Source organism: Lissotriton vulgaris, assembly GCF_964263255.1.
Source record: "Lissotriton vulgaris chromosome 9 unlocalized genomic scaffold, aLisVul1.2 SUPER_9_unloc_2, whole genome shotgun sequence".
In the NCBI taxonomy this organism is placed as follows: Eukaryota; Metazoa; Chordata; class Amphibia; order Caudata; family Salamandridae; genus Lissotriton; species Lissotriton vulgaris.
In genome coordinates this window covers 2,432,089-2,576,267 of record NW_028240617.1, presented here as the reverse complement: position 1 = coordinate 2,576,267, position 144,179 = coordinate 2,432,089, and the positions used below count along the sequence as shown (strand labels likewise).

Genomic DNA, 144,179 nt, shown 5'->3' with positions numbered 1-144,179 from the left:
CAGCTCTGATGGTGGGCGAGTCTGGGCGACTCGCTGGCGCTGACGATGGGCGCCTTCTCGACCTCCGTCGGCCCCGCCGCTCGGGGCGCCTCCATGCGGGTGTAGCCCCTTCTTCCTCCGTAGCAGTAAGACCCAGCACCCCGCAGACATCTTGTAAGGAGCGCAGCTGATGCAGTACCCCATTCCATCGAAAGATAAGACGGAAGGGGTGACCCCAGGAATAGGCTGTCTCGTGCTCTCGCAGAAAGTCCGTAGCGATGCGGAAAGACCTGCGCTTTTGCAGTGTGATGGCGGACAGGTCCTGATAGAGCGCCACAGGTCTTTCGCGGAAGGTCAATGGTTGCTTCCTACGGGCCTCCGTCATGATGCGCTCCTTTAGGGGGAAATCCGGCAAGAATGCCAGGATATCAGGCGGGGGTGCCGATGACTGGCGCTGGCGGCCCACCCTGTGTGCTCTGTCAATGCGGATGGGGAATTCCGCTCCTTCCTCCAAGATGTCGCGGAACAGGTCCTGCAGATAAGCCACTAGGTCCGCACCCTCATCGGCGGACGGAACACCCCGCACCCGGATGTTATTCCGTCTGGACCTGTTCTCGAGGTCCTCCGAGTGGGCCTGGAGCTCGACACATTGCTCCCGGAGGCGGAGGACGTCCTGTTGGAGATGGGTTATCTCCTCATCGCGACGTTGAGCCGCCGTCTCCACAGTATCGACCCGCTCGCCCAGGCCCTCGACTTCCCTGCGCACCTCCCGGACCTCTCCAGCCACTTCGGTCTTAAGAGTCTGAAATTCCTCCTTGAGGGAGGTGAATAAGTCCTCCATGAAGGACCGCGTGACCGGCGGCTCGCCCGCAGGTGCGTCCGTTGATGCCCGGGAGGCTCCCGGGGACGGCTGCGTCCTGTCGCGTAGTTGCTGGGACCTGCCGAGCATTTCCGGCAAGGTGCGATCTCCCCGTGCTGCGCCTCGTCTTCCAGTCATCGTGGGGCCCGGCAAAGCCCAGGGTCAGTTGCTGTAGGCGAGCGCCGCCGCCCGCGGGCATCAGATGTGAGGCCCTCGCCGAGGACAAGGGTAGTGCGTCACAGGCGACAAAATGGCGGTCCGGGCATGGGCAAGACGGCCCCCGGGCCAGTAGGGCTGGCAGCAATGTCCGAAGTGTAGGCCTCCCGCCTCGTGCTCCCAGGGAGGGCAGCAGATGAGTCGGTGCCAGAGCGAGTCGAGGCTCCCGTGTGAGAAGGGCGCAGGGAGGGGGTCACTGGGCTCAGCCACACAAAGACAAGATGGCGGGAGGGTGGGACCCGAGAAGGCAGCCCGGGCCAGCAAGTCCGTGGGCAACTCTCAAATGATAACGGGTCCGGAAAGTATGAAACCGGTGCCTCCCTCCATCACCAGTTGATTTGCCCGGCTCGGGCACTGCTCGAACTCCGCCATCCAGCGCCTCCAGGCGCGGAGTTCGCAAGGCGTCACCCTTCGAGACCCTGGGTAGGGGGGGGATCGCCGGTGCAGGGCTAAGGTCCGTCGCCCAGCAATGGCGCCTGCCTCCAGCCAGGAAGCCACCTCGCTCCGCGGAGTCCGTCTAGTCCGCTCCCTCGGGATCTCCGGCGTTCCGCTTTTCAGCACTCGGGCCAGCCAAGGCGCGCGGACAGCGCCGCACTACGCCCCGCCTCCAGGCTCTTCTCCTCGGGGCGACCCGGGCTCTACTCCTCGGAGCGATCTCCGAATAAACTTTTCGGGAACTTCCCCCGGGGTCCCAGAAGTCAAAGTGGCACCAAAATGTGCTCCAGGAACTCCGGCACAGTTCTCTCGCCCGCAGTGCAGCCGCGGGGGGAGAGAAGCGCAGGAATCGGGGCTCGAGCTGAGCCGGGCCGGAGGAGCTACGGGAGGAAGCGTCCGCTCACCCCGCCATCTTGGCCACGCCCCATTTTTTTCATTTCTAACCTCACGAATGCATTGGTCAGAAATTTCTACACCCCTGGCAACTTCAATAGCATTTTTCAATGAAGTACTTCCAGATGACCATAATTTCTCCTGAATTTTTTTAGATTTGGTCTTCATAAGGATCTGGTCTCGCAAAACCTGATCGTACGTGATAGTTTCAAATTCACACGTGACTGCTAAACCCCTTAAAGCTGAAACAAACTGATCAATTGACTCATCACTTTTTTGAGCTCTTGAATAAAACTTAAACCTTTCCATCACTACGTTAATTTTCCTTCCAAACCTTTCCTGCATTTGTTTGACAGCACATTGATAAGCACCCATATCACCAGCATTTTCAATTTTCGGTAAATTTTTGAACTCCCTTAAACCTACAGCACCTAACCTATGTTTAAGTAATGATACCTTCCTATCTTGAGAAGATTCCTCTTCAGCTAACACTTCAACATAAGCCTCAAACATATCAATCCATAAATCCCAAGCAATAGGAGGTTCACCAGACTCCGCCAAAAAAAATGGTGGTGGATGAATTGAAGACATTACAATTACTATGTAAGTTAATACAATTTAACACATGGAAAGATTAAATAAATAATAAAAAAAAATCTCTGTAAATGCTTGCGCAAAAAGTTCACCAAAGTCCAAGCTAATATGTAATTTCCTTGAACAAAAAGTTCACCAAAGTTTTAATAGTGTAGAATTAGTATAGGTAATTTAAAAAAAAAATGTTGAGATAAGTCATATAAATGTTACCAACAACGTAGAATCAACTGGTATGGCAAGCGTAGAATTTGCTCATAAACGTAGAAATTTATATCCATTTGAAAAATGCATTAGCATCTGAACGCGTTGCACTTTGTTATTCATTTGAAAAATGCATCAGCATCTGAACGCGTTGCACTTTGTTGACATGTAAATCGCGTATTTTTCGTTAATCTGTGCGCATACGCGGTGAAGCGTTTCTCTGTTGATGTGGTTGCCGCGTTGCTAGGGTTCCTCTGTTGATGTGGTTGCCGCGTTGCCAGGATACATGCAAAATGGCTGCACGCATGCGTAATACGTGATGACAATATCACGTAAAGATGACGATTAGCTACGCGAAGGCATCAAGTACGGGAAGTCAGGAGGTTCACAATAACAATCCGCACGCGCAGACTAATCATTCACGAGGCAAGTTTAAAAGATGCACGATGTGTTGCTGAAGATCGTTGCAAGGTAAACTTCTCTCGGCATACCAAATAATTGCACAGTCATATATATAGTTACTCACAGTTGATGGTTGATGAACATTTCTTCAATTAAGATAGAGTTGTAAATAATTGTTGAATACTCCCAACAGAAACGAAGAAAAAAAAATTTTACAAGAAAAATCAATGTCGCTGCTGCCGTATCCCACTCGTCGCCATGTATTGTAAGTAGGAAGTCTCGTAGGCAGATAGGGTTCTTCAAGTCTTCTTTATTAACAAGTAAGTAGAAGGCAATACAGCGACATGAAAGCACATCCTCCACCTTCCCTTCCAGTAACCGACTCCCTACCACAGCATTCTCCCTGACATACATTCCACGCATTCCACACGAGAACATACACACACGCGCATGCATACACATACACGCGCCATACACACGAGACACACACGCGCACAACACATAACACGATACCACACAATCCTTCTTTACCCCATGCATACATGGCAACATTTTAGGACAGGGACGTGGGAGATTTAAAATAAAAAATTGGGAGAATGAAAATTCCCCATTGACTTCTATTGTAGAAAATGCTGTTTCAGGCGAGAGACAGCTAAAATAAAGCCATTATTGGCTTGAAAAATCGGTAGTCTCCCGCCTGAATCAGGTCTATTGGCATGTATGCCCATGGTCTGGGAGCTGGTTGCTCACTTGCAAGTGCAGGAGCCATGCAATGCCTTATGGTGGCCTCAATTGTATTGACTGCTGGTGAGGTGCAGCAGACAAGGGCGTCACTATACAGGGCAGGTAATCTGCCTCATTCTCTCTGGCTTTTGAGCAGCTGAGGGAAGCCTTTTCTTCTCTGTGGCTGTCTCTCACTGGCTGTAGGCCACGCTGGGACAGCAGACATGGGCTTGGGGATCACGTGATGCAGGAACGGCCGGGCAATTCATCTACTTCCCAAATCCACTCTGGTTGAGACCTCAGCAGGCAGCCTACGTACCTCTTGTCCCATTGCCTGGCTAGTGCTGTTTTCTCTCCTCTTGGTCACTGGCACTTGGGCTCAGTCTGCTTGCCCGGCATGGGCTTTTTATGTGCAGGAGTGGTGCTCCACATCTCATGGTGCTGGTTGCTTCTTCCATGCTGGGACCGGTAGTGTTCGTAGGCGCCTCGAGCATTGAGGGCCCACATCACTACCCACGCATTTTTTTCTCCTGTAGGCCTTACTCTCTCTTTACATCAATTGTGGTCATGCTGGCAGTAGGTATCTTATGACGTGGCTACTTTTCTCCCCACCAGGAACAGCTGCCAGCACACACGCTGAGCCGACCCGCTTGTGCCATTGTGGTGTCTTCGACCCTAAGCCCACATGTCTGGTAAATAACTGCGCGGACACTTAGAGTATGGTACTGGAACTGGCCTAGGGCACGTGCCCTGCCCCTTTTGATAGCAGGGTCACCAGACCAGTGATGCCTGTGATGAGTGGGTGTAAAGTGTATTACATTACACTCTTCAACACTAGAACGTGTCCAGCAGAACACTGCACACATGATGTTTATTGTATGATTTACATGCCAACTATTTTCAGAGCTCAGCTTGTGTACAGGTTTTTAGAGCCAACCATACTCTTTGCTCGGCTCTACGTGTTAATTTGGTGGCATCGCCCACCTCTACTATTGCCTGTGAAATAATTGGAACTTTACCAAGGAGCACCAAAATACTAATCAAACGGCACAGTGTAAACCATGCGGATAGCATTTAGAGACGAACACTAACCTAGCAGCCCTGCCAAGTAACAAGCATTAGGCGTTAAACTAACACATTTCAGTGTGGTGATCTGCATCACTGCACTGAAATGCATTGTCACGCATTGGCACGCATTTATAGCGCCTCAGCTGTCTGAAGGAGTGCTGTTATTTAGCACCTACACTGACTGCCAAAGCTCTTAGCTTGGGGGCTCTGGCTGGCTCAACTCGTGGCAGTCTACAATGCACTCATAAAGCCACTAGTATACTTATGCCAGCAACCTCATTCACACCTCACTGCCACATGCATCAGTAACCTTCCTCGCACCTGCAATGAAAGTTACAAAGTATTCTCATTTGCACCTCACTCACCCAACTGGAACTTCCACCAGAAAGCTCAGGCTCACTAACACCTTTACTGTCACTTGTACCTGCACCTGTACTGGCATGGTAACTCTCATATGCACTCACACTAGGACTGTCATCATTAACCGCTCTCAAAACAGCACTGACCTCGGCTCTGGCACTAGCAATCACCCCTGCACTCCTACTTGCGCTCACAGCTATTATGACACTTGCACCAGTAACATCTGGTCACTGGTAGATGATTTGAATACAATTCATTGGTGGCTTCATGCAGCATCTGTCTTTCGCAGCCGCGCTCACTGACGAGAGATGGAGGACAATAATTCCTAATCCTCAAAGAGCAGAAATATATCTAGGGCAGGGGTCTACAACCTTTCCTGTAGTGAGAGCTACTTCTGATTAGTGACAATCCTAATGGACTACTGAAGGCCAAGCAGATAATAGTGCATTGTTCCAAGAGACTCCCAAGTCCAGGTTCATTCATTTGTTAAGTGTACAACACCCACCACAAGTTTCAAATGTTCCTGTTACAAATATCACTGTGTAATGTAGAGGGCCCATGGCTGGTAGGATGCCTCAGTTGGTTGAGGTTCTTCCCGGAGAGCTACTGGAACAGGTTTGAATTCCAGCAGGGCCTACTTTGCCTGTCATCCTTACAAGCTCAATAACATGGGTTCTGCCCTGTAACCATTAGACCTGTTATTCAAGCACCCAATGCAGTCTGTTGGCTGAGTTGACCAAATGCACTTGCTGTGGTTCACATCGGCACAGGCTACAGGTGATATAAAAAGCAGGGGTCACGCGAACATTTGTCACAGTGAAGTGAAACCATCAAAGGCTTCTGGTGCTCGCTTTTAAAAAACTTGTAAGGTGTGATATGGGAGAGATAGGGGTGTTTAGGGCGGCTCTCAACAGGCGGATATATGAAGCTTGGCAGTCAGAGGTCAGCAGCAGATTCATTGGAGGGCCAGAGAGAAAGCTTAGCAAAGCCCTGCCTTGAAGGAGCTCTATGAAATACAGGAACCCTATGTGAAGGGTCCAGAGACCTGGTAGGTATTGTGTGGTTACTGCTTACTAAGTCAGTGTGTACCAAAAATATGTAAGAAAGAAAAATTTCTTTCTAGAGTCCCCTCACTCACCGGGGTTGCCCCACGGTGACATGCTTCATCATTGGGGCCATCCCAGTTCTCTACGAAAAGGGGCGTGCTGCGACAAGGCGACTACGCTGGAGCACTGGTTTTGTGAGATGACTATGTGTGGTGCAAGTGTGGTGATGGTGGAGTGGGTGTGGAATTAAAAATACCGTGCTAGTGGGCCTCAACAATTTATTTTGCTCCTAGTGTGGTATAAAAAATTAAAAAGGGGTAACACTGTATTCTAACTTTTACTGAGCTACATCAGTGTTAAGGTCAACATGTTTCAAGCTCCCCCAAGCTTTTCTTCAGGACCATACAGGGTCCAGCCCTGTATTGCCACTCCTGTTTTTCAAATGAAAAAAGTGTTGCTAAAAAACTACTTATTTACATTAAACGCTGTTGTTAAATAAAACATGCGTGTTGTTGTACATACGGTTTGTATTCTACTTGGAATTCTGTAAAAGAGAATAACAGTTGTTAAATGATGGACAACCCCTTCCAAGAAGGGGGACAACTCATATGCATCTCACTTCATCTAGGGCGTGGGTGTGCCCTGGGCACCATACTGATGCGTGCTGGTTTTCAAACCGGTGTGGAAAGATAAATCACTGTGAATCAAGTGGTTTAGTGGTTTCACACACAAAACATATAGACTTAATGTGACTATTGACAAGACACACAACACATACACACAAAATAATAACATGGCAGATGGTTATATTTACATAAAAGAGTGTTTGATTACACCCCATGGTCTTAGGCAAGGGCAGGAACGCCTCGTGGAAACATTGCTGAAAAAGGAGTTGCAAGGTTAGAGTTAGAAGGCTCCTTTACTGTTTACCCTTTTAAAATTGCCGGTTTCCTTGCAATCTAGCGTCGCTTATAAACTTACTTCCTATCGGCAAACCCGCTCGGTACTACCTGATGCTTCCTCACCCGACCGCATACTGAAGCGGAACGGGGCTCGCGGTGTATTTAGAAAGCGCGAGCTTCCGGGTTGCCGGAAATTCTCTGTACACTAGTGCGCTCGTTTAGAGCGGCCATCTTGGTGGTATGTTATCGCGCTTGGCGCGAGTGCTGGCGAATAATAAGGATTACTCTTGAATTTTACCGAATTTAAAGATAAGAAATAATTTAGAGTGATGCTAGGTATGGGGGCTTTCTAATAAATAAATTTAGAACACAGCTTTTTTATCACGGATGGACATTGTTTTTGTAAGATAAGGCTAACTATATTTTTTTATGAAAAACGGGTGTTTTGGCATTTGGTAGATAGGAGGGCTAGTGCCTATCTTTAATGGAAAAGCAGTGGAGTGTCTTAAGTTATTATGGAAGGTATTATTCATGGTTGCTGGGGTTTCTTATCCTTGGGGGCAGTATTTCCATAGTGATGATTCAGTTTGGTTTTACCCATCACAGTTCATTTAATTGTTACAGATGGCCTACGGGCGAAAGGCCCCCCATGGGATTTCATCATTGAGTCCCTGGGTGTCCGTATGTAGACGAAACACCCATCTTTGTTCTTTCTCATGGAGGATTCGTTCCTGATTGTCTTTGTTTTTGACTGCTTCTATGACCACCCAGGTTAGATCATTAGGTGTGTGGTTCTGTTCAATGAAATGGGCGGTCATTCTTGTTGTGGCTCTTTTGCACCTGATGTTGCTTCTGTGCTCTACTATGCGGGTACTGACCTTTCTAGTGGTCATACCTACATAGTGTAGGTTGCATGTGCAGGTTATCAAATACACAACTCCACTGGTATTGCAATTAGAAAATCCCTTTAGCTCCCATTTCGTAGTGTTGTTGAAGGTTATGGTTTTGGTTGGGGAAGTCAAATGACAGACACTACAGTTGTTACATGGGAAATGGCCATCAGGTAGTGGTTGGGATCTTACTGTCTGGATGTGGATGTGGGACGTGTATGTACCAAAAAATCTTTCAAATTCTTTCCCCGCCTATGGCTGAACATTGGGGTAGGTATGTTTAGGCCGCCGCTGTTGAGTATTGGCCAATGTTTTTTGATTATTTTGGACACACTGTCAGAGACTTGATTGTACGTAGTTATACAGATTGGTTTTTTGTTCTCAGGTTGTGTTCTTTCTTTGGGTTCCAATAGTGCTTCCCTATTGTTGTTTGCTGCCCGTTTCTTAGCCTCTTTGATCAGTTTGTTTGGGTACTTTCTGTTTCTCAGCTTGTTGCTCAAGTCCTCCGCTTGGGTTAGTTAGTCAGATTTTTTGCTACAATTCCTGCGCAAACGGAGGAATTGCCCAAAAGGGAGGTTTTGTTTGAGATGGCGAGGGTGGAAACTGTCAAATGTCAAGAGGCAGTTTCTTGCTGTCTCTTTGAAATGGGTTGTTGTCGTCAGTCTGCCTGACTCAGCATGAATGTTAAGATCCAAGAAAACTAGATCGGTCTTGCTCATTGAGCAGGTGAATTTCAAAAAGGGATCCTGTGTGTTGAGCCAGGTTAGAAAAGTCTGTGCTTCTTCTTCTGTGCCTTGCCATATCAACAAAATGTCGTCGATATAGCGTTTCCAATGTAGGATTTGGTGTCTGTGTGGATTCCTCTCATTCAGTATTTTGTTTTTCTCCAGTTGATGGACGTACAATCCGGCTATGCTCGGCGCAAATGTACTGCCCATACTGGTCCCATGTTGTTGTTTATATAGGGTTGATTCAAAACGGAAGAAGTTCTCACACAGTGCTAAATGACAGCATTCTAGTACTACATGGCGAGGGGTATGGAATTCCCACTCGTTCTCGTATAGTACTTCCTCCAGAATCTGTAAGGTCTCTCTGTGTGGCAAGCTGGTATATAGACTTTCGACATCCAGACTTATCAAAAGACTGGATGTTTCGTCAAAGGTTAGATCTTGTAACATGCACAGTACGTCCTTGGTGTCCCTCAGATAGGTGTCCGTTTTCTGCACTAGGGGTCTGAGAAAGGCATCCGCGAATTGTGAAAGAGGCTCTAGAATTGAGCCTATCCCCGAGACTATAGGCCTCCCTGGTGGGTTGTCTAGTCTCTTGTGTATTTTGGGGATGGTATAGAAGTATGGTATTGTTGGCTTTTTATTTGTTAGGAACTCAATTTCTTTTTTACTAAGCCAATCGTTGGCTTGACATTCCTCTGTTAGGTATGCGATTGAGATTCTCAATCTCTCTGTCGGATCTTCATCCAGTTTGGCGTAGTTTCTTGTGTCTCCCAGTAAACGGAGGCATTCATTCCTGTAATCCGTGGTGTTTTGTAGTACAATCGCACCGCCTTTGTCGGCTGGTTTTATAGTAATGAGGTTGTTTTTTGACAGTTCCTGCAATGCTGATTGTTCAGCTTTGCTAGTATTATGAAATACTCTGATGGTTCGTGGGTCTAAATCCTGGACCTCTCTCATGACCGCTTTTTCAAAAGTTAATACTTCCACAGGTAGGCTGTGTGCTGGGGGGACAAAGTTTGATTTTTCATGTAGTCCTGTGTCACTCTTCGTTCGTTCTGTGGGATCTTTATCTTGGAAGAATACTTGCAGTTTGACTTTTCTCAGGAACTCTTTCAGTTCACAACATAGTTTGAACTTGTCTGTGGTTGGGACTCAATGATGAAATCCCATGGGGGGCCTTTCGCCCGTAGGCCATCTGTAACAATTAAATGAACTGTGATGGGTAAAACCAAACTGAATCATCACTATGGAAATACTGCCCCCAAGGATAAGAAACCCCAGCAACCATGAATAATACCTTCCATAATAACTTAAGACACTCCACTGCTTTTCCATTAAAGAGAGGCACTAGCCCTCCTATCTACCAAATGCCAAAACACCCGTTTTTCATAAAAAAATATAGTTAGCCTTATCTTACAAAAACAATGTCCATCCGTGATAAAAAGCTGTGTTCTAAATTTATTTATTAGAAAGCCCCCATACCTAGCATCACTCTAAATTATTTCTTATCTTTAAATTCGGTAAAATTCAAGAGTAATCCTTATTATTTGCCAGCACTCGCGCCAAGCGCGATAACATACCACCAAGATGGCCGCTCTAAACGAGCGCACTAGTGTACAGAGAATTTCCGGCAACCCGGAAGCTCGCGCTTTCTAAATACACCGCGAGCCCCGTTCCGCTTCAGTATGCGGTCGGGTGAGGAAGCATCAGGTAGTACCGAGCGGGTTTGCCGATAGGAAGTAAGTTTATAAGCGACGCTAGATTGCAAGGAAACCGGCAATTTTAAAAGGGTGAACAGTAAAGGAGCCTTCTAACTCTAACCTTGCAACTCCTTTTTCAGCAATGTTTCCACGAGGCGTTCCTGCCCTTGCCTAAGACCATGGGGTGTAATCAAACACTCTTTTATGTAAATATAACCATCTGCCATGTTATTATTTTGTGTGTATGTGTTGTGTGTCTTGTCAATAGTCACATTAAGTCTATATGTTTTGTGTGTGAAACCACTAAACCACTTGATTCACAGTGATTTATCTTTCCACACCGGTTTGAAAACCAGCACGCATCAGTATGGTGCCCAGGGCACACCCACGCCCTAGATGAAGTGAGATGCATGTGAGTTGTCCCCCTTCTTGGAAGGGGTTGTCCATCATTTAACAACTGTTATTCTCTTTTACAGAATTCCAAGTAGAATACAAACCGTATGTACAACAACACGCATGTTTTATTTAACAACAGCGTTTAATGTAAATAAGTAGTTTTTTAGCAACACTTTTTTCATTTGAAAAACAGGAGTGGCAATACAGGGCTGGACCCTGTATGGTCCTGAAGAAAAGCTTGGGGGAGCTTGAAACATGTTGACCTTAACACTGATCTAGCTCAGTAAAAGTTAGAATACAGTGTTACCCCTTTTTAATTTTTTATACCACACTAGGAGCAAAATAAATTGTTGAGGCCCACTAGCACGGTATTTTTAATTCCACACCCACTCCACCATCACCACACTTGCACCACACATAGTCATCTCACAAAACCAGTGCTCCAGCGTAGTCGCCTTGTCGCAGCACGCCCCTTTTCGTAGAGAACTGGGATGGCCCCAATGATGAAGCATGTCACCGTGGGGCAACCCCGGTGAGTGAGGGGACTCTAGAAAGAAATTTTTCTTTCTTACATATTTTTGGTACACACTGACTTAGTAAGCAGTAACCACACAATACCTACCAGGTCTCTGGACCCTTCACATAGGGTTCCTGTATTTCATATACTGACTGGAGGCCGACCTGGTCTGGTTTAACCTCCTTCTCCCCCCTTTTTTGTTTATTGAAGGAGCTCTAGGCAAACGGCCGACAGGTGCATGTTGTAAACGCCACCACTCGAGCAGTGCACACAATGCCATAGTGGGGTAACTCTGCCACTCCAGTTGTGCACATTGAAATAAAGTGACAGACTGTTGTGTGCTTTATGCCACAGTGTTATACCCTAGACATATGAATTGCAGAGCAGTTTAAAAAGCAGTCTGCCTCCCGGAGCAGTGCACATTGTACCAAAGTTGCCACTTCTCCACCTGGACTTCAACCCACATTGTACTGTATTCCATTTTCTTGTCTGGGTTTTTAGTAATAAATAGCTAGTGTGCCTGGTTTGCTTTTAGGAAACGTCTGGAGGTCATTAAAGAGACAAACTCCTAAATTAAATCACAAAAAAGAAATTATCTATATCTGCCATCTGGCTTCCCAGCAGTTATCCCGCACTTCGTAACCTAAGGACGGAATGACATACATTGATTACCAGTGAATTCCCATTGTATGAAAGATTCGCCCTGAGTACTTGCGTTGCCTTTCCTATTTTTATTGTAGTGCTGTAAATAAAAACAGAGCCAGGAACTTCATTTTATGTTTCTTTGGGCTGTAAAGAAATGTAAAATGAAATTGTGAGAGGTATTTTTTTTTATCTGTGAAATGCTGCTCTCATTTAATAAAATGTTTCACTTTTTTTCTTTTAAATAAAGTACCTCCTCATTTTACATGTCACCTATTTCAACAATATGATGGTGTAAAATAAAGTACCTCTTACATGTTGACCCCCAACCAGCGTCGGGCCCTTATGCTGCTGGTCCCAGTCCTAACGCTGGTTGTGCTCTTCGGCCAAAGGTGCCGTGCATTACACCACTTGTGCTGCGGTATGCAACTTCAACAAACCCAACCGGATTCAAGGCTCCAGTGGCAAGTCTGCTTCTCCGGCCACAGAGATTGCGCATTAAGGAAGTGTAGTGTGGGGCAGCAAAAGGCAGGCCAATCACTTCCCAGTGGCAAGTCTAAAACTGCTCTTTATTATTATTATTATTATTATTATTATTATTATTATTATTTATATGGCGCACAAATCATCCACCAGGGGATCTCTCGGCGCCCGGGAAGCAGGCGTCATAATGCAGCATTCTATTTATTTAAAATAGCCACGTTTTTAGATATTTCTTAAAGACAGAAAAGGTGGGTGTTAGACCTGACATCATAGGCGTGAGTCTCCCTTCCATTTTTGACGGATTGCCTCCTCTGTTGTGTTATTTTGCTGGTTGTATGTTTTGGTCCCTGTGCCACTGCTAATCAATCCCACAGTGCAAGTGCTCCCTATGTTAAATTGATATACTGATTGGATTCCATGATTGCTTATTTGAGCTACTGTCAGCCCCTAGTACAGTGCACCATGTGTGCCCAGGGCTTGTAGATCAGATGCTGCTGGTGGGCTTGCAGCACTGGTTGTGCCACCCACAGAAGCAGCTTGTAAACTGTGTCTCAGACCTGCCACTGCAGGGCCTATGGGTAGTCTGTTTCCCAGCAGAAGAGTGGGGGAGACAGGGTAAACAGAGGGAGTTCCAAAAAGGTCCCCAAAGTAATTCCCAAGGGAACCAAGGTAAGGGTTCCCAGCCTCTCCCCGAAAAGAAGCCAGGACCCCCGACAGGTAACCCTTTTCATAGGGGGTCTGTTACCTGCTTTCAGTGTAAGCAGGTGGGGCACCGTTGGTATGATCCCCAGTGTCCTCAGAAAGGGCAGTATGTGCCACCCCGTGTACCCCCATCAGATGGCCAGTGTAGCCCTGGGTGGGGAGGAGATGGGTACCCAAGGTGGGTGGGGTCCCACAGAAATGTCCCTTGTCTCATTAGGAGACTTTGAGATTGTCCCTAAAACTCAGCTGCCTGATAACACTAAGAAATACAGGCAGTGGGTGACCATCAATGGCCATAGAGTGGAAGCTCTCAGAGACACAGGAGCAAGTGTGACAGCTGTCAAGTGTCACTTGGTCTCTGAAGAGCAGGTAGTCCCTCATGCATTCTTCTCAGTTGTTGCCGCTGACAACACAGAGAGCCATTGCAAAGTGTCTCAAGTTCCCTTTGAGTGGGGGGGGGGGTCTCTGGTACTTTTCAAGTAGCTGTGAGCCATCCATGCCTGTTGATTGTCTGTTGGGCAATGATTTAGAAAGCTCCCCTTGGGCTAAGGTGGAAAGGAAGGCGCATTTAGAGATGTTGGGTCTGCATGAGTGGGCATGTGTGACCACTCGGTCTATGGCAGCTAAGGGTGTTCAAGAGACCCTGGAGCCTGAAAATATGGCCTAGGGACCTGTCTCAAAGAGAAGAGGTGAAGGGTGCAGGAAACCAGCCCCCATTGTTCCCATGGTCCAGGAGGAGGCAGACCTTGAGGGGGATGCCTTGGAACCCATTGGTGAGCAGGTTTCCGAACTGGGGAACTTACCTGAGCTGACCCATTGGCAGCAAGAAGGGGGTCCCTCCAGGGAGGAATTTTGTGAAGAGCAGCAGAAGTGCCCTTCTCTTGTGGGTTTAAGGCAACAGCCCACAAACCAGGCAGCAGGTGATCAGTCTGGATCACATTGGGTCTACTGGGAGAATAGTCTCCTGTACAGCGAGCCTAAGGTTGCTGAGCCTGGGTCAGCCTGTGTGCTGGTGGTACCCCAGCGCTTCAGAGCCTTCCTACTGGGTTTGGCTCATGATGTTCCTTTAGCTGGTCATCTGGGGCAGAACAAGACCTTTGAAAGGCTTGTCTCCCACTTTTATTGGCCCCAGATGCAAAAGAGTTCAGATACTCATTGTAGAACTTGTCAAACTTGCCAGGCAAGCGGGAAAAGTGGAAGGAGGCACAAGGCCCCTCTCCAACCTTTCCCTGTAGTCAGTACCCCCTTTGAACAGGGGGCATTGACATTGTGGGGCCACTGGACCCCAAGACAGCCATGGGCAACAGGTTTATCCTGGTCTTGGTGGACCATGCTACCCGGTACCCGGAAGCCATTCCCCTCAGGACATTGACGGCCCCGTGGTAAGATGTGCACTGATGGGGATCTTCTCCCGTGTGGGATTCCCCAGAGAGGTTGTGTCTGACCGAGGTACAAACTTAATTTCTAATTATATGAAGTCTCTGTAGAAGGAGTGTGGTGTTACCTACAAGTTCGCCACTCCTTACCACCCACAAGGTAATGGGCTGGTTGAAAGATTTAACCGGACCCTTAAGGGCATGATCATGGGTCTTGAAGAATCAATGAGGCGTAAGTGGGACGTCCTCTTGCCATGCCTTCTGTTTGCCTACCGAAATGTGCCACAAAAGTCTCTAGGGTTCAGCCCCTTTGAGCTTTTGTATGGTCACCCGGTAAGAGGGCCTTTGAGTTTGGTAAAGGAAGGCTGGGAGCAATCTCCCAGGAAACCTCCCCAGGATGTATATAGCTACACTCTGGCCTTCAGAAACCAGACCAGGCATTTCAGGGATCTCGCTCAGGCGAATCTGGAAGCCAGCCAGGAAGAGATGAAGCGGTGGTATGATCAGAATGCCACTCAGATTGAGCTTCAACCTGGAGAGAAAGTTTGAGTCATTGCCCCTGTGGAGCCTTGTGCGCTCCAGGACAGGTGGACTGGTCTGTATGAGGTGGTGGAGCGCAAGAGTGATGTCACCTATCTGGTGAACTTGCGGTCTCCAAGGAACCCTTTGAGGGTCCTTCATGTTAACCGCCTAAAGTCCCACTTAGAAAGGTCCGAAGTGGGCATGCTCCTAGCCACAGATGATGGATTGGAGGAGGAGACCGAGCCTCTTCCTGACCTCCTGTCTGCAACAGAGCAAGATGGGTCAGTGGATGGTGTCAGCCTCTCTGCCACCCTGACCCCTGATCAGCAGCAAGATTGTCGCCAACTGTTGGGGAAATTCTCTGATCTATTTTCCTTGGTTCCTGGTGTCACAGAGTGGTGCGTCCATGATGTGGACACTGGTGACAGTCCTCCTGTGAAGCACAAGGCTTACAAAGTGACTGACAAGGTTAGGGCTTACATTAAGGAGGAAATCTCCAAGATGTTTGCTTTAGGGGTCATTGAGTCCTCCAATAGTCCTTGGGCCAGCCCAGTGGTCTTGGTCCCAAAGGCTGCTTTGCCGAGTGCCACACCCGAACTCCGGTTCTGTGTGGACTACAGAGGGCTCAATTCAGTCACCAGGACTGACGCACACCCCATCCCCAGAGCTGATGAGCTCATTGATCGGTTAGGGGCTGCACGGTACCTCAGCACGTTTGATTTGACGTCTGGGTACTGGCAGATCGCCTTGACTGATGGGGCTAAGGAGAGGTCAGCATTCTCCACACCAGATGGGCACTACCAATTCCGGGTTATGCCCTTTGGGATGAAGAATGCCCCTGCCACCTTTCAGAGGTTGGTCAACCAGGTGTTAGCTGGACTGGAGGATTTCAGTGCCGCATACCTGGATGACATTGCAGTGTTCAGCGCCAGTTGGAAGGAACACTTGCAGCACCTCTGGGAAGTGTTGATGGCACTGCGCAAGGCAGGCCTCACGATCAAGGCCAGTAAGTGTCAGATCGGGCAGGGCTCTGTTGTGTACTTGGGTCACCAGGTAGGAAGCGGCCAGGTGGCGCCCCTACAACTAGGCCTGGGCATAGTGGGCGTAGTGGGGCTTTGCGGAGCTACGTGAAGTGGGCGAGAAACTACGCCCACCTCCGCACTCCGCGTAGCCCCACTACGCACCGCAGGCCTCCCTCCCTCCCGCCCACCCTAAATACTTTAATTTAAATGTTAGAAAGAATTAAAAGGCACTTACCTTGCCCGCCGCTGCTCGCCGCGTCCCCGGGGCTCGCTCTCTTCATCGCTGCCGTCTTGGGTACTAATGCGCATGCGCGGGCGGCCGCGCATGCGCATTTTTCGTGAGATTGATACCATCGTGGCATGGGAACCCCCAAAGACTTAGACACAGGTGAGAGCCTTTTTAGGACTCACGGGGTACTGCAGGAGGTTTGTCAAGGGGTATGGCAACATTGTTGCACCCTTGACTGAGCTGACTTCCAGGAAGCAGCCCAAGAAAGTGAACTGGACTGACACCTGTCAGAAGGCTTTTGATGCCCTGAAGACTGCCATGTGCACAGCACCTGTGCTTCAGGCACCTAACTTCTCAAAATAATTCATTGTACAGACAGAGGCTTCAGAGCATGGTGTGGGGGCTGTTCTATCACAGATTACTGTAGAGGGCTTTGACCAACCTGTAGCCTTCATCAGTAGGAGGTTACTTCCACGGGAACAGGGGTGGAGTGCAATTGAGCGTGAGGCATTTGCTGTGGTCTGGGCACTGAAGAAGTTGAGACCATACTTGTTTGGGACTCACTTCCGGGTTCAAACCGACCACAGGCCCCTCAAATGGCTGATGCAGATGAGGGGTGAGAACCCAAAGTTGTCCATCTCCCTACAGGGTATGGACTTTACGGTGGAACACCGCCCTGGTACAGAACACGCCAACGCTGATGGTCTGTTCAGATTTTTCCACCTTAGTGAAGAGAACTCCCAAGGGGAAGGGTAGTTCTCCCACATTTCAGCTGGAGGGGACACGTGTTAGACCTGACATCATTGGCGTGAGTCTCCCTTCCATTTTTGACGGATTGCCTCCTCTGTTGTGTTATGTTTTTGCTGGTTGAATGTTTTGGTCCCTGTGCCACTGCTAATCAGTGCCACAGTGCAAATGCTCCCTATGTTAAATTGATATACTGATTGGATTCCATGATTGGCTTATTTGAGCTACTGTCAGCCCCTAGTACAGTGCACCATGTGTGCCCAGGACTTGTAGATCAGATGCTGCTGGTGGGCTTGCAGCACTGGTTGTGCCACCCACAGAAGCAGCTTGTTAACTGTGTCTCAGGCCTGCCACTGCAGGGCCTATGGGTCGTCTGTGACTCCCATGTCGACTTGGCCAAAGGTATCCCCTTGCCAGTCCCTAAACCTTAGACACCCCTATGGAAGGCCCAAGGGCATGGTGCATTGTAAGTATAAAGTAGGACATGCTCTGATGTGTGTAGCATGTTCTAATAGTGAATTACAGCCATTTTCGTTTTTCACTATTGAAGGCTACCTGTTCTCATAGGCCAGCATGGGCAGTTAATATTGTTACATTCCTAAAATCCTAACTGACTCAGGGAGCATGGTAGAAATTCGAATTTAGTACGCCTGAACTCAGAATAATAAAATACATATTTTAGTAAAGTTTATTTTAATATTCTGTGTTTGCAAATACCACTTTTAGAAAGTAGGTATTTGCTTGCATAACCATTTGAGCCCCCCTCTGCTGACTTGTGTATTCCTTGTCTGGGTTTGTGAGTGACAGGGCTGGGGAAATTCCAGGATACACGCTGGGGCAGCCCAGTGGTGAATAGAGAGATCATCACCTAGATGGGAGGGAGGTGTGCACCTGGGACCTGAATAGGGCTAGGCCTCCCCTCCACAATTCTGGCTCCACCTCCTGTGGCTGGTCTAATGTCTGTGCCCTGCACTGTGAAAGGAGAAGGGGAATCATGTCAACAGAGTGCTCCAGAGCTGTATCTTCCCTCCCCTGTGCTGGCTCCACCTCCTGTGGGGTGTCTGATGTTTCTGCCCTGCACAGTGAAAGGAAGAGAAGAGTCCTGTAAACAAAGTGCTCGGGAACTGGTTTGAACTAGGCAGAGGCCTCTCTGCCTTCAGAGAACAAAGGATTTCGGGGTATAAATATTGGGACCCAGTCCCACAGACTTTAGATCACTTCTGGAACAAGAAACCTTTCTTTCAAGGAGAAGAAACAAAGAAGCTGCAGGAGTTGGACTGCCCCTCTGCCAGTGTGCTGTTTGCTGGGTTGGCCTGCAGTGGTTGCTTCATTGCCAAGGGAAAGGAGAAGGAACTTTTGAAGGACTTTCAATTATCTACAGAATATTCTCCAAGGGCTTTAACTGTGCCTGCCTCCTGCTGAAGTCTCAGGGCCAAAAGACTTCACCTCCAGCTCCCTCCTGAATTTCCTTGCTGGGAATTCTGCCGCTGGGAGCTGGAAATGCGACACATCGAGAGAAGCGTGTCGCAGCCGCAGCGGAGATCATCGCAACGCCAGAGAAGCGAGCCTTCGCAGCATCTCCCTGGAAGCGTGTGTTCATCAAAGCTGCCTGCTGTCGCATCACCGGAGAAGCGCGACGCCATCGAGAGTGCCGCCGTTGCATCACCGGAGAAGCGTGTTGCGGGGCCTGTCGCGGCTCCAAAGTACAGAGTCGTCGCAAGGCTGCCAGGTCGTCATCGCATCGTCATCGCATCGCCGCATCAAGGGCACCATCTTCTCACATCGCAACTGGATCATTGCATCGCATCAAGGTGCCATCTTGCGCACCGCAATGGGCCCGCAGAACGAGAATCCACGCATCACCTCCGCACCGGTAAGAAGCATGACGCATCCCCTACTCTGCGCAAGCATTGAGGCACGACGCATCATCTCCCCTGGATCACGGAACCGACGCATCTCCCCTTTTGCGAGCCTTTTGTTTAATTTGCTTCACGCATCCAGGTACTTTGTTGAGAACTTTGCCGCATTTATCATCAACTTGAACTAAGAGACTTTAACCATCTTTTAAGTAAACTTAAGTGTAGTATTGTGTATTTTTGTCATTTGTGGTCTTCTGTTTAAGTCTATATGAAGAATACTTATTTTTATAAAACCTGTGTTGTGTCCATCTGTAGTGTTTTCACTTTATTACTGTGTATATTCACAAATGCTTAACACACTGCCTCTGAGATAAGCCTGTCTGCTCGTGCCAAGCTACCAAGGGGGTGAGCAGGGGTTATTAAGGAGTTGAATCCCCTTGTCCTGACTTAGAAGTAAGGGTCCCTATTTGGACAAAGGGTATAACCATTGCCAACTAGAGATCCCCAGATCTAACAGTGGGACATGCCTGCAGGTCTTCTGGCAGCGCATTCCAATATTTGGGGGCCAGGTAGGAAAAAGCGCGGCCCCCCATCTTGACCTTTTTAATTCTCCGAGTTTGAAGGAGCTTTTGGCCACTGGATCTTGACTGCCGGGCCGGGGTATACCATTCCATTTTCTTCCAGTGGCGGCTGGTGACATTTGAAAGTAGTGAGGCGTAAATACTGCACTGTGGCGAGCGAGCGAGCGCAGCGCATGTAGTGAGGCCGAACCACCTATGGGGGGTCGGGGGTTCTCCCACAAGTACATTTTGAAAAAAGTGGGCAAATGGTGCATTCTCAAGCACATCTGAGAAAGAGGTGGCTTGGCGAATACATCTCAAGGTGTAGCCAGACAAGTCTCTTTACACTTGCACAGATACATCTCTCTCCCTGCATTCATATAGGCACAGTCACCCTGCACTCATAGACCCATTACTCACCCTTCCCTGACACATCACTAAGCCAGCATTCACCCATCCACATCACTCACCCTGGCCTCACACAGGCAAACTGCTCACACTGCACTCACACACACATCACTCACCCTGGACTCACACAGGCAAACTGCTCACCCTGCACTCGCACAGACATCACTCACCCTGGACTCACACAGGCACACTGCTCACCCTGCACTCTCACAGACATCACTCACTCTGGACTCACACAGACATCACATACCCTGGACTCACACAGGCACACTGCTCAACCTGCACTCTCACAGACATCACTCACCCTGGACTCACAAAGGCACACTGCTCAACCTGCACTCACACAGACATCACTCACCCTGGACTCACACAGGCACGCACACTTCTCAACCTGCACTCTCACAGACATCACTCACCCTGGACTCACACAGGCACACTGCTCATCCTGCACTCACACAGACATCACTCACCCTGGACTCACACAGGCACACTGCTCAACCTGCACTCTCACAGACATCACTCACCCTGGACTCACACAGGCACACTGCTCAACCTGCACTCACAGACATCACTCACCCTGGACTCACACAGGCACACTGCTTAACCTGCACTCACAGACATCACTCACCCTGGACTCACACAGGCACACTGCTCAACCTGCACTCACACAGACATCACTCACCCTGGACTCACACAGGCACACTGCTCAACCTGCACTCACACAGACATCACTCACCCAGGCTAATTCTAAAATGTGGGAACTCATTTTAGAGATGTTTATAAATAGTCACAAATTAGCATTTCCGTTTTCCCCTATGGACTTTGTACAATTTCTGTGGAAAAATATGCCATGTGGCGGAGACTCAAAGCACTGGAATGTCGAATTTGCTGCCTTGTACTGTCAAGCCACCTGCTAGTCGAGTGGTGTTTCTTTAAACTCATGTGTAAGTAAGACTACATTAGTATGCTTGAGATTAGGCTGCATTTCAATAAACTGATGCGATAATGCGGTGTCCCACAAAGCAAGTAAAAGATACGTAAATGAGTGCTATGCTGCGACATGGATGGATGGTGACACTTCACAAAATTATAAAAAACAAAAGCTTAATCTATAAAACTTTGACACAGGCACAGCAGTACTATAATTGTTCAAACATATAATAATAATGTCGTACTTCCCTCTAGGGTTAAGGGCTGCTGTTGTAAATATCCCACTAAAGAGAATTGGGGGGAGGGGACAAAACGAATGAAAGAGTAATTTCCCCCCCTTTTCATATAGGATGCTACTACCTCTCTTCTCTCTCTGTATAAATAATTATTGCGTGCTCACTCACCTTGAACACGTCCTTTCCCCACTCCAGTCACAACATTTATTGACAGTCGGGAGGTCACAGTTTTGTCTGGAGCACCGGTGATGACGTGCTGCTGCTACCACCTGTGAGTGCTGGGGCAAGCTGGGAGCGTCTCCGAGAGAGTGAAGGAGGGTGGGTGTAATAGTCAGGAGCCTAGAGGCCCAGGATGGTGAGGACTGAAGAAGGGCTACAGGCACGCAGACTGGAATACCAGAGGCCTGCCATGTGAGAGAGTGCGCGCAGGCCACCAAACACATTGCAGCATGTCTCCGTCTAATGAGGGGGCTTTCTCCCTTCTCCCTCCACCCGCTCCACTTGCATGCCCTCGACACAGCGGCAAATCACGTCTTCGGTGCTGAGCGGACTACACCACAATACTTCAAGGCACCCACCAGAGAGATGACTGAGGCACCTACAGAGCTCTAGGACAAGTAATGGGCAGAACCCAATGAACACTGCGAAGTGACCTGGGTGACACAGGAGTTTGAGCTCAGTTACACTGCACCGCCTAAAAAGACCCATAATGACGACATAGGCCAAAGTGGTCATTCCAGGTAGCGTTCCACAGTGCATTTCAGGCAACAAGACAATCTGCCAAGACAGCAGACCACGTCATCGGGGTGAAGACAATCTGCTTGTGGCCCTGCACAGGAGGATAAGTGCAAAGGTAGTCCGATTTAACTGGGGGAACACCGACAGCTCGCATGGGGCATTGGAGTGCCTGCAGGCAGGCGTTGATTAAATAACCCAGCAAATAAACCACCCCAGAAGACCCACCTGAACATTACTTTTGCCCACTGCACACCATGATGGGAGGAAAAGGTGTACATTACGAGAGATGTTCCTAAGTAAAAGTAAGGGTGAGGGAGGGATGTAATTAGTAAATTCTCACAGTATCCGGCTACCGGCTTTGATGTCCCCAGTTTCTTCAGCCCGTCCAAAGGCAGCAAGTCGGCTGAGTCATTGTAATTGTGCATGAACTGCACCAACTTCTTTATCCTCCTCTGTTACTACTTGCTCCCTGATCTCGGCCTCCTTCCTCCCCGAGTCCGACTGCATGCACGTCTGCCCGAGTAGAACATCTGGGTGGCGGACCCCAGGGGGGCATACACTTACAGCGCTCTCTTATCCATTCTCTCAGCTTTCCTTAACAGCTCCAGCGACCCGCCCTCATTATAAAGCAGGAGACTAGGTCGGATCTCCCCCAGCTGGCAGCCCAACCGGTACGTACTCACAGAGTGAGTTAGGCGGGGCCGCGGGGAGTACAGTTTGGCTTTGTTTTTTTTTAGTTGTTAACTTCAGTGCCACATCGGGGCTTGCCGTGCCCTGTCGCTCATCCTGGTGGTGGCATCCTCAGACTGTTCTGGTGGTCTTGAGCAGTGCAGCTTTCATGAGCTGCTCACTGACTGACACTCGCAGGCGCAGCAATCTTCCGGGCATCGCTGATGCTGTGGGACACCCAGCGCTGGAGATGAGGCCGCAGCGCTCCTCGTGCCCGTGGTGGGCCTAGTTTAAATTCTAGGGCTCGCACGGCGGTAACTCAGCCAATCCTGGCGCAGCATAACATCGCCACTGCGCCAGGATTGGTTAAAGAGCAGGGCTTATACTGCCCATAATGAGACCCGGCTCCCCCGGGTCTCTGCCTGTGTTCCTGCTAGAGGGGGAGGAGGAGGTAAGGGGCTACTGCGTGTGTGCGCATGCGTGGGCAAGTAAAAAAAATGACTTGTCCTAAATGCGCACACACTGCTGCCCTCCCTAACACGCTGCTATCTGCCAGCCTGCCACTCACTGCCACAGGCCCGCCCCCCACCCTTCCGCGATCGCGATGAGGTCACTACAGTTAGTGACTCACTCCGAAAATAAATCATTATGACTGTCGGCGCTGGCCGCGCTGCGCTCGTAATTCTAATTTTTGGTATGCGCTGCACAGTGTCAGTGACGTGACGGTCGTTTATGGGCCATGGCTAGTGGGGCAACGCCCCAACGCCCCCAATGGACGAACCGCCACTGGTTTCTTCGTTAGGTATCTAGGTCCCAGTCCGAACAGTGCTTTAAAAACCAGTTACAGAAGTTTGAAAACTGCTCTTTTCCTAATAGGGAGCCAATGTAGCTCTCTCAATAATGGTAAAGATGGGGTACGGGCTGGCTTATTCAGTGCTAAACGTGTCGCCGTGTTTTGGATGGCTTGTAGCCTTGAAAGCAGGTCCTCCCTTATCCCCACCAGTAGAGCGTTTCCATAATCAAGTCTGCTGACTAGAAGTGCCTTTATAAAGACCCTTCTGGTGGAGAGAGGGATCCAGGGAAAAATCTTTTTTAGCGTGCGCATCAGACCAAAACACTTGCCCGATAGGGTCTTAACATGCTCCTCCATAAATAGGTTATTATCCATTAGGATGCCCAGGTTTTTTGCCCATTTTTGGGGGGTAGGAGACTTTGGCACTGACGTCATACCTCTGCTCCAGCTAAGTTTAATTCAGCCAATTGTGAGGAATCTTTTTCGGTGAGGGTGGGCAAGCACTACAAGAGGCCTAAAAAAAACAATAAAGACAGGCCACATTCACTTTTAATGCAGGGCATCAAACTGCACTAAAATGGTTGTTCGGGCCATGAGCTACTCACAAGGTGTCGGCAGTGGTCGAAGTGGGGAAAAAAAAGTTGGGGAACTGTGGGCGGAGACTCAGGGGGCGGGAATAAGCAGAGGATTGGATTAGTTGGCGGAGTCGGAGGTGTGGCTAGAAATAGCAAAACATACCAATTTTTTGTATGTTTGGCATTTCACTGATCAGTTACAGCTTATAACGCTATTTAATTCAAACAATCGATAAACATGTTTATTTGAGGTTTAATATACAAGTTGTTTAATGGAGCAAAAGTTACTAAACAATGTGAATTGTGTTGCTGTGGAGTGGATGGCCGTGTGCAAAGGTTGACTGGTCACCTTTCTCAGTGCTGCATTTACATGTTACACTGGGATTAATGAGGCGAAAGCTTTCCAGAGACTGTTAGTATGTGTAAAAATGTCAAAATAAAGTATAAGAAAATATACTACATAACACGGCAGTCTTTTTTGCTGCATAATTTAGTCAACACTGCAACATAATGTTGTCCTCTATTGCTGCATAATTGCAGTGCCCCCAAAGCAGGCAGCACATGCTAAAATTGATTGTGTATGAAGCAGAGAGACAATGAAGTTTGTGAGCTTGGGGACATATTTACATGAATGGTGGCGCAGGGCAGCACAGCAAGTTACTTTGCTGAACTGCCCTGTGTCACAGGGAAAGGGCAAGAATGCACGATATTTATCCAATATTGTGCATTCCTGTCTTTTCCCCCTGCGCTGGCGCCATTTCGACAGCCTAGCATCAACGCAGGCACACTTGCCCCATGGTGCATGGGTGCCTCTTTTGCATGCAGGATTGTTTTTATGCAGGAAGGGGCACCTTCATGTACAAAAACAATCTTGAGAGGCTTTATCCTCTTTCTATGTGTGCTGCAGAATAAAGCACACTTTGAAAGAGGAAAAAACAAGTAGTAATAAAGATATTTCTCCTAGTTATGCCTCCCCTGGGGCAGCGCAAGATTTTGACGCATTCCCAGGATTACAAGTCCTTGTAAATCTGTGAATGCGTCAAAAAACGTGGGAGTTGTGTGGGAGACTTTTATTGTTGCAGAAAAACTACTAGGTTTACAAGGAACTCTGCTGTGATTTATGCGTTTTTAAGAGTGAGTCATTATGCTGCACAGTTCTGCTGGTTTTGTTACTGGGGGCCGATTTTGCAGCATTTACCGCAACACCTCACTTGCACACAGTAAGGCAATGCAGCAGTTTGTGCTGCGTTGCCTACTCCATATCTATGAAGCCATTCAAAGACATGCAAAATGGCTTTACGTGGCTTTTAAAATATGACTTGGAGCTTTGCATTGTGCATGTAACACATTGCAAGGTGCAAGCATGACGCAAGGCCCTTGAAAACATGCTCCTTTGCCTGGTGTGCATGCAAATCCTGCATTGCAAATCCCTGGTGAGTTGCATTAGTACTACTGGAACAAGAACAATGGAGACACCAATGGGTGAGGTGGACTGGCCTCAAGGTTCCTGTGACCTCAGTGACAAAGTCACTGCTGCTCTAGTGTGTGCTGCTTTGTAGGCCTGCCCGCAAGACTGGAGGTGAACTTCAGTATGAATTGTGGTGACCAGGGCTTCAAGGTTAACCAACACTGGCCACTGGTAGGGTTCACCTGCTGGTGCAAAGAGACCAGGGCTTCTAAGGTCTAGTGGGGCCTTCTAAGGTATATCATTGGAATGTGCTCCCTCATGAGTGGTCTGATGGACTAGGCATGAAGGCTGAACCAGGTTCCCCAGTTCCAAATTCGGTAGCTCTGGCCATAGTGCCACATCCTATCCCCATCGAACACCCTTCTGCCCCACTGAGTGAATCTCGCATTGTCTTCAGCTACAACCCAATTCTGCCCCGTTATAAACACCTGGATGGGACTCATTTCAAATTATGCACTGCCTGAAAAAAAGTAAAAACATTCAGGAAAAAGCAAAAACTCATAGGGAATGCAGGATTATGTAAAGCATGCAAAATATAAGCAGGAACAACATGTTACCTTAACGCTTTTACTCTCATTGTTCAGAAATCAATAAGTATTTTTTGTCTCAAACATTAAGGACATGAATATAGGGCTCCTCCTGTACATATGTGTTAAGCAGGACTCAGAAGAAAAAGGAACTCTTCAAGAGAATCTGATCTGACTCACGGAAACCCACAAGGGCTCCTTCATATTCATGTCATCCAGCTAGCTGCTCAAACATAGTATAGCACTTATGTATTCAAGTGTCCTGCAAAGAAGAATGAGTGTGAGTAAGTAAATGTGGGTGCGAATGATTGAGTGCCTGAATGTAACTGAGCATGAGTAAAAGAGTGTATGTGGATGAAAGTGCGAGAAATTGAGTGAGAATGAGTCACGTAGAGTAAGTGAATCTATAAGCTAGAATGAGGTAATCAGAGTAGGAAAAAGTGAGACTGAGTGAGAGATAGAACAAGCATTTACAATGCAATAGGTCTTGCATTTGCAAAAGTTAGAGGTATTGGCATTGTAAATGACAAATCTTTTATGTATGTGTTAGTTTTGAAAACAGATAAATAAATGGCATTGTCATTTACAATGCCAGTAGCTTAATCTCTCACAAATGTGAGATCTATTGCATTTGCAAAGCAATAGGTCTCGTACTTACGCGAGTTTGAGCTATTGACATTGCAAATAACAATGCGTTTTATTCATGTTTCAAAAACCAAAACATAAATAAAAGGTATTGTCATTTACAATGCCAACAGCTCAAACTTGCTGCAAGGCATGTCTGAAAGGCATGTCTGTATCCTGCAGGAAGTATCTCACACAAATGTTTTACAAATAAAATGGCCTGGAGCCGATACAGTTGTACTCTTATTGGAGCGTTTTTTTGACGTGTTGGGCATATTCTTGAAGTACAGGCGGTTATTAAGCAGGGCCACTATTATTTATGCCAAAAATCCCCCCTGATGCACAGGACGACAGTCTGCCGGAATACCCCTGCCCCCCACTGTGATGCAGACTGTATTGTGGCGCATTAGGTAAAACACACCTTAAAAACATCACATCACGCAGGGCTTTAAGTGGGCTGGGTCTTGCCGGTGCTCACCATCAGCAGTTGTTAAAAGCAGGAGCCGAGACAGGTGGTTATTATGCTGTATATTTTCTCCTTAGTCTGACAATAGAATTTTTTTTAACTGTGCAGTAGTTTGGTGAGCCGATACAGGTCCGTATCTGCCTTTCCATTTTCGTCTTTAGTCTGAGAATAGAAAAAAAAACCTTAACTGTGCAGCAGTTCTGTATTTTTGATGTAAGTTTTAATTTTTTTGCAGTTTTGTATTGCTAAACTGGAAGTGTTTTACATAAGCACCAACAAGGACATTCCCATTTAATTTTTGGTAGGCACAGAGGATTAACTAATTTGCCCAGAAAACTTCATTTATTTATTTTTTAGTAGGTATGGAGGATTATGTAATTTGTTCAGAATTGAAGGATATTAAGCAAACACTAAAACTGAAACCTGCTACTTAAGCTCCAAATTTGGCAGCTGCAGTTATTACGCCACAACCTGGGGGTAGGGGTTACTTTTATAAAAATCTAAATATATGCCACACAACAGGTTTGTAGAAAGACGCCTGGGTTTATGCCCCCTGCCATACAGGACAGAAGCTGGCTGTTTTATTTCTCCAACTGTTTTTCTGTACTAACTGCTCCGGGCTCAGGCAATTATTATTTATGGCAAAAATCAACCTGATGCACAGCTTCACAGTTTTCCGGAATACCCGTGTCCTCCCTGTGATGCACACAATGTTAATATTAATATGTACATGTTTTAAAATAACACAATTATGCAATATTAAAAAAAGGTGAGCTATTTCAAAATGAACAAAAAATATTTGGGAAACACCTTTTATGGCACTAGATTGCACAATTGAAGAAAAAAAATATGCGTAACGCTAAAAGTATGTTGTAGCATTTAAAACAACATATTAAAGTATTGGTACACTTGAATATGTGCTTGGGAAACTGCGTGACCTAGTATTTAAAACACATGGAAAAGGGATGGAAGGAGAGGGGAAGAGGGCGTAAATTAATAATTTGCCAAGAAACACAGGATGTGAAGACTACACTAAGACTCAAATGTGCTTCTTTAGCTCCAAATTTGGCAGCTCGGACCATTACGCCACAACTTTGGGGTGGTGGGTCCTTTTATTAGAAACAGAAATATAAGCCACACAATACGTTTTTAGAAAGCCCCTGTGTATATGCTGGGGTTTATACCCTCTGTTATACAGGACAGGACAGGAACTGGCTATTTTGTTTTTCCAACTGTTTATGTGTGCTAAGTCCTCCGGTAGCACGCGCACAATAACATGCGTACTACCACTGTAATCCTAAAAAATAAAAAAAATTAGACTGCAGGCACAGAAAATAATTTTCAGGAGAGGCTGGTGGGGCTGGGTCAGCTTTTCAGTTCTGGCTGGCTGATTTACAGCAAGTCACAAAGTCCTCAGTGAAGCCCTTTTCTTCTTTCCCAGGTGGTGTCTGTCAGTCTGCGTGCAACAAGGTATCCTCGAGTGACCATTGTATTGGTCACAGGGGGGGAAGGCAGGCAGAGTCCTCACAAAATGAGGTGTGAATCACACGCTCACTGCAGCAGCAGGGCCATCAGAGATAGCCGTTTTCTCGCTATCCTAAGACTGATGGCCCTTTCAGTGTCACTCTGCAGGCCCCTAGACACAGAGGGGAAGGGGAGGAAGTTGGGCGTACTGCAGAGGCCTTCCTCAATGTGCACGTTGCACCACAGAGGCAGAAAAAAAGTTGTCATTTTAAAGTAGGGCTATTCCTGCAGTCCCGGTACGCTTTTTTAAAACCAAGAAGTAGGGGAACGGAAAAACATAATTTTTAAAAGTAGGGGCACGCAGTGCCCTTCCGATCCCGTCCACTTTTAACACTGGGTGTCGGCGAGCTAGCGGTAGCTCGTGATCGAGCGTTTGGAGACCCCTGTTCTAGGAAGACTCCTGGTAACTTTAATTCCACTGACTACCACTGTCTTGCAATTTAATTTCAGAATTGCAAGGTCTGAGTAAAATCAGCCCTGCCAAGTTCCATATGTCATGTGTTACAGTGCCTGAGCTGAGCTCTGCATTGCAGTCGCTGTCTGCGGTCTGCACAAAGTTGAGTTCAGCAGTGAGGCTTGCTCAGGCACCGCACTGGGGCCTTTCACACATCCTAGCGCACTCCCATTTCTGGTGCTTTGCAGCACTTTTAAGATCTTGTCAGATTTTCTTCTTACTCAAATGGATATAATTTGTTATATTTATTTGTTTCCCTCGTCTTCATTGCTTGATTTTTCTCACGAGAAAGTGTCACTGATATTTGTTAAATGTCACTCATAAAAATGATGAAAACATAAGCAATCTGAAACCTTCGCAGCAAAGTCTTAGCAACCGCCATTAGCCCCTAACAAGCAACGGAGTTTGGATTTTCGCCAATAAAATGATAGAGAAAGTTTAGAAATCCTCCTTCCTAGGAAGACATGGATATCGTTTCACGACTGTCTACTGCGGTCCACCGTGTCGACTACTGACGAATAGGATCGCCATCTTGAACAGGCAACTTTTAATACAGACATCATCACAACAAAGGCATTTATTTCCCTACTGTTCCAAAACATAATTTGTATTGCGGCAAAAATAGATTTAAACATTTATTTAATTTAAAAGTTGAATTATCCCAAAATGCTTTTATGTACTAGGGGATAACTAAGGGAATTTAGAGAAACAGTATCAAACATTCAGGAAAAAAGAACAATTTCTCTGGCTTTATATAATCGTACCTTTCAAAGAAAGGAGTTTCATATATCCCATCTGTGCTTCATGACTTTCCACGAAGGCCGCCTCGGGAACACGCCGATCATGTTTTCTTTCTAGTCCTTCCTTTATTTTCCGAGCTGAGAGGAGCAAAAAGCTTTACGGCTCATCTGTCGCAAAAGAAGCGATGGCGGCGCAGCGAGCAGTGCTGAGACTATAGTGTTATTCGTTTTTTGGGGGATCATGGACAAGAGGAAAAAGCCGCTGGACGTCACTGCCTCCTCGGTATCTAGGTCGGGGGTGGGAGCATGCCCTGGCTGCTGCTGCGGTGGAGGTGTTTGTACGATGTTGGGAGGGGGTTGTTACAGTTACTTGCTACCTATAACTAGTACTCTCCTGTCGGTGCCACCACCAAGTTTATGTCCTGTTTATGTTTACCTATTACTTATTTTGTTCTCTATTTCGAAGAGCAACCCTTTGCTCCCAGATCGTCCTATGGTGCATCACGACTGACATCTTCAGCCGGTTCTGTCTGAAGAGAGTCCATGTGTGAATGGGGACTCCAGAAGGACGATACATCCCATTTTACGACCACATAAAAGACAATGTTGTGGTTCTGTTACAATTGCTTTTGTAGCCCTTCCACAAAATGTTCTTTATTGTGCCTCTGGAAGGCCACTATGTGAATTCCTCTCTCAAATGACTTTCTTGACCTCTTAAAATAAGCCCCATTGCTTTCAAAATAAAATGTTCGTAAAAAAATTAAAGCAGGAAAAAAACATTTAGCTTAACTACTATAACATTTAAGGTACCATTTATTTGCAGCATCATTTAGTAACATATGTTGATGCATGCTAGTATTTCCCAAAAATATTCATAATGGAAAATGTGTAACCCGTTTCAATAAGATTATGGGAAACGCAAATAAACAAGCATTGGCAAACCCAGTAGGTCTGAAATTGGTGGTCAGCTTTTTAGGTTTGTCAATGTGTTAATTTTTTTGGAATGGTTTTTGTACAACCTTGTTGGTTTGGGAGCTGCCGGGCCCTCACCGTTATAACAAACATTGGCAAAACTAAAACTACTTTTTGGTCTCAAAACCCACACACTGCCAGTAGTTACTGGCACTGAACAAAACTGCTTTGTGTGCCGATATGCTCCTTGTGAAAGAGCCGAATGCAGTCACTCACAGTAAAGCCAGCTGATACAGAGAGAAAGAGACTTTTTAATAAATGCTAAAAGGTCATGGTCAACGCCAGACCAAATTAGGGGCCCAATTATTAAAGAAAGTCTCACAAGTGCACCCATGGTATATGTCCCTGCATTAAGTGCAGCTATATGGCTTTCGTGAATTCCCAAGAATTTACAGAAGTAGGACAAGAAATAATACTGCTATAAATTATTTGTTAACTGCATTTTAACATGAGAAAATATGCATGTGTAAATTTGCTCTTGCGAAAATCTGAGTGTTTGCAAGTTCACTTTCCCTTCAACCACTTTTTCCCAACTCTGGAAGAAGGTTTATGTCTGATATTGTCTAGAGTAAATTTCCAATATTTCTCAGTGTGGGAAAAGATTAAGAAGAGTTGTTGAAAACCCTTAAAACATGCAAGTTAATGGGTTTGCACAGACTCAAAAGGGCATTCTAACCTTGGAACTATTGCTTAACACTACCTTCAGCCCCAGTATGTATATCTGCGGAAACGTGCAACATAAGGGGATTGCAAGTTTTCAAACACTACTATGGTATGAGCCCTTGCATAATCAGAGAGGCTATATCAGAACTCTTATATAATAAGATTGCGGCCATAATTTGTCGCCGCACTACATGGCACCAAAGGGACAAGTGGATTTTTTTACAAGACAAGTGGATTTATGAAGCAACCGGCCCCACGGACAAGTAGATATTTGATTAAATTCCACCCCGTGACATTTTGTAAATCTACCTATTAGTCTGCGATCTGACCCTTGAAAACTATAATATGGCCTCAGAACAGGCCCTTATGTTCAGCTCCCGAAAAGGCTGTCATAAGAATTTCTTCCTCTCACAAAGAAAAGCTAGAAATGTGCGGAGAACACGGACAAATGATTCCTTAGAATAACTATGTGCTCCCAATTGTTCTTTCATATTTCTATTTTTAGACAATTTCGCCTATGTCAAAAAGGCAAAAATTTAGTCTTAAAAATTTGAGTTAACTTTTCCTAAAAAGCAACAGCATTCCCTACCTTGGGTTGCAGGTTCAGTATTGGTGATAACTATTAGCAGATTATGCTGCTTTGCTTGCAAGATCCGATTGGCATCATCTCCCACTCCTGAGGCGGAAAGCCGGGAGTTTTACTCGTTGTTAATTTGTTCTGTATTTTTTTACTTTGTGCACTCACCCTGGTTACTTCCCGCCCCTTCGCTCTGCTCTCCGCTCTCCCGCACAGCCGATTAGGCGCTGGAGCGGTAGCGGGGAATGGGCAGAATCGCTGCCATCTTGGGGGAATCCAAGGTTGCCGGTGCAATCGCACAGCCACTCCTACCTTCAGGTAGCATTTAAGACGCGCTCCTAGGCTTCGCGCGCAGCTTGGCATCATCTCCCACTCCTGAGGCGGAAAGCCGGGAGTTTTACTCGTTGTTAATTTGTTCTGTATTTTTTAACTTGTGCACTAACCCTGGTCACTTCCCGCCCCTTCTCTCTGCTCTCCCGCACAGCCGATTAGGCGCTGGAGCGGTAGCGGGGAACGGGCAGAATCGCCGCCATCTTGGGGGAAGCCCAGGTTTCTGGTGCAGTCGCACGGCCACTCCCACCTTCAGGTAGCATATAATGATCACCACCTCCTGGCCGCGCAGCGGGTGCGCTGGCGGCGCTCCAAAGGCAAGCCTGTCTACGCCCTTCCCCGCCCGCCCGGTCGGGACCCGGGGCCCACCACCATGCCCGTTTTTTATGTTACTCTCCTACCCAACTTTTCGCCTGCCAGGGTGTCTGGTCTCTCGGCCCTTCCATCCTAGCCCATATAAGAAATCTTGGCATATCTCAGCTCACTTTCCATTTAGTGCGATCTCCCATTCCCTCAATCCAGACTACCCTGCCGTCACCTACCCTAACCGAGTCTCCCTCCCTGCCTTTTTATACACCGCCCGCTGTGGCTACAGGCCTTTCTCCTTAACACTCGCTCAGCGGCTAAGCACCAACTGGAACTCTTCAACCTTCTGGACTCAGCTAAACCTGACCTCCTATTCCTCACTGAAACCTGGTTTTCCCCTGACTCTCTACCTGACGTACTAGCAGCTCTTCCTGACTCCTACTATGCTCTCCGAGCCGATCGCCCCGCTGGGAAGGCCGGAGGTGGTGTGGCCTTGATAGTTCGCTTCAACCTCCAGTTTCAGCTTCTTTCCTACCCTTCTATCACCCCAGTGGACTTTCTAGCTGTCGGCTCTGTCAACCTCGCAGTTCCTCTCACCTGTGCTCTTTTCTATTGTCCTCATCACACCATGCCTCACTTCATTCCTGCTATACAGGAACTGCTGGCCACCTTGGTGGTCAACAACTCCTCTGTCCTGATACTGGGTGACCTTAATTTCTGGCCCCGCAATCCCCAGGAGGACCGCACATCCAAAGATTTTACAGAATCTCTTCACTGCCTAAACCTCACCTCCCACATTCACTGTCCCACTCACATACACCGCCACACTCTTGACCAGATCTGGTCAGCCAATCTGTCCATTCCCTCCCTCACTGTCCTCACTGTCCTCCCTTGCACCTGATCCGACCACTCCCTGATTTCCTTTTCCCTTGACCATGGGGCCATCAACAACCCCCCCCTCCAAAAAATGTTTGGGCTCGGAATTGGAATCGTGTGGATTCTGCTGCACTCTGCTCTTCCCTTGCGGCTTCGCCTCCTTGCCTGGTCGATGTCTCTCCTGACTCTCAGGTCGCAGCCATCAACAGCTGGCTTTCTGCCTCTTGCGACTTAGTTGCCCCTCTTCGGCTGGTAGATGGTTTACTAACGAACTCAAGACCCTTAAATTGGCACTCAGGCAAGCCGAACGCCACTGGAGATGTGGGTATTGCCCTATCCTCAAGACACAGTACCTGGCCCGCCTTCGTGACTACAAAAAAGCCATTCTCCTAGCCAAGAGGGAATATTTCTCCCCCAAAAATTCTCCTTGCAGTTAATAAACCCAAGGAGGTCTTCTCTACGGTTCACGATCTAGCAATCGCTGATAGTCACTCCCAAACCCGCCCCCTCTCAATCCCTCTGTAACTCTCTCAAAGCCTATTTCATTGAGAAGATTGCGATCATTAAACGCAACATTCCCTTGCCTGCCCCTTCCTTTTCCTCCCCCCACATCCTCTTCCCTTCATCAATTCCCCCCTATCTCTAAGGAGGCCTTCCTCCTCTTGCTTAAAAAAGTGAAATCAGGGTCCCCCTCCGACTGTTGTCCTGCTCACATTCTGAGAGACGTTTTCTCCAGCTGCCCTGACCCCCCCCGCTTACCTTTCTTAACTCTTCTAATACCCAGGGAATTGTCCCAGACTTTCTTAAATCAGCTTTAGTCATTCCCATAAAAAAAAAACCTGGTGCTGAGCCAACCTCTCTTTCCAACTTTCGCCCCATTTCTCTGCTTCCTTTCCTGGGTAAGATCCTGGAGAGCCATGTTACCACCTACCTCTCTGCCTATTTTGAGGAGCACCATCTACTTGCCTACCACCATTCTGGCTTTCGTCCAGCTCACTCGACGGAATCTGTCGCACTCTCCGTCCTGGATGAGCTTAGGAGAGGCGCTGATATTAACTCCCCCCAGGCCTTGGTTCTCCTCGACCTGTCCGCCACCTTCGACACGGTCGACCATTCCATCCTTCTAGATCGTGTCGAGGGCGCCGGCATTCGGGGGTCCGCCCTGGCCTGGCTCGCCTCCTTCTTACATAACCGCACTCAGGCCGTTCAGCTGGAGGGTTTCTCTGCCCCCTCCCGCCCGGTCTCTTGTGGGGTCCCCCAGGGTTCTTCTCTCTCCCCGCTCCTTTTCAACCTCTATATCTATCCTCTCATAACTGTTCTGTTACAAATGGGGGTCACAGTATTTAACTATGCCGACGACCTCCAGCTTATTTTCAACCTTTCTTCTTCCCCCGACTCTATTCTCAAGTTTCAATCTACTCTGACCTTCATCTATGATTGGATGAACCATAATCATTTAAAACTCAACCCGACAAGACTGAGCTGGTTTTCACTGGTGTTTCCCCTAGCCCCTGGACTCCTGCTTTCTGGCCTCCAGTTCTCGGTCCCGCTCCCACACCCTCTGTTTCTGTCAAAGCGTTGGGCATCAAAATCAGTCAAGATCTCACTATGCGTCCCCAGATTAGTACTGTTGTTTCATCCTGCTTTCTGTTACTCAGGATTATACGCAAAATCTCCCGCTTTTTCTCCACTGATGCCCTCAAACTCATTCTCATGGCCATGATTCTATCCTGCTTTGACTACGGCAATGCCCTGTATGTAGGCGCTCCGGCTTATGAAATTCGGCGCTTACAGTTGATCTAAAATCAAGCAGCACGTCTTATCTATAGGCTTCCTAAAACCCATCGAGTCACTCCCCTACTAAAAGCGCTTCACTGGCTACCCATCTTTCAGCGATCTCTCTTCAAGATGAGTTGCCTGATCTTCATGGCCTTAGCTGGCACTGCTCCAGTCTTTATCAATAGCCTGCTGTGCGCTTACGTTCCCAGCAGAAGCCTCCGCTCCTCCACGCAGATCCTGCTGAACGTTCCTCGCTTTCGGAAGAAAAAATTCGGAGGCACGAGGTTCTCCACCCTTGCCCCCCACTTCTGTAACTCGCTTCCTTTCACTATCAGGTCCGCTCCCACTTATATGGACTTCCGCGCACCTCTTAAAACCCACCTCTTCTCCCTAGCTTATCCTCTGTAGTACTCTTTCGGTTTCCCTCTCCCCTCAGTTTATGTCATGGCGTAGCGCCAAGAAACCGCATGGTGTTAGAGCGCTTTATAAATCTTTTCAACTTCATCTATAAATTAACTCTTCTAGGTCTTATTTTAAACAATGTTTTATCTTTTGAGGATCAACTTAAAATTTTCCTAAGTGTTAACAGGATTTCATCGCGCAATCATCTCTAAGCCGCTGGAGATTGTCCGAGTGGCTAGGACCCAAGGATTGCACTTAGAAGACAACATTTGAATACCCAAATAATATTTAAAGGTGCCTGTGTCTCCCATAATTAACATAAACCAGAACTTTAGTAAAGCAGCATTTTGGGTCATTGATTGTTCTTTGAGACCAAACTCTAGACAAAGTTGGGCTTATCTTGCTGAGTTTGGTAAGCTAAATATCGATTTGTACTGCTTCGACTGTGCCCGGTTATTGACCAAAATTGCTAGGAAAGGCTTCAACCCCATATGTGTGCGACGGAAAATATTTAGCATTCAAGACTCAAAAAGTGGTACTAAGGAAGGACATGTAAGATAGCTTGAAGCTTTTTGTAATGTACATCTTATAATTGATTCCTTCAGGATGAGACTCCATGTGCTGTTTAGGGTGGCTTAATGCTTGGAAAACCACCCCCAGGTACTAATAAGTTTGCACTGCTAATTGTAAGGGGGCCCATCTTCCACATTTTTATGAATTTCTTTCGATTCCTTGGAAAGGTGATAACTTTAGTTTTTTCATCATTAATTTCAAAATTGTTGTCTACAGTAGCGTTCCAAAATAACCAATGATTCTTTGAGACCTTTGGCTGAATGATCCATTAAAACTGCGTCATCGGCATTTTGTAGAACATGCAATGAATGTTTGTTTAATTTCGGTGGACATGCTCTACAATTTATTGATTCCTCCATGTCATCGACAAACAAATTATGCAAAATGGGTGCGAACACACACCCCTGTTTCATGCCATTATCAATGAAGACTTTTTTGGGCAGTGTTCCATCTTCCACTAACTTTACCTTGGATCCAGTTATTGGAGTATAAGAATGTTATAGCACTTGGGGTATGGTCTACGAGCCCCCAGTTGTTTAACTTGCACCAGAGCAAGTTTCTGTCAAATATTTTCTTGAATTCAATGAAGCATGCATGAAGGGTTCTGCTGTTAGTTATAGAATTCTGTACGGGCACCCAAGCCCACCATTGTTTTCAAAGGTGCTGTTGTTTCTCCGAAATCCAGTTTCGAATGATAGTTTCAAATGGCGCTTCTCCTCCCACTCCCTCACATCTTAAAGGATTCAGGGGCATATCAGCAAGGGGCCACAATAGAATTATCGCCGCTTTAGCGTCCGTTTTCAGGCGAAAAGCTTCGATAATTCTATTGCACTATCAGCAAAGACGCTAGCGCGTGTTCTCATGCCTCAGTGCCCTTTCCCTTAACGCCCAGCTTTGCATCTCTGATATGCAAGTGGGCGTTCCACACCAGAATAACGTGGGAAATGTCGCTAACCGACATTTCTCCTATTATTAATCTGCATGCTAACCTGCACAGCGATAAGAAAAGGCTTATCGCTACTTTCCTTACGCCTGCTTTCAATCTGGCTTAGCCATTATAGCCAATGGAAGGTGGATATTATGGCTAAGTCTGCCCTGCCCTATCATCAAGCTATCGCAGATGGCTGTGCGATTATCGCTGGATTTCCAGCGATATTCGCACATTTAGTAGCTATCGCTTGGATTTTTATCGCTTTGGAGATATGCGTCGCTCAGCAATAAAATCCGGCGATAATTATCCTCGTGCTAAGCACGCTTAGCGATAAGTATCGCCGGCTGTTGCTGATATGCCCCTCAGAGAGGTAAAATATGATCGCATATATACATCCACCTAAAAAGAGCTGCACTTCAGTGCCAGTTGGGGTAGGCCAATCATTTATAATGCCAATGTTTTTTTAAATTTGATTCTTTCTTTACATTTTTTAGTCATAGTGCGATTAAACAGTGTGTTTAGACAACCGTGATTTAGTGGTACTAGTAACTTTTCTATGCACCAATATTGAGCAAATTATCCTGTGACTTGCATTAAAACTACAGAGTTTGTGTAACTGTTCTAAGTATCCCACTTTGCCAGGAAGCACCCATTCTATTCAATTAAAATTATATGCAATGTTTAATTCATGTTTGCATTTATATTTTTTTTGTTGCAAGCATGTGGCCTTCATGTTGAAGCAATGGCATTCTGTTGCATTTTAGCACGCATGTTTAAGACATTACGGAGTCACTTCAAAAGAGCTCTGTTATATATCAAGCTACTTCTCTTCCTGTCCCAAATATGAAGAAATAATGCAAACCAATGACCCCACCTAGTCACTTATTGCTAGACAAACAATATGAGTAAATGAAGTTGCAAGGAATTTTGATGAGCACATTATAACCCTGTGTTTTTTTAAATCATAACTCGATTTTACTAGTCCTCTTACTTGTATGTTGTAGTTGGTTGATCTTAAGGCAGAACTCTTTCGCAAGCAAGAAGATTTTAAAAAGGAGAAACTTTTGAAGGATGCAGGAGTACCAGTTAAACCCAAGACTGTCAGTAAGGTAAGAATGGATGTTAATAATGACAGATTAACTCAGCTTCGCCTATTGAATAATTCAGTTTAAAGTTATATTTGCATTGCTCTCCTTAGTTAGCTTGCATCCTGGATAATTCACCTGATGGCATAAAATGTCGTCCTAGTCTGTCAGACTGAATGTGCATCACATCAATCTTCATGTTAAAGGTCTAGTGTTCCCTAATTTGTTAATATGAATCATTTTCTATTGTTTTCTATCTACTTTTTAGGTTTCGCCTAGCGGAAGCTGCGCTCTGCGCAGCTTTTCCGCGCAGGCGAAATCCTGTTGAGAACCGTAGGGTGCTTTGGTTCGGCCCTCGTCGTTGATTGGCTGGCTCCGTAAACGGAGCCTTGCCATTGGACGAGGGGCCTGTCCGTCAATGCCGGACCAGACACGGGGGCGTTCCCGACATTCTTTGGCTTTTGCCGACGTCACGCGACGCCGGGAACGCCCCCGTGTCTGGTCCGGCATTGCCGGCACCCGCCTTCCTGCTCCGGCCGTCGTCAGCGTCTCTCCTCCCCCTTTCCCGCCCCCTCCCGCTTGCTTCCTGATGCCTGCCTTCCTGCTCCGGCCTCTCCTCCCCCTTTCCCGCCCACTCCCGTTTCCCAGTGCCCGTCTTCTGCTCCGGGGCTCGGGGAGGCTCTTTCAATCCTGAAAATATCTCTCCTCCCCCTTTCCCGCCCCCTCCCGCTTGCTTCCTGATGCCCGGCCTCTCCTCCCCCTTTCCCGCCCACTCCCGTTTCCCAGTGCCCGTCTTCTGCTCCGGGGCTCGGGGAGGCTCTTTCAATCCTGAAAATATCTCTCCTCCCCCTTTCCCGCCCCCTCCCGCTTGCTTCCTGATGCCCGGCCTCTCCTCCCCCTTTCCCGCCCACTCCCGTTTCCTGGTGCCCGTCTTCTGCTCCGGGGCTCGGGGAGGCTCTTTCAATCCTGAAAATAATCCCCGCCGCTCTCCTAGGACAGAAATAGTTAATCTCGGCGAGCAGCGCCGCGGAGGGGGAGTTGCCTGGCCTAGGCAGCAGCAAAAACACGAGCGCGCATTCCTGCTTCTCCTTCAGCTGCCAACATCTGATTAGAAGCGGCGGCAGCACAGTCCGCCCGGCTCTGAGTGGCTGCTCCGGGCTGTCGGGGAGGAGACTGCGGACAGGGAGCCGGGTAGGAGGTACGAGAGCGGCGCAGACTGCCGGACGGTGGCTGCAGGCCCTTGGCAGCGGGAGGAGCCGGCGGACACCCCAGCCCCGGGGGACGTGCGGAGAGCCTGAGGCGTCAAGGACCTGCCTGCTGCCGTAAGTAACCGAGGATGCTCGGTGGCTCGTGCGCTGCCGTGGGGTGTCAGATGGCAGGGTCTCCCGAGGGGGGCCGGGGCAGGCAGCATGTCACAGCGTGGGGCGGTCACTGCAGGCGCGTAGCTAGGGGGGGTACCCAAATAAATTATGAAGGCCGCCGCAACGGGCCAGTGCCGTCCGGGCCGCCGTTTGAAGAACAAGCGCTGCGCACGCAGCAGCACCGCACGTGACTTCCTTACTGCAGCGTCAGTGGGTGTTTGCATTGCCTTGCTCTCTCCGTGCCTGAAATTAGTTGTGTGAGGCCGGGCGCAATAAGCGCGCCTCTGCTCACACGCACGCAGGAAATATTTTCAAAAATGTGTCTCAGTGGCTGCTACTGGACTCACCCGACCCAACGAGTGCCAGTTATCAGTTTCCTAAAGATTAATGTGTGTTGGAGTGGAGCGCGGTGCTATTCGCACTGCCGGCTTGTATGGTGCGTGCTGCAAGCCTCTCCAAGGTGCTGCGGCGTCTGGACCGGAGTTGGATCTGTTGCTGTTCAGTCCGGGAGAGAAATTAAGAGGAGCTTGCAGCGCGCCTAATGAGTCCGGACCATAACTGCCGGAGTCGAGTTTGGGGCCTGCTGCCTCCTAAAAGCTTGTCTGCGGTACCGTGGCGTTCACTCTTGAGGCCTGAGTCTAGACACAGGTAACATACATCCTAATTATATTTAACGTTAAAGCATGAGCCATACGTGCCGAGTGCCTGTTAACTCTGCGTGAACATTTTGACATCAGCCCTTCTAAACAAGGCCTCGGGCTCTATACAACCTTTCTGAGTAGGGCTCGCACCTTGGTACGTCCACAGGGCGTGAGCCAAACCTCACTGGTGGTGCACTGTGTGCACGCCGGCATAGGCAGGGGAGGCAGCGTAATTTCAGCAATCAGGGGGTTTCCTGCAGCCCCCACCCCCAGAAAGTAATTTCTGTCTCCTGGGCGAGCCTTCCGTAATGAGTCCTAAGAAAACAGCTGCTCAACTCTTGTCAACTCGTGCTGCCATTAAGATTTTACTAAAATCCTGGAAACTCGGGCCCCCTGTGTGGTGCCTGGGAAGTGTGCAACAACCAGGCAAGTGCAGCCTATGAGTCATGGACACCCAGCAGAAGCACTATAACACGTGAGCATTCGTGCCAGCATTTCATACAAAAAATTTTAAGACCAGCATAATGCAATAATACTATTTGACCCTCTAAATGCCAAATGAGCTGTAAGCCTCGTCAGTATACAAAAGACAGGGATAAATGAACCATGATGGACTTGTATCATTAATGCTGATAGGGACAACAACATCCATGTTGAGGCTCTACTTCCACTTGCTGGAATAACACGTGGGCAAGTTGTTTGGTTTTGAAAGTAAACGCAAAGTACCAAACCAGAGACTGCGAGCTGCAGCCACTTACAGACGACAGGAGCACTGCCAGCAAGCACTTTTGCTCTCCTGTCCAAATTCACGGACCAAAGAAGCTCTCTGCCTCAGTCTTGCACTGCAGGGAAGACTTCTCGTAGGTCAGGTAAGTCCAGCGAGAGAGCATTTACTAATCTGTGCAATGGGGACATTGTCTGTGTGAGTGTGGGAGCGGGTTTAAGCTACTGTTAGAACTTCTAATTTTTCAAAAGTCTAATTTCTAATCTTTATGTATCTCCGTGCACTTCAGTGCTTGATTTTACTCATGCAAAAGTGTCACTTAAGTATCACACATTTGGCAGTTGAATCTCATAGGTACACTGGAACCACTGAAATGTCACACATAAGCAATCTGAAAACTACACAGTTGTGGGCGTTATGGAACAAGAGGCTCATTTGCAGGCAGTCTGGCCTCACCGTCCTGTTTGATACAGTTGGTTCTCAGAGTGCCCTTCCATTCCTGGTGCATTGTAGCAGTTATAAGATTTTCTTAGAGTTTCTCGTTGCTCAAATGGGTGTAATTTCTGATATTTATGCATTTCCCTCGTCTTCATTGCTTGACTTTGCTCGCGAGAAAGTGTCACTCATAGTAGTTGAATGTCACTCATAATTGCATTACAAATAAGAAAATGTCACACATAGGCAATCTGAAAACTTGCTTCTATGTGTAATTTGGAGTGGAATTGAGATGAGCATTTGTGAGAGCTGTGTGGGCTGTGAGAGCTGTGTGGGCTGTGTGGGCTGTGTGGGCTGTGTGGGCTGTGTGGGCTGTTAGAGCTGTGAGGGCTGTGAGGGCTGTGTGGGCTGTGAGGGATGTGAGAGCTGTGTGGGATGTGAGAGCTGTGTGGGATGTGAGAGCTGTGTGGGCTGTGAGAGCTGTGTGGGCTGTGAGAGCTGTGTGGGCTGTGAGAGCTGTGTGGGCTGTGAGAGCTGTGAGAGCTGTGTGGGCTGTGAGAGCTGTGTGGGCTGTGAGAGCTGTGTGGGCTGTGAGAGCTGTGAGAGCTGTGAGAGCTGTGTGGGCTGTGAGAGCTGTGTGGGCTGTGAGAGCTGTGTGGGCTGTGAGAGCTGTGTGGGCTGTGAGGGCTGTGAGAGCTGTGTGGGCTGAGAGAGCTGTGTGGGCTGTGAGAGCTGTTGGCAATGTAAATAACAATGCCATTTATTTATGAGTTAAAAAAAAAAAAAAAGAAATGTCATGAGCAATGCCAATAACTCTAACTTTTCCAAAGGCGAAACCATTGCATTGTAAATGCTTGTTATTAGATTGAACACTGAAGGCAGCATATCCTTAATTTTAAGGTGATTCTGAGAACACCAGCTAACTATGTTCTGGGTTAGCTGTGTCTTTATGAAAATCAATCGAAATGTCTTCAATCTTATGTCGCATCTTAATTCGACATACTCACATACGCTGACATCTTAACATTACATACGTGCTAATCTTGTCCTCTTGCACAATGTGTGAACATGCATCTTTATGAAGGTTCTGTGTCACTGCAGAAACCTAACATCTGGGCAAAGCAGAACTCGGGGGTCACAGAGAGGGCAGAGAAAGATGCTGAAGAAAGGATTGAAGAGGACAAAACGCTGGACAAATCAAGGTAATGTCAACAGATCTTGAAATGATTTTAGCCTTATGGACTTTCTCTGCTACATGTTTAGCTTCACCCACCATCTGTTACTTGACAGCTCCCTTTTCAAGGGAAATACATTTTTAAAAGGGAAATTACATTAAAAATATGGCTAATCATTCATATTTGATACATGTATATAACTCGCTGAGCCATTGCTACAAAGAAGTGCATTCAACCTGCAAGCCTAGGTTTGTACTCCTGTAGGACCGAATCACCTTTCAGTCTTCAGAGGTTGATAAATAGAGTACAATTACTATTGGTCATAGCAACATCTGTTATAGCTCTAAGACACTGCAAACCTGTAGTAGCAAGTCCTGAACTTTAACAAGTTACCAAAAGCAGTGCTTGCAATTATTTTGGATGTAGTGAGGAGGAGCTATTTTGTGATTTCTTTATTTTTTAATACTTTTAGGCAGAAACTGGAAGAGAAAGCCCAGCTGTATGACCAGATGATCAAAGGAGACTTTCCAGGTAACCATTACACAGACAAAATTCAGTGGTTTCGGCAGTTTTGTATTTAAATGTTTTCTCCTCTGATAAAAGTAATGTCATTTAATTTTTTGTGGTCCAGGCTTTTTAGTACATGGTTTATCCATTCCGTTTTCCGAACTCTACTAACATTTGACCTGTTGCGTCTGCTATTTGTTATAACTTGTGTCTCTTTGCCCACTCGTCTGCAGTATTTAAAGTCCAATTCAGTGTAGCTGGCCAGAGCCCTACAGTACTTACTATCAGCATCTATCATTTTTAGAGCCATTAAAATGTAGCAATGAATTTAGATGATGGCGTTGAAAATCTAGCAAATTGTATTGTTCTCTTGAACAATAGAACACGACCTGTGTTGCATTATGATTGCATTGATTGAAAAGGATTTCCCTCCAGCACAATTCCTTTTGCATTTTGGCAGTGTCAGTAATTATTTCATCTTTACTACATTGCTTTTGTTCGATTTATACATTGCCATCTTGTAATTGGGGTATAATTAGCACCCATTTTTAGGTCTCGGACTAGCGTCCCACGCAGTGGGCGGAGTCCAAGATTTTATTTTTTGGCAGTATGGGGGCTTGAACCCGCCCATCTTCATCTTCTCCATTGGCTGGCCTCGTAAATGCTGGCCAGCCATTGGAGGAGAGGGGCGTCACTCAGTTAAAGCCCCGTCTTTTTGCGATTCGGGGGCGTGTTTTTTGCAGTTTTTAAGCCGTGACGTCATCCGTCACTCAACTGCTAAAAACACGCCCCCGAATCGCGAAAATGGCGGCGCTTTTGTTATGCCATTTTGCCCCGACCGCCGCCGCAGGAAGTTGCAGAGTCCTCGCCCCAGCCAGTAAGTGCTTGTTTAGGGTGTAATTGTTGTCTTCATTGCGGTTGCGGCTTGAGTTTATTTTTTAAAACGCGTATCTCTTTTGTGGTATTTCCAGACCACTAATGAGTGTCTACAATGACTCCGGAAACGCCGTGTGCGTCGGCATTTGTGATTTCTACGAGGAAGAATGCACACATGAGACCCGATAAGAGGAGGGGAAAGGAGGCACGTGATTCATGTATGCTTCTGTGTGTATTTTACCATGTTGACAGAGTGGTACAGGGTGTTTGTATAGTGTGTGGGGGATGGGGAGTTGCATGCCGGCACTGCGACCAAGAGGAGCCGATATCTAACAGGACACTGCAGCAAAAACCTGCCGTCCAGCCAGCGAGATTTCCGAGTGCCCTTTTAATGCTCGAGCATGCCTCTAGTGTTGAATTAAATATTTAGTTAAACAATTGCAAATCGTTGCATTTTAAAGCAAAGCGCATCTCTTTACGAACACTCGTCACGATGCAGTTGTTTTATTTATGTGTTGTTGCGATGTCCCACGACTTGCATGCGCAGGGGCCACACGCCCCTCTTTCTCCCTCTCTCTCATAAACCCCATGCTACGGTGTTTTGCTTACGCTAGCAATTGTTGGGAACGCGCCTCGTTAAGCGTAAGTCTGGTTGGCCCTGTTTTGTCTGGGGGTAATGCAGCCTGTCGGGTAGGGAGCCGCTCCATGAGCAGAGCATCCTAATATTGTGTGTAAGCAGCACCACACGGCCAGATCAGACACTCTGCAGCAGTGTGGCCTCGGATTATTCCCTGAACCCCCCCTCCTCCTCCTTTTATTAGCTGGATTCTGCTGTTAGCCCAGATTTTCTCGCTTGGCCACACGCTGTGCATTAGGCCACATCTGCGCGCCAGCGGCTTCTTTCTTCTGTAAAGCTATTAGGTTTATTACGAGCCCTCGTACTGCAGGTGCACGGGCTCTTTGTTTTCGATAGTCTACTGGGCCTTGGTGCTCTCTTGTGTGCATTGGTTCCCCTCACCCCATAGCTCCATCATGCGTTTTCCGCTACTGTCACCAATCAAAATCACAGTAAACATAAAAACACTAGACGTATTGGCTCCACCAAAGCTTGTTTAATTTATGTATGCGGCAAGGAGATGAGGGCCAAACCCCCTCATCCAGGGAGTTTCAGTTCAGCAAAAGGCTGGCACCAGCCTGGTTTTTGCCCCCAATTCTTCCCACCTGCCCCTCCCCTTTTTCTCTGCTCCGTCTCGCTTCCCACTCTGATCTTTGGCACTTGGCTAAAGCATGCAATGTTTTGCATCAGACACAAGCATTTATTTTTGTAGCATTTGGAAACCAGAAATATGGGGTACACCCTTTTTCAGGTCTGCAAACTTTGCACCCCATGCAGGGATATATCTTGTGCACTACAAATCCTGCCAATTCAAGGCAGAGGCATACCAGGGGCGGCTCTAGGCTCATGGCGGCCCTGGGCAGGAAGCGTAGGTAGGGGGCCCCGGAAGAGGGTGTCCGGGCGGGGCAGAACCCCAACCCCCGGAGCTCAGGAAGTTGTTTGGAAGTGGAACTGAGCCGGTGGCCGCCAAATCCCTGCCAGGGGCCGCCACGCCAATATGTATCCATCCTCAGAGGATTATTATATTAAGGATATATATTGGCGTGGCGGCCCCTGGGGCGTGGCGGCCCTGTGCAGGTGCACAGCTTGCACATGCCTAAGGCCGCCCCTGGGCATACTTCCACTTTTTGTGGCAAAATCCACAATTCAAGAAATCTTACTTAAACAAAGATGAATGGTTTATCAACCTGGGGGACCCCGAACTAGCAACAGTTGTCTGGTTGCTGGGTGTAGGAGAGGCCCTTCTATGGTCCTCGGGTCAGTTAAAGAAAGTGGGTACTTTTGGGAAAGTGCGCACCACCCCTTTGCTGGTAACCTCTACATGCCGGGTACCCTGCAGCTGCAGGATGATTTTTCATTTCTCTTTCATGCAGAATAAACTCATGTGTCAAGCACAGTCCTGAATGCCAGACGCTGACTTGTACACGAGCGATGGTTCAGTGCAAGACAAGTGACAGTCACTCAGCCGGGGAGCGCAGCAAAGGAAACTCAGTGTAGTTCAGAGGTCGTTTCATTTGTCCATCACACTCTGAAAGAGGAAGGATCTGTGCCCTTCCTAAAGGACAGCTCAGTCAGGCCTGCTCGGTTTTGGGCCGACTGATTGTTCTAGACTCTGGATTCTTGCACCTAGAATCTTTTTTTGCTGTTACCATTTCATGCAAGTTTTAGGTTTGGTGAGCAGCTTGTGGATGGCTCCGTTCAATAGACTGTTAGGTGTGTCAGCGAGCATTGTGTTGCAAAAAGAGTCCAAGGGTAGCACAACTATTCGAACCGTGAATGTTCTTCACTTTCAGATTAAGAGCCGGGGCAGCTTAATCGAGACAATAGCTATCTATGTTGTGTCTTTTTCACTTGGACCAAAAGAAGGCGGTGGGCTTTCTGAAGTTTGTTCAACTGATATTGCAGTAGTATTCGGCGCAGTGTATTGTATAGCTTGCAGTGGGACCTGAATTGTGCATGTATCTTACGTTGGACTCTGTGCTTAAGAATGTTCTGCTGAATTGGTGAAATTGTTGATGAAAGGCTCCGGACACTGGTAGTCTGAGAGCACCTGCTAGCCCCCAGGGATCTTTTCATGGGGGGGGGGGGCGGGGCGAAGGGGCAGAGCTGCTGAAGGAGCAATGAGTGGGTGAGTTAGTTTTGCCAGGGCAGGGCTTGGGGAAGAAGACGGAATATATTTTATTTGCTGATTGAATTTCAGGCTTCTCTTGTGCACACCCTTTGATGGGATCTAGAATATTGGAGACTTAAGAAAAGCAGGTCTTGGGGCCACAAACTTTCATGATGAGTTGTATTTTATCACTTTAGAAATTGGAGAGAAAGTGGCTTAGTTTGACTTTTTGGCTGTGCTTGCTCTAGAGGGATGAAGGCCAGTCAAGGATGTGCCGTGAGTGTTGGTTGCATTCTGAAGTCTATCAGTGAGCGTGTTGTGGCCAAGGTGGTAAACCCTTAAGGAGGCCCCTGAGCCTGCGTTTTAGACTTGACTGGGCTGCAAGCTCGCCCTGCACAGGGATGATGAGGGTTTCTGCTTCGTGCCTCTGTTCGTGCCTCTGTTCCCTGCTTGTGCCTCTGTTCCCTGCTTGTGCCTCTGTTCCCTACTTGTGATCCGGTTTTCGTGCCTCTGTTCCCTGTTCGTGCCTCTGTTCCCTGCTTGTGCCTCTGTTCCTTGCTTGTGCCTCTGTTCCCTGCTTGTGCCTGTGTTCCCTGCTTGTGCCTGTGTTCCCTGCTTGTGCCTGTGTTCCCTGCTTGTGCCTCTGTTCCCTGCTTGTGCCTCTGTTCCCTGCTTGTACCTTTGTTCCCTGCTTGTGCCTGTGTTCCCTGCTTGTGCCTGTGTTCCCTGCTTGTGCCTGTGTTCCCTGCTTGTGCCTGTGTTCCCTGCTTGTGCCTCTGTTCCCTGCTTGTACCTTTGTTCCCTGCTCGTGCCTCTGTTCGTTGCTCGTGCCTCTGTTCGTTGCTCGTGCCTCTGTTCGTTGCTCGTGCCTCTGTTCCCTGCTCGTGATCCGGTTTTCGTGCCTCTGTTCCCGGTTTTCGTGCCTCTGTTCCCGGTTTTCGTGCCTCTGTTCCCGGTTTTCGTGCCTCTGTTCCCGGTTTTCGGGCCTCTGTTCCCGGTTTTCGTGCCTCTGTTCCCTGCTTGTGATCCGGTTTTTTGTGCCTCTGTTGCCAAGGGCGTTACTGAGCAGAGAGCTGTGTGTGTGTGGCTCTGTGTGTGTGGCTCTGTGTGTGTGGCTCTGTGTGTGTGTGTGTGTGTGGCTCTGTGTGTGTGTGTGTGTGTGTGTGTGTGTGTGTGTGTGTGGCTCTGCGTGTGTGTGGCTCTGTGTCCACTAATACTCTCTACTACTCTCTAATGCTCACCTATTGCCCTTATAAATATCAACACTATTTATTTCTGTTTAAAAAAAAAAAAATGAAAAAAATGCCATTTGCAATGCCAATAGCTCTAACTAATAGCTCTAACTTTAACATAGCCGAGACCATTGCATTGTAAATGCTTGTTATAGATCTTTTGAACCATGCTTTCTATCTTGAATAGTCTAGTGGCCTAAAATGGAGGATAAACATTCCCATCTTGTTGTATACGTTGAAGTATGAGTCGTAGACTTATGTATAGATTTTGAATGGGGTACTTGGCTGAACAAAATTAAAGGGGAATTGAGGTTATCTATATCTGCTTAATATTAATATGATGTTTGCTAGGGGGAAAATGATAATGTGCCCTACTCTCTTTACATTTTAATCTGTGTAGGCTATTACTTGGTTCACATTTAGTTTCATTGTCATATTTGACAATAAAGATCTTCACTGGTTTTTGGAGTTGAGATGACACTCCATGAAATGCATACAATAGATGATTAATGTAACTTGGAGTCAAACATCATGACTAGAGATTACACATTTTCTTGATCAGAGATTATCTGCATTGATCATCTGCGAGTACAGATTTTTAATCTTAATAGCGTTTTAGAGTACAGATTTTTAATCTTCATAGCCTTTGAGAAGTGATAACCGGAAATAGTGTGGCTTTAGCTTCAATTTGAATAAAAAAATACGGACTACATTTTTTTAAAACAGGTCTATCATGTATGTAAATGTACAGGAATTTATATAGCGCAAATCACCGAGCGGTTTCTAAGCGCTTGCTTAGGGAACCCGTCCTGGTATTCCCCTGTGAGATAACCCCGGCAGGGTATCCGCAAGGTGAAAGCCAGGCATTCCGCCGCGAGGGGCCGTTGTGGAGATTAAGCAAGCTATTGCCCAGAGTCGCAGAGTGTGAACCCGTGAATCGAGTAGGCACCGGAGCGAGAATTGTCGAGTCCATGGAAATTTTAGGACTCAAGACCCCGCCGAGCCGGGAATTGAACCCTGGTCCCGGGCTGACCTCTGCTTCCAGGTCTGCCTCCTCTAACCAGTAAGCCACACTTCTCCAAGTATCATGTTGAAATTATAAGTGACCCCAAAATAAGTTGAATTTCCATAACTCATCGCTTAATTCTGACTGTCATTGTACTTTCATTCAATAGTCTTCTAAAGTTGAATTTCTAGTAAGCTCCTAGTTATTTGCATACACATCATTGCGCTGCTTTTGATGAGATGACTGTAATGCATTTTATATTGTAATAAAGAAACTGCAAATAACACCCTCTAAGAAAAAAGTTGTGCATCATTGTCAAAAGTATGGGAATGTGCTACAAGTCCTTACAGAAGCTGGGATGACGTTATGAATGTTGCCCTTTGGCCTTCTGCCACTTTACCATCATGTGTAACATCGTGACGCTCAGGTACGATCGTGCTGATATTCTTTCTATCAGAGACAGTCTTCCGGTGTGCAACCATGTCCCTTTACCTCCACTCTCGGGACCTTATGACTGTGCTTGCGGCTGTTTCTCTCTGGCCTCACCCATTGGGGTGCGCCCTATTGAAGAGACTGCCCGCGGCACTCACATAGACTGTACTGAGCGATCACTTAATATATGGAGCTTGAATGTTAGATCTTTGGTCAAGCACTATCAGTCAATCCGGGACATGATAGATACGGACTCTCCTGATATCATTTTTCTTACCGAAACTTGGTTACAGGATGCTGACACTGCCATCATAAACCTGGCTTTCCCTTCTACCTATGCGGTGTTCACTTTGAACCGCGCAACTAGGGGAGGTGGTATAGCCATGGCGACTAAATCTTGCTTCCCGGCTGAGTGGAAGGCTCAGGATCTTCCTATGTGTGAAAGCGCCTCTTTTAAGGTAAAGGTTAGTCATCATTTTACCTTTAGTGGCATGCTTATCTATCGTCCACCTGGGAACGACACCACCTTCAAGGCAGCCCTAGTAGATGTGGTTAGCTCGCTGGTTCCTAGTTGTGCTAACTTTAACATCGTAGGTGACTTAAACATACATTTTGATCAGACGTCATCTCTACCCATCAGCTCCTTGCTAGCGGACCTTGAAGCGATGCAACTTAACCAACTAGTCACCTCCCCCACCCATATAGGAGGACATATACTTGACCCCTTTTTCACCACCCTAGTCCGGGCTAGAACATCTGACCCGATGGCGGTGGGTTGGTCGGACCATATGTTGGTTAAAGTGTCATGTCCCTTAGATAAACCACAACTTAAACCTGTGGATAAACAGATCCTAAAGCGCAATTGGCGTAAACTCAAGCTGGAGGAGTTTGTTAGGATAATGGAGGCACAGCCCCTAGGCACACTACAGAATGTGGAACAAGGATATGAACAGTTTTGTAACTGGGTCCTCACCGCCCTCGATTCTCTTATACCCCTGCGCTGGTCTATATGTCACGCTAAAACCCGCAGCCCTTGGTACAATGCGATTCTTGCCGAGCTTAAGAGAACCTGCCGGCAAGCAGAGAGGGCCTGGAGGAAATCCTTTGATCCCTTGCTAAAATCGCAGTACTTTGCCCAGCTCAAGATCTACCACAGAGCTATCTGTCAAACCCGGGCTGCTTATTACGCAGCTGAGTTCTCCAATAGCCCTAACCCTTCCAAATTAATCTTCAAGGTACTTAAAGACCTGATGGGGAAACGGGCTACCTCGCGTGAAATCTGCACGGACTCGCACTGTGAAAGCTTGGCATCCTTTTTCGTCGAGAAGGTGCAGACAATCTATCGAGGATTTATACCATCTGTTCCCGGGGATGCTCCTAGTGCTGTGAAGGTCTCGGTCTCTGAAACTCTGTCCTCCTTGCCGGCCATGTCTAACGAGGTATTTGACACTCTTAGCCTCAAAATTAAATCTGGGTCCCCCTTAGACCCGCTGAAGCCGGAGTTTTTTACTCTCATCCCGCCCCTCTGTCGTGAGCCCATTTTGGACCTGATTAATCTCTCCCTTAGTGAGGGCGTGGTTCCTTCCTCCTGGAAGCAAGCTGTGGTCAGCCCTATTTTGAAGAAACCCAACCTTGACCCCTTGCTCCCGGAGAATTACCGGCCTATTTCCCTCCTGCCCTGGACCGCTAAGGTCACTGAGGCACACGTGAACTCCATCTTGTCTGCCCATCTCTCTCGTAATAATATTCTTGACGAGAGTCAAAATGGGTTTCGCTCGCAGCACAGCACTGAAACTGCCTTGCTCTTTATGACTGACCATCTGCGGTCAGTGCTGGATGCGGGGCAGACTGCGGCGCGCCTTTTGTTAGACCTGAGCGCCGCGTTTGACACGGTGTCTCATGACATCTTGATGCGGCGTTTGGAGGAAGTAGGTATCGCTGGGAAGGCTCTTCAGTGGTTCCGCTCTTTCCTCTCGGACCGTTTTTTTAAAGTAGCCATTCCACCTGGCCAGTCCTCTTTCCACTCTCTGGGTCTGGGAGTCCCTCAGGGCTCTGCTTTAAGCCCCACACTGTTCAATCTGTATGTGAAACCGCTGGCCGCTGTCGTCAGGCAATGTGGCCTTACCATGACATCGTACGCCGACGACACGCAGCTGGCGGTGACACTTAGTGGGGACCCTGAGGTGAATGCGCCCAGATTCCGTGCAGGACTTATAGCTGTGGCTAATTGGATGCGTAACAACTGCCTACAGCTTAATGCTAAGAAAACCGAGGTCCTGATCTTAGGGAAGCAGGCGGAACTTTGGGGAGACCAGTGGTGGCCTCCCGAATTGGGGGTGTCTCCCATTCCAGCGGCCGAAGTTAAAAATCTGGGGGTCTGGCTGGATTCCAACCTCTCTTTCACCAGCCATACAAAGAAGACTGCAGCTACCTGTTTTGGTATCCTGCGAGGAGTAAGACCTGTCCTCAAATTCTTCGACCCTCCCACGCGGCAACTGGTGGTTCAGGCCTCTATCCTCTCTCGGCTGGACTACGGGAGTGCCCTGCTGCTTGGAGTTAATCAGGCTGAGGCTACTAGGCTTCAGAGGGTGCAGAATGCTGCTGCACGGGCCATTGTGGGCCTTCCGAGACGACGCTCCGTCTCCACCGTTCTGACCTCCCTTCATTGGCTTCCGGTCAGACAGAGAATCAAATTTAAGGCTCTCTGTCTAACATTTAAGATCCTGAAGCTTTCCTCCCCACCCGCCCTTGCGGGCCTTATTTCTTCGTATGTCCCTACGCGGTCCCTCAGGTCTGAATCTCACCATCTGGCGATTAAGCCAAGATTCAGACTGAGCAGGATGGGAGGACGCTCCTTTCGTATTCTGGCGGCTGATTTATGGAATTCCCTTCCTGTACACATTCGTGCCCTAAACAGCCTAACTCTTTTCAGACGCGCCATCAAAACCCACCTGTTCGCCTCTGTTAATTGATTCCCTGCTCAGCTTTACCTGTTATGTTGTGGTACCTGATCAGGCGCCAGGACGCCCCTTCGCTGGGGCAGCTGTGCGCCAAATAAAAGTTATTAACATAACATAACATTCATCCAAGGTGTTAATAAAAAATGGTTTGTTTGCTTGTAAAATTGGCCCAATGTTACATATTTGCTTTGAAATATTTTGTTTACCTCTGGGCTGGTTTAGGGTAATGGAAGTTCCCACATGTTACTTGTACACTTAATCTCCCATAGTGAAGACATTGTGGTGGCATAGGAGACAAGCACTGGCGTTGCCAATAGGTCTCGCAGTAAGAAAGTTGGAGCTATTGGTTTTGTAAATGACAAAGCCCTTTATGTTTTTAAAATGAAAACAAAAATAAAAGGCATTGTTATTTGCAATTGTAATAGCTCCAACTTTCCTACTGCGCGACCTATTGGCAACGGAGAGAACAACACGAGTGGTGGGTGAAAACCACAAGGGAGACGCACGCACGGAGACAAAGTTAAATAATGCGTCACCAACACGACACACGAAAGAAAGAGAAAAGGAACAACGGAACAGTGGGATAGGAAACATTACCTATGAAAAAGGGAGACACAAAGGAAAATAAAGGAATGTAACGAAAAAGAAGCAAAAATATACGTGAGAAAAGAATAGAAAGGAAAAAAATAAAGACAAGTACGGGAAATGCAAGGGGGGGGTGGGTTGGGTTCACAAGGGAGAGAACAACACGAGTGGTGGGGGAAAACCACGAGGGAGATGCACGCACGGAGACAAAGTGAAAAACAACACGTACCTGATAATGCAGAGCGGCCGGGAAACTGAAAGTACGGCCGGCCTGTGGCCGGCCATGAATAATTAGGGGAGGAGAAGCCCTTTGATGTGCTGTGCGGCCGTGAATGGGCGTGCTCGTTTGGTCACGTGATTCACGTGAACTTAAACAAAACCGCACGAAAGAAACCCTTCTATGGGCCTAACAAAAAATAACTTGCATTGTGTGCCTTACTCCTGTAAGGAGTAAGCCATAAGTACTACAAGAGTAAGTGATTTACAAAGCCTTATAAAACTGGAAATCTGAATGCGTGAGGGGTAAACATTAGAGCATGCTGGAGCAAGAGAAGTAAGGTCTCCAAAGCCACCAAACTGAGAGTGATGTTGCGGTTACTATGTTTAACATGGTGAGATGGTCACCTGAAGGAAAGGATGCTGCGCTACTCCTTAGCGCCCCTACTGGCCTCATGAGGCGTATTACTGGGTCCAGTACCGGAGGTCACGTATGTCGAAGGGCAAAGAACACAGACAGTCCAGAGAGGGGCGGTCAGTGCGGTGCATGGCTCAAGCGGGGTGTCATATAAGGCGCTCAATAATGAATAGGATACACTGCAGAAGAGAAAAGTGTTGGCATGTCTAACTAAGTGCATACTACAGGAGGGGTGAAAGCCACAAGCAATGTTATAAAACCCCATTGGCAGCCAGGGTAGTAATGAATGGAGCAGCCTCTCACCAGACAGGGTGGGGGGAGGTTGCATCTGAAAGGCCTACAGACCTGCACGAGAATTAAGTAAAGAAGTAAGAGTGGTCCTTGGAGATCACTGGCCTGATTCACAAACATTCTGCCATAAGAGTGATCTAATTACTGCTGCCGTATTCCTGAATTCCAGGAGTACACTGGGAGTGCTGTCCATTCAAATATTGTGCGTTTCCATGTCCCGTGCATAGCCTTTCCATAATGAAACATCCCCTTGCATTTTGGAGCATTCTTCTGTAGTGGAACTGAAACAGATAGCCACATTGTGGGATGTGTCACTATATGAACAAGGAATTGGCAACTTATGCCCTACTGAAAAAGGTGCAGCTTCTTTGGTCCACAAAGCCATGGCAATGACGAATACAACAAAGATGTCTGTCCACCAAAGACCAGTCACAATGCTCTGGCTCACTCACTGCCATAACTGGTGCTGTCACCGAGGGAGAAGTGCTCAAGCTGCTGTACGAGGAAGGATTGGCTTTAGTTCCTTCAACAAACGCCGTTTCCGAAGACATAATACCAAATTATGAAAAGCCTTTGTCATAGTTTGTGTGCAGCAAGCATTTGCAATTAGTGATCGACTTGTACTGTCGGAAATACTTTTTTGGCCATTACCTGCTGTAATTTGGAGAGTGGAAGCACCTTCTGTCTGTGGCCCGTCGCATTTTCCGAGCATGTGGTAAGAGACCCCCCACCCCCAACCCTTTTCATAACTAAGGAATATTTGACAATGAACGTCCTTGTTCTGCTGTCATTTTTTACTACAAAACACAGATTGGAAGTGTTATACTTTGAGGAGCCAAGTGCTGCAAAGTACATTTGTTTTAGTCTAGTTCAAGATCAGTTGGAGGGTGCTACATTACAAGCGATTACAAAATCCAAAGTTAAAACTGAATGCAGGATTTATTTCACGAAAGGATGTTGAAATAAGGGGGAGAGGGTGGGTGGGGTATCTTGAACAGGCGCACAATGACGCTTGTAGTATCCTATCCCTAGAGGGAGATCGGACGATTGTTATGTCAATTAGTTTAAAACCGTTGTTTGATAGGCAGGTGTCAAGGAGCGGAGTTCGGCGTTGGCCTATTAAGCTGCTTAAGCGACATAAGAATGTCTTTACCACTGTCGATGGTCCGATCTTTACCGTTCGCCTTTTTGTTGAAGCCCTGTCCAGGTGTAAAACTGAGCAATAAACCTCACCTTAACCTGCTTGACTTGGATAGGTGCAAACAAATGTGCATAAGTGTACCTCTCAGACCAAAATCCGGTCGTCAGTGGGGACGCGGAGGTGGAAAAATGCAGACATTCCACACCTCACTAATCTCCTTATGACATCAGCCCCAGAAAGATCATGTGATCCTGAAACCATGTCCACTAATTTTCAAGATTGGATCCTGAAGGCAGCTAATCAAGTTGCACCTGAAAAATTTTATCGTCCAAATAGAGCCACTCCATCTGCCCAGTGGTATACAGAGGAGCTGCGACTCCAACGTCAGTATTGCAGAAACTTAGAAAGGCGCTGGAGAAAGCATTATAGCCCCCCCGCTAAGCAAGTCTATAAAACTGCACTGGCAATATATAAGAAAGCTCTCATTACGCAAAAGAATATTTTTTTCACTGGCCAAATTGAGCAAGCACAGAACTCAGCCGGAATGCTTTTTCAAGTGGTGAGCTCTCTTTCTAATCCTCCAACTGGACCCACAACTGAGAATTCGCAGGAATTCTGTAGCTCACTGGCTACATTCTTCACCTCTAAGGTGATGGATATCTACTCCACATTCTCCAAAGAACCAGTGGGAGGATCCATGGACCTATCCATCCATCCAGCGCCCACTCACCCTCTCTTCGCTCAGTTTCGGTCAGTCACTGAAGATCAGGTCTGCATGCTTGTTGCCAAGATCAAATCTGGATCTCCGCTTGATCCATGTCCTCCCCTCATAATGAACCAACTACATAACACCATCACCCAGCCGCTCACCGATATCTGTAACTCCATCTTCAAAACTGGTGTCTACCCTGAGATTTGGAAGAAGGCTATTGTCAAACCTCTGCTCAAGAAGCCTTCCCTAGACCCCACCGTTACGGCCAACTATAGGCCTATTGCTTGCCTTCCCTTCCCGGCTAAAATCGTAGAGGCCATTATGAACCAACAGTTGTCAGAGTTTATTGAGCAAAATGGACTCTTGGATGACACTCAGTTCGGGTTCCGGAAAGGACACGGAACCGAGACAGCGCTGATAAAGGCCTCCGATGAAATCAGACATATTATGGACTCGGGAGGAGCGGCAGTGCTTATCTTGTTGGACCTATCGGCGGCCTTCGACACGGTCGACCATGTCATCTTGGTCGACCGTGTCGCAGCCCTCGGGATTAACCATCTGGCAAAAGAACTCATAGTTTCTTTCTTAGCTGACCGTAAGCAGGCAGTCAAACTGGGTAATCATTACTCACCGACGTCTGAACTGCCTTGCGGGGTCCCTCAAGGATCCTCGTTAAGTCCGACGCTTTTCAACATTTATGTCGCGGACTTGGCGAGGGTCATCAAATCTTATGGGATGCGTTTAACCACCTACGCAGATGACACCCAGCTTGTGCTGGCGGTGCATAAGAACGGCCCAGTGGTAGCAGCTAAGCTTCAGGAGGGGTTACTGGACATACAATCATGGATGCACAGGAACTGTTTGAAGCTTAATGCGGAGAAAACGGAGGTGATGACCTTTGGTAATATCTCTCCAGAGTGGTCCCCGACATGGTGGCCCAGTCAGATGGGCCCTCCTCCGGTTCCAGCCGCCAAGGTCAGGAATTTAGGAGTGATTTTTGATAGCAAGTTATCCTTTGGATATCATGTTAACAAGGTGGTCTCTGCGGCGTTCTTCATGCTGAAAAAAATAAAAAAACTTCTGCCGTATTTACCAGCATCAGCAGGAAAAACACTGATTACTACCTTAGTGTTTTCCAAGCTTGATTATGGAAATGCTCTCTTTTTCAACACGCATAAATGCATCCTGAACAAACTTCAATCTGTCCAAAATATGGCAGCACGGATACTGCTCAACATACCCAGACGCCACTCCACTTCGGCAGCCATACGTCAGCTCCACTGGCTAAGAGTGGAGAGCAGGATCAAATTCAAAGCTTTGTGCATTGCCTATAAGGCCATCCATCAGACTGGACCAAAGTTCCTAAAGGAGGCATTTCAGGTGTACACTCCTAAAAAGAACCTACGATCAGCAGCAAGCTATCAACTGTCTGTACCCCGCACAAGAACGGCAACATGGGGCGACAGACGATTTTTGGTAGCAACTCCAATATTGTGGAACTCACTCCCCTTAGACATTAAAACTGCGCCAACCCTGATTAGCTTCCGCAAGGCTCTGAAGACTTGGCTCTTCTCAATCAATAATATTATTAATATTAACCATCTGGCAAAAAGAGCTTATAGCTCTTTCTTATAATATCGTGTCCTGACCACTGTATCTTGGAGTATCTCACTGCGCCTAGACACCTCAGGGTAGTAGTGCGCATTAAAAATTCCATAAATAAATAAAAATAAATAAATAAATAAATACCATGTGCGGCGTGTACATTACCCCAGGCTCGTCTCTCTGTTCTAAGGGGTGGCAGCTGCTCCAGCACTGGCTGGTGGGGTTGAAGGCACACTCATTTGATAGTAGGGACCAAAGAACTTTATTTATTCAGGGCAAGGCCTACAGCAATGAAGTTTTCATTTCATCAGATCCAATATGATGAAAGACCAGGAGTGTTAGCTCACATTTTACAAACCCTTCCAAATTCCTCAGGTACGAAATGACACTGCCTTTCCGTAAGAGTGTCCCAAGTGGTCAGTGGACAATACTCTGGACCACCTTTCGGACGCGTGTGTGAGCTCTTTATCTCTACTTACTACTACTGGTCACGCACTTGAGCCATTTCAGCTGGTCAGCGTTTGCAGCTGGTCAGCGTTTGCAGGAACGGCATTGTAGAGTTCTGTTTTCACGGTCGTCTGTGCTACTAGGATTCATAATCCCACGAGTACGAGGGGGTCCACTTTCAATGAGATACACTGAAGGGTTGCATGTATGCGGTATGCGATGAGTACCAGTCAGTCTCACATCCAAATGTTAACAGCCACAAGAACACATCAGACAGTGTCAACAATCACCACCCATAACCTGGATACATCAGCACATTCCTTCATTTCTTCCCATGGTTGAAATTAGTAGGTTCAATACATTTCACACGTGATCTACGGTCTTTCCCTCAAAAAGGTAGCAAACCGCTGCACGGCTGAGGCTTAGCATCACTGCAAGCTTCTATGAGGCCAAGTACAGCTGCATGCTTTCGTTCGGAGGCAAAGGTTGGCGCTCTAGAATTCTTTTCTTCAAAATGAAAACACAAAGCGGCTATTTTCATTTCATTTCATTTTCATTCATTTGTTAAAAAAAAAACAATTGCGTTCTTGTGAAAAGCAGGGTTTCTCTCAACAGCGACTAGTCTTCCAAAACCAAAGTTTTGGAACAGAGCGTAACCTTTGATAAAGAAACAATAAATCTGGCTGGATGCTTGGATGATGCACAGAAAGACTACGAGAAACAGAAATAAAGCCAAGCTGAGCCAGGGGAGTGGGGGGCGGAGATGAGACAGAGACAAGAACAGGGGGAGAAGATAAAGAATCATAAAACAAGCCATAGGGCCAGGGGTAAGGAGACAGGCAGGATACGTGGATAACAAGATAGTGTGTGTGGGGGTAGGGCTGAAGCGAGAGACACTCGGAGAGAGAAAGACCGGCAAAGACAGAGACGGACCAAGAGGGGAGGGAAGAGGTAGACACAGAGAGATTGTAGATAGAATCAAAGACAGCTAGAGATTAGAGAAGGTTAGAACGAAAAAGCACGCACGGAGACAAAGTGAAAAACAACACGTATCTGATAATGCCGGGAAACTGAAAGTACGGCCGGCCTGCGGCCGGCCATGAATAATTAGGGGAGGAGAAGCCCTTTGTTGTGCTGTGCGGCCGGGAATGCGCGTGCTTGTTTGGTCACGTGATTCACGTGAACTCAAACAAAACCGCAGGAATGAAACCCTTGGTTTCACGAGCATTTTGACCACTTGAATTCTCGCTCCGCTCAATGCGCTTGCGCGCATTGATAGGTCGCGAGACCTAAACAACCTGAATATAATTACACAAAACTTTGAACAAATGCATTGGCCATACATTAGGCATATTTATATTGATTTATGTAAATTTATCTAGCAGTTTATGAAAATATTTTAAAAAAATTATAGCTGTGAGTCAGGTGTACTGATTATTGTTTGCAAAAAAACTGGACATAATTTGGGACCAGTAAATAATTTTACTAACTGACCTTTGTTCTAAAAGGTTGCTTCATACAATTCCTATGCACAGTGGGTCCTAATCAAACCTGCCTCTTCCTTTTTTTTCTGATTCTATCTTTGTACATTGGATTGAGGACTCGTGTTTGTAATTTACATGGAGTAGCAATGACACTAGATTAGTTGTGTTCCGAAGGATAATTTAACTGGTGTTTGGCTACATGAGTTTCCAGTTCAGGAGTAACAAGGCAGGTCAAGCCAAACTATTGTTGGCGCTTAAAAGACAGAGACAAAGGTCTGTGGTTTGATTTCTAGATTTAAATTTGGAATAAATACCTTTTTCCCAGATGAGGAAACTGAAGATCTTTTTCTTGTGGACTTCACTCAGAAGATAATCGATAAGAGGAAAGAGGTCCAAGCTCTGAATCAGAAGGCACCAAGTAATGCAGAATCAGAATGTGATGAGAGAGAAGAAAGACTACACGAATCAGAGATACCTCCTCCGGAGCACCCTGATGAAGAATGGTTGGTGATCTACTTCATATACTCTTTGACTGTACAGATGTGGCTTAATAACCTTTTAGGCTTTTCTGAATGTAATCTCTTACAGTCTAGAAACTCTAGTGTGCCCAACAAACATAAATTATCCACTTCTGGTCCATGAAGCTTCTTGTAAGTTGCAGAAGCACTAACATTCTGTGAATCATTTATCATATTTTTGGCTTATCGACACTGGTTGGAAGGATGTTCGCATGATCCAAACCCCCCACCTCCCCCTACACAGTCTTCTGCTTTGAAAACCCATTTACCAGAAGACATTGGACTTTAAAGTGGCTTCGGTCATTTTTGGCAGAAAGGTCCTTCCAAGTGCATGTTCCGCCTTTCCAGTCACAGGAGTTTGCCTTGCGCCAGGGTGTACCGCAGGGATCAGTGCCAAGTCCTCTATTGTTCAACATCTACGTCCAGCCTCTGGCTGCGTTGGCGAGGGATAGGGGCCTGGCACTGGTATCTTACGCGGATGACACCCAGCTGGTGATCGCTTTCTCCCAAAAAAAGTCACAAATCTGGTGAAGTTCAAGGAGGATCTGGCCGCTATAGCGGACTGGATGGCAGCTAACTGCCTGCAGTTGAACGCAAGTCCGAAATCCTGCTGTTCGGAAGAGATCGAGGGATGTGGTCCGAGAGTTACTGGCCGGACCAGCTGATCCCTGCTCCGGCGCCTAAGGAGACAGTGAAAAATCTCGGTATTTGGTTCGGCAGCGAACTAACTTTCGATGCCCAATCCAAAGCTGTGGCTGGAACGTGCTTTGGCGCTTTGAGGGGCTTGAAACCACTACTGGGCTTTTTTCCCCGGAAAGTCCGCCAACTCATCCTACAGGCGACCATTCTGTTGAGATTATACTACGGGAACTGCCTATATCTAGGCGCAAACAAAGCCTGCGTTAAGCGCCTGCAGAGGGCACAGAACGCTGCCGCTCGCATGTTGATGGCTCTCCCCTATACCTGTTCAGTTTCCCCTGTCTTGAAGAGGCTCCACTAGCTGCCAATAGCAAAGCGTATCCAATTTAAGACGCTTCGCTTAGCGCATAAGATCTTATCACCACAGGCTCCGGCTGATTTTGAGAGGATTGTTGCAGTCCTACGCTCCCCGTCGTCCATTAAGGTCTGCCACCGCAGCACTGGTATGCACCCCGCGTGTCCGGAGACCCAGAGCGGGTGGTCGTTCCTTTTTTTTTTTAAATGATATTTATTGAGATGTTAAGGTGCAATTGAGGTACAAAAAAGAAAGAGACAATATCAGAATAAATACATCAGCATCAATCAAACATTAATAAGAAGGCACCAGTCTAATAGATTTCATACCAGAATAGATAGGGCAAGATAAAAGCATCAGTTGATAGCATTAATAAAAAGACACAAGGCTCACAAAATTAAAATGCATGCCAGCACAACTCAGGCAGGATAAAAGGAACAGTTTTTCTTATTACAAAATTTCTCCTTAAAAGTTCAACGCCTAAATTCCCTCCATCTTCTGAGGGGAGCCAAGATGTTTCTTCCCATTTCCTGCAATTTCTTTCCCTTAAATTCATATAAACACGCCTCTGTATTATGCATTCCTAATAACCTTGTGAGCCACATCTGGAAAGTGGGCGCGGTGTTATCCTTCCAACCAGAAGAAATAAGTATGCGTAACACTGCCACTGAGATGAAAACCAGGGCTTCGGCATGCCCCACAGCCTTCAGTTTCCCATCAGTACCTAGTAAAACCATTGTAGGGGATAGATCGATGTTTTGATCTAGCAGCCTCTCCAAAAACACCTGTATTTCCCTAAGAATTGGAGCCAAATTAGGGCAGTGATAACACATATATGGAGTAAATCTGCGGGACCCATATTACATCTGGTGCATCTGACGTCTTCCCGTACACCGAAGCAAATAATTTTGCGGGGGTGTAGTATAAATTATACAGAGTCTTGTAATGCTGGGCCTTCAGATTTGAGGATCGGAAGATTTTCCTACTCATGAGTAAGGCAAGATCTAGGTCAACATCTGGGTCCCCTAACTTCTGGGACAAAATACCTTGTTGTAAATAATTATACCCTATTCTTATTTTCCTGCCCCCTTTTCTCAGATATTAGACCATTGGGTTTGCCGCAGGGAGAGAGATCCTTGGCCTATTTGCCCGCAATGTCTGGACAATTTCACTATATAACAGCCACTGGCTAGATGGAATACCAAATTTCTGCTGCAATATGTCAAAGCCAAGGATATCATCAGCTACCATAATGTCCCCCAAGCACTTTACCCCCCGCTCATTCCAAAGTCGACTGTCCCTGTTCTGGCCTAGATGGGGAAAGATGTTGGAGTTCCAAAGATCGATATTGCCATTTATTTTTGGAATATTCAAAAATTTCCTGACTGCCTTCCATGTCCCCCACACCCCTTCCAGAATCTTGTATCTAGCTCTCTTTATAATACCTGCGGTCCACTTCACACCTTAGTAACCCAATAGCCTTCCTTCCCAATAGGAGCTCAAAGATGGAGGGGGGTGCCTGATTATCCGGATGGCTTTCTAGTGCTACAGGATCTAATTGAAACAGTATATTCATTTGTACCGATACAACCTAAGGTTCGGCATAGCCAAGCCTCCCCTCTGGCAAGGACATACGAGTAATCAATCGTCTGGTTTTGCCATACTGCCAGATGAACCGCAAAAATACTGATTCTATTTTTCTGATCACCCTTTCTTCTAACAGCAGTGGAATGGCCCGAAATAATACATAACCTTTGGAAACATGGTCATTTTTAAAACATTCACCCTCCCGATCAGTGATAGATGTAACACATCGATTCTTTTCAGCTCGGTTTCAATAGAATCTATCAAGGGTAAATAGTTATCTTTAACTATCACATCCACATTGGCATTAACCCTTACCCCCAGATACACGGCTGAATCTACAAACCTTTGATCTGTCTTAATGATATTATTCGTGCAGATTATCTGAGTTTTTTCCTCGTTCAAGCGATACCCAGACCGCCCCCCAAAATCCTTGGACAGTTGACACAACTCTATCATAGATTGATGAGGATCCGTGGTTATTATTGCCAAGTCGTCTGTGTATGCTTACAATTTAGTGGAGTGACCATTAAGCATCACTGGGGTAATCTGTTCAGAGGCTAAAATTTTCTGGATGAGCGGGTCAATGTATAAAGAAAACAAAATTGGAGAGCACGGGCATCCTTGGCGAGTGCCCCTTCTAATTAATATTTCGTCAGATCGCTGGCCCATGACCATAACCCTCGCCACTGGGTCCCTATACGTCGCCTTAATGGCTCTTATGCTTTTATTCCCAAAACCCCTGCCAGCTAGGATACCCCACAGAAACTCCCGGACCACTCGGTCAAACGCTTTCTCCGCCTCGAGGAGGACCATGGCCATCCCTCCCCCCGTGGCAGCATGGGCATCAAATAGTGCGATGGCCCGTCTGGTATGATCCGTTGTGCCCCTGCCTGGCACAAACCCATGCTGCCATGGAGAGACGAGGCGGCCAATGATCCCCCCCCAATCTTTTCGCCCAGACTTAGAGTATAATTTGGTGTCCGCGTTGATAAGCGAGATTGGTCGACATGACCCTGGGTTATCTTTGGGTTTGCCCTTTTTATGAAATATAACAATATTAGTCTCTTTCCAAGAGTCTGGGTTTACGCCTGTATAGACTATACCATTAAATAAATAAAGAAGGATTGGAGCGATCTCTTTTTCTAGGCATTTGTAGACTTCCAGGGGAATCCCGTCTGGGCCTGCGGCCTTACCAGCTGCTAACTCCCGCAAAGCCTTCCTTACTTCAGTCAGGGGCAGGTCTCTATCCAATAGATCCCTGCTATGCTTGTCTAACACAGGACCAACATCGTCGCATTCCGGTCTCTGATCATGCAACCTATCTTCCTCATCATACATTTTTTGATAAAAGGTCTTAAAAACTCTTAATATATCCTTAGGCACCGTATAATCGATACCATCCTCTTGTATACTGGAAATTGTGTTTTTAGTCCTCTTCTGCCTGATCCGGAGTGCAGATGCCCTCCCCGCCTGCTCACCCGTTTCATAACGCTTTGCCATGGAAGACTGGTATTCTCTGGCCTCTTTCTGAGTGACTATTCCCTGGAGATCCGCTTTAATAGTGGCATTTCTATTTAGGCTCGCCTGACCATCTGCCCCCTGCACAATATCCTTAATATGCAGTTCTTCTGCCGCCGAGCGGGTGGTCGTTCCTTCCGCTGTCTGGCCGCGCAACTTTGGAACTCTCTCCCCGGGTCAATTAGAATAATCCAAAACCATCTTGCGTTCCGGAAAGCCATTAAGACCTGGCTTTTCCCGGCTTAAGGCTGTTTGTTGCGGTTAATGTCCAGGAGTTGTTGGTGCGCTGGGACGCCCCGTTGCTGGGGCAGCCATGCGCGGTATAAATCTAACAAATAAATAAATAAATAAATAAAAGACCAATCATGGGGTGGGCGGTCTTTACCTCAATGTGAATCCAGACAAGCATCTGGGAACTCGTCAGCAAGAAAGAACAGCCCATGCCGCACTGTACTAACCCTCTAAACCTTACAGTCCAATATAAGAACAGTATAACCTTCCTCACGGGTTTATATTTTAGGAATTCTCTTAAATGTTATCAAGTTTAAATCTCTTATGTTTTCCATTAACTGCTCTGAGTTGCAAACAAATATTATGTGGGATAGAAAGCTACTTTTTTACCGTTTATTGTAGTGCGTTCGTTGTGAGCAGTGCCTAATTAGAAACTCAACACAAACCATCCTGCTGTGATCACAGTTTAATCTTCAATTGGCACTTCTTATTCTGTTTGACTTTATTGAGGTACTGCTTGGTGTAAATAGTAAAGTATGTGGTCTGTCAGCTCTGCCGTACAGAGGGACACCCGATTGATACAATAGTGCCTAGGCTTGTATATAAAACTGTCATAATCTTGCATTTGAGTTCTGGACTTCTTTCTGTATTGCTAGTCCGTATGCATTACGTGCAGACACAGAAAATAGTGTAATTGAACAGCACAGGTTTATAAACTCGGAAGAAATGCCTCGTCTCTTTAATAGGCAAATCCTAGGTTAGTACCTTGCAACACAACTGTTTACACTAAGGGCCTAATTACGCCAAAGGTCTCTGCCGCCTGCCCGCCAGATCACTACTTTTCAGTGGTCTGGTGGGCGGCGTGGTGGTTCCCCCTGTGGTGCCCTTTAAAAGGCAGCACTGTGCCTTTTAACGGGGCATCGCAATGGGAACGCCTCAAAAAGTTCCTGCACAGCATGGACTTGAAAGTCCATGCGTACAGGAACCTATGTGCGTGCACACAGGGGGGCACATGTGATACTCCCTGTGTGCATCCACATATGTTTGAGGCACAGGGGTGCCCTGCAGGGCCCCCTTTCTTTCCTCTCCACTAGGCTTTTCATGGCGGATTACTGCCATGAACAGCCTGGCTTAGAGGAAACTCGTAATATGCTTGGCAGGGCCATGATGGTCCCGCCAAGCATATTGCGGCCTCTGACTGCTGCTCCTATGCCAGTGAACGGCAGTTCCCTGGCGGATCCGGTGGTCCTAGTGTGGTCTGACTGCCCGAGTCGTAATCGGGCGGTCGGACCTCCGGGGCGGCGGTGGCTGGATCTGCCGCACCACCACAAGTCTGGCGGTCCTAGGACCGCCAGACTCGTAATCTGATCTTAGGGTGTTACATTCAGCCTCCAATAATGACTACAGATCTACCTTCTGAGTATTTACAAGGATAGGTTATTTTTAGGTCTCGCTGATTGAACGCCCATGCGTTCTCAGTGAGACTTAAGTATGGGCTCTGAAAAATGCACCCAGAGGCAGATTGCCAACAGTGCATGTGTGCCAGGCGCGTGCACATCGTACACCATCGGCATCAGACTTCAAAGGAAGCCGCTCCCCCGCCCCCGCCACGCAGTGCCGCTCCCTGCCCCCACCACGCAATGCCGAGAACTTGTTTTACCGGAAGCATTGCGTCACATCTTTAAAATACGCTCAGTTCCTCCTTCTCTACACTGCTATACCAACATCCGCAAGACAGGCTCTACCTTAATTAAAGAAATCATATCACATACTTAATAATGGTAGCCGAGCGTTGCGTTGCGCACGGCTCAATCAACTTTGTTTTTTCAATCATTCACATATCTTACGCTTCCTCCATTGTTTCCCCTCCCTCACCCATCTACGCCCTTCATGTGGCTTTGTGTTTTTTTTCTCGGAGCATCGCGGTATACCTTTTACACTGCTCCGTACCTTTTCCTCCCCGTCCGCCCCGCCCCCTCCACTGCACGAACACCCGCAAGGTGGGCCCTGCGCTGTCTTAACTAAAGGCATCTGGTCTCGGAGTTGCATACGAGACGCCTCTGCTAAGACAACGCTGGCTTGCTGTAGACGAGTGGAATAGGAAACAGGCAAACATTTCGATTATAGGTTGAGTCAAGTTAAAGAGCATCTCATACAAACAAATTAACCACTGATTTCAGCTGCTAATGTTGAGCTGACGCCAAACCTCTAGCCTCGTTCCCAAGGTCGGCAGCTCTGGCCATTGCACCACATTTTCGCCCACTTTCTATTTTGTTTTAGGTGGTGCTGTCAGGAGAAATGGCCTTGTGCAAGCTGCCTTCTGACAAGAGTCCCGGCACTTATTTTCTTAACAAAATAACCTGTAAAAGCCCTTTCCTTCTCAAACCGAAAGTAGGGCCAAAAGATCTGAGCTGTGAGTACCAATAGTTCGACCTTCCTTGGCTCCCCTTTTAAACCTCCCTCACTGTTCTCTAATCTCCAGTGCCAGCTTATGTGCCTATAAAAATGTATTTTGCTGATTAGGTGTTGTGGCATCCCCAAGGCTAACAAAACCTCTCTGTGCCCTCCTTCCCCACCTTTAGAGCCAGAAATTGCAAAGCGCTTCAGGTCTGAACACTTTCAGTGTTCAAACCGGGAGATGCTCACTTCGTTCTATGGATGGAAAAGCTGTTCATTTTTGCCCAACTTGCTTTATATACCACTAGCAATTCCACTGGAGCTGCTCCTTGATTTTTGTTATTTAATAGTTCTGCTAAGTAGAGTTGCATATCTCCCATTCGTTGTATAGCTCATCTACTGCCCCGTAACTTCAGGTTACACGGTAGTTTGTCAACCTACTTCATTCACCGGCTGTCCGCGTTGTGAATGAGAGCATTTTGTTCGATCACATGCGCACAGGAGCATGAGAAGGAGTACACTTCAGTGTATGTGCTGTTGTGTTGGGCTCTGGAATGCTCCTTTATTTGATATATTTATCACACTGTTTTTCCATATTGCAGGTTTTCAAATTAAGCAAACAAAAACGACCTCACAATTGCTAAGGACAGACCTATTGGTTTTTACACATGATGGTGGTAGTTTAAAAAAATATGATTAAACAGCGTTCTCCTGACAGAATTGTAATTTTTAGGTGTTTGGATCCCTGTGCGTCCAGGTCTTTACAAGGCTTGCACAGAAGCAGGTCCCACCAGATTTGCCCCTTCAGTTTTTCTTGAACTTGCTTAAAAACTAAATTACAAAAGAACTGCCAGTTTCCTTGTGTTCTTTCATCATATTTGCAGGGCCATGTCCTCATGCTCAGGTGACTGGGCACATGTCATGATTTTGCCAGCCCTTCTGTCTAGTCTAGTGTAATGCCAACTTCTGGATTTAACAGCTGAAATATAGACTATATGTAACCCCATATAGGCAAATAAAATAGTTTAATAAGGCTTAATTTCACCTCAGATGGCCATCACTCTTGATGGACCACTGGAATTATGCAATTTTTCAGCCTCAATGTTTATGGATTTTCAGTATTTGCCACATAATCCATCATAACCCATGCGTAATCTGCAGATTTGAACAATGTTTCTAGCTCCAACAGATCAAAAGTTACTAAAACGCAGCAACACGTGTTGTGGGGTACTAAAAGGCCCTTCTTAAAGGTTGATTGTTAATCTTTGTTTTGTAGATTGAAGTGTTTTGGTGTCGGGCTGGTACTAATGGAATAAAACCTTTCTCCAGATAGTGTTAACGTGTAAAAATGACATTATGAGGTCATACAATCGCCAGATGTGCTGCATTATGTCACATATTTTGTCTTATCTTTACATAATTTGGTAATCCCTGCCACATAATTTGGTCCTCCCCTGCCTCATAATTCCAGCGGGTATCCTCTAAATCGCCACCTGGTCTCAAGTATACCTGTCTAAACTTTAGGAACCTAGCCAAATTACATTTATTTTGATGTTCTCTTATGTGCACACACTGTTCAAGACAGTTTTAGGCTAGTTAATTTGAGCCTCTATTGTAGTATGGACGGGTTTACCGATGTTATAGTTGGAAGGTGATGAAAGTAGCTTAAACCGGGCTCATCCCAAGCTAAGAAATACAGAAGCTGGTGTGAGGCTCTGGGTAGCAAAGTATAAGAAAATCTACAAGCTTACCAAAAATACTTTCAGTCTCTTTAATTTCAGAGCTGCTAACTGTGTTGTAAATTGTCATTTATGTTTTTCTGGGTGCTGCGCCCAGAACGGCTCCAAGTTCTTACGTCCTTAGATGCACTTACAGTTTGGTAATTACGGGTACATGAAACAGTGCTATGAGCGTACGCCTGCACCCTTCGATAACAAGTGTCGGTTACCTCATCTGCCTGCTCGCATAGAGCTCTCTGGTGCTACTGCTGAAGACCAGCAGAGAAGACACCTGTTCAGTAAGCTTCGACAGGAGCCATTGTGCTCCTTGAAGTCATGAACATTGAAGGCTTACTTTTGTTCTCATCAGAGGATCTTCATATGGGAGGGAGAGCTAAGAACTAACTAACCAAAGGAAAGCGTTCTTTTACAAATACTTGTGATTGCGTTTAAGGGTGGCTGGCAACATTAGCTGCTGAAACCTCAAAAAGGCATGGACCCGGTGGGGTAGCTAGGCACATTGCTGCCTGTGGTGTTCCTTGCCTTTGGTGCCCCACGGCCGCGACGAAGAACGGGTGGGGGAAGTGGGGGTTCTGGTGATGCTCCCTCACCCCAGGCCCCCCTACCCTCCCCCGCCCCAACTCGTGCAGACCGCTTCCCCTTGCTACGCCACTGCATGGATTAGCACAGGTAAGCTCTACTTGATTTATTCTTTGGCATCTATTGATCCCACAATCTTCTTGAATAGAGCCACACTGGTGACAATAGATGTATCCCCAGCACACGGTTTCTTGTCACTGGTGTGAGCCATTAAGACATTCTAGAACCACACAAGATATGCCACTAGAGATCCCTGTTCAACCACATAATTCCATACCATAAAATACTACTCTACACCTTGCCACATAGTGCCACTATAAACCATGCCACAAAATTCCACCCATCACAATTCAATGCCACACAGTTCTGCACCACTCAATATAATTACATTCTACATATTGCCACTCCACTCCACATAATTACTCTTCACAGCACTCTATTCAATAAAATATAAATACACCCCACATAAATGCACTCCACACCTCATACCAGCAATTCACAGAAATGCACTCCACACCATAACACATAGTTCCAATACGCATAATTACACTCAATGCCACACAAGACAACTCCACACAGTTACAAAAACATCACATAATTCCACACAAACCTATTTCAAATACACAACCAATTCCACAACACACCACATGCCTCCAAAACACCACAAATGTACACATTATACCACAACTGATAATTCAAATACAACCCACATATTTCCACAACAACCTACAACCATCCATTACACTCCAAACCAAAACACATAGGTGAAAGACATGGTCATTTGCAACACCAACAGCTCTAACTCTCTCAAATGCGAGACCTATTGCATTGCAAATGCTTGTTTAGTTGCTCATCACTCCATATTTGTATACGAAATCCAACAATGGGTCAGTAAATTGAAGTAGGAAAGTTGAGTAACTGAAATCAGATAATATTACTTGTCATTTGCCAGTAAAACTGCAGAAGTGCTTCATTTAGCATTACATAAATCAAGTTAGTGGTTGTGCACAGGTGCTGCCAGAGAGATTTTCTCTGGAAAAAACATAATGCCCTGTACTATGTTAGTCTGTTCACAGCTCTTTCGGGTTACTGAGATGTCCTCCATCCAGGTACATAGGCCTTTTGGGTGCAGTCCAGCGCAAACTTAACTTTCGGTGGATAGGTTGCCTTTGCATACCCCTTTAAATTATTAGTATTTGTCTCTTAGCCATTGGAATCAGAAAGACTTCAAAAATAAAACTGTCGATGTATATCTTATAATCATGGGGATATAGCACCCCACACCATACCCACGTCTTCCCAGTCATCTAAGGGCAGTGCACATCATTTCCACATGTTGGCATAGCGCATGGAAAAGCTTTTCCTAATGCTGCACTAATTTCCACTTATTGACGGCTTTTGTTTAGATTTTATGTTAAGTAATTAAGATTAGCAAAAAAACACCCACTTTCATTTTAGCAAGATGCATAAGTCTGGGTCCGAGCAATGCATTTGGCTCACCTGTTTCTTATTGTTAGCTAGTTCAGGAAATGCCTGCATCCTTGTCTGGGGAATTACCAGTAGAGATCATTATTTTTTCTTCCAGTGTGGCAATCAAACTGAGATCAAAGGCCAATACTTGTGTACCTATTGCAGGTAAGCCAGGTACATGAAAAAATCAAATCACATATCCAACTATCCGTACATGCAAATTTTTATGTTAAAGATGACAGCATTGTAGAATTAAACCACTTTTTAGCTAATATTATTTGTTAAACAATTATTACAGGTAACCATGGCCTGTCAGATCATAGGGTGCCTCTCATCCCTCTCCCTTGGTTATATATTTCTTTTACTCTTCCAGAGATTCCCTTTGGAAAGTGTTTTGTACATTTATATGATTTAAGTCTGCATCTTGTTGGTTGTATCTTAAATTCTGGATGAGCTGCTGCATTTAAAGGCATAGTGCATAACTTCAGATTTGCTGGTGTTAGGTACTGATTCAGACAACTTGTATGTTATGGTTTACCAACATTATTTGAGGTTGTGTTATTAGTATCTGACTGGTAGAGAGGACCTTAAGCAACATCTCATAGAGACTTAATTTACTCAGTCCAATTGTCATAATATTTTGGATTCTGCCATAGGTTGTGCCTGTGTAAAAGTAAAAACATATTTATGTGCAGGTAAATACACTTAGGCAAAATCAAATAGACTCGTTGAGGTAGCATGTTGAAACTTTATCCACTGGTATTTTCTATATCCTGCAGCAATGACGTCATCATATTTGATCGCTTTTGTCAAAATTCAAGCAATTGATGCAGTGGAATGGGAAGAAAGGGATAAACAGATGAAAATGGGAAAGAGGATATTAAATAGAATAACTGCGTAGGATCAAGTATTGCTCAACTTGTATTTGGATGAGAATACTCAGACTTACATGATGTTTTTTTCATTGCCATATTCTGCCAGATGTGAATTTTTGTTATTGGTCACTTAGCATGTTGTGTGGCTCAATCTGGTAAAAAGTATTATACAAACCAAATGGTAAAATAAAAAGTCTAAATAACTTTGAGAGCACTTGGCATCGTTTAAAGGTTTTATCTAATTTTAAGTGTTATTAATGCCAAAGTAATATATTTAATTAAAACATTTGGTCAAACAGTATTTCACCAGGTGTTTCTGTCTTTGGAGCATGTTGCTATAATTTATAATATGGGTTATCTATAAATGAGAAGTGCTTGTAACTGGAAGATGGAACTGGCTTTAGGGAGCAGAGTAGGATTCATTAATCTCAAGTTTGCTACTTTATATAGTTATCGTGACAAATTTTTCTTTTGGCCCTGTAAGTGCCACAATTAATCTGTAGGCAACTGATCAGTGTTCTAGTTTAGGATACTTTTTAATGCACCAGAGGACTATATTCTTTACCGATTTTACAGTTAAAGTTAAAAGCAGGTCTTTATTTTCAATCAGAACTCAAACGTAATAACATGACAAAAACTGCTGCTCCCTGGCAGTGTAAGGAGGCCGCCCTTCTCGACGACCGTTCCTAATCCCCCTTGTTTTTTCTACAGGGTAGACTACCTGGATACCTTGGGCAGGTCCCGACGTTGTATGAAGAAAGACTTACCTCTCCTGCTGAAAATGGATAAAGAACTGCAGGGGAAGAGGTAATTGTTTTTCTTAAAGTGTTGTATAGGCAAAAGAAGTATAGTAGCTGTGTGCCTGGGAACTTCCCTGCCAATTGGGGCGATATCAAAAATACACCTAAAGCCTTACTGATGACTTGATGGCAAATCAAAGCAAAGTTTTTAGCTTACGATTCCCAATCAAAATATGTTGTACTAATCCGAAAAAGACGCATTCAACTGTATGAAGCTATAATTAGACGAAGAGCATTGGAAGAAGCCAGTACACTCTTTAGTGTTTGTTCTTTTTTTTTTTTTTGCAAGAACAATTAGTAATTTCACCTTTGTCTAATTTTCTTCTAAAGTTTGCTCAAAAATATTGTGCTGGGTTCATTCAGTTGGATTTTGAACTTGGCAGAACGCATTTATTGTAAAATATTTGCTGCTGCTTACTTACCAGCGAGTCCTTGTTTTGCCTTTGATTTGCACATTAAAATGTGACAGTCTGTTTTCTCATTTGTTTATCCTGTAAGTTTAAGAAACTGCAAAAAAGATCATTGTCCATGCTTTGTACAGCTTTGAGTAGCATGCTTGTATTTGTACCTGTTTGCATTTGTTTTAGGAGTATGCCTAGGTCCTCACATCATTTGTTTGGGCAGACTTCCACAAACGTCTCTCTGGAATGAAAGTCAATTCAAATTAGAACTGGGCATTGATGTAGTACAGTGTGTGTGGAGCACATGGATCACATAATAGAAAATGCAGATCAGTCCTGAATAGGAAATACTCCCTCTATTCATTATAGAAGGTTATTCATCCAGCTGCGTTCTTTGATGTAAACACTAGAGACTCATTTGAGGTAATTTACCAAAGTCTAGACCTCTGAAAACTAGCAAAAGCTGCATTTGGTGGGGGTGGATGAAGTTGAGAGGGGATTTTCTTACTAATGTCAAACTTTTCTTTTGGGGCTGCCTAGGCTGGATGTATCCAGTCTGTGTAAGTGATGAAGGTGTTCTGCATTCTGTCGTTGTAAAACATCCCATGCATGCGGTGTATAACCTTCAACTGGGAAAAACTGTTTTGGTGAGAGCTTTTTGGACTTACTGGATGCTTTAATGTAGTGACATGAGGTGCAGTATATGGCCAGCTGCTACCTTCCCATTTCATCCCCTTTTTGTCTGCATTCCCCATCCCAATAAAGGCAGGAAGTCATCAATCACCTTAAAACCTGACTTTGGTCACCTAACAGAAACAGACCAGATGCTCAGAGCCCTGTACCCCAGACCAGACCCTGGCAAACCACATATACATTTTATCATCCAATTTCTGAAATCTTCAGCGAACGCGAAAGTAATAGAAATGTAAGAATGTCAAGTGGGAGAGCCGCTAGTTGTGATTTTACCTAACTGTTACTTTAAGCTTTCTGCAGAAGAGGAAGACATTTCTACAGGCTTAGTGGGGTAGTTTGCATCTCTCTCAATTAAATGGCAAGCACTTTGAGAGGATTCCAGAAATGTTCTCAAATTCACACAGTTGAACTGGTTGCAAACCAAGGGATCCCACGCCCACCTGAGATCCTTCCAGGAGCGAGCTGGTGCCTGAATGTTGGGGGCAGAACTATGGGAGGAGCTTTAATTACTTTGCCCAGCTCCTTTATAGCACTGCCCACCTACACATATTTCTTTGTGGAGGTATAGAGGGAGGTGGTAGAGATGGCGAAGCCCAGCTCCTCCTACCCTTTCTCCCATCACCCTTCTAAACCTGTCAACAGAAGATACGAACTAGGAGGTGGGAGTTAGAAGGCAATGGACTTTGCGTTCTACTTCCCCCCCCTCCCAATCCCAACTTCTTGATTCAGTTTCACACAACTTCTTTATTTGACAATGCTTTTCTATCCAAATGATGGAGCCAGACTCTAGTAAAAAATGTATAGTGTAAGATAAAATCCATACTACAGATACGCACATCTGTGCCTCAGCAAAGTTTTAAACATTGCTTATTTTTTTCTAATCCTAAGGGAAAAAACAGTGCTTGGCTGCTTGCTGTGCCCCAGCAAGCAGCAAAATACTATTTGGATGTTTTCTTAGACAAACATATTCAAACAACAACCGACTCCTTGCTTGGGGTGCAGGCAAGCTAGTATTAATTCGATATTTGCAAGGCATTCTGGAGGATGACCATGTTGGGATTCAGACCAGTGACATCTCCTTGGCTTGCCCTGGACTGTACATTTTAGAAATGTCTGGGGTTTGAGGTTTTCCCCGGAGCCTGACAAATCGAGACCAAATACTGCAAAATGCTTTGTTTACGCGGCAGCCTTACCCACTGCGCGCTCAGATGCACTGAAGGCAAAGCGCTGCTGTCACTTGTGGGGAGGTCTGTGTCAGAAAGTGTCATCAATAATTTATATCGGCCATAGGCTTAGTCACCTTCGAAGTGTCTTGCTATTTTAGGTTCTTTCTGACTTTGTTATTTATTTGTTATAGTATTCTGTACAAATGAGTGATTATGTCTTAACCAAGACAATACAGAGTATAGGAAGCCTAGACTTAGAAAAGGCTGACTTCTGGCCTCATACAGCTGGTCTATAATTTAGCGAGAGAGAAATCTTGCACATTAGCCAATGTTATGGTAAACACCAATTTGAGTCATCAAATCTTTCAACCGAATCAACTATACAAGCATCTTAGTTAAATTGTAGAAATGTCAAAATGTAACGTCATGCAATACTGGCATTGGGGAGTGTCAGAAGTGACATAATGTAATTTTTTTTGCTACGAGCATGGAGTGTATTGGAGTCACTCGCAGCAGCTGCAGAGAATGACGTAGGACTAAGTCTTCTGCAATCAAGTAAAGCACATAACTGTTAAATGTATTATAGAATTGTACACTAGTTGTCACAATCCTGGCGTATCCAGGCTCATAGCCCTACAACCCTTTAGTTAAAGTTCTTTTTTATGCCCCGTTTCAATTCTGCGCTTCTTTAGCCCGGATGCTGAAGAAAAGACCCTGCTGTCAGAAGATATGAGGAGAGAGCTGCAGCGGAAACAGTGGGAAGAAGAGGAGGAAGAGGCCATGAAAAGGCCTATTGGGCCAATGCACTATGAAGATATTCGTCAAAATGGTTTGTCTTGGGTCTTTGTTACCTTTCCACTGTAGATGAGAGAGCATGAAAACACTATATCCATTTAATTAAAAATGTGTTTCAGTATTGAATCAATGACACAAGTAAGTTACATCACCAGATAAAAATAATCATACGACTTGCAAAATATAAAATCCAGACAAACAAATTCTCTTTGCCACTCTACTATTTTACTAGGTTAATATCTGTCCATCGTTTAGTTTTAAGGAGAATATTTTCAAGGAGAATGTGATATTTTGGATAGAATTGGAAAGAAGATAAGGAACACAGTCTCGAGACTTGAGGTTCAGATGGCAGAAAGCTCTTGTATTTTAGTTATGAAGATTTTCTTATTCTTGAGGGCCATTACGTGGAAAGGGTAGGGTTCTTTAAGAGTCGCACATTTAATTTTACATTGAAACTTTATTTGTATCATCTTCTTGCTCTTTTCAAATGTTTTTTCCTATACCATCTGAATGCTTTTACTTGTCTCATCTTTCGTCTTACCCATTGGTAGACGTTTCCCCTTGTCTTCACTTCCTTTGACGTTTGTCTTGCTTAGTTCTCCCTTTTTCCTTCCATGTCGTGTGCCTCTTTGATCAATTCTCCTCTATCTCACTTTTTCTCTCCCGCCCTCATCTCTACTTTGCCAAGATAGCCTCCACATCTATATCCCCTCTGCTTGTCTTTGTCTTGATCCATGTTGCTTCTAGTCTCTCTTGTTACTCCTATCTCATTTGCTTCTTTCCCCCTATATTTTCACCTATTTTGCCCAATTGATCTGTCTTCCCTGTCTCGCTTTGATTGCCCTTTACAATCTCTTTTCCTCTTTATCCCTCCAATCATGTTAAATATATATTTCCTAAACCCGCTTCCTGGCCTGAGCCTCTTTTCGCTCATCTACCCATATTGTTCCTTCTCTATATGTGTATTCTTTTTTTATTTAATGTCCAGGGAGCTGTAGAGTGAAATTGCTACAGAGCACTCAGTATCCAAAATGGTGGGTGGGTAAGATAAAATGTATTATTCAGGTCTCAAGAAATCTACTCGCCAACTCTCTATGTCTAGTCAGATTTTATCAGGGCGAGCTATATTTAGAGTCTACATGCCCCTTCTATAAAGCTGACAAATAACAGGTGTTCTGTTCATTTAGAAAGCGCCTTTCAATTTTGTTTATATACAGTCACACTTGCTCTGTGTTCTGAGACAGAGGTCAGAAGTCAGTTTATGTCTTCTTACAGTAACTTTTCTTTCTCAGACTGCAGAGTTTCAGGATCTTTTAAAGTGAATTATCTGAGGTGCTATACAAAGAGTGTGAAATGAAAGGCTGTAGGTGGCAGGATTTTTCTCCAACATGCAGCATTTAAATAGCTAGTAATAAGTAAACTGTAAAAACATTTCAAAGTATTTGGGTAGTAATGAAATCCCATTTTTTAGGTCGAGGACTCCGTCGCACTGTTGTAAGCAGTGTGGGTGGAGCCCGAAGATTTAATGTTTCTTAGAGGGGGCTTGGAACCCCCCCCCTCTTCTCCATTGGCTGGCCTAGTAAATGCTGGCCAGCCATTGGAGGAGAGGGGCGTCACTCGGTCCAAGCCCCGTCTTTTTCGGATTCGGGGCGTTTTTTTAAGGTTCTTTCTTGTTTTCTTTCTCTCCTCTTCCCATTGGCTGGAATTTTACCTTGCAGCCAATGGGAAGAGGAGAGAAAGAAAACCACCCCCCCGAATGCGAAAATGACCGTGCTTTCTCCGAGGCATTTCTGCATCGCCTCGGAGAAAGATGGTGGTGTTCTCTGCTTGTGCGCAATTTCTTGTTTAAAACACTTTGGTGCATGGGTGCATCAAAACTGTGCCACCAGTATTAACTGGGAATAGAAACAGGTATTTTTAAAAGTTTGACTATCTCGTTACTGTTTAAAGGAAAATGTGCAAGGGTTGTATTGTTTTTATTTTTTATTCTGGGATTCCATTTGTAATGTGTAGAAACATTAGTTACGTTCAGTTTTGATCGTGCTTGTCATTATTTCCTTCCCTTTTCTTAAAAAAAATCCCACGCAGTGACTTTCCCAGCACAGAGTATTCTATTTTTATGACCTCAGCTCGTCCTGCTTTAGATCTACTGTAGAAAACGTCAATACCAGACTTCCTAGTTGTGGGCTGTCGAATGAATGGCCCTTTGTCTTGCTCAGCTGTAATACCACCAGCGGCTTTGAGAATCGCCCTGGGCTCGAACCATTAGCATATGTACGTCAGGAAGGCGATTAGGGCGAGATGTTAATCTCGGCTGTGGGAGCAGCCGCATGGCTCTGCGGTTTTTAAGGAGCCACCCAGTCAATTTGGCTTAACTCTGGGTCGCGGCTTCTCGTGTAAGGTGGACTGATGGACGGGGCTTACAGTAGTGCAGCATGTGCAGTGACACCGGGGCCCAGGCGTGTAAGCGGGCCCGCTGCACGAGAGTTACGACTGTTTTTACTAACAAACTAGAGATTGGATTGGGGGAAGGAGGGGCATATGGCAGCGCACCCTTGCTACGACACCGGTGGCGTCTGTGGCGTTCTGTGGTTTGGGCAACCCCCAAAGGATTTCCATGCCAACGAGATGAGTCTATTTTCTGAATCTTTTAGAAATAGACTTAGTTAATTCGTTTTATTTGTTTATTCCATTTTTGAAGCGCACTTACTTACTTTTGTACTTTACGTGTGTACTTTTACTCGTTGATCAGTTGTGGGAAAATGCCCATAATCGTGTCCGAGTTTGTGACTGCTTATTGCCTCATCGCCTACCTTCTCCCCCTCAGGAATGTCCACATTCCTGCCCATAACTGAAGTTTACACATTTTAAATGCACCCCTCGAATGCAAAATTCGACAAATTGTATTTTGTGAGTCGGGGGGAGGTATTTGCATTTGGAAATTGAGGGAGCGCTCGCCCTTCAAAATGTCCAGCACAGCGCCTCGATCACTGCTTTCCGGCGCTGGGGAGGAGACATGCTGCAGGGAGGGTGCGAATCATCACTGCAGGGAAATATCACGAAGAGCCAAGGGAGGAAGGGCGCAGTCTGACCAAGAGGGTGCATGGGGCGTTCACGGCATTAACCGCCGAGGAGGCGCTACATGGGACTGAGCGCGGGAGGCGCTTCGTGGGACTGTGTAATCCATGCTTGTGCCCCCGACCCCCATACCAGAGGAAGAAGGGGCGCCATGCAGTAACCTAATATTAGCAACAATGACACTGTATGATATTATAATGATTATTAGCACGGCTGCCTTTACTAATAATAATGATCTGAATAATTGTAATTCAGCTTTTACAATGTTTTCGTTATCGCTATAATTCGTTCCTTTAATATACAAACGTGTGCCTGTAGTTTTTTTTATAAGGTGTTAAAATTGTTTGTATCTTGAGTATTAATCATAATATTATTTCATCACGACGCATCATTGTGTGCTCTCTGTGAAACCATAGCTGTATACCACGGCTTCCCCTGAAAGTTGTGTTTTTAAACATCACAAATGCGCACTTTTCTAGTCGGCCTTTTAACGGTGTCCCCCAAGCCGGGGCCTCTCTGAGTTAAACCAATATTTCTTTAAGTCAAATCCTCCCTCTGAGCCGTTAGGAGGATGTGTAAATTGGTCTGAAGGGGGAGGGGCGCTGGAGGAGGGTGCGAGGGCACGCAAGAATTCGGAGGCGGGGCTGAGGTTCAAAGGAGAGTCTGCCTGTTTGTGTCTCCCCCCCCTTCCCTCGGAGCCCTCCCACACCCTGCAAGAACACAGACACAGCTGTGGGTGCTCATGGCAGAGACCTCGCACTGTAAATGCCCTTCCAGCACTCCCCCCTGCCCACCACTGCCGCAGAAAGGTGGCCCCATGTCTTTACCGCCCTTTATGTGAAGCTTATACTTTAGCACCCGGATCCTGCAGCAATTCAAACCCCATGACTTCCTGCCATTGGTGCAGCAGGTGCAGTAGCACCAGAACCCCGAGGGGGCCACTGAACTCTGATAATTGCATGATAATACGATGAAAGCGTCATTCCAATGTACCATTGTCCTTGCTCACACCAGGGCCTATGGAATCCAAGCTGCGCTACTGCTTATAGGCACACCCCTCCGGGATACACGCACCTTCCATGACTGTATCTACTTCTGATAGTTTAACGGTCTCATTGAATCTCGCATCTCCCTTTTCTGTCCCGGGACATCCCATCCGTTTTATCCCAGGCATGGCTGACCTCTGCTTCAAACAAAATCGGTAGTTTGAGAGCCGCACTTGTGAAAGTGACACTCCTTTCCCACAAGAATTGCATACCGCAGCTTAGACATTTAGTAGCACTTTTAAGATGTTACACTGGATTAAGGCACCTGCTGCAGAGATCTGTGTATGTCCAGGGACTCCCAGGGTGTAGTGCTGACAGGGTAGTTTACATGTTTTAGGGCACAAATGCAGAGATCCGAGTGTAATGTGCTAGTCAAAATGCCGAATCCCCCCTCTCCACCGCTGCTCTCACCACCACCTCCACTCCCCCTCCCTCCCTGCACATTTAATCCCACCTCCACTGCCACTCCCTCCTTCCTCCGTACACCTCCTCTCCCCCTCCCTCCACTTCCACTCCGACCTCTACCCCCTCCACCTCCACTCCTGTTTCCCTTTCCTCCACTCCCACCACCAACTCCACTCCCCCTCCCTGCACCTTTACTCCCACCTCCACTCCCTCCCTGCACCTCCTATACCCCTCCCTCTACTTCCACTCCCACCACCCTCCCTCCTCCCTCAACCTCCAATCTCCCACATTCACTTCCCCTCAATCCCTCCACCTCCCTCACTCACCCCATCCCTCCACCTGCACTCCACCCTCCCCACGCCCTCCCTCCCTGCACCTCCACTCCCCCTCCTCCCATCCCCTCCCTCCCTGCACCTCCATTCCTCTCCTACCCCACCCCACCCTATACCTCCCCCCACTGCCCCCTTCCTTGCATAAACAACAAAACTAGAACACATATTTGGTGTTAATTCTGCTTTTTATTAGGTTACGTCAAATGTATATACTGTTTTCTAGGTTATATATAAAGTGACAAATGGTTATAACAACTATCTTAATTATAACTTATAACTTATAAACATGCTGCACAACATTCACAATGCTCTGCAACACATTAACACCACCACACCCACCACATCCTCCACCACCACCACATCCACCACCGTCATATCCACCACCGTCATATCCACCACCATCATATCCACCGCCACATCCACCACCGCCACATCCACCACCACATCCACCACCACATCCACCACCACATCCACCTCCACCACCACCACCACATCCACAACCACATCCACCAACACATCCAACACCACACCCACCACCACATCCACCACCACCACATCCACCACCACCACATCCACCACCACCACATCCACCACCACCACCACATCCACAACCACCACATTCACCACGTCTATATGTGTGTGTGGGTGTGTGTGTGTGTGTGTGGCTCTGTGTGTGTGTGTGTGTGTGTGTCTCTCTGTGTGTGTGTGTGTGTGTGTGTGCAAATGAAATAGGTCTCGCATTTGCGAGAGATTAAGCTATTGGCATTGTAAATGACAATGCCATTTATTTATCTGCTTTCAAAACCAACACATAAATAAAAAATTTGTCATAAAATGCCAATAGCTCTAACTTTTGCAAAGGCGAGACCGTTGCATTGGGAGTATAGGGAGAAAGAAGCGCAGTCGGCTGAGAGGCATGTGTTTGAAGCCCCTTTCTTAAGTTGGGAAGCTATTATGTGCACGTGGTATTCTATTCATACGGTGCAGGTTGAGAATGTTTGTTTGTTCCCCTTTTTGTGGCTGCCTTTGTGGCTGCCTATGTTCCCAATAAGACTGTTACTCATTTGTGTATTAGATTTTGGCTTCTGGTACGAACACGAATGCTAATATAGAGCTAGTGACTGTTTTGTCGCTCCGTGCTCCACCACCACCAACAGCTCAGCGCCCGGGCGGGCGCCATTTTCTGCAGGGAAGCTCCGGCGCTCACCAGGTCAGTTCGGGGGCAGACTACAGGACTATCGGACCACCAAGAGCCTCCTTTTAGCTGCAGCTGAGCCCCCCACGCACGCCACCCCCCACAGCCCCCCACCCTCCTGTTGCCTCGTACTCGCTTAGCTGCCGCTGAGCCCCCCACGCACAACGCCACCCCCCACCCCCCTGTTGCCTTGTGCTCGCTTTTCTGCCCCCCCCAACCCCCTGTTCCTCGTTGTGCTAGCTTTTCTGCCGGCCCAACCCCCTGTTGCCTCTTTGTGCTTGCTTTTCTGCCCCCCCGTTCTTCATTGTGTGTGTGGCTCTGTGTGTGTTTGTGTGGGGGCGTTGTGTGTGTGTGGGGGCGTTGTGTGTGTGGGGGCGTTGTGTGTGTGGGGGCGTTGTGTGTGTAGGGGCGTTGTGTGTGTAGGGGCGTTGTGTGTGTAGAGGCGTTGTGTGTGTGTGGGGGGCGTTGTGTGTGTGTGTGGGGGGCGTTGTGTGTGTGTGTGGGGGGCGTTGTGTGTGTGTGTGTGGGGCGTTGTGTGTGTGTGTGTGGGGGGGGCGTTGTGTGTGGGGGGCATTGTGTGTGTGTGTGGGGGGCGTTGTGTGTGTGTGTGGGGGGCGTTGTGTGTGTGTGGGGGGGGGCGTTGTGTGTGTGTGGGGGGGGGGGCGTTGTGTGTGTGTGGGGGGGGCGTTGTGTGTGTGTGTGGGGGGCTCTGTGTGTGTGTGTGGGGCGCTCTGTGTGTGTGTGTGGGGCGCTCTGTGTGTGTGTGTGTGTGGGGCTCTGTGTGTGGCTCTGTGTGTGTGGGTGGGGCTCTGTGTGTGTGTGTGTGGCTCTGTGTGTGTGGGGCTCTGTGTGTGTGTGGGGCTCTGTGTGTGGGGGGCTCTGTGTGTGTGGGGGGCTCTGTGTGTGTGTGGGGCTCTGTGTGTGTGTGTGTGGGGCTCTGTGTGTGTGTGTGTGGGGCTCTGTGTGTGTGGGGCTCTGTGTGTGTGGGGCTCTGTGTGTGTGGGGCTCTGTGTGTGTGGGTGGGGCTCTGTGTGTGTGTGTGGGGCTCTGTGTGTGTGTGGGGGGCTGTGTGTGTGTGTGTGGGGCTGTGTGTGTGTGTGTGTGGGGCTCTGTGTGTGTGGCTTTCTGTGTTTGTGGCTCTGTGTCCGCGAATACTCTCTACTACTCTCTAATGCTCACCTATTGCCATTGTAAATGACAATACCATTTATTTATGTTTTTAAAAAAATGAAAAAAAGTCATGAGCATTGCCAATAGCTCTACCTTTAATAATGTCGAGACCATTGCATTGTACATGCTTGTTGTAATTCTGTGTGATGGAAACAATATGTTAATAGGATGTAAACAAATCTGAATACTTTTGCTTGGTGATGTGCAAACTATAAATATGTTTGCTGAAACCCAATTTTCACAGATTATTTATAGGCTAGATAGATTGATCAGTAAACCTGCATGTTAGTGGGAAAGTATTTAGCCATTTCAATGGTGTATTTACTGTCTGGAAATATAGCGCTACCACATCATATGTTAGTAATATAAGTGAGTTTTCAAAGATGAACTGATAAACACTCATGCCGCTGCGCTGATGGCAATGCAATTAGTGAACTAAGTGGCAAGTCATTGATCACCTGTACCCTGTATGTGGGCTCGTTTCTTATTATACATGGAGCAAACGTTTAGTCTTTTTAATCAAACAATTTTTTTTTGTACAGCTGAAATTCTTAACTCGCATATTTTTTAACTTGCACTCAAATATGATAATGAAAAAAAGGCAGCTTTGTAAAATAAAATATTTGCTTAGGATCACACAATTTGAGACCAGTTTATGGGTTCAAGTGCATTACATTTAGTTAGAGTAAATTATTCAAGTTCCTAGATCTATAGGTCTAGTAACTTTTTAATGATTTTTCAAGGCCTTATTATTGTTTTTTTAATGATATGCTTCAAGGAATACTAGCTATGTCAGCATTGCTGAAGCAGTCTTTCCTGAAGGTGTTATATCCATCTATGCTATTGCAGGTGTAGTAGACATGAATCAATCAGGGTAGTAGTACGCATAAAGTTGGTAAAGCAGTTAAATTGATCCACTTTAAATTGGATTGTGTTGAATCATGTCTCACATCAAGCCAGCTAATGCTAGAAAGCTGGCATGTGTAGCCTTGCTGGAAAGAACTAGGAACCCTGAAGTGATCAAGAAGGCGGCAGTGGGTTTTCTGAAACCACCGGCTTGCCATAATCATTTGACCAGTTATCATTGTACCAGGATCTTACCATCATGTGCCACAAATACAGAATTTACAACAGATTAAACTATACTGAGTATCCAAGTGCCTATAGTTGCTAAAATACAGAATCTACAACCGATTACACTATACTGAATATCCAAGTGCCTATAGTTGCTAATATTTTGCTTCTCCGGATCAAATTAACTCAATTAAAAAATCGACGAAATTCAAATCCTCCAGATCAAAGCACAACTTCATAAAAATATGGAACTACAATGGACTATTGCATACTTTGGAATCCTAGTCCCTCGTTTGGCTGAATTTCAGCTGCTCCAGATCAAATTACCTCATCTGGACAATCCAATAATCAACAAAAGATTACAACCCTCTAAGTATCCGAGTGTTTTTTGCAGCTGAACACCCTCTGCTCAGAGCAAAATGGCAAACATTTTACTGTCCTAAATCTTTCTGTAGCTCCAGCTCCCATTCTTACCTTTCTTCTCTCACAACCGGTCTTTCATATTTTCCGCCTACAACCCCTATCCATCTGTAACTGTCGTAAATGTGAATCTGTTGTGAAAACTGGAAAAAGAAACCTCCAAAGACCATGATTAACACCTAAAACCATCACAACAAAAAGTGATTCCAATTCAAAATCTTCAAAGTAACCCTCACATAATTCAGACTATCCTATCATTTATCGCATTTCAGATGCAACATGCCAACTAAAGTGGTCATCAAAATAATCTCTGGATTGTGCAACACAGGCAGCTCTCTAACCAACCCTTATTACATCTGGGAACTCAGCACTACTTGGCAGAATATGTTTATTGGCAAAGCTGATCAACTCAAATTACTTTTCGTCCTAAATGCAGGTAGCATTAGCTTCTCATAGTCTCTCTCTCCAAACTGTACTGTTTTCCTCATACAACCGCCTGACTATGCTTTTTCAACTAGCGAATAACAAATGAAGCAACATTTAAAACTATCAATATTGCAGACTAATCATCTGAACCCTGCCCTCCTATTATATTTAAAAAAATGGAATATCTTAGAATCGTCAGCTGCCATCTTGGCCAGAGCCATCATTATAAATATATATATGCAGAATGGCCATTGTCCGCAGGGTCTGGTCTATGCCCAGACTCTTCTCTTTTCATATGAAAATATATATATATTATAAAAGCGAGTTCTCATTTTTTTCTTGTTTTATGGTTGGGAGTAAGGCGTCCTCATTTAGTAAGGCAGACCAAGACTGATTGGTTATGGAAAGGCTATCGGCCTATGATCCACGGGGAGCCTGTCCTCTAACAGCTGGGAAAAGATGGCTGTATCTTTGCATTTGTTTTCTTTGGCTACCATAATAATGTAATGTAATATGTTGCCATCTCTGTACTCTGCGATTCACTGTTTTCCCAGCATCTGTGTCATTACGAAACAGCTTCCTTAGTGAGTAGGAACTCTTTATCTGTGCTACGTTAAACTGCCTCTGCTGTGATCAGAAACGAGTGTCCACCATTGGGCCTTCGGAATAGTGCAAAAGCAGATAATCAGAGATAAAAAAACTGCTTTCCAAGATCCCCCCTCTTTGCTTACATGAGGTTTTAAGTGTTTTTAGGTCTCGCGACCTATCGATGCGCGCAAGCGCATCGAGCGTAGCGAGAATTCATGTGGCGAAAACATCTTCAAACCAAAGGGCTTTCAGCCCGCGGTTTTCATGCAGTGCCCGTGTACATGCACGCGCATCGCATCCAAGCCCAGCCCAGTCCTCCCCTAGCAGCACTCCTCCCACGCCAGCAACTCCCCCCTCCCACACCAGCACCTCCCCTCTCTCGCATTCGCGCCATCCGGCTTCTCCACCCCTAGCAGCACTCCTCCCACACCAGCATCTCCCCCCTCCCACACCAGCACCTCCCCTCTCTCGCATTCACGCCCACCCACCAGGCTCTCCCGCCCCCATCAGGCTTCCCTCCCAATCCGCCTGCCTCCCCTCGCGCATTCACGCTCCCCCACCAGGCTCTCCCGCCCCCATCCGGCGTCCCTCGTAATCTGCCTGCCTCCCCTCGCTCGCATTCCCGACCCAGGCTCTCCCGCCATGGAAAATAAAACCTGTAAACTTTTTTGTCATGTTTCACTGCACTAGGCGTTTATTTTAAATGATTTAGTCAGGACTGAAGATGCAGGCTAGATATTTTGGCTTTCTTGTGCATTTTCAGATGTGTGTTTGCTTTGGTGGTGATGTTCCGGTTACATATTTCTGAAAGCTTTTATTTTATACATCATTTTTAGCGAAACGGAATTTCAGGAACACAAATGCATCAATCAGAATAAGACTTGCTTGGTACGGACGGGCATTCGTACATGCCATGGCTCTCACTGACGGGTAGGCATGCACAGACATGGTACAGTCGGGGCGGACTGAAAAGCATGTGCAGATGGTAGGAGGAGATTCGTATAAGGATGGCAAAGATCACATGCAAGATACACCTCAGTCGCCGACACCGAGACAAAGTCACAGACAGTTTCGTACACACATACAGATGAACTGATCCAGACAGACACACACAGCTGGCGTCCTTACCCCACCCCCTAAGAGTAAATTTTGCGGTGTCTGAACGTAAAGCAAACCACTGCTCAAGCCCCATTTTGTCATTTCAAAATTCTTGTTTCCAGTTTACTTCAAACTTCTCCTTCTTCGGACTCCATTGGACTGCATGTGCTTTCTAGGCCTCAACTCTGTACTGCTTCCCCTCACATCCCTGTTCCCCATGCTCTCCTTGTAAATCCCCACACTCTCCAAACTCATCTTTGCTTCGACTGCTCCTCGCAGTCCCACACCTTTTTTTCCCTAATACGCCAGCTTCTATGTTGCCTCCCTGCCCGTCCTTCCTCCAATAACCCTACCTGATCCACCGTTGCAGTCCCACTCTCCCCATTGTGTTTTTATACGTTTCTTTTGTATGTTTAATGTGATAGCGCATGTGACGTGAACACAATTTCCTTACTGACTGAACCCCGTATAAGAGTCTCTACTGTACCGCCTCGTGAGCCCATGGTCTACTGTGTAACCTGTTAGACTACAGACAGACATACACAGCACTACAAAACCAATTGGAGGACGCCACAAAAGGATTTGCTACAATTCTAAACCCACGTGGGAAAGTAAATGCTTGAAACCGGCACTTTCTCTTTTTGTACCAGGATTAAAGCAATAGGTTTAGGCTTCTTCTCCCCCTCACTCGCTTTCCTCCCCCCACTCGCTGGCCACGTCAAACGCGAGAGCTTTAAAGATCTTGCTTGAAGGCAATCTGCTTCCCCGCTAATCAGTTTTTTCCCCTCCCACTTTTCCTTTGATGTCCGCCGCGCGTGGCCTCTGCCTGTCGCCTAACACGGTTGTTGGTCCTACCACCTCTCACAAAGCTGCATTTACAATTCTGAGCAGCACTGTATATAAACGTGCCAGTAATCGAAATCGGCAAGCTGTTTTTTTTTTTTTGGGTTGGATTAAGATCGGATGTTTGCTGCATTATCTTGCCCCCCCTCAGTTGGATTGCACTTTGTCTTCGCTGTGTTTAAAATTAATCTCAGTGCAGGGAAGGGTATTTACTGCAGACGTTTTCTGTAAACGTTTCATTCTCTTGTTTAGATATCTGCATAAGCTTAGACTTTAATTTTCATGGCAAATAAAGTCAACTCTGAGCTTTATTGAGAGAGTAGTTTCCTAATTTGTTTTAAAACTATTTTACATCGTAATACGTTTGCTGAGGTCGAGAAAGCATTTTGCCTTTGAGCAGCTGTCTTTTATCCCAGGAAAACGACTGCCCAGCAACTGAAATGCAACTTGCAAAAGATCTTCTTAAATAATAATTGGATGCATGCTAAAAAGTCCATCTATCCGTCCTACATGGCATTTCTGAAAGCTGAGTCTTCCCCAGTCTTCATTATAAACATGCAGACAGTCACCTTCATAACAAAGTGGCTCGCTCCTTAAAGGGTTCCTCCACTAGAATGCTCACACAGTACATAGGCTGCGCTGTTGTGGGAATGGATAAGAATGGCAGTGTGGTGACCACTTCCAAAGTTTCCTTTTTAGGGGTGGCTAATAATTGTTTTTAACCGTCACACCCTCACCCACCCTCACACCCCCTCACCCACCCTCACATCCCCTCACCCTCACCCCCACACCCCCTCACAACCCTCTCACTCAGCCTCACACCCTCACACACTCTCACCCTCACACCCCCTCACTCACCCTCACACACTCACACACCCACTCGCCCTCACCCTCACACACCCTCACCCTCACCCCCTCAGCGCTACAACACATGTGTGTGTAGGTGCAAATGCAATGTTCTTGGATTTTCGTCACAATAAAATACACTGAACATAATCTTCACAAAATTTATTTACAAACGTTTAAGCTATTGCCATTATTTAAGTATTAATTATTTACAAAATTAAAAGCCATTGTTATTTGTAATATCATTACATCTAAGTCACGTAAATACAACACACATTGCATTACAAATGCTATAGGTGTCACATTTGCGAAAGTTACAACTATTGACATTGTAACTGACAAAGCTATTAATTTTGCTATTTTCAAAACCAACACATAAATTAAAAAAGTGTCATTTACAATACCAATCACTCAAACTTTCCTAATGCGAGAAGTTAAAAATATGGGCATTGTAAATCACAAAAAAAATAAAATGTCATTTAGAAAACCAATAGCTCAAACTTTCCTACTGCGAGACCTATTGGCAACGCCAATGCTTGTTCACTTTGTTTTATACAGACTGTTCATTGTTTCCATGTAGACACGTTTTCTGCATACACAACAGAGTATAATGTTGATAAAAAATGTGCTTTGTTTCAGAGGCCAGAGAGCTTGGTGTGGGGTACTTTGCCTTTGCACGTGACCAGGAGAACAGAAGGAAGCAAATGGAGACATTGGAGATGCTGCGAGACCAGGTATGTATAAAGTGGTGTGTGTATCTTCTGTGAGGTTCATTGTACAGTGTAACGATATTAAACTGACCCTCTTAATCTCTCTTCTTACCCCAATACTCAAAGAAAAATCTGAAACAGTGGTGTCCCATACAAGTATTGATTCCAGTATATAACCTATTACTTTATTCATTTTCCAAAATCCAAATCTTCCTTCTCCACATATTCCTAAAAGCTGCAGCTGTGCGAGTACCACAGAAGAAACACAATGCTTGATCATTTCTTCCCCCTCTACTCTTGACTGTTTCTCAGAGAACATGCAAATAATCTTCTCGCCCTCTGCCAGATAGGCCACCTAAATCTCACAAATTCCATGGCAACTGAAACTGCAAATGATGCTTCATGGTGTAGGGGGTCAGACCCTGGATTGTGCTCTCCTTTGTGGTTCTTTACAAGTAAACCATCTGGAACAAACTTTAAATGCACTTGTTCTAACAACTGAGCACTAATCTCAGCCCAAAATTTCCCTTAAGAAGAGAGCGTTTGTTTTGGTTGGAGAACATAGGCGTCTGGTTGGTCAGTTTGGCGTTGTCAAATAGGAAAGGTAGGAACATTGTTCAGGGTCTTATTCAAAGTCTTGACTTTGACAGGTTTTTAAGTTGGGAGCAAATGCTATGACGTTTAAAGATCTGTGCCTCAGGGTTTGATCATCATCTTCTTGGGATTGCCTCAGTAGTTCAGTATTCTATCCTGGTTGTGGTCAGTGCTAGGGCAGTCTTGAGGCAGAATTAGAACAAGCAGGATTCTGCTTAGTTTGCTTGGTGCCAGGTGTGTTTTTGGGGAACGCGTTGCCCCGTGGAATCCGTGTAAGGTTTGTATCCAAAATTTACTCTTAGGTTGCAAACATTTTGAAAAGCTGACAGGGAGGAATTCATGGAGTGAAGTTAGTAACAGGACCTCAGACTTGCAATCAAAAATTAAGGAAATTGGCATACTCTTTGCATTTCCTTAGGGTCAATCATAAACAGATAGACTTACTCCCAAGATATGTGGAGCATTTCGAAGTTTTCCAAAAGCATATCATTGCAGGCCAGTGCAGAATTTTGCCTCCAGATGCAAACTGAACTGTATTTATAGGAAACTTCGCTTGAAACCAATACCTTGTTAACACATGTGAATTTGAGTAAAATATATTTTTTAAATCAGTAAATGTATATTTTTTAATTCATCATCAAGCTTTGTGTTATCGAGTTTTATGAGAATATGGACGAAAGCTAGTGTACCATTATTTTACATTAAATAGTTTCACATATGCTAGGCTGAGAACTAGACATTCTTCCACTCCCTGGTTATTCAACTTAGAGGCATTCATTTGAAAACTGCAGCTAACCTCGAGCTCAAGGCAAAGGTGATATATTTAATGTCTTGGAAGTTAAAAATTAAAAAATGGTGCACATGCCCCCCAAAAAATTCTCAAGCAAGGCGTCTCTCCCGCCAGAAGTAAAAGCCATAGGTTTCTAACCAAAAGGCCATTGAGATTGGCAACATGACGGGTGTCCTGTCATAATGCTTTTGGAGACCCAAACTTCAGAGACTTAAGGGCCCGATTTAGATCTTGACGGATGGGTTACTCCATCACAGCGGTGATGGATATCCTGTCTGCCGACATATAAATCCCTTATTATATAATTGGATTTAATATTTTGGCGGATGGGATATCCGTCACCGTTGTGATGGATTAACCTGTCTGCCGAGATCTAAATCGGGTCCCGAGTACTAAAAAGACCGGAAGCAAGAAGAACATTTAAGTGGGAGACAGCAGGCTTTTGTTCCCCACAGCAAAAGGGCTCTATCTGTGGTTAAGGAGGAGCTTGCCATCATGGGTGCATTGTATCCCTTATCATACCCTGCCAAACCTAAAATTATGAATTTTGTTTTCACAAAAGGGCAATACGCAAGCCTGTGTGGAAAAAAGAAATAATGTGCATCAAAGGAGTCCTAAAGATGCGCAGTCACTCTTTCTTTTTGCAATGCACACTTACTGTTTCTTTTTGCATAGTATGGTGAAATGGGTTGGAGCTCTTTCGCTGCTGGATATTGGCTTTTGCCTTAATGTGTTGATTTTCATGCTGTGCCTGATTGATATGATATGGCTACTTGATGCCCTATGGTTTTATCTCTAGGTTCATGACTTGTCTACCCAGCTTTTACACTTGGAAAAGTATAGGTGCGATGAAATTTAAGTAAGGAGGTATTGTGTACTGTTCAATGATTTCTATTGTTTAGTACTGTCTCTGCAGAATGATGACAACTGTAATAAGTGGTATGCACTAACGAGCATTAAAAAAAGATCTTTGACATTTTTTGGCTGAACATCGTTAATTAACTACCTTGTGAATATTTAAACTCATATCATGTACGAAGACTTGCAGCATGACGCAGGCGGAAGGTCTATTGTCAGTTTTATTTCATTCTATATGTCCATCAGCAATGTACACTGCAAACTTTTGAGAACTTTAAAATATTCCCCTAAGTTGCTCACAAGTTTTTGTTAATGAAAATTGATTTTGAAATAGACCGTCGAACAAAGAGTCAAGAGGGAAAACCTAAAAGAGAAACGAAAGCGAATGCTAGAAGCTCGGCTGTCAAAACTGCGCAAGAGGAAGATGAAGCTGAAAGGGGATGGGCCCGATGAAGAAGAGGAACAACTGGAAAATACTAAAGGTGAGTTTGGTTAAAATGACTTGTGATGGTTTGGTTTCACTTTAAATAACATTTGAAAGCACATGCTTGGATCAGAGAAAAGGCTATCATGGTGCAGAGTAACAAAGAGGATACTAAAAAGCCGATTCTGTCATTGAACACACAACAGTTTATAATCTAAATATGTCTGCTCCAGTAAAAAATGGATGATGCCTTAAGTTCTGAAACTGCGGACTATTGTGCCTGCCATTTTATCCTCCACCACTGTTATAACTTTAATGAACATCTTTCTTTTCAACAAATAGCTGTGTTAGGTTTCCAAAACTTTAATTTGTTTTCCGTATAGTGCCATTCTTTAGCCTTTTTGTGCAGTCAGAATAATGCGACTAGTCCCAAGAACTCTCCAAGCGCTAATATATTATTTCAGATATGTTCAGTCTGGTATGATGGTGCTGGAGGGCCCTATCCCTTCCTAAATGTTTGATCACATTATTTTACTTTAAAGCCAGTTTATTTTTTATTAGGATCTTTTTTTTAATTGTTGTACAAAACAAACAAGTTAACTTGTCTTGCAGAGGTTGCAGAAAAATCTCAAACAACGAAAACATTACATTATAAAGCAGTTAACAAACATTACCTAAGTAGTGGAGCATTTTCATTTAATCCAGCCTCTAGTTTTTGAGTGTATCAGTCATTGCAGATCCATGCATTTTGAAGCGCATTTCTGAAATGTAGCATTACTTCCAGTAATATTATCTGGGTGAGAGATTGTGCATTGCAAATTGAACCCAGGGAATATTTGTCCTGGTCTGCCCTTTAGGCAGGTCCCAAAGTATTCATTGAGGACAAAGTACTGTTTAAGTAACATATTTTATGACCAACTGAGGTTTAAGGATTTTACGTTTACGTTTCCAATGGCATGTGTTTCACAATCATTTTTGCTTTGCACTCTAAGCAATATGACATGGTGAGCAAAAACATTCTGGCTTCTTAAGAATGAAGGCAAATTTGTTTTATTTGTGAGGTATGAATTACTTTTGTGTGACTCATTGAGGATTTGAATGTAGGACTTCTTTAAAGTAAATGTAGCTCCTTTCTATCCCTGATGCCAGTCTTTTAGCTGCTGAAAGGCTAGAATCATTCATGTTACTAGTATTCCAGTACTGAAACCCTCAATAGTCTGTCTTGGTGCAAAGTCCAGGTCAACCCTAAGAGAAGAATTATCGTCACATCACTGGTGTATTGATATATTTAATATTTGAGAAGAGAAATAAACTAATTGGTCTCACGAAGAAAAGCATTAAATACTGGTGTTGAGTATATGTAATAAATAAGCAATTCTTTTTCAATACCGGTTTATTTGTAATCAAAGCCTTGAAGCCAGCAACTCTCCAATTAAGGAATGAAGTGTTGCAATTTTACTTACGATGCATACTTGAAAGATGCAAGAGATGTAAGGCAATCCATACCTCCAGAGTTATCCCAAGTTGGCATTACAAAGCCGGAAAATACAACCAGTCACAGTCACCACTGCCTGATCTTATGGATTCAGTTTGCTTCTAGCCACCTCTTGTGATAACAGGAATTGATTGCTTACTTAACCCATGCTAAAGTCAGCCTTGCACCTGTTGTTTACGAGGAGTTTGTCCTTTGTGTCCAATGTCAGGAACGTACAAGTGTCTAAACCCATGGTAGCCTGTCACCCTGCTTTGGGGCACTACTGTATTCCATTTTAAGTTCAGTGTTTTTAACTACCAAGTTTATCACCTTTCTGTCATATCCCCTTCGCCAATTTCCTTTTTATTTTCTATGATAAAACCTAACCTTTGCATAAGGGAAAGATTCTGCAATGAGTGACAGCAAGTCCTTCACTAACTGACGGGATAGTCGTTCAGTCTCCCACTAGGCATGCAACACTAGATGTGATGTAATTCCTACAGTACCAAAATTATGAAAGAAACATTTTCAGATTTCCAAACCCTGTGATGCTCATAGATGCAGACTTTTCCAGTGTGAAACCCCGGCTTAGGCTTCTATAAAAGAGTTATGAGTCGCAAATGGATTTGCAATTCACAGAGTGCTCACTGCGACTACTAGTGACGCACAAGGAAAAGGGAATATGGAAAGCCCCCTGCTCCTTTGACTTGGAAGAATATTTATCTTTGCATTGCAGCCACTAAAGCAATTGCAATCCATTGAGGAAATATCACCTGAACGGTGGGGGTAATGCATTTGCAAAGCGCAAGCTATCCCTGTGAGAGAGATCGCCCACGTTGTGAATGACTGCTGCAGGATTGCGAACAGCAGAGAGCAGTCCAGTGAACTCCAGCATGCTCCCCACAGTATCCACTCATCGTGTCAGTTTTATTTAACATTGCAACCTCTGTTGGGTTTAGGTATTGAGGCTTCAATATCTCCATTTTGCAAATGCAGGAATGGCGGTCTTCAGTCCCTCGCAGAACACCTATTTTGTGTTTGCAGACATTCACAGGGATTCTCAGAGGTAATCCTACCTCATTAGTATTAATGTGACCGGAAATATGCAGATATTTGCAAATTGTATTTTTGAGTTGAAATGCATTATTACATCCATCAGAGCATAAAACACCCTTTGGTTGCATCGAAGACGCTACTCTTAGGAGTATCTGAGCGTTGAGTCCTATATGTAGTATTAAGGTGCCTCCGTTTTTCCACAGGTCCATTCTTGATTGATGTGGTCTAGGTCTCCAGATTTTCTCTCCTAAAGATAGAACACATTTACATAACAGACAATGACAAAAAGTTTTATTTTCACATTGGAACATACAGAGTCCGGGGTGAACGCAGGCTGTGGCGTTTTCTTATCACTGAAAGAGTGCTTACTCCATAATGCCTCTAGTTTCAGGGCTCCTGCCCGTAAAGCAAGGTCCAAAGACGAGCCTTCTGGGGTGGAACCTTAATTTCTATGTTATTATTTTCTCCCCTCAGCAAACTTGTTCATCTTTAGTGGCTCTTAGAATTGACCCATACCGTTTCCAGAACTGAGAACATTTCCATTAAACATGTTTTGTAAAACAAAAAAAACAGGTATGATGATAAAACAAGTACTTTTTACCTCACTAACTATTTTTTTACCCACCATACCCACAGAGGAAGCAGCAGCCCCATTGGTTCCAGAAGTCGGCATTGATAGGAAGGTGGAAGTCATCGTGCAGGAGAGGAAAGATACGAAACCTGGTGTTCCTTACGTCCGAGAATGGGACATAGGCAAAGGTAAGGAAACCTTTCCACTGGTTCTTTGATAATTGCTCTTCTCTGATGATGCTTTCTAATCTGTAGGAAGCAAAAGTACTAGATCGAGCTTTAGTTTCTAGTCTTTGGAATGGCTTTTAGAGTTAAGTAGCAGCAAGTTGGGCTCTTGAGGAAGGTTTTTTGTTTTGTTTTGGTTGCTATTGAAACCACATCCTTCGATCTAATAACATGTAAAGTATTCATCAGGTCACTGCATACAGCACATTTGAAAGGTACTTAGCTTTTCGAGGTAGACTTCAAACATTTAGGGCCCAATTCACAAAGGGACTTTGACTCTTAAAGTTACAAGTGTGGAGTACCCGAACTTGGGGAAAACTCCCAACTGAGCACTGCAGTGCAGAGATTCCACCCGAGTGCTCGTGATTTTGAGTCGTGAGTCCGTTTGTGAGGCGGGTCCACAGCATTGCTGCAGCTATTAAAATTCCACATATAATCTGGGTAGCAGCTTCTAGTGGCTGTAACTAGTTTCTGTGTTATATGCATTTACAATTGTGTTGCTGATAGCCCTGATGTCGTTTTATGATGGGTGCACATACCTAAACATCTGCCTCCACTGGTGCTGTAGAACCCTTGACTGTCCAGTTAATATCTGCCCTTTGTTTTTTACTCCCTTATCATTGGGCATGCCATGCACACCGTTTTCGTTGCGCGCACACACAGCCTTTCTCTCTCTCTCGCTATCTCTCTCCCCCCTCTCGCTCTGTGTGTCTCTCGCTATCTCTCTCTATATATATATATATATATATATATCTATATATATATATATATATATATATTCATTCACAAAACTGCCCAAACAGTGAAGACGCCACACAGCAGAGAGTTGAACGCCTTTAATGAAAGGCTGTAGCTTAGCAGGGCAACAATCTCGCTTCACGGTTCTTCAGAAGCCCAACGCGTTTCAAGCACCGTGTGCTCTTGTTCACGGGCAAAGCGGCAGAGATGACTGCTGGCGATCAATCAGGAACAGCTGGTGTGCAAATTAGTCCCGCCTATGTAGGCGTGTGCATGCTGAGCATGCCGGTATTTAGAGTTCCTGTTGTTTTTCCCCAGTGAGCGCCTTGTCATCACTCATATTAAATCCATGGTATTACCTCAGTGGGTTGTAAGGGAGCTGAAAACCGCTGCGTGCTATATTTCCAAAGTCCAATCACACGGCACTCCCTGCTCCACCAAGTTCGCAAGTACGAACCCGAAATCTGTATGAAAACAGCAGGGCGTCTTCGCGACCAGGCCGGCCGCATTTAATTCATTCACAAAACTGCCCAAACAGTGAAGACGCCACACAGCAGAGAGTTGAACGCCTTTAATGAAAGGCTGTAGCTTAGCAGGGCAACAATCTCGCTTCACGGTTCGTCAGAAGCCCAACGCGTTTCAAGCACCGTGGTGCTCTTGTTCACGGGCAAAGCGGCAGAGATGACTGCTGGCGATCAATCAGGAACAGCTGGTGTGCAAAATAGTCCCGCCTGTGAGCTGTAAATACCGGTTCTGCTAAATAAAGGCTTTTGTTGAAGCACTCAGCAAGCGTGGGCGTCCTTGCTTCAGGGCAACTTTTATATATATATCTATATCTATATCTATATCCAAGACATCCACGTTCGATTTCCAAAAAGGTGAGGCGTCCTCCCACACCTTAGAAAGACGCAGACACGGTCCTAGTTTGTGCAGATCAATTTATTACGAGCAGGCACATCGCATATATACACATATATACTTGCACTTTATATGGGTGGGGCTTGCCATTACAACGTTATGTGAACAAGGGTTCATAAGGCCCGAAACGCGTCATGGTGTTGCACGCAAAATAAAACAAGCATTAGAAATGCAATAGGTCTCGCAGCATTAGAGTTAGTGCTTTTAGAATTGTTTATAGGTTTTTTGTTGTAAATCTTTTGCATTTTATTTTTTTGTAGGCAATGCAAAAGAATTACAAATCAAAAAAGCAATAAGCAAATGTAAAAGCTTTAACTAAAAATCCTGCGAGACCTATTGCACTGTGTGAGGGTGAGGTGTTGAGGGTGAGTGAGGGTGGGGGTGAGTGAGGAGTTGAGGGTGAGGGTGAGAGAGTGTTATTGTGAGTTAGGGTGAGGGGTTGAGGGTGGATGAGGGTGGATGAGGGTGAGGGTGAGGTGTTGAGGATGAGTGAGGATGAGTGAGGGTGAGTGAGGGGTCGAGGGTGAGTGAGGGTGACTGAGTGTGAGTGAGTGAGGGTGAGTCAGAGTGAGTGAGGGTGAGGTGTTGAGGGTGAGGCGTTGAGGGTGAGGCGTTGAGGGTGAGGTGTTGAGGGTGAGGTGTTGAGGGTGAGGTGTTGAGGGTGAGGTGTTGAGGGTGAGGTGTTGAGGGTGAGGTGTTGAGGGTGAGGTGTTGAGGGTAGGGTGTTGAGGGTAGGGTGTTGAGGGTGATTGAGTGTGAGTGAGTGAGGGTGAGGTGTTGAGGGTGAGTGAGTGAGGGTGAGGTGTGGAGAGTGAGTGAGGTTCAGGTGTTGAGGGTGAGGATTTGAGGGTGAGGGTGTGAGGTGTTGAGGGTGAGTGTTTGAGGGTGAGGGCGAGTGAAGTTGAGGGGGTGAGGTGTTGAGGGTGTGAGGGTGAGGTGTTGAGGGTGTGGTTGAGCGTGAGGCTGAGGTGTAGAGTGTGAGTGAGAGTAAGAGTGAGGGTGATTGAGTGTTTTAGTGTTAGTGAGGGTGAGGTATTGAGTGTGAGTGAGGGGAAGTGTGATTGTGGTATTGAGAGTTAGTGAGGGTGAGGTGTTGAGTGTTAGTGATGGTGAGGTGTTGAGTGTGAGTGAGGGTGAGTGTGAGTGAGGGGGAGGGGGAGGCGTTGAGGATGAGTGATGTGTTTAGGGTGAAGTGTTGAGGGTGTGGGTGAGGAATTGAGGGTGAGGGAGGGTGAGTGTGGGTGAATGTTTGAGGGTGAGTGATTGAGGGTGAGGTGTTGTGGCTGATTTTTTGTGGGTGAGTGAGGGTGAGATGTCGATGGTGATTGAAGGTGAGGTGTTGGGTGAGGCGTTGAGAGTGAGTGAAGTTGAGTGTTGTTAAGTGAGGATGAGTGAGGGTGAGTGAGTAGTTGCGTGTGAGGTGTTGAGGGTGGGTGAGGGTGAGTGAGGGTGATGTGTTGAGGGTGAGTTAGGGTGAGTGAGGGTGAGGGGGAGTGATGGTGAGTAAGTGTGAGGATGAGTGAGGGTGAGGGTGAGAGTTTGAGGGTGAGTGAGGGTGAGGAGTTGAGGGTGAGTGAGGGCGAGGGTGAGTGAGTGTGAGGGGTTGAGGGTGAGTGAGGGTGAGTGAGGGTGAGGCTATGGGGGCTTATCCACTCTTTAAACATTAAAATAAAAAGTCAGCACAGAAAGTACATTTTGTTAAATACTGGCACATGCATGAATGTACACAAATAATACGAGTACTCTAGGAAAGCTGCAACTGTCACAGCTTCCAAAGCGTACTCCTGGATTTGTTTGAGAATTCCAAATAAACTTTAAATATACTACTAAATTGGTTGCAAGGCTATATGAGTAAATTTGCTATTGTTGTGCAAATTGAGCCCATTGCCTTCAACAGTGAAGATGGACTTGTTGTCATCTTTAGAACAAAGAATAGAGACCGGAAGTCCACCTCATATCAAGGGTGACTCCGTACCCTAGGTTTGAAGGAGCGGCCATCTTTGAGTGGCCCGCTAACTAGTATTTTGCCTGCATGCTGTACTACAGGCAACAGAGTACCACCCACGCCAAACTATCCCATGTCTCCTGGATACAGCTGATAATCTTTCACAGCAGCACTCATATCGAGAGCATTGGCGGCAGTGCGTATGAGTGACCTTTGTGTTCGCGGTTTAGAGTTCGGCTTCTGAGGAGCACCAGGGACTTAGCCAGGACCTCCAATTGTGACAAATGCAACATAAGTGATGCCTTTGTCAGGCAAGACGTCCATCTTTGAGGCATCACCCAGCCCACCTGCCACTAGCAAGGCGTGGCTTGTGTCCGAAGATTGGTGGAAATGTAGAATGTAACCTGACCAAATACATGATGCCCCCACCTTGGTGTTGTCATCGTTGTTACAAATATCACTGAACCTAAGCATGAGTAAGTGATGGCTTGGTAAAATGGAGCCTTCTGGTCATTTTAGGCTTAATTGTTCTACCAAATGCTTGAAATGGAAATCTAAAAGTGTAGGTGCTCACTGTCCCAGAGTACCTGTTTGCTACTGAGAAGCACTGGTACTCTCATACTAAAAGTATTGCATCCCTGCTGAGAAGTGCAGGTACTCTCCCTTTCAGTACATGCGAGCAGCTGCTCAACTAAAGTACTGGTTCTACCAGACCCCTCGGATCGCTTTGCGCGTTAGAGGTCCAGGGAAAACTGCACAGCCCGAAGAAGCCTTTGTCCTGCAATACACATCTGGCACAGATAACCACTGATTGGATGGTCTGTCCGGCATAGGTTTATCCATGTGGGGACATAGTCTTTACAACAAACACACACTCACACTTTCTCTTACAATAACACTGCATTTCTGTGTTTCATGTGTGCCCATGTTAGCTCACGTGAAGTGCTGAGCTGCATAAAGGAAGTGGGGGGGGGGGAGGGGGGCTAGAGCAAGCAGTATGCGAATCATAAGGGGCTCATCAGCAATTCTGCCAGTGCCTAAAATATATTGCAGAAACATGCCCTTTTTCTATAGTGAACCACGACATCATAATAACACATACCTTTTCTACAGTAATTCAGTCTTAAATAGTGGATAGGAAGCTGTGACAAGTCCCCTACTGCTGTGTGGTACAGAGTGAAGCTATGAGTAAGCCGACATTGACACAGGGACCAATTTGTTGTGCTTTTTTATGTGTACACAAAACTAGAAAGCCATTCTTTTGTTGAACCAGCTGAGGTTCCATGTAATGCAGACTTACCTGCATTAGTGAGGCTGCCAGGGTAAATAAACGGTGATGGTGCACGGGCATGCAGCGTGGGGGATGAATGAGGGCACGGCTAAAGATGTTGAATAAGAGCTTTACAAACCTAGTCATAATTTATTTTCTGCTGAGGATCGAATTTTCTTTATAGTAAATTTCTCTCCGCGTTTTGAGGAATAAAGCAGAAATCTGCATTTGAAAAAAGAACATGCTTTGGCTGTGAATCTTTTTCACTTGGACAAACACAGCCTGTATAACCTAATGATGCTCCATTTTGTATCTTGAGCTCTTGCAGAGGTTCTTTGCAAAGGACGTGACCTCTGAAAACACTGAGGAGATTCCCTGTCCAAATCTTAAAATATTTCACATCTGTTTTTATTTTATAAGAATGTAACTGTAGTTTAACAGGGAGAAATAGATACGTGCTTCAAAGAGGAACCCATACTCTTAACAAATATATTTGTTGAAGCCTCCCCCAATCTTTCTGTGCTGAATGTTTTTATTTTTTGTCAAGAGTTTTATACATGCTTTGTTTTTTTTTTAGGTTCAGAAATTAGGAGCGGAAAAATCATGGGAAAGGGTAAAGCTAATAAAACAAATTCTAAACTGATCATTGGAGGGTGGAACAGTAGTCAGTAGATGGATGTGTTGGCAGCAGAACTGGGTGATTTTGATGAAAACTGTTGTTAGCTAGGAGAGTAGACTTTTGAGGACTTGGGTTGGTAACTTATTGGCCGTGCTGTATTTCCGGCTCAACATTGTGGTTTCCTACTTATCTTTCTATGTCGCTGATTCAGAATGGTGTGCCAGTGTTTTATGTTCTGTAGTTAGTTCTACATGGCTCCTACTGATTGCAGACAGTACCTAAACCAATCTGATTTACAGTGCATAATAAATCAAAGAGCAGGGTGTGCTATACCAAGAAGGGCTTTGTGATTTAATGTTGCATTTTTGGCAGGAGAAGTGGCAGAGCTGGTGAAAAATGGAGAGGGAGCAGGTGAGGGGGTGTTACAGAAGTATCTGTCACGAAACACTCGGTCAGTTAGATCACTTCTGATTTATCAAGCCTACGTAAAATTCATATGGTATTGTACATTTTTTATGTATTGAATTATAATCTTCTTAGCAAGTGAACCATGATGTTGATTGTGTGTAGGTGCTCAGAGAGACACGTGTAGATTTTCATTGAGATGAGGAGTAACATGGAGAGTGGGGGACATTTTGTATATTGGTTACTATTGGAGGATGGCAGGGCACGTTCCTGTTCTGAGGTATCACTGTTCCCACCTTCTGCTAAAGGCTTACTTCTGGAGGACTAACACAACTAATTCTCAGAACCGGACTGACAATGGCATGTTACTGGAGAAGGGCACAGCTTTGCAACCTTCACAGCAGTTGTTGTCAGATTAGTGCGGCTTGATGCAAAGGGTTGGGTATGCCTGTCTGCGCACATATCAGGAGAGGGTGAGAATGTGTAATGTTTCAAATGTTTACTAGCCCTCTCGGTGTTCCTCCAGTTTTACAGTGTTAATGTGCGCTCGTTGTGCTCGTGTGCCCCTTGTTGGGGAGTCGGACTACAATATTAAAATACGAATTCTAAAATGTGTGGGACCAGGTGCACACTGCCCTCAGGAGGGACTCCATTACTGCCGTTAATGGGAAGAGAGAATTACTGAGTTTACGGATGCCGTGCCAGGGGGCGCCTAGGAAATCATTGCGGATCCGAGAAGCTATTTCTGCATATTTGATCTCTCGTTAAACGGTTGGTGAGAGCCCGTGCATGCCTAGGTTAGTTTTCCTTTATTCATTCTACAGTTTAGCGCTCTCTTCTCTAGCTCTGAACATTGTGTGCCGTTTGCTGTGCAGTGTGGAGCTGAATTCAGTAGTGCAGAGGGGCCCCTCCGTTTGATTCCAGTATAATCCCCTGACAGACCAGACGGCATTAATCTATGCCTTTGTCATATCTGCTTAGAGGCGAAGCTGAATGTGCAGCAGTGACGTGAGAAGGCTTTTTATGAATCAGTCAAAAAGCCATACCTATTAGTGACGTACCTCAGTATCGTTAAAAACAAGCGCTGGCAAAGTTCCTTGCCGAAAACGTGCAGGCGAGGTGCGACACGGCAGGAAGACGGAAGGAAGAGAGGGGAGGGGGAGGAGAAATGCGACACGGCGGGAGGGGGCGGGCAGGGGAGGGGGCGGAGAGGGGAGAGGTGACACGGCAGGAAGACGGAAGGAAGAGAGGGGAGGGGGAGGAGAAATGCGACACGGCGGGAGGGGGCGGAGGGGGTAAAACACGACGGACGTGCACGCGCATGTGACTTTTAAGGTCAATGCGCATGCGCATAAGCTTAATGCGCATGCGCATTGACCTTAAATTTATCGTGCACTGCAAGGAATCGCCACGATTCCTTGCAGTGTGGATAAAGAGTGGATAACTCGCTATAGTCTCGCTTGCTCGATGCGCATGCGCATCGACAGGCGAGACCTAAATATTGGAAATTACCTGCCTGGGTCCGTTTTCGTTTCTCTGGTGTATTCAGGACAAAAGAAACAGTTCTGCGAATATATATATATATATATAATTATTTCCGGCTCTTCTGGGACATCTTTGTCTCCTCTCTATATATTATTGTCACGTTCTTCTGGGACTTTTCCGTCTGAGTGCAGACTAGGGGTGGGCGGAATTTGCGTAATCGCGTTACGCAAATCTCCGAGAAACGGTAAAAAATCTCCGCGAACATGCAGAAATTCCACAAATACGCGGAATTGCTCGTTTGTAATGTTTTTTTCCTGTTCGCAATCTCTGTTTATGTGCTCCGGGGGGGGGGGGGGGGGGGGGGGTAATATCTTGGGAACATGCATTTTGAGAACGCGGACAAGAAAAACATTTTGCAAAGTCGCGGAACGCAGTATTTTGGGCAATTTCGAGTTCTCTGCGGAACGTGAAATTACCCAAATACATCGAGCGGAACGGAATTTACCGCCCAGGCCTATTGCAGACATCATGTCTTTCTCTAGTTGGTACATCAGACTATAAGCTGCTTGTGAACTATAATTGGCAAATATTGGCAAATAGATGTACAGAAAGTTAGAGTCACGCACAAGCATGCACAGTCAGATACACCTGCACACAAACAGAGACTTCGGTGTTCACAAATGCACAATAGACTCGCTCACATAGGATAACATTTATAGAACGCACTAACCCGAAGGTGCTGAAGCGCTATAGCGAGACAGTGAACCAGCAAGAGCAGCGCATAGTAACTTAGTTGTGTGCACACAGTAGGTCACTGGAGCCAGCCAGGCAACCAGTTGCTACCAGCAAATATCACTTCAAAGTGTATTCTTTCTTTCTGCCTCTTGTATGGTACAGCTGCTGTCTCTAGTAATGGAATAGCGATGCAAAAGATTATGTGGTTTTGTATACAAAAATAGTTCATATTCTTCTATTCATAACAGTAGATCAATTTAATATTGACAAAAGACCAATATTTCACTATTGTCATATATTAACCAGAGAAATCAGCCAATTCGGAAGCCTTGTGTGAAAAAGTAAGTCTAACACTGGGAACCCCATTTAGTAGGAAAATTGGATGGTTGAGGGCGTTACATTATTATCACTCAGCTGGAATAATTCCTTTAGAGAGAGATGGGGTCCCACGTGAAAGAGGTGGTGCTTTCTCTTCTGACTTCTTTTTTAGTGGCCAATGAAGGAGCTGCTACCTTGTGAAATAGTCCTTTTTAACAGCAGTCCACCTGCTTCTGGTTCTTCCCACTGCACTAACATCTGTAGTTCAAGTTGGCACATTGTAAATCCTTATTACATTTTAACTGTACCCCATCCAGTGAAGCAGACAGAGTGTCATTGTAGTAAGGAATTGGGTGATGATAATTCAAGATCCTTCACGAAAGGCAAATGTAGTGTATCGTATTAAGGAGGTGAAGTAACAAAAGAGCATCTTTAGCAATCAGCTGATACTAGGCTTGCCCACAATCCTTCACACCATAAAGACTACTTCCACATAAGCCCTGGTCACCTGGAGAATAGAGAGATTTCAAGACTTCCTTAGGAATGGCTGGCTTGAAGCCTATGAGCTGAGTCTGTCCTATTGCTCTGGCTTTGTCTGAAGTTGAGATTATGTAACATACTTAGGGCCAGATGTAGGAAGGCAAATACCGGTCGGTAACGGCCGATTTCGGCCGTTCCCGACCGGTATTTGGAGTTTGGGATGTAGGGGCATGTCAAGATACAGAGTCGGTAATTTTACCGATTCTGTAAAATACAGATTCTGTAAAATTACCGAATCTGTATCTTGACATGTAGGTAGCACTGTAATCAGTGCTACAGGGGTTTAAGAGTTTGTTATTTACCACCAACTAGAAGTTGGTAGTAAATAATGAAAACCCTTTAAAAAGCATTTTTTTCGCTTTTAAAACAGTACCATGTTGCAGACATACATGCCTTAAGGGCATGTATGTCTGCAACATGTGCACCCATGCAAAATTGAGGGGTGCAACAGGGTGTCAAAGTGACACCCTGCCACCCTTCTATGCTTACCTACATCCCGATTGCCAGTTCTTAAATACCGATTCGGTATGATTCAGTATTTAAGAATCGGTAATCTGGGATTACCTACATCGGGCCCTAAGTGACACTGATTGGCTAATAAAAAAAGCCCTGTTTGATGTCGGATTTGATGCCCACCTTTTATGTTCTACAAGGATAACTGATCTATCAATTTCTTATTTGTGCTTTCGTCTTTGTCAATTGTTTTTACATTAATCTTTTAATACAAGCAAATGCCTCTGGATGCAGTATTGTTAATGTAATTTTTATTTTATTTTCTAGAACTTACTTTTAGCAAATGGTCCAATTCCCGCCCTGATCCCAGAGATGAACGAGATGAAGAGTTTGCGCCACCTTCGAGTTACACCACTAATCAGAGGAAAACTGGCAGCTTCCAGAGCCATAGCTGGAAACACCCTGGGAATCCAGGGGGACCCTCAGGACAGCGCTTTCAACCGACACAGAATACCCAGAGCTTTACACAGTCTGCACCGAATCCCACAACCTCCAAACTGGATGACCTGCTTTCTTTCTACCGACGCGTGACTTGACCGTCCTCATTTAAATGACCCTGAGCTTGTGGTGCCTTCACAAGCCAATAAGAGCTTAAGGAATCCTGAAAAAAACGTTTCCCAAAGACAAGCACCAGCCCACTTGAAAGACTTGTTCAGTAGCTTCCGTATGTTTGTCACACCCCCACCCCAAACATTTGAGTTTCTTCTGGCAGATTCAACTTCAGGCTGTCACATAACTAAATTATTAAAAAAGGACTTTATTGTTGCTTCTATTTTTTGAGCATTGGTGGTAGTCTTTTTAAAACATTTTCAGTGACACACATTTTCAACTAAACAAAAGTACAATATTGTTATATTTTAGCATTACTATCTGGCTTTGGGGCTAATTGTACGCGTGAATTGCCATTCTGTTTGATGGAGCATATGCACCCTAGGTTGGTTTTCCTTCAGATTGAATCGGATATCTACTGTATTTGGAGCAAGTGTGTTACAGGTAACAAACTGTCTGAAGTTTCATGGCTACTTTACCTTTCTCCTCTTATAGTGGGATATCCTTGGTCGGTTACTGTTGCGTTCACAACCAGTTCCTGCATGATGAAGGTGATATTACCTCACCATATGGAATACTGATTCTGAAGGTTCAGAATAAGGAGCGATGCTATTGAATGAGCGCAACAACCAATGCCTGTGTTTTATGAATGCTTAAAACATTTTAGGGGCAGCATTTGTACCTCTACAACATTTGGAAGACGGTTGCTAAAATGTTTGTAAGCTCTTAACAGGACCAATTGCAATTTTGGCATAGAAGAATAATGCATCTTTTACATTACTGTGTGTACATACTATATAGAGGGGTTCTGAGTGACGCCAAATAGACCACAAGAGCGGAGCTCAAATTTTCCTTGATGTCTCTCAGAACACCGAGGTTAAAAAATCCTGTAGTTCCACTTTTACCCAACTATAATTTCATCTTATGTATTGCCCTCCAAATGATCTGCCTTCTTTCAACTGCTACGCAGTGGCAGAGGAGTGATGGGGAAGCCATACATAGCCTTGCCTCAAATCTGTATTCCTGTCCTGATTGTAAAAAGAAAATATAAAAAAACGTACCTGCCATCCTTGACCAACTCCCACCCCTCCACCTTCCCTGCCACAGCAGTGCTATCTGCTTTCAGTCAAAGCAGACAAGCAAAGCTGCAGTGACAGGCTCTCTGGAGGCCTGTCAGCCTATCGTGGAAGGCCTTTATGGCATCACAACAGCAGGTAACCAATTTTATTATCAACTGTTCCGTGTCATAGCTGTAGGTTATGAGATTCAGAAACTGTAACAAACGGTAGAGGCTCTCTTTGAGAGCCATATTTAACATACAGAAATATAGATGGGTAACAGTGCATTATGGGGATGTTTTTCACAGAGGGATTCCGAGTGGCATGAAGTAGAGAATGAGAGAGCTCAAATTGTCTGTGATGTCATTCATAACACTGAGGCGAAACACCCCCCCATAATTCATTGTTACCCATCTATAATGTTGCGTTCAGTATGGCCCCCAATATTACAGAGCATGCTCTCTACTTCCTGACCCTAATTTGAGAAGTTAATCTTATTTGCTATCCTTAATCAATCCCCACAACCTTGACTGCCTTCCTCCCCCCCTCCTGCAGCTGTGCTTTCTGCTTTCAACCAAAGCAGACAAGCAGAGCTGCGCAGACAGGCTCTTGGGGAGGCCTGTCACCTGGCCTGGAAGGCCTATATGACATTACAACAGTGGGTAACCGGTTTTGTTATCAACTATCCTGATGTCATACCATCGGGTTATGCCTTTCAGCAACTGAAATAAACAATAGAGGCTCTCTGAGACCATAAATAACATTATATTGTACACTACATATCTAGTCCTGAAATTAACCAGGGAGGTGCTTTGGTTGTATCAAATATAAAAATAAGTTCGGGTGGAAAGTTTTCATATTGATTTGTTGTCTGACTTGTGGCCGGCCTGCTTAAGTGCTATCTAGCTTCAGAGATATAAAGTCAGTAATGCATTGGTCATTGAACCATTGTAATGTTTCAGTCCGCTTCCAGTCTTTTTCCTAGAGGGCCAAAACAGCCATATCATATTATTCACTACCATCTTTTTCTGTGCATTTTTATCCTATTTTTTAGTTTTGCTCCACTAATTGTATTTCTTTACGGCATTCTAACCTTCTTCCCCACTGCCCTCTCCTGCGGTACACTCCCACTGAGCTCTAAACATAAAATACAGGTGGTGCAGGGATCTATATATATCATGGCGGCAATGGCTGAATAAAGAAAGCACGATAATCACTGGGTCCACGCTCGTTTGTTCTGCAGGAGTGGGAGTGAAAGCGAGAAATCAAGGATATATTATTATGTTTATATACACATTTGATTGTTTTTTGCCCATTTTGTATGTATGCTTACCAATTCATGGTACTATTCTGCATTAGTTCCTATGTTGGGAACCCATTCCAAGATGGCGCTCATCTTGGTATTGGATGGGCTGGTCCCTTGTTGATGTCCATTCTTGCACACAAAACTTTATTTAAACCGGAACTATGTTTAAATGGTTGAAACACTGACGAAGGCTTCAGCCGAAACATTTGTTTGCTGCAAATAATAAACTCGCTGTTTATTTGTCACCACGGAGTGCTGTTTCCTTTCCCGACGTGGAGGTATTTGAGCGTGTTATATTGCGGGAGTCTACTGCCCGCTGAACAGCACCCGCTCCAGAGTGCTCGAGAGTTTAGTGGAAATTTGAGCGTTGGAACTTGACATTTCTCGAGCACCGCCGCGACTGCACATGGGCATCAGAGAGGACCGGTTTTGAAGCAATGCCGAAATAATCTCTCTATACACCGAATGGGAGCTATGACAACGCGTCTCACCGGTGAGCCCTTCCTTCCTTCTTTACATCTGTGAGGAAGCGCAGCGATTAACGGCAGAGCGTCCAGGAAGGTGACCGATTCAGCGAGGCTCGACCAAGTTGGTTACGAGCACGACGCACATAAAAACTAGTGATACCGACCAAATTGCATTGCAATATGAATGTTTGGCGAGGAAGAACGACGTGTTTTGCACAAGATATGTTTAAAAAACGCGATACACCATCCACAGTGGCGGCCTCGTCTTTGACGGCAGGAAATGGAAGCAATAAACTGAATGAATTAATCCACAAACTTCAAAAGTTGAATGAGCGAGAAATTCGCAAATGGTGGGAGGCCACCAGCCTTAGCAGTTACATTGATGAGAAAATGGTACCGAAGGGGTTGAGGGTGTATACTGTACCTTCTTATGAGCATCCAGACCCCCAATTACTAACGGATTGGCATGAGCAAACACAAGCGTATTGTGAGGGCATTCTTAAACTCTTAGTAAAATACGCTTGGAGCGATAGGGATAAGGCACTGGCTGAAATTAAATCCCTGGAAGCTATCATCGATACAGAAGAGGATGCAGCCAAGATAAACGAACTTAAGGAGGCCATGAAAAAACACCTGGTCAAATACCAACAAAAGATAATGGCGCGCAAACAGGAAAAGTTTGAGCGCGATGAGAACGATTATCGCCAGGGACGCATCCTAACATTCGCTAAAAAGTATGATGCACCAAGAAAAGCTATGAACCAAGGCACAACAACAACGCCGGGTTCGAGTGCACCAACTTCAGAGTCCGAGGTAACTGCAGATGAATCAGGTGATGAACAGCGAGACCAGGGGAGTGAACGTAGAAGAGTCACTGTTCCTTTTCACACAGAGTTTCAATTAATCCAGCAAAATTGGCTGAGGGGGAGAAAAGAACAAGCCCCCAGAGCGACAAGACGAAGGAGAACCAGAAGATCGGGGGGAGGCGGCAAAAGGAAGAGGAAGGGGGAAACCAAAACCCCAAATCCGGCCCAGCCGCAAAACGAGGAAGTAAGAAATATTGATCAGACAAAGGTGAATAACCTAACTGTGGTCAATCTTACGAATAAAACTCTGACTGATGAACAACATGAACTCCTGAGCCTGGGACTCACCTTTTGTCCTAACACCAACCTCAAATTTATGCAAACTAAAATCGATCTTTTCAAGTTCACCAGAAAACTAAAGTTACATAAGCATTTCAAATTAAGACCACATACCAAGGGACCACTGAAACCTAGGATCAGGTTAACGGCCACTGTCACCCTGATTGGGAGAGACATGCCTCGCATTGAAGCTATGGAAGCTTTGAGAACTGAAACAGAACATATTGATATTGCTGGCATGGACATGGTACAGAGGGCAGCAGTACAGGGGATTGAACAAGAAAGAGATGGTAGTCATTTCAAACACTTCTCTACGTTTATCCCTCAGTCTCCGTGGGATGCCATTGACGCTTTTTCAGAGGCCATGATGATGGAACTGGTAAAGTAAAGTAAGGTTACCCATACGAATATTAGCAACATCACCCAATCTCAAAAGAAAGCCTTACAAGAACTATTAAACAACAAGAAAATTATCCTAAAACCCTCGGACAAAGGGGGGAATGTCATTTTAATGGCAAGAGAATATTACCATCAGGAAGCTATGAGGCAACTCTCTGACACTAAATACTATGTGATTACTACCAAGGAAGTGTATGAATCTAGTATCAGGGAATATGACAATTTGATTTTGAAATGGTATAACCTTTCCATGCTAGGGAAGGATGAACACATTTTCCTACGCAGTAACAACCCAATGGCACCGACATTTTATCACCTGCCCAAACTACATAAAAACAATATCTCCCCTCCAGGCCGTCCTATTGTGGCATCTATCGGTGGACTGACAGAAAATATGTCAAAATTTGTAGATAATTATATTTTTCCCCTTGTCATAAATTTGGAATCTTATGTTCAAGACACCAAAGATTTTCTGAATAAAGTGGCTGATATGGACTGGCAACCGGACTATCTATTTATGGTGATTGATATCACCAGTCTTTATACCATCATTGATCATGCCCACGGACTGGCTGCCGTTGAATACTATTTAAGCAAACGTCCAATCTGTTTTGCACAACATAATACTATGCTGATGGAATTTGTGCAATTTTCTTAACTCATAACATTTTTCTGTTTGAGGATAGGCTCTACAGGCAGACCTCTGGCACAGCGATGGGCACCTGCTTCGCCCCCAGCTATGCGAACTTGTTCGTTGGCTGGTGGGAGGAGCAGGTGCCCAGAAGCTACCAAGAAGGCAAAGATAACGGGAGGGTGGTACATTGGTACCGCTACATTGATGACTTGTTCATCGTGTGGCAGGGGACCAAGGACATGGCAGAGAAATACACCCATTCTCTTAATAACAACATCTACAATGTGCACCTGTCTGGGACAATTAGCGGGGTGGCAGCCAATTACTTGGACCTACGGGTGTACATTGAGGACTGCCATGTCCATACCACATTGTACCACAAGGAGACAGCAGGGAATTCTATTCTTTTTGCTAAAAGCGCGCATCCACCTAAACTTATTAGGAGTAGTACCCAAGACCATGAATTCGAGGCGGCCGCCTCGGATTGCCTATCCCGTTTCCGGCTCGGAGGATATGACAAACCACTTTTGCTGAACACTTTGAGGAAAGTGAAAAAGATACCTAGAAAAGACCTACTCAAAAGAAATCGGGTGGAACAGACACTAACGCAAAGAACGTTTTTAGGATGATCACTCCATATTCTATGGGTGCTGAGAGACTTAGAGCAATGATGCACAGGAATTGGCACCTCTTGCTTACAGATGATGTGTTAAAAGAAGATTTGCCGCCACACCCATTAGTGACCTTTAGTAAGGCTAGGTCCTTGGGTGATATGTTGATACACAGTCATCTTGAACCCCTAACAACCCAGCCTAATACTCTAAACGACATGAGTGGGTTCTTCCCCTGTGGGAAGTGTAAAGCGTGCGCTAATAGCCGGAGGGTTCTTCACTATGATATCCCTGATGCAGGTAGAACAAATAAGATCCACAAATGTATTACCTGTAGTACCACCTATGCCGTGTATTGTTTAATCTGTCCATGCGGCTTGAGATACATAGGGAGCACTATTAACAAACTCAAATTGAGTGCTGGAACATCTTAGGGCTATAGACAGAGTAGACCCTTCCTACCCAGTAGCACGGCACTTTGCTGAACATCATAACAAAGACAGGAATAAATTACGCTTCTTTGGGCTAGATCATGTTCCATACAATCCACGGGGCGGGGACAGATTAAGAAGGCTGAGACGTCTTGAATCAAGATATCATTGATTTGTCCACCAAGTACCCGAAGGGCATGAATATCGGGGAGGACATGGCTGTCCACCTCGGAAAATGACATGGCAATGTCTGAAGCGCTTTAGAATAATATGTAGAACATTATTTACCATCTGTTATATGTCCTGTTGCCATTGCTATCTATGACATATGAAATCAGGAGTAGGAAACTATTTATGTCTGTCTACCTACTTATATAGTTGGATCTTTTCTCAGGATACTATTTCGATTGTGTGATTCGCTGAAATCATTTATGATTATTTTGAACTTGTTTTGCATCTTCACACTTTCCATTTTCCTTGTCTTTACGACACATGACCATGGCTTTCTAGATAAACTGCATTATCAATTAATAATGTGCTATGAATTATTATGATCTATTTACTATATCTTTATGATGAGGGTCATCCTGCATTTATTTATTTGCTATACATAGCATCTTTCGTTTCATGCCGGACGGACGTTTGGTCGTCTCTAGTGTTGTGATCGGTTATCCTTCTATTCTAATTATCGACTAATTGATTGTCTGTACTGATGTTATTATAACTTACAATGAATTGTCGTTAAATGAAATATGCCAAACTTATGTACATAGTTCTCAGTATAGCAATGTTTATTTGTTGCTTGATGTGCATCTTCTTTCAAGGGGCAAATGCTGATCCACGGCTTTATTATGTTTATATACACATTTGATTGTTTTTTGCCCATTTTGTATGTATGCTTACCAATTCATGGTACTATTCTGCATTAGTTCCTATGTTAGGAACCCATTCCAAAATGGCGCTAATCTTGGTATTGGATGGGCTGGTCCCTTGTTGATGTCCATTCTTGCACACAAAACTTTATTTAAACCGGAACTATGTTTAAATGGTTGAAACACTGACGAAGGCTTCTGCCGAAACATTTGTTTGCTGCAAATAATAAACTCGCTGTTTATTTGTCACCACGGAGTGCTGTTTCCTTTCCCGACGTGGAGGGATTTGAGCGTGATATATATATATATATATATATATATATATATATATTCCAAATAAGCCTTAAAAGCGGGCTGATAAGGAGGAAACTTTTGCCTACAAGTTAATAATGACTAAGGAGTAAACAGACTCGAAAAAGCATTAAGCACCACCCACTGGAGGGTATAAATGTTACACTGCCAAATGAACCACAGATCCCAGAATGCAACCATCAAAAGTTACCACCGGAGGGAGTTAATTTAATTGCGGACATTACACTGTGGGAACAAGCGGCGTGTTCAGGGGCTGGGCTTACCTCTGAAGAAGTTCTAATGGAAAACGAAACGCGTCAGGACCATGCCTCATGCTGTTTTCAATAATAAAGAATGCTGGCAATGATAAAGTTTTGAATGTGGTTCACTGCTCTCCTACCCGGGGAGCGAAATTTTATATATATTTATATATATGTAGCAATCCCTGCTACCTCTCGCCCGGAGCCCAGTCCTGGATACCGCAGCGCAGGAAGAAGAGAGGAGACCTCAGGTGCAGGTGAGCAGTGTATTTTATTTTCTCGAGGAGACGGCACACCTCAGCATGACGTTTCGGCCTTCACAGAGGCCTTGATCACATGACGCATGCTAGGTAGGAGGCAATTTTTAAAGTGCTAGTGCTCAGTTAAGTGCAATATCATTGGTTGGTCACGGTCACATGTAGCATGATAATCATAGACATAGACAAAAGTTGTAAGCAAAACGCATCGCGGGATAATCCCTGAAGTCAGCCTATGTCGCAAAATACAAATTATAGTATTTAAAGTGCAAATGCTGACTAACCATTGTGGACAATACACAACAGGAATCGCTGGGAAATCCAGTAGATTAGCAGTGCAAAACTAGGCAACAGTGCAATATGTTAGATAAAGTGCAAAATAGTGTCATGTAAACAGTTTATCATTGCTATAAATATACGCAAAATACTTAATATACAATGTCATGTTTAAAATCAGGTGTGAAAAAATAGATCATGGATTATAAATATATAAATATGGGTATAAAAACATGAATGTACAAGCATTTTGCCAATAAATATATATACACCATCAAACACTATTTACACAGGATGAAACCTCAAGTGGACAGTTGGACTATAACTGCATAAATGCCTATGACGCGTTGCCACTTTATATATATATATATATATATATATATCACTCCAACTCTCCTTCAACTTCTGATCCAAAACGAACAGACAAGCGTGGACCCAGTTTGGTGAGTGCATTATTTTATTTTTGCCTATGCCGCCATAATGCGTTTCGGGAGATCCCTCCCTTGATCACATGACATCTCATTGACTTTTTACATCGCTTTTAAAGCGCAAGTGCAGTGCAACCTCCAATAGGCATAGAAGAAATACTTCCTACTTACATGTCTCGATGGTAATTCATTGTAACCTGTGAAAGGAATTACGGAGTTTTGCTCTATATATATATATATTTTTTTTTTGAAGCAGCTATTAAAATGAACGTGAATGTTAAACCATTACCTTGGTTGACTCCTCTGCAACACATGCACACTTTATTACATACTTTCTGAAGTAAAGTATTTATGACGTGGAGAGGTCGCCAGAAGAGCAATTAATGAGTACTTTTAGAAAGCCACTTAAAGGGAGGATGTTTCTACTCCGTGGAGCAATAATTAAAAACTCATCCTCAGACTCCCTTTTTAAAAAAAATTGTATTTAATCAAAAAAAACTTTTTTCCGTGTATTTATTTTTTATTTGTGTATTATACTCCATGGCAATCCAGGGGTTCCTGAAATTTGTTGGCAGTCAGACTCTTTTAGGACGAGTTTGAGCATCTTAGGGAGTATGAAGTCATTTCCCAGAGATGCTCATGACTATCAATTTGTCTTGAATATAGGAGTAATGGTTGCAGGAGACTGCTTACAAAAATTATTGCTTCCAGTGGACTTCTAGTGCATTATGATTAAGTGTGGCATAAGCTGTGGCTTGCTTTGTTTCCATTTTTCAGTCCTGATACTGCATGTGTGGTGGATTTCTAAAGCGGGTTTGAAGTGGGATCATAGGTTAAGGAAGGAAATAATGGTGAAGCCTAGTAACATAGCAGTGTTTACTTGGCTAGCAGAAATATTAGGCAGCCTTTGTTGGTCCATCAGATTTGTTTTATTTTAGGAGGTTGTTTCCTGAAAATAGACTACTTCTTGTTGAGGATTTAATTTCAGAAACAAGGTTCTCCTACTCTCTAGACACGATTATCCCCTCCACAATGTCATTGCTGATTATCTTCTGGTAATATATTTATAAAAGTTGGGAGCCGGAATCAGCGTAAGGTAATAGGCGAGTGATGAAGGAGTCTGATGTTTGTTCTGATTTAATGTTTTCTTAAATGGGCAATCTTAACGCACACTCTTTTGCATCAGTGTGGTTCTCCTTTATTGATTCACAGATGTACTTCTCTGTCATTGCAATATTGGCAAATGGTCGGCTCATTCTTAGATAGTAATTTCCTCACTCATAACTTCTTGCCATCAAGAATTTTTATTCTTAATATTGAAAATATTGTCACCTACTTTGAGGTTCTTAATTTCACCAGATTAAATTACCATAATGTGATAATGGACTTTTTCTTCACAGTCAAACAGTTGAGAATTCGACCCCATCCAAAATAAAAATAAAACATTTTAGACCCTGAGAATTCCATTAGAAAATGTATTTAAATTTCAGATTTTCTTTTTTTTCCATAAAATATCTACAATTGCCAACAATTTTGGCTGCATGTAAAGGCAATTTGACCCTGTTACTTAAACAATTAAATGTAGCCAACACAGAATTTCTTTATTGAACAAGGATAACTTTGCTCAACTATTGGCATCTTCTCAGTGAACATTTTCCCCACAACCCACACAATTCCACAAAAGTCTTCCCACACTTGAGGACTATCCTGTGATTAATTTGACTCAGATGGGCCCATCTCAACCCATCTTTTGAAAAAAAAGAAGTTGATATGGACAATCTGTCTAACATATTCCTAATTTTGCAACTCTATTACATGGTCAAGTTATTAGAGAAAGCTGTTTTCAATCAAATAAATTCACATGTAAATAATAAATTTCTCCATCCAATGTTTGGTCAGATCGTGGCTCTGAGGCCAACATAGTGGCTGTCGTTTATAAATTATATCCTCAGCTTAACTTCCATCAGCCTTAATTTTGTGTGAGCTGGCTTTAACATTATTGACTCAGATTATGTCATCTCAACAGGATGCACTCGGTGTGAAGGATACTGTCGTAGGTTGGTTAAAAACATTTCTGACCAATAGGACTTTCAAAGTTGTCACACCACCTTTTACATATTTTCCTCAAGGAAATTCGAATCTGGCTTCCCTCAGAGGTAAGCGGATGCCCACCCCCCGCCCACCGCCCCACCCCCGGCCCAGTTGACGCCAGGACAGGCGGGAACATTTGCTATGTAGGAGGCGTGTTGCACTGCCAGGTTGGACACAACTCAAAGGTGACCAAGCTTGACGTGAGCACAACTTTAGATATTATACCATATTGTGTGTGGTTGCATTAGGAATTCTGGGACAGTGTGATACCTGCTCCCCAAGGGAAGTGGTCACCTAGGGGGTGTAGGGACCCCATAGATAAGTAACCCATTGGCTGCTACCCCTTCCTCCCCTTAATGCCCCTAAATTGAGAATTTAGTGAATCCCCTGATATCAGGGGATTCACTAAATACATACCAACACATATTCAAGTAATTGCTATCATACATATACACCTATTACTGAAAGTAATGCCATAATACTTCCTGATAGTACAAACAATAGCACATTGCACAACAAGCAAACTAACACAAATAATACCAACATAGATGCAAATATTTTAACACAAGCACAACAAGAATTAGATTTTTTAAATAACACACATACACAGGAAAAAAATACACATATTACAAATAGTATTCAATATACACATCTCTGCAAAATAGTATATTTGCTATTCTACAGAACTACTGTAAACCAGCATATATTTGGGATAGTGTAGATTTACATTGTATTATGAATCTCGGAGATGCTTTGTACACAGAAATGCACTCTGTTAATGAACAACATTGTATGCAATCTCAAAATTTACCAAATAACATACATAGCAATAACATAATATATGCAATTAAGCTCAAGAATTGCTTTAGAGAAGAAATTACAAAAGCAGCACAAACTTTACATAGTAAATTTATATCAACATTAACTTCTACAATTAATTCGCAAACTGGTGTATTGATCTGTATAGGTAGATATACAATTTCAGTATTTAAAACTATACATCCATAATTTATATTTGATTCACATAGCCAAAATGCAAATGCAATACCACATCCTAATGGAACATGTATTGCTATACCAATTGACTCTATTAATCTTATTATGGAATACATCATAAAGTTAGCTGATAGACAAAACATTACAAACTCAGTGAGTATTACTTTAGAATTAACCACAGTGAACATAAAAAAAATTAGCAAAATATCATTACAGAAGACACAACGAAACCATATAAAAGGAAATGTTAAGTCTATAAAAAACATATATGTCCATACGACACATATATCTCTAAATGCATTACCAGAGATTCCTTCAACAAAATTACAAGTAGGAAGTACAATTATTAACATACAAAGCAGCAATAGTCAAGCCAATGGACTGCATTTAACAACACACAGTTATTTGGCTTCACACATAACTAATAGCAATACTGATATAACTAACACAGTAACACCTGATGTTGAATCACAAACTCAAACAACAACAACAAATAGTATACAAATTCTACAAAATATCAGTAATAGGAAAAGAAAACATACACAAGACAGAGAAAATGCACTTAATAATACTAGAATTATTACAGGTCAAACAACAAATTATATAATTAGTATATTTCATGCAGAAATAAGATATGGTCCTGAGTACACTTGCACTATTTGCAAAGTCTACAAAAAACAAACAATATTAGTAAGCGAGCAAGATTCATAGAATGTAACATTAGTAAATACACAACAGATGAGATATGCCAAACATGTTACACATATATTTGTAAGGACAAAACACCTCCATGTTCAGTTTATAATGGGATGATATTTCCTGATATCCCAGCAGTCTTACACTTGCATAACTTAGAAGAAAGATTAGTATCACCAAGAATACCTTTTTTACAAATTAGAACATTACCACGTGGATTCCAAAAATCTCTATCAGGTGCAGTAGTAAATGTACCTGCAGATGTTATGACAACTGTAACTGTTTTACCAAGGCAAATTAATGATAACATGACAATTCCAAAAAAAATTAAAAAGGAAATTAAGTTATAAATCTTATCCCCATTTTAAAAATGTTAGACCAAACAAAGTAAAACGTGCAGCTTTATATTTGGCAACTACTAGCAGTTTGTTTCAAGAATATGGAATCACTATTAATAACCGCCCTGGGTTCCCCTCCTTGCCCAGTGAACACCGTGAAGAGCTTGGGGGTTACCATTTCTAGTGACCTCTCGATGCGGCCTCACATCAACACCGTCACTTCGGCCTGTTTTTTCCATCTCCGCCGAATCGGGAAGATTCGCAGGTTCTTATCCCAAGAGGCCCTTATTCTTGTTATCCTTGCCCTCATCACCTCACGTCTAGACTATGCCAACTGTCTATACGTGGGGGTTCCTGCCTGTCACCTTTCCCGACTCCAACTGGTTCAGAATCAGGCAGCCAGGCTAATCTTTCAGCAACCTAAATACCAGCATGTCACCCCTCTGCTGAAGACTCTACACTGGCTCCCTGTTGCGCAACGGTGTGTTTTTAAAATGGCTTGTACCATTTTTAAATCCCTGTTTACCTGTGCCCCTGCCTTTATCTCTTCTTGTCTGCACGCTTATGTTCCTCCCCGTCACCTCAGATCGTCGGCTCATAATCTGCTGACCACTCCCAGGTTTAACCGTAAAAAACATGGGGGCGCTTGTTTCTCTTTTCTTGCTCCCACTACCTGGAATTCCCTCCCTCTTGTTATTCGTTTGTCCACCGACTATTGCTGCTTTCGCAGTTCTTTGAAAACCCACTTGTTCCGTCTGGCGCACGGTTAGCTGCTCTGACCCTGAATGTTCTTCTCCCGCCTGGTCTTGAGCGCCAAGAAACCAATTGGTGAATGTGCGCGGTACCAAATCCTTTTTAATAATAATAATAATAATAATAATAAAGATTGGGATTATACAACACAAGATATACATTGTTGTGATGAGACTTCAGATACAAGTAATACATCTGATTCCTCAGACAACATTCCAGCAGGAAATTTAGATACTATGTTAGATAATGAAACAATTACTACTGAAACAAATAATATTTTAAGTTTAGCACCTGCAGAATATAACACACCAAGAGGCATATATGAAGACAAAGATTCAGAATATATAGCATTCCCAACTATATTTTGCGGGAAACGAAGGCCAACTAATGAAGAAAGGCATGTCCCAATACATTACAGCACAATCTGTCAAGCAGAAGTAAGAAGTAATGATCTAAGAGTAGCAAAGTCTATTACTAATATTTTCTTTAAAGTTAAAGCATTACACATTAAACTAATACAGAGCAAAATATTTATCTCTCTTAGAAAATACTTTAATAATGGAAACATTATAACTGCCAAAGACATAAAAGATGAATTAGATACCATTTTACAGTTTAATGAAGGGTACAAAATACTTAAAACAATATGTAGTTCACCACCATATTGGGAACAATGCAAAAAATACCTCTTTGCTATGATTAGACAATTAGGATTACCAACCTTTTTTTTTTTAACATTATCAGCTGCAGAAACTAAATGGTATCACTTAATTAACATATTATTGCGTATTGACAAAAGACCAGAATGCACAAAAGAAGAATTTGAAAATATGTCATGGGAAACAAAATGCAAATTAATACAGAAAAATCCCATTACATGTGCAAGACATTTCGACTTCCAAGCTAGGACATTATTCAATTGGATTTTATTGCATGAAAGTAATCCAATTGGCAAGATTATTGATTACTTTTATAGAGTGGAATTCCAACAACGTGGATCACCACATATACATGCTATAATATGGATAGAAAATGCTCCATTATATGAAAGTTCTGATATAAATGAAGTCACTACTTTTATAAATAAGTATGTTACATGTGCAAAATCACAAGATCCAGCTATAGAGTCTTTACTACCCCTACAAAGACACGGCCATACAAAAAACTGCTGTATCAAACATAAAAGAACATGCAAATATCATTATCCCAGTTATCCAATGCCTGAAACTTTTATACTAGAACCAATAGAGCTAGACAAAACAGATAAAGAGCTCTTACAGCAAATTGAACTAATACATCTAACTATAAACACCCAAGAATTCCAAACTTATACTTTTGAACAGTTTTTACATTCAATGAATCTAGACCTAAAACAATATACTTTATGTATACAATGTGTTATAGAAAAAAATACTATTTTCCTAAAAAGGACACCAGCTGAATTCTTTATAAATAACTACAATCCTACTATTTTGCAAGCATGGCAAGCAAATATAGATATACAATACATATTAGATGCATATGCATGTGCAGTGTAAATTGTTTCATATATTAGTAAATCACTGCGAGGAATCAGCAAATTAATTGCCCAAGCTGCTAAAGAAGTATATCACAATCCAAGTATTAAAAAACAACTTAAGCATATAGGTAACAAATTCTTAAACTGTACAGAAATAAGTGCACAAAAAGCAGCCTATCTTATACTACAAATTCCTTTACGGAAAAGTTCTAGATCTTTTGTATTTATTAATACAAGTCCGAATGAAAGCGTACATACTTATTAAAAGACATAGAAACTATAAAATTGTTACCAGATGCATCTTGTAAAATACAATATGATAATATTATAGTGAGGTACAGCAAACGCCCTGAAAAATTAGAAAAATGTACATTAGCAGACTATGCATCTATCTATAATGAAAAGAAGAAATTTAAGAAAAAAACAAGAAACAGGACATGACGATTTCCTTACCGAAAATAACTTTCATAGCTCAGATGAAGAACTTGAAATTAATTTACAACATGAAACAGACTACATAAAAAGAAAAAAAGCAAGAGTAATTCGCTATTGCAGATTTAACGTAAAAAATGACTCAGAAAATTACTATCGAGAATTGTTAATGCTATATTACCCATGGCGAAATGAAGATCAGATAATTAATGATAAGGAAACCTATTATGAACGATATCTACAACTTAAAGACACAGTTGACTCTAATCATAAGAAATATAATAAGCATAATAAACAGCTAACAACTGATAGCAATGAAAACAGTATATTGAATACATTACTTACACCAATATATATACAAACAGATAACACCATATCCCATGAAGACTGATGTGCCGGGTTTTTAGGAACCCGGTGGTGCCAGGGGATAACACCCAAAGACCTCTGAGTTCTCCCTGTTCCGGACCACAGAAACCAAGAGTCTTCTAGGTGAAGTCAGAGATCGAGTTTTATTGGCTGCAACCAAGTAACAAGCGTCCTAGAATTACAACAGCACGGGTCGTAAGTTCTCAGGAGACTGTTTGTTTTTACAGAACCAGCCTTCTCCTTTTATACAAAAATAACAGCTGCAGGCAAGAATTCTTTAGTTTACAATACGGTCGTATACATATTTCCATAATAAAGCAAAAAGCACAGTCATGTCGGCCAACCCATATTTTAGATGTCCAGTTTGTGATGGATTACCCAGCCAGGCCCAGAACTCCCATCAGATATCGATGAAACCCTAATAAAATCGGGCACCTCCCCATCGTAAAACCGGCCATAAACAAGAAATATGGATGGGTATATGTGTGTAGAAAACATGGTCTGTATGTAGTGAATGGTTTATGGCATGTTGTGCCTTGATGCTATCTTACTCGGCCACTGGGCGAGGAACTGCCCGAACAGGTTGGCCGGAGGCAGTGGAGTCAGCTTGGACAGGTCATGGGGAAGCCAGCTAAGGTGGACGTGTCCTTTCAGATTAAGCTCGGCCTCAATCAATTGACTATATGAGGGCAAGCCATAAGATGGATGCCGTTCACAAAATGGAGCCCGAGGGTTCGGAACGGAAATCACGATTTAAGGGTGTTAGCATCACTCAATCACGACGCAAATGCATAGGGATGATGTCCTACTCATTACCGGTATTCCGATACCAAATTCGTCATGGTACGATGATATTTTGTGACACGAGGGTTGGACCTCGGGACCATATTACAGCAGGGTCCAGAATTTCAGAACCACAGACCCTCCTTTTGCCCTCATATTAGGCAATAACTCATGCTAATCTGAGTCCAAATCTGTATTCATGAATTCATGGAGATGCTGCTGTAGCATCATTCTGTTGCTCAATTCGTCCCTTGACACAGGCTTCCTTACACATGAAGTAGCACAGAGGCCACATATTGCAGGAGCGCACTGCACAAACAGGCAGAACATAAACAGAATGGCTAAGATCATCCCAATGAAGATCAGAGTTTTCCATCCCCAGGCAGAGATCAGTTCCCAGAACCACCCTAGCAGGGACCAATCCCCTTTATCCACGTGAAGGGAATCAGAGATTTTGTGCAGTTTGGAGATGGCCTGGTACACTGCCGGAGCATTATCTGGGATGAAAATGCAGCAACTGGATTGGATCACTCTACATACACCACCACGGTCTGCAAGTATGACATCTAGGGCAACCCTGTTCTGAAGAGTCATGAGTCGGTCCGACTGGAGCTCAGCTGTCAGGTTACTGAGGGCACCGGCCGTTTCGGTCATGGCGGATTCAACTACCCTCGTTAACTGGCGAATGTTCCTGCTGTTCACCATAGGCCCCCAAAACGGCAGAAAACCCTTTGCGAAGTCTCCAAACTCTTGACCCGCAGTGTCGCCTCGACTCACGACACCCCTAACTGTCCTTGTCCGATGGTAACCTGCCTTGGCCGTGTAGGTGGGTGGCAGCAGAAACGAGATAAAACATGTGCCCGAGAAGTCAGGGGGCAACCATGTGTATGCTTTGTCATGGCAGACGAAGTACGTACCCTTAGCCACTAAGAAGGGAGGGGAAGTTCGGGATGCAAACACATATGTTTCCGTGCATATGCTCTTCCCCAACTGTGCCTTGGGATCCCTGCCAATACCTTGCAGACATAGGTGACCTCGGTGGGGTACTATCCAAACCGGGGAGGATTTCTTTGTTTTCTGGCTCTTGCTCAAGGAAATCCCATACTTAGTGATGTTCCATCTACTGTACGGGGTAAACTCATCTTTGGGAATCGTTCGATACGTGTCGATATCCCTGCTCATATTCCTTATTCCCGCCACTAGTGCCTTGTTGCTGGAATTGCTCCCGGTGGGACGCGGGGGATATGGTTCTATGGCAAACAGGAACATTGTCTGGAAAGCCCACAGAGAACCATAGTAACTGAATGGCAGGACGAAGTAAGGGATGCCCTTATCTGTTGTGTGCGGCATAAATCCGCTGTGTTCACTATAGACTGGTGCTGGTGTAGGAGCTGGATGAATGAGTTATTTACAAATTCTAGTCTTCTGGCAGACTCGTGTTCAGGTAGAGGGTGAAAGGAGTGCGGAGAAACAGTAGGAGGAGGTGTGGGCTGAGTGTTATTTGCAAAGGTAACTCGAAATGTGAATAAAGTATAGCCAATCAAGAACATCATTATGCTACACAATATTAAAATACATATTATCAAGAATCTTTTTCTGGCCATCACAGTGCATATTTTCTTTTTATAGTTCGTGGATCTAGCAGGTCTCTCTACCCTTGGAAACTCCATCCTCTAGTTGCTGCCCGCGGTGGGAGATTGATTCTGCCAAGGAGTGCTTTCCGTTCAGTCCAGGGTAATTCCCTCAGACCAACCAGAACCGTTGACCTAAACGTCTCCAGCTGCACTCCCCAGATTGTCAACCGCGACCCTAGCAGCAGAACCGGATGGCGGTTCGAAAATCAAAAATGAGCAAGTTCCCGGGGCGAGAGAGCTGTAAAAACAAAAATAGTTCTTGGGGGGGGGGGGGGGGGAGGGGGGAGGGGGGGGGGGGGGGGAGGGGGGAGCCGGGGGGGGGAAACCTTACAAGCTTGCTTTTATTAGTTTTTGTTTCTTGACCTTAGATCATATCGTTGTTTCCCAGGTAGGGTGTGGTCTTCAAACAATATTTCAGGTTCTGTAGTGTCCAACTGCATTGACGGTGGCACAAATCCTTGCAGAATAGGATCACTCTCCTTTTCGGTACCAGTTCCTTTCAATCGTGCATCGCTGAAGAGTGCAAAGCGTGGTACGGACTCGGTCTCGGAGTCAGCAATTCCCTCCTGGACCCACCGGTCGTATGGAAGGGGCAGCGGGACCCGTTTACAGTGGGCGCTGTGCACCCAATGTTTTTTTCCGTGGACACGTACTGCAGAGCGGGTAGTTAGCTGGACTTGGAAAGGTCCGGTCCAGCGAGGCTCCTCGTTCTTGATTCGCCTGAAGTTCCGGACTAGGACCCAGGAACCAGGTTCGATGGCGTGGCCTGGATCGTCAGACGCCGGTGGAGAGGAGCTGTGGACCTGTTGGTGTAAAACACGCAATTTAGTTGTCAATTCGTGCAAATAGTCAAGCAGTACAGGGTGCTCTATCTCGCTTAGTTTCTTGGGCCTTGGCACTCCCCATATGTTCGCTGGGCGCCCGAACACGATTTCGTGGGGGCTAAGTCCTAGTCTAGAATGGACAGTCATTCTGGTAGACAGGAGTGCTAAAGGCAAAGCGTCAGGCCATTTAAGACCTGTGCTGGCTTGGATCTTGGCCAATTTTAACTTTAACGTGCCGTTGTAGCACTCTACTAATCCCGCTGATTGGGGGTGATTTGCAGCGTGGAACTTCTGGTGTATGCCTAGACATTCGCACACTCTCTTCATTACTCGTCCCACGAATTCACTTCCATTATCACTCCAGACCATTCTAGGCATACCAAATCTAGGGAAGAATTCCTTGACAAGGGCTTTGGCAGTTGACAAGGCAGTGTTGTCCTTAAGGGGATACGCTTCCACCCACCTGGAGAAGGCGCAAACGACAACAAGCACGTATTTCAGATTGTTGCACCTCTCTCCATGTGGATGAAATCGAGCTGCAAAACCTCGAACGGGTACGTTGGAGGCGCAAAATGACCAGCTGGAGTTGGGGTTCCCCTACCGGGATTGTACTTCAAACACACCATACAGTTCCTGACCAAATTCTCTGCGCATTTCGGGATACCACTATTCTGCCATACTGGGGCCAACAACTTACAGATTCCTTTTGCACTAATGTGAGCCATTCCATGGGCCATTGTCACCACTGCAAGCACATATGCATCGGGTAACAGCCATCTGTGATGTTCGGACAATTCGACCCAACAACCATTCGCATCCAATCTACCCTTGCTTTCTCTCCATTCATTCACCTCTTTTTCAGTGGCATCAGATTGTATAGACTTCACACTTTCAATAGTGTCCTCACACATACCCACATCAGCAATCCATCTCGCAGGACCTACAACATACATTCGACTCATCGCGTTCCTTGCGGTCTCTTTCGCAACTTCATCTGCAAATGCATTCCCACGACCAACATCATCTTGAATCTTTCTGTGTGCACTGCATTTCACGATCGCAACTTGTAGTGGCAAGGTCAGTGACTCGAGAAGCTTGTTAACTAACTGACCATGTTGGATTCTTGCACCATGTGACGTCAGGAATTCACGTTCACGCCACAATCTTCCAAAGCTGTGAGCCACACCGAAGGCGTATTGGCTATCAGTATACACATTCACTCGCTTTCCTTTCGCCAACACACACGCTCTTGTAAGTGCAATCAACTCTGCCGCTTGCGCAGAATTGTGCGGTATGCGTGCAGTCTCTACAATTGTGTGCAATGTTGTTACAGCATATGCTGCAGTCGTATCACCATTTGGCAACTTGAAGCATGAACAAAGTATCATTACATTCGGGAAGGGGAGTGTCCTGCAAGTCTACTCTCCCTTTTGTCTCTTCTTCTGTCCTAAAGCAGCAATCATGTTTTCCAACCTCATCTGTCTCTGCCGGAATAGGCAATAACATAGCGGGGTTGAGTGTATCACACCTCTTTATGTGTATGTGACTCGCTAATAGTGTCAGCTCATAACTGGACAGTTGAGCACTAGTTAAGTGCTGTGTCTTCGTTCTGTTTAGTAAAATGTCTACTGCATGTGAGACCATAACGATCAGAGTATTATTCATGACTAACCCAGCAGACTGTTGAATGCAGACAGCTGCTGCAGCAGTGGCCCTCAAGCAACTTGGTAATGCCTTAGCTACAGGATCTAGAGTCGCTGAGAAATACGCGCATGGGCGCTGTTTGTCCCCAAAGTATTGTGTCAGGACTGATAATGCGCAACCTTCCTTCTCATGGACATATAATGTAAAAGGCTTACTGTAGTCGGGGTTGCCCAACACAGGAGCCGAACACAATGCATCACGCAACTCGTGGAAACTTGTCTGACAATCTTCAGACCAAGGCATAGGATCGGGTGTGTCTTTACAGATTAGTGCCAGCAAAGGTTTAGCCAATAGTGAAAAATTTGGTATCCATTGTCTACAGTACGATGTAATGCCCAAGAAAGCACGCACTTCTCTTTGTGTCCTTGGGACACTCAATCTTACAATTGCCTGTATTCTTTCTTGGAACAAAACAGGTGATGGACCGAATGTGGATCAATGTCACACATTCACCCCAGTCAAAAGATCTGGGCCCAAATCCATCGTTTTTTTGCACTCCACACCACCCTGGGTTAGACAATGGCGATATGCAAATCAGCTCTGACCCTGTGACCCATGGGAACAGTCCAGTCCAAACTACAAAAGCCATGTCCTTCCCAGAACGGAATCAAGCATCCGAGGACCGGACCGGTTTCGAGGTAACACCTCTCATCAGCCCGGCTAGCTTGACTCCAGTGGTGTGGAGTGCCTGGGACCCACGTCTGGGCATCCCCAGCGCACTTAGGGCGGCAATTGCAAAAACAACAAGTGATGGACTGAATGTGGATCAATGTCACACACTCCCCCAGTCAAAAGATCTGGGCCCAAATCCATCGTTTTTTTGCACTCCACACCACCCTGGGTTAGACAATGGCGATATGCAAATCAGCTCTGACCCTGTGCCCCATGGGAACAGTCCAGTCCGAACTACAAAAGCCATGTCCTTCCCAGAACGGAAACAAGCATCCGAGGACCGGACCGGTTTCAAGGTAACACCTCTCATGAGCCCGGCTAGCTTGACTCCAGTGGTGTGGAGTGCCTGGGACCCACGTCTGAGCATCCCCAGCGCACTTATGGCGGTATTGCAAACAAAACAGGTGATGGACCGAATGTGGATCAATGTCACACATTCACCCCAGTCAAAAGATCTGGGCCCAAATCCATCGTTTTTTTTCACTCCACACCACCCTGGGTTAGACAATGGCGATGTATTCTTTCTGGGGTCAGTCTCCTTCCCTCCTTCGATAAGATGTGACCTAAGTAGGTCACTTCTTGTCGACAAAATTGCAGCTTTGAAAGAGAGACTTTGTGTTTCATGTCACATAAATGACGCAACAACGACAATGTGGTTTGCTTGCAAATCTCTTCAGTATCTGCAGCGATCAGTAGATCGTCTACATACTGAATCAGAGTCGCACCATCAGGTAGAACAATCGTGTCAAATTGTGTTTTCAGAGCCTGACTGAATATCGATGGACTTTCACAACAGCCCTGAGGAGCGCGTTTGAAGCGGAAGCTTCGTTCTCCTAAATTGAAGCCAAAAATATCTCTGCTCTCCTCCGCAATCGGGATGCTGAAGAAAGCAATCTTCAGGTCAATCACCGAGAACCAAGTGGCTGAAGCTGGAACCATAGTCAATAGGGCAGTAATGTCAGGGACAACTGGAAACTGCGGCACAACAATCTTATTCACTTCTCTGAGATCAATCACAAACCTGTACACAGGGGGCTGTGAAAGATCAGTACGCTTTAAGACTGGCAAAACAGGACTGTTACAAATGTTGCCTGTTGTCTCTTCAATGACATCTTTCTCGATCAGATCGTAAATGATCGCTAACAACGCCTTTTCACGTTCGCTAGATATTTTGTATTGGGGAATACGTGGCAACCTAACATTGGCTTTCAATGTTATGACATACAGTGCTATTTCCAAAAGACCCACATCATTTGAACCACTAGCCCAAAGTATATCTGGAAGAGATGACAATTCAGTTGGAATATTCACCTTTGCCAAATACATTGGAGAAATCACTTTCTTACCTAGGGTAAGTTGTACTCCCGAAGGAGAACAGTACAAAGTAGCATATAATCTCTTTAACAAATCCAAACCTAACAAATTTTCACCACAACCTGTTGTAAGAATGAGGGGTGCTTCTAATACACATGGGCCAACAGAAAGGGGCATAGGACTAGAGATCGGGTTTCTAACCGGGGCGCCAGAAAAACCTACTGAAACATTCATTTCGCCAGACAAAGGTGCGCCAGGAAGTTTTGAGTGCATGATCGAACTTTTTGTAGCACCAGTATCCAGCAGAAAAAGTTCTGACACTCCTGATGTAATCACCTCAACATAAGGTCCATTCTGATCTACTGAAACTGAAACAACTCCCTCTCTTTGTCCATGGCTGTCCTAGCAATTATTACCCTCATTCTCGTTTTCTGCGTAATAGTCATCAGCATAGTACTGAGCTGACCTGGAAGATGCATTATTCTGTTGATCAAAGCTGTTCATGGAATTCTGAGGCGGAAAAGAAGCAGTATTCTGGGGGAAATTTCCACGGCCCCTACCCCTAGGAGCCTGTTGAACACCTCTACCTCTTGCACCAGAAACACCATTTAACCGTCGCAATTAAGCTGGACAATTATTCTTGAAATGACCATCTTCCTTGCAATACGCACACTGATTCGGACCATACGGTAAACGCTGATGAGAAAACTTGTTTCCTTGCGGGTTTCTCGAATACTGCTGTGGTTGCTGATAATTGGGCTGACTAGGAGTGCGAGGCGGATAGGCCTGCTGGAGAAGAACTTTAGTTTTTAAATCTTTAGTCTTTTTGTCTGCCTTATCTAGCTCGTCTTTGCGCCTATTTTCGTAGTACTGGGCTGTGGCTAAAATCTGCGCTGACGTGGAAACAGCCCAAGCACTCTCTGAATCTTTCAATTTGTTACATAGTTCAGGAAGCAGATTATGTACGAATTTGTCTACAAACAATCTTTGGCCACCCTCGGTAGCCATATCCTGACCACTATGATCGGCGAAAGTCTCTTCAAATCTCGTTAAGAAGTCAGACACATTCTCATCTTTTTTCTGCTTGCACGCAGATAACTTATCCCAATTTACGCGCAATTCAGGCATTAAAGTTTTCATATACGTGATAATTCTACCAGGAAGTTCAGCTACCAAAGGCTCAGGTTTAGAACCACCAACTTGTCTAGCATCTGCAGCAGTAATATTAGCCCACGTGTCACCTAGTTCTTGATCATGATCTGCATGACGAATCTTACTCCACAAGGGCTGTGGACCAACATTCCCAAACAACATGTCTACATCCGCTAAATTCATTATACACGAGCTTGCAGTCTGTGATAACTCTTTTTAATACCCTGCAGGGTTTTTGCGAGGATCAGGTAATGTCTGCTTGAGTGCTAAAACTTCAGATCTTTTCCAGGGGACATGTACCCATAAACGCTGGAAATGTGGTGGAACTGGTGGATTTGCATTTGCTATAAACAAAAAGGGTGTGTGGGGGTCAAGGGGAAAGTTTTATGACCTGTCTGCTCACTCCCCAATATCAAGAAACAAAACACACAAGAGCAGATCAAGTCAGAGAAAATGTGTGCCTACAACAGTAGCCGTGTGGTACTGGTGGTGCATGCGTGAGACAAGGGTTGCCAGAGCCATTGACTGGAAGTCGAGGGAGGCTGACACAATTCCCATCAGACCACCCATGTGGTGGAGTTTACGTCATGTGGGAAATGTTGATCATGCCATCCCAAGACCGACCATATAGTGCCGGTGCAGGAATGGATGTAAAAAGTATCATCGTAGACATGCATCCTAAAGTGATGAAAATGAAAAGAGTGCAGTGCTCAAATAATAGTGAAGATAAAATTAAAATTTAACAGTCCGGACTCCTGGAGGCATTGCGGCAGAAGTGCGGGTGTCAAAGATTAAGAAGCAGCACGCTGGGTAGCATAACTACCCTCTAGCGCAGTGTGATATGGTCGACATGTTTCAGCTTAAGGGCATCTCGCCCAGCTTTCTTCAGGACCGGTGACAAAAAATCAGCTACTACAACTACATACAAGGTGTGTAAATGATGAATAATAAACCTGTACTGACAAAGTTACTTCTATATCGAGAGTATGAATACTTGAGTGTCCACTGCAGGGAGAGAAATGAATCTTCTTCCCAGCTTTGTGTGGGTGACGACCTCACCTCACCCGGCAACCGGCAACCGCTCGGGAGGAAGAGGCCCCGCTCTCTCCGTCGGTACCTCGATACTGTTGGCGAGCGGAAGCCTCCACTTCCGCTCGCCAACAGTATCGAGGTACCGACGGAGAGAGCGGGGCCTCTTCCTCCCGAGCGGTTGCCGGGTGAGGTGAGGTCGTCACCCACACAAAGCTGGGAAGAAGATTCATTTCTCTCCCTGCAGTGGACACTCAAGTATTCATACTCTCGATATAGAAGTAACTTTGTCAGTACAGGTTTATTATTCATCATTTACACACCTTGTATGTAGTTGTAGTAGCTGATTTTTTGTCACCGGTCCTGAAGAAAGCTGGGCGAGATGCCCTTAAGCTGAAACATGTCGACCATATCACACTGCGCTAGAGGGTAGTTATGCTACCCAGCGTGCTGCTTCTTAATCTTTGACACCCGCACTTCTGCCGCAATGCCTCCAGGAGTCCGGACTGTTAAATTTTAATTTTATCTTCACTATTATTTGAGCACTGCACTCTTTTCATTTTCATCACTTTAGGATGCATGTCTACGATGATACTTTTTACATCCATTCCTGCACCGGCACTATATGGTCGGTCTTGGGATGGCATGATCAACATTTCCCACATGACGTAAACTCCACCACATGGGTGGTCTGATGGGAATTGTGTCAGCCTCCCTCGACTTCCAGTCAATGGCTCTGGCAACCCTTGTCTCACGCATGCACCACCAGTACCACACGGCTACTGTTGTAGGCACACATTTTCTCTGACTGGATTTGCATTTGCATCACCTTCCCTCCAAACTGGAGGAACCTCTCTCATGGGGTACTGTCGCGACTTTTTCCTACCTGACACGTCATCCTCATACAATGATCTAGAGACATTTCCCTTACTCCTATAAGATAACAACAAATCTATTGCTTTTTCAACATCGGCACCTACAATCATGCCTTCATAGAACTTAAAACGCATACGGAATAATTCCTTCATTTTGTGTTTTGGATCGTTTGTCTCCAAATCTTCGCAAAGATATACACACATCTCTTCGAATACATATCTCTGAGTGGGTGCATCCCGTTGTCGGAAGACCTCCATAACAGACTGAACATCGTATCTAACGGTGTCAGTAACCCATTTGCGTGCTAACTCATTCAGCATTTCTCTTTCCTCATAATCAGGCAGTTGACTACGCAACTGTCTACGTCCTGTTTTAGGGGTCGTTTTAGGCGACCCGAAGAAAGGTGAGAACAGACCAGTGACAGTACTTGCCACTCTCTGTCGAACAGAAGGAGAAGCTTGCGGAGAGGCAGATGTGCCAGAAAAGACAGGCTGATGTAAAGAGGAAGTCGAGGCAATAGCAGAAGTAGTATCATGATAAACAGTTGGAGCGGTAGGTGAAGTCGTAGGAAAAGTAGATGGAGTATGTAGCAAAGGCGGCGGCCCTTGAGAAGGCTGCGCCGGAGAAGTAGGAACCAGCTGAAGAGGAGCTGGCGCTTGTGCAGGAGCTGCATTTCGTGCGCCGGGGCGCGGTATAACAAAACGCTTCGGGGGTCCAGTAATACTCGATGTGTATGGGGGTGGTGAATTCAATAAATAATGGATCTTTCTCGGATGTTCCCTTCGAACCTTGTCCCTCATGTGGCAACTACTGCTAGTTTCTGTAGTATGGGATCTCTGTGTATAGTCATAATCTAGTGAATAGTCCCGCCCATGTGCGTGGACCCCGGAGCAATCAAAAATAATCTCTAAAGTGTCGAAAAAATGCAGAACTGCACAGACACTTAAGAGAGAATTTAAAGACATATAATGCAGCCTATAAAAAGGCTACACTGTCCAGTACTTCAGCTAGAAATTCCACCAAAAATCCACAAAAACAGCAAAGCCTGTCCAGATTTTCCCTGTCCTCAGTACAAACCCCTCTGGAAGATAGAGAGGAAGGCATGGACAGACAAGCCCCATAGGCTGCCATTATGTGGCTCAGAACAGGATACTGTGCCTTTAAGAGAACTTTCCAGAACTTCACAGTATCCCAGAATGCCTTGCAGGTCTCCCTTACTTTCAGTTCTTTTTTCCGGCTCCTGCAAGCAGGACCCTGGAGCATTGAGCTCTCCCTGTTCAAGGGTTTTTGTTCGTGTTTTTGCACTAAAATCGTTTTTTGTGTACTTTATCTGTACCTTAAAGCTTTCTTCTTGGCTTGTGGCACCCCTTGGTCGAAATAATGCCTGCATTATTTGATAAATGCCCGGAGTGCTCCAGGAAGAAGGCCAAGACAGATCCCCATGAGGTCTGTATCCTCTGCCTTCCCTCTTCCCACATCCCTGAGGAGTGTGAGATCTGCCAGGGTTTCTCTGGCAGGACTCTGAAAGACAGAAAGAAAATCAGGCTTCAGGGACTAGAGGAAAGGAGACAGAAGACGCAAGGTGGGTCTGGAGGGGCTTCTTCTGCCCATGCTAAGGCCCCTGGGGGGCTCCCCGGGGGCAGGAAGCCCAGCACACGTCCCCATTCTCCGTCTGGGTCGGTGGCACCCTCCAAGACGTCGAGAGGGAAGTCCAAGGCCAGTTCCCCTTCTCCCCAGGGCTCTGGGTCGAGAAAACGTCGTCCGTCGACGTCGAGGGACCTGCATAGGCCGTCGTCGAACGCGGAGACGGTGTCGTCGTCGCTGTCTTCGGCGTCGACGTCGAGCGATCGGCGTCGACAGGAACGGCGTCGACAGGATCGGCGTCGACGCACGCCGCCGAGGCAATACCGCCGATCGCCTTCAAGACACAAGGCTTCATCGTCGTCGAGGGGATCCTCTTCGTCGAGCCCGCCGTCGACGCAGAAGCACTCGCCGGCGAGACGGAGGCGTGCCCCGTCGAGGCGAAGGAGATCGTCGTCAAGGTCGACGTCGAGACGCCACATGACGACGTCGAGGCGGTCGCCGTCGAGACGCAAGCGGTCGCCGTCAAGACACAGGAGATCGTCGTCGAGATGGTCCGGGTCAACGTCGAGACACGCGAGTCGCTCGACGCCGAAGAGAAAGAGACGGTCGACGCCGAAGGGCCGCTCGACGTCGAGGGACCGGCGGTCGACTCCTGAACACCGGTCATCGGTGCCGGATGCCCGTACTAAGCGGCCTGAGGCTGTGGGGGGCTCCCCTCAGCCCAGGAAGGATGGTGAATCACCGGGATCGGTGCACTCGGAGGTTTACACTCCAAAGAAGTCCGTTCCACCCCCTCCTCCGTTGCCTAGAGGCCCGCGTCCGAGGATGCCTACACCTCCTCCGTTGCCTCCTCTACCAGAGAAGCCTCCACCGGTTCCACCAAGGTCGGTCTTGTTGCCTCACCTTCCGACCCCTCCCAAGAAGACTCCTAAGTCTAAAGAACCGCGTAAGCACAAGTCGGCCACCCCGGACAGGCCGGTGGACCGGCCGAAGCCCAGATCGAGGAGCAGGCGCAGGTCCTCCACTCGTTCCAGACGGCGCCATAGGAGGCATAGATCCAGGACGGATACATCTTCCAGGACTCGCTCCTATTCCCCTACTCTGTCCGATTCCCCGGACACTAGGGTGTCGCCTATCGATGACATCGGTACATTCCAGGATGTTCTCCTGAGGGGGGCCGCAAAGTTGGGTATCACGGTGACGGCCCCTACACCTACGACGTCCGTGATATTCGAGACTTTGCACAAAAAGCACCTGTCTCGCCCTCTGTTGCCCTTGGTCCCGGGACTGGTTGAACCGGCACAAGAACTATTTCTTACGCCTGCGGTGGTTAGGGCCGCCCCTTCTAGGCTTTTGAAGAAATACAGGGCACCGGACTCTGACCCTGCCTTCCTGAGGATGGACCCAGTCCCCGACTCAGTGTTAGTTACGGCAGCCAGAAAACAACACTCTACCTCCCCGTCCTCCACCGTGCCTCCGGACAAGGAGAGCCGCTGGATTGATTCGGCGGGAAGGAAAGCATGCGGGACCTCTTCCACCACGATGAAGGCTTCCAGCGACTCGGCATTACTGGGACGATATGACCGGGCGCTTTGGGATTCCATGGAACAGTTCGCGGACCTTGTGCCGCGCGACAGGAAGGAAGACTTTATGGAAATCGTCAAGGAGGGGATGCTGGTTTCGAACCAGGCCATCAGTGCCGCGGCGGATATTTCCTTGTTGGCGGCACATGGCTACTGCCACGGTATCAACCAGCGCCGCCATGCATGGCTCAGGCTTACGTCTCTCAAGCCCGAGGCGCAACAGTGAGTGGCCAACCTGCCGTTTTCCGGGGACACGCTCTTCGGAAAACACGCAGATGACGAGATGGCCCGGATGAAGGCCGAGGCGGAAACCCTGATGGCAGTGGGCTTGGAAAAGCCCAAGGACAAGAAGCCATACCGCCAGTTCCAACGGCGGTTCGGTTCGCAAGGGAAAGGAAGAGGACAGTCTTCGGGACAACAGCAGCAGCAACACCAGCAGCAGTTCCGAAGACCTTTCCAGAAACGTCAGAGGGGTAGAGGTGGACAGCAGCCCTCTACTGCGAACAAGGTCCCGGCCGGGTCTCGACCCTGAGCGGTTACTTCCCCGTCATCCGTTACCCACTCCGGTGGGGGGAAGCGTTCAATTTTTCCTGGCAGAGTGGAGAAAAATTACTCAGGACAAGTGGGTGCTGAATATTGTTTGCAATGGATACAGTCTTCGGTTCATCAGCCCTCCTCCAGCGATCCCTCCGGTCAGCTCGCAGTATCAGCTGCGCGAGCTCCAGGCAGAGGCCAATATCCTGTTGAGGAAAAGGGCGATAGAAGACGTACCTCTGTCTCAAAGAGGAAGAGGTCTGTACTCCCGGTTCTTTCTGGTTCGCAAAAAGGACAAGAACGAGTTCAGGCCCATTCTGGACTTGCGGCAGGCAAGCAAGTGGATTCGCAGAGAAAAGTTTCGCATGCTGTCGTTGCATCAGATTTATCCTCAGTTGCAACAGGGGGACTGGCTTTGTGCCATAGACCTACAAGATGCGTACTTCCAGGTGCCCATCACGCACAAGCACAGGAAGTTTCTGCGATTTCAAGTAGGCACCAATCAATACCAATACACGGTGCTGCCTTTCGGACTGAAGTCTGCACCCAGGACATTCTCGAAGTGCATGGCAGTGGTAGCGGCACACCTACGGAAAGGCAAGGTGTTTGTCTACCCGTACCTGGACGATTGGTTGATCAAGGCCTCCTCCTTCTCAGAAGCTCAGGCAGACTTCCAGAAGACGTGCGTTCTCTTGAACAAGCTGGGGTTGCACATCAACATGTCCAAGTCTGTCCCGATCCCGGTCCAGTGCATTCAGTACTTGGGAGCCTCTATCAATACCCTGTCAGCAAGCGTGTCTCCTTCGGAGGAGCGACGGAGATCGATCCTTCGGAAGGCTCTGGCTCTTATGACCGTTCCATCTACAACAGTGAGGACGGTGTCTTCTCTACTGGGATCGATGGCCTCTTGTATCTTCCTCACTCCTCATGCACGGCTACACATGAGACCTCTGCAGGAGTGCTTGGAGGACCAATGGGACCAGAGGAGAGGATCTTGGGACGACAAGATACGACTGTCTCTGCATGCTCTTCAGTCTCTGAAGTGGTGGTGTTCAGCGGAGAATCTCCTCAGAGGGGTTCCCTTCCACAAGGACATTCCTACTCAGACGATCGTGACGGATGCTTCTCTCCAGGGCTGGGGAGCGCATTCGGGGGACTTACAGATCCAAGGCACGTGGTCTCAGACGGAGTCCACGTATCACATCAATTTCCTGGAACTCAGAGCTGTTCACTTGGCGCTGAAGGCTTTTCATCCGTCCTTCCGGACCAACTCTCTGCTTGTACAGACGGACAATACGACCACAATGTATTACCTCAACAAGCGGGGGGGGTCGAGATCGCGCACCCTGTCTCGGGAGGCGCAGACGATCTGGCACTGGCTTCTGGCAAGAGGATTGACGATAACGGCTACCCATCTGCCAGGTGTGCAGAATGTTCAGGCGGACGCCCTGAGCAGGCTGATTCAGGAAAACCACGAGTGGGTCATAAACGACGACGTACTAGGAGAAGTCTTCGCAAGGTGGGGGACTCCAGACATAGATCTGTTCGCCACCGCCGAAAACAGCAAATGCCGAGACTTCGCCTCCAGGTACTACCAGCAAGGGACGCTGGGGAATGTACTCTGGATCAACTGGTCGAACAGCTTTGTTTACGCTTTTCCGCCCATTCCCCTGATTCCAGCGGTGCTCATCAAGCTGTCCCGGTCCAGGGCACGGATGATCCTGATTGCCCCGGAATGGCCCAGACAGTGGTGGTTCACGGACCTTCTACACCGGTCCCTCCTTCCGCACATTCGGTTGCCGTGCAGGCCGGACCTTCTCACGAAGTTCGGGGGGCAGATGGTGCACCCCAACCTCTCGTCCTTGAGTTTGGCGGCATGGCTCCTGAGGTAGTGCAATATGGACATTTGAATCTACCTGAAGATTGTATGGACATACTGAAGGAGTCTAAGAGGCCCTCCACTCGAACGTCCTACGCTTACAAGTGGAAGAGGTTTTGTATCTGATGTGTGTCCAGGAACTTGGATCCTACGACGTGCAAGGAAGATGTCATACTTCCCTACCTTCTACATTTGGCGCGATCTGGCCTTAATGTTCACTCGATTAGGGTTCATCTCGCTGCACTGACTGCCTACAGGAAAAGCCCTTCACAGACTTCCTTTTTTCAGATCCCTGTGATCAAAGACTTTTTGGAAGGCTTGAAGAAAGTGTTCCCTCCTGTCAGGCTTCCATCGCCTTCCTGGGAATTGAATGTGGTGCTGTCCAGTTTGATGAAGGAGCCTTTTGAACCCATTCATAAGGCTTCGTTGCAGCACCTGTCCTGGAAGGCGGCGTTCCTCGTGGCCATTACATCGGCCCGCAGGGTGAGTGAAATTCAGGCGCTGTGTTGTAATGAACCTTATACTGTATTTCATGCTGCTAAGGTTGTTATGCGGACTCACCCTAAATTTCTTCCCAAGGTTGTTTCTGACTTTCATGTCAATCAAACTATAACTTTGCCTACGTTTTTTCAGAATCCCTCATCTCCAGCGGAACGTTCCTTACATTCCCTGGATGTTCGGAGGGTGTTGAAATTTTATCTGGATAAGACCAAAGATGTACGTAGGTCAGACCAATTGTTTATCAATTACGGATCAGTCAGGACGGGTCTTGCGACCTCTAAGCAGTCCATTTCTAGGTGGATTGTGTCCTGCATCCAACTATGTTACCAGAAAGCTAATAAGACCTTAGGGGGTAAGCCTAAGGCTCATTCCACCAGGGGCAAAGCTGCCACGACAGCCTTGCTCCGTAATGTGCCGATTGCAGAAATTTGCAAGGCCGCCACTTGGAAGTCTGTTCATACTTTTGCTAAGCATTACTGTCTGGACGCTGATGCCAGGGCAGATGCTCAGGTGGGACAGGCTTCTCTGCGGAATTTGTTCGCACAATAGTGGTGTTGGTTTCTTTTCTCCACCGCCGCTTTGGTGTGGGGATGGGCTTGCCATTCTATTCACTAGATTATGACTATACACAGAGATCCCCTACTACAGAAGGAGTAGTTTCTTTTCTGTAACTCCAGTTCTGTAGTAGGGGTATCTCTGTTATAGTCATAAGCGCCCGCCCTCCTCCCCGGTGGAGAGATGTTCATGTAAGGAATGCTACAGGTCGGGCGTGTTACGCCTTCAAAAAGAACTGAAAGTAAGGGAGACCTGCAAGGCATTCTGGGATACTGTGAAGTTCTGGAAAGTTCTCTTAAAGGCACAGTATCCTGTTCTGAGCCACATAATGGCAGCCTATGGGGCTTGTCTGTCCATGCCTTCCTCTCTATCTTCCAGAGGGGTTTGTACTGAGGACAGGGAAAATCTGGACAGGCTTTGCTGTTTTTGTGGATTTTTGGTGGAATTTCTAGCTGAAGTACTGGACAGTGTAGCCTTTTTATAGGCTGCATTATATGTCTTTAAATTCTCTCTTAAGTGTCTGTGCAGTTCTGCATTTTTTCGACACTTTAGAGATTATTTTTGATTGCTCCGGGGTCCACGCACATGGGCGGGACTATTCACTAGATTATGACTATAACAGAGATACCCCTACTACAGAACTGGAGTTACAGAAAAGAAACTACTCCTTCTTGCTTCTGAGCACTTGTTCACTTTCTTGCACTTTCTTGCTCTTCCTCATTATCCCTGTATGCAATGGCAGCTTGCACCATTGACATACCTCTTTTATTTTTCTTTGCTAATTTCATTTCTTTCTGTTTGGCTTCTTTGCGCCACAAGCTAAAAGAGTCAAACATCGCCGGCCGGGCTTTCTTCTTAAACAGTTTGACCTCGAGGTTGTCTAAAATTTCTGCGTCAAAGCTACCATATTGGGGCCATTTTAAAACACCATCCTTTCTGGTGTACTTTATCCATACCTCATTATATGTGATAGGGCCTACTCCGTGCTTTATATAAAGTTCATATGTTGGAGTTCCAATCGGAGGAACCGGACACGAATCCTCTAATCAGGAGTCCTTACTACAACCAAGACAAAACAAGTTTCCAAGTCTGCTAAGACCGGGCATCTTTGCTCACTAGTCTAGCTTCAAACTTCAAGGGATTATCTATTTACGATTTTCTCGTGAATACACGAATCCCTCGGTTTTGGCGCTTGCAAGTTCCAAACAAGGTGTACCTCAAGGATACTAAAAACTAAGAACCAAACTAAGGACTGGGAGACGCTCCACTTATACTTAACTGAAGTATTGATGATCGATGACGTCACTAGAAGACTCGTCTATCGTTTCGCTCTACCAAGGATCACTGGGTCCAAAACAGGGCGATAGTCAGGGCAGCAGTCCTTCGTAGCCGTCGGGACGCAGGGAACCTCGCAGCAAAGACCTTCGGAACCACGTCGACATACAGGGGTCGCTGAAGTGGCTGGCCGTCCTCTGGAATTTTCACACGAAGCTCCTCACGAACATCTGGCTTGGACCGATACCGCTTGATACCTCCCCGAGTTGGGCGCCAACTGAGGTGCCGGGTTTTTAGGAACCCGGTGGTGCCAGGGGATAACACCCGAAGACCTCTGAGTTCTCCCTGTTCCGGACCACAGAAACCAAGAGTCTTCTAGGTGAAGTCAGAGATCGAGTTTTATTGGCTGCAACCTTGTTAACAAGCGTCCTAGAATTACAACAGCACGGGTTGTAAGTTCTCAGGAGACTGTTCGTTTTTACAGAACCAGCCTTCTCCTTTTATACAAAAATAACAGCTGCAGGCAAGAATTCTTTATTTTATAATACGGTCATATACATATTTCCATAATAAAGCAAAAAGCACAGTCATGTCGGCCAACCCATATTTTAGACATTCAGTTTGTGATGGATTACCCAGCCAGGCCCAGAACTCCCATCAGATATCGATGAAACCCCAATAAAATCGGGCACCTCCCCATCGTAAAACCGGCCATAAACAAGAAATATGGATGGGTGTATGTGTGTAGAAAACATGGTCTGTATGTAGTGAATGGTTTATGGCATGTTGTGCCTTGATGCTATCTTACTCGGCCACTGGGCGAGGAACTGCCCGAACAGGTTTGGCCGGAGGCAGTGGAGTCAGCTCGGACAGGTCATGGGGAAGTCAGCTAAGGTGGACGTGTCCTTTCAGATCAAGCTCGGCCTCAATCAATTGTCTATATGAAGGCATGCCATAAGATGGATGCCGTTCACAAAATGGAGTCCGAGGGTTCGGAACGGAAATCACGATTTAAGGGTGTTAGCATCACTCAATCACGACGCAAATGCATAGGGATAATGTCCTACTCATTACCGGTCTGCCGATACCAAATTCGTCATGGTACGATGATATTTTGTGACACGAGGGTTGGGCCTCGGGACCATATTACAGCAGGGTCCAGAATTTCAGAACCACAAGTACAAGATAATGAACGGCCATTATATGACCTATCATTTGATTTAGGCATTAGAAGTACAAGTATAGAAGAAGCACTAACAAATAACATAATGTCAAAGGAGCAATATGACAGTATAATGCAAAATCTTACAGCAGAACAACTTAACTTTATATATCATCATTTGCATTGGGTAAAAACAAAAGAAACACCCTGCTACACATTTTGTACAGGTGGTGCAGGAGTAGGCAAAAGCTTCCCTATTACAGCACTTTACCAAACATTACTACGTTATTACAATACAAAAGCAGGAGAAAATCCAGATAACATATATGTATTGCTTACTGCTCCAACAGGCAAAGCAGCACATAACATTCAGGGAAAGACACTACATAGTACCTTTGAAATACCAGTTTCGCAAACACTAACTCATAAACAGCTAACTCATGAGAATAGAAGTACACTACAGAGTGAGCTAAAAAATCTTAAATTGCTAATAATTGATGAAATATCAATGGTAGGGGCTAATGTATTCAATTTCATACATAATAGATTACAAGAAATAAAAATGTCTAATCTCCCTTTTGGCGGAATATCAATTTTAGCAATTGGAGATTTTTACCAATTAAAGTCAGTTTTTGACACATACATATTTGAAAATCCTAAACATTCATACAGGCCAGTAAGTAGCAATTTATGGCAAACACATTTTAAATTATTTGAGTTAACTAAAATAATGAGACAACAAAATGACTTAGCATTTGCTGAACTACTAAACAGATTAAGAGAAGGGAAACAAACTAATGAAGATATGATACAGATACAAACACGAGAAATAGAACCGCCTGAAAACATTAGCAAAACTATCCCTTATATTATGGGAACTAACAATGAAGTGAATAACATTAATAGTGCAGTTTTATTGGAACATATAACACAATACCCAGTTTACACAGCTACAGCAATAGATACAATTGCATCAGACCTAAGTGAAGTAGTAAAAAAAAAAATACTAAAACAGTTATCCACAGACACAACTAAAACAATGGGCCTGCCATTCATATTACATATTGCATTACAATTAAGGTATGATTTAACTAGCAATATAAATGTCAATGATGGATTAACAAATGGGGCAACAGGTATAGTGGAATTTGTAGAAGCTATCAATAACAGCCCAAGTGTAATTTGGATTAATTTTGATAAAGAAACAGTTGGCAAATTAACAAGGCAAGAAAATAGACACATATATCACAGTAACATTTTGCCTCATTGGACACCAATTCATGCTATAACACGACATTTTCAATTTACACAAAAATATATAACAATTATACGCAAACAATTCCCATTGCGACAATCGTCTGCACGTACTATACATAGGACACAAGGAGAAACTATTGAACCCCTTTACATCCACTTTAACAATAGCAAGGTACATCATTTGCATTACGTAGCTTTAAGCAGAGAAAAATCTTTAGCCAACATATATATTAAAAACTTTCAGGAAGACAAAATAGCTGTACATCCAAAAGTACATGAAGAAATGACACACTTAATAATAGATGCAATAGAAAAGGCAGAGTCCGAGATGCTTTGGGAAGGAATCAGAATAGTAAAAAGGGAAGAGGTGTTACTGAATAAGACAGGGAACTCTTTCCTTAGGAACCATGCAGCACTAGATGAAAGACAAATAAAGATGATTAGCCTGGGGAGAGGCAAGAAAGATGCCCTTGAAGTTACGATAAAACCAAAAGATCAGAGGTGGGACGTGGAAGATGTCCTTGCTGGGAATAGATATAGAGATCTGGCCTACATGAATGGTGAGGAAGACAGCTATATGAGTAACATTGATTAGGAAGAAGGGTCGTTGCACAGCCTTGCCATTCTGTCCTGGAATGTAAATGGATACAACAGAATAAAGTCACAGGAAGATTTCAAAAACATCTTGAAGAAAATTGATATTGTATGCCTCCAGGAAACTTGGCTGTGCGACGAAACCCCTGTTACGGAAGGCTTCACTCACCACGTAAAACCAGCAAAAAAGAACCAATCAGGTAGACCCTCCGATGGACAGATGACGCTGATCTCAACAAGGATAGCCAAAGATTTGGAACCCCTCAAACTCAAGTGCAAATGGGCGTTGGGTAGTAGAGTGTGTACCGTAAACAATATGCTGGGGGGTGAAAACTTATGCATTATAAATGTGTACATTCAGAAAGGGAAATCAAACGAATATAAGACTGATCTAGAATGTTTAAAATCAGACCTGGAGTACCTATGTGATTGCTATCCAAGAGATGTGCTAATGATATTGGGGGACTTCAATCATAGATTAAATCCTACTAAAACGGACCCCTGGTTGAGGGATATGCTGGGAGTATATCAAATAGAGCTCGCACTTTTTCCCTGTTGTGAGATTTCAAATCAAGACGATGAGCTTGGGCAATTGCTGGGGGCCATAGGGATGGTCTGCGTAAATGGAAGGAAGGATGCAGACCGGCCCGCGAATCGTACCTTTAAGATAGGACAACAAATGTGCCCAATAGATTATGCATTCATTCAGGCGTGGAACTTCTATCTAATTAAACAATTTGAAATCCTTAGGCTTGAGGGTAGTGATCACTACCCTCTACAGGTAGAACTCCAGGTATGCAGTTCCCCTCATAGACAAAATGTGCTTCCAGTAGAGGTGGAATACCCTAAAAGACTAACCACGAGAATTACCGATGAATATATAAAAAAACTGAGTGCACACCAGTTGTCCGTGAATTTAGATAGCCTAGCACCAGTGGAGGGCATAATATGGTATGAGGACACAATAAGGGATATGGTGGAATGCCTCAGGATAAAAATAAAACACGGTAACCGTAAAGTAGTAAATAATGTGAAACCATACCCCAGTAGCAGCTCTCATTGGTTCGATGATGAATGTCGGAAGGCCAAGGCCAGCATCAGAAAACAGGAGAGACACCTAAGAGCATATTATAGTGATGAAGCAGTAATAGAACTTAAGAAACTAAAAATAAAATATAAGGTCACTATTAGAGATAAAAAAAGGACATTTAAGGACAAATGTTGGGGGAATTTACTTGAGACAATTGAAGAAAAGAATGTGAGAGGCTTTTGGAAGTTAATTCAGGAATGTACGGGTAAAGCCTCAGGAACCCTACACTGCTCGGTGCCAGAGGTCAAGTGGGTGACATATCTGAAAGAAATATATGGTACATGGCCAGACAGGGAGGGGACAACGACCAAGGATTGGCCTAGAATAAGGGAAGAAATTAAAGCACACTTCTCCCCAGATGCCATTAGAGGTATAATAAAAAGACTAAATCTAACACGGGCTGCTGGACCTGATAATCTACCTGCAATTATAATAAAAACGAATATAGATTGGTGGGCGGAGTTTTTCTCTAATATGTTTCAAGAGATCCTAAATTCAGGCAAGTTCCCAGATAATTGGAAAGGGGCAATTGTCAGGCCAATACATAAGAAAGGTGATGTAAACTCCCCCAAAAATTATCGCCTAATAAACTTATTGGATATAGGCGAAAAGGTCTTTTCAAAAGTAATTTTGGGTATACTAAAGGACTGGGTGGACAACAAACAAATAGTACCGCCAGAACAAGGAGGATTCAAAGAAGGCCACTCAACTGTTGACCACTGTTTTGCCCTTTGGTCCTGGTTATGAAATACAGGGTGACCTGCTAGCACTAATCCAAGAACTGCATACAGAAAACTGGGCACAGATAATCCTGGATAAGGAGGGTGGATTGACGAAGAGAATCCCAATTGGGAACGGATTAAGGCAGGGTTGTGTACTTGCCCCCCTATTATTCTCCCTGTTCTTAGCAGACCTGCCTCAAAAGTTGAGAGAGGTTAGAGGGGCTAACCCAAAACTGGGAGGAAACCAGATATCATGCCTTCTCTATGCAGATGATTTGGTAATCATGGATCAGACGGAAATTGGGCTCCAAAGAAAATTAAAAAGATTCAAAGAATACTGTACTACCAAAAAACTAGTAGTAAATATGGAGAAAACAAAAATTGTCTGTTTTGGCAGGAAGAAAACAAAGTTCTCTTGGTACCTGGGCACAGTATTGCTCGAGAGGGTAGCGGACTATAGATATCTGGGAATGTGGTTCTCTGGTACCCTGAAATGGCATACTCATGTACAAGCACTAAAAATGAGGGCATTGGCCTCTGTGAAAGGTTTAAAAAGATTTAACAATACATACGGAGAAATGTCAGACAGACCGGTCCTGAAAGCCTATCAAGCAATGGTGCCCCCTCAATTCTTGTATGGAGCCGAAGTTATTTACTTAAGCTGTAAGACCTCCTGGGATAGAGAGGAGGGAAATATATTAAAAAGCCTATTTGGACTGCCCAAATCTTCTATGGTACAGGCGGCCAGACTTGAGTTGGGAATTACCTCATGGGCGATAACCGCCTGTATGGCCCTTGTACGATTCTGGCAGCGATTGGGAACTGATGAGCTCCTCAAAATCTCTCAGTGGGCCAAAGAGGAAATTACAAAGAGCGACCTACCCTGGGCAAAAGAGGCTAGAACATCAATAAGGAATGCATACAGGGTGCTCGATCTGAAGGTCTGCCCGCTACAAGATCATATAATAATAGGTAAGAGAGAACTAAGGCTCCAAGGCACCGAGATGTCCCGCACTTATGACCGGGAGTACCTCTCACAAAAAAGCTCGGTAGCCCACATGACATCTGCCTGGGAGCTTGACCAGCACTTTCCATATGTAGACCGGCTACCAAGTCATAACTTAAGGCGGGAAGTCCTAAAAATGAGAATCGGAATAAACCCATGTTACGCGAATAATGGAGCCCGAAATCAAATGATAAGTTGTAATGGGTTCTGCACTTTAGGCACTACCTGTAATATTATACACATTTTATTAGATTGTATGTGGTTTTTAGATTTGCGGAAGGAGATTTTATGTCCGATTTTTAAAAATTACAGTATTACAAATAGGATGCAAGCCGTAAAATTGTTGATGGAAATGGAGAACTTAGACATAGCCTGTGCCTTGGGGAAATATATGAAAAAAGTTAAGGCATTCCTCAGTTGCACAGAGTAAGATCTAATAATATAGGTCCCTGACATCAAATAATGTGAAACAATTAGTGTTTAAAATAGATTTTAAAAATGATAGTTATGTATATGTATATTAAGATGTAATATGTTTATTGATACCGCCGTGCTAGGTATTTTCTGTTGCTTTTACTTTTCCTGTTTAGTAAGATAAGATGCAAATGGTACTTTTATGGTTGTAACAA

The 144,179-nt window shown here is 45.2% G+C and overlaps 1 protein-coding gene across 2 annotated transcripts; it reads left to right on the top strand.

Annotated features, from left to right (window-relative positions):
* Window positions 1-29,866: 29,866 nt before the first annotated feature.
* On the top strand, window positions 29,867-104,417 carry LOC147672947 (coiled-coil domain-containing protein 174-like). 2 transcript variants are annotated; one of them, XM_086947906.1, is made up of 12 exons: window positions 29,867-29,989; window positions 38,120-38,224; window positions 42,463-42,563; window positions 43,009-43,067; window positions 59,500-59,677; window positions 71,794-71,889; window positions 74,835-74,971; window positions 88,098-88,192; window positions 90,745-90,892; window positions 94,001-94,123; window positions 99,608-99,643; window positions 103,913-104,417. In XM_086947906.1, the coding sequence occupies exons 1-12, from the start codon at window positions 29,948-29,950 to the stop codon at window positions 104,179-104,181; spliced, it is 1,389 nt and encodes a 462-aa protein (XP_086804032.1). In that variant the 5' UTR covers window positions 29,867-29,947; the 3' UTR covers window positions 104,182-104,417. The 2 variants fall into 2 exon arrangements, with proteins under 2 accessions (XP_086804032.1, XP_086804033.1); XM_086947907.1 differs by lacking the exon at window positions 99,608-99,643.
* Window positions 104,418-144,179: the final 39,762 nt, after the last annotated feature.

Coding starts and splice junctions, on each gene's coding strand:
- LOC147672947 (XM_086947906.1), top strand. CDS start 29,948: ATGGACAAGAGGAAAAAGCCGCTGGACGTCACTGCCTCCTCG. Junction 42,564..43,008: donor AAAACGCTGGACAAATCAAG/GTAATGTCAACA, acceptor TAATACTTTTAG/GCAGAAACTGGAAGAGAAAG. Junction 71,890..74,834: donor AAAGAACTGCAGGGGAAGAG/GTAATTGTTTTT, acceptor GCGCTTCTTTAG/CCCGGATGCTGAAGAAAAGA.